Source organism: Antechinus flavipes, chromosome 2, assembly GCF_016432865.1.
Source record: "Antechinus flavipes isolate AdamAnt ecotype Samford, QLD, Australia chromosome 2, AdamAnt_v2, whole genome shotgun sequence".
In the NCBI taxonomy this organism is placed as follows: domain Eukaryota; kingdom Metazoa; phylum Chordata; class Mammalia; order Dasyuromorphia; family Dasyuridae; genus Antechinus; species Antechinus flavipes.
Genome location: NC_067399.1, coordinates 257,512,005 through 257,633,900, shown reverse-complemented (window position 1 = coordinate 257,633,900; position 121,896 = coordinate 257,512,005). Strand labels below are relative to the sequence as shown.

General features: G+C 37.1%; 1 long non-coding RNA gene across 2 annotated transcripts; it reads right to left on the bottom strand.

The window, feature by feature from the left end:
- Window positions 1-13,402: 13,402 nt before the first annotated feature.
- Window positions 13,403-106,319, bottom strand: LOC127549057 (uncharacterized). 2 transcript variants are annotated; one of them, XR_007950512.1, is made up of 4 exons: window positions 106,077-106,319; window positions 46,639-46,739; window positions 15,178-15,232; window positions 13,403-13,587 (listed from the first exon to the last, which is right to left on the bottom strand). It is a non-coding gene; the product is annotated as an uncharacterized LOC127549057 (long non-coding RNA). The 2 variants fall into 2 exon arrangements; XR_007950513.1 differs by lacking the exon at window positions 106,077-106,319 and adding an exon at window positions 105,563-105,656.
- Between the last annotated feature and the right edge of the window lie 15,577 nt (window positions 106,320-121,896).

The following is a 121,896-nucleotide window of genomic DNA, read 5'->3' as shown; positions in this document are numbered from 1 at the left end:
TCAGCCATAAAACAGGCATCAGGAAGGTCCAGAGTTTCCTAAAGCCAGTTTCAAAGAGTAATTACAGATAGAATGTGTATAAATCCAAATCTCAGGAAACTAAGCCAGTTTAGTATGGCACTCTAGGACAAGAAACATATTCTTTAAGGGGAAATTGGAAGTAGCTACTTTGACCATCGTGCAGGTCCCTATCATCTAGCTCATGCTCTGCAAGTCTAGCTTCTTCAAAAGTTAGAGTCATGACATGGCAAAGCATTGTGGTCTTTAAGGGCTAGGTTGTTAGATTGCTTGGATAGTGTCAGTAGTGTATGAGTACTGAGTTGGACCTATAAAATTAGGAAGTAAACATGACCACGAAGTATCAAGGACTCTATTCTTGGAAAACCAGTCATTATTGATGCCCAACTTTTATTGGATGCACACAGTTTTACAAAATGCTATCTTTGCAAATGGGCCCTAAAGCTAGCTGAATAAGAAGCTTTCTCATAGTTGATCCCAGAACTGAGCATCTGGCTTGGAAAATGAAGTGCCCACATGTATCCATTCTCTTCTGTGTATGGCTTTCCAGCAAAAGTCCAGAGATAAAAGATTGTGGTCAGATAATTCTTTGCTCCTAAAAGAATTGTGGCATAATGACTTTGGTTGTTGACTTGGTGTCAAGAAGAATTGGATCCAAATCCCAAATGAGGGACATTTTAGTTGTGTGATTCTGAGCAAGTCATTTAACCTTCCAAGCCTCAGTTTCCTAATATATAAAGAAAAATAATTGTAGTACTTACCTCACAGAATTGTTGGGAGGATGAGATAAAAGAGCATACACAAACTTGGTTTTAAGATGCAATATTAATATTAGTTACTCCTGATTTTGATGCAGGTACTAAAATTTGCCCCCAAATTGCTTCCTTTTGCCATGAGAAAGGGCCAAGGACTGAGCACAGAAATCACCTCCCTGATTTCAACTCTACACAAAATTAAAGTACTAAAGAAGCAGAGGAGATGAACAGAATTCTATAAATCAGTGTAATCCTTATTTGATTCTGAATATAGTTCAGTTATGCTTTAGGGGGAAAATGTAGTTTGATAACATAAGCATAAATTTATTTTATCATATATCTCATTCTCTTTCTGTCTCTGTCTCTCTCTCGTCATTTAAACATAACTTGCATTTATATAAAGCTTTAAGATTTGAAAAGCCCTCAAATCTATTGTAATTTAATTCTCAAAATAGTCCCTTCTTCCATTTCATAAAGATTTAACAACCGAAAAAATCCCTTTCCCCCACATGATTTCTCCTGGTTATATTTTTGCTTTAAAATAGTAACCACAGCTGCCTATGGAGGCTTCCAGAGAGTTCTAAGAACATTCATCAGTTTCACAGCAAGAGTCAAAATGATCTAGTCCAGAATGTAGCATATAGTTTAAGACCATTCCTTTTCACTATAAGTTATATAAGCATCTATATCCTCTAATAAAAGAATAGTTACCTATATTTTCTAATAGAAGAACCAAGTTCTTTTAAAAAGAAAGAATATCTATATTTCTATGTGTATGTGTATATGTGTGTGTCTTTATATCTATATCTATATATCTCCACACTGGATATTTATATAATGCCTATATGTACACATACATACAAACAGAAGCAAAACAAAATGTAATTTGTCCTGATCAGAGCAGGCAAAAGTTTAAATGAAACTTTTTTTGTGAATAACATTATGCCTTCTGCATCTCTCATAGATACACTGATGTACAGAAGGAAAGAGTACCTTCTGATGAGTCCCTAATTATAATTCCTTGCCTCTCTCTTATCTGCCTATCTAACAAGCAGCACTTTTCAGGAATCTGAAAACTTCTTGTAAGAAAGGAGAATTTATAGGAAAATGAGGTATCAGTTATTCTTGCCCCCAATTTCTTTACAACTTTGAGTAAATCACTGTGTTTTAGAAAAAACATGGATATAAAACTTTCAGAGATTAGGGGAAAGTTGCCAAAAATGGTGGAGGCCAAAGATCCAAGTACTCATATAGTTCTACCCCAATTCTTTATTAAGTAAAAAGCCAAGAAAAGATGGGATTGTAAAGGACAACAATAGCAATAATTTTGTTGTCAGTTCTAATAATTTAAAGTTTGCTGGCAACATTTATATTATCATTGAATAACTCTAAATGCCTAGTATATTGGATACTAGGATTGGAGCGGGAAAGGACTTTAGAAATCATCTTGCTCAATATCCTCTTTTTGCAATTGAGGAAACTGAGTCCCTCAAAAAGTGATATCATTTGTTCAAGGTGATATAAGTAGTGTCAGGATTTGAACTCAGATAATTTCACTTCAGATTCAATGCTAATTATATTACATATGGACATTTGTGACAGATTACATTTACTTTTACATGTAACAGTTCTTGTTTTATAAATATTCACTACTTTAGTGCATCTGTGATCTCACAAATATAGGAACTCTCCAACTGTGATCTCTCCAATATAGGAACATCTCCAGATGCAGTTTGCATCTCCTTCATGCCTGCCTATTCTTATCCATGTTTTTTTTGGTTTGTTTTTACCATAAGAGTCCACCAAACATGCTGGAAAACTCTTTGCTTTCTTGGTTTTTTTTTTTTATGTTTTCTTCTACTCTTTTAAAATCTAAGAAAGTACTTTCACTTTTAGAGACTCTCCCATTGGACAGGGTTCCCAGTATCTAAAGTTATTGACTTCCTCTAAATTCTATCATAAAATCTGAATACAGACTCTCCCACTTTCTTGGTACCCCTCTCCAGCAACAACAAATCTTAATAAAGTGTTACTAGATATCAGGCATTGTGTTAAGTACTGGGGATGCAAATAAAAAGGGGTAAAAACAATGTCTACCTTCAAGAAGCTCATGTTCTAATGGAGAGATGACATATGAACAACCATGTACAAACAAGATATATAGAGGATAAATTGGAGGTAATCTCAGAGGGAAAGCACTAGCATGAAAGGAAGACTTCTTGCAGAAAGGTGGGATTTCAGCTAAGACTTAAAGGAAGCCTGAGAGGTCAGGCTGAGATTTGAACTGAAAGCATTTCAGGTGTTGTCAATAGCCAAAGAAAATGCATAATCAGGAAATAAGAGTGTCTTGTTCAAGAAAAAGGATAGAACAGCCAAAAGGAAATAATAAATAAGAAGATTAAAAGAACAGGAAATGACTAAATAGTGAAAGGCTTTAAAGGATAAACAGAGGGTTTTATAGTTGATCCTGGAGGTAATATGATCCATTTTTCTCTTGGTTCCCTCTTTTATCCTCTATACCTTTTTCTTTTTTTGAGGAGGGGGAGAGTATCTTTTTTTAAATATCACTTTTATTTTCAGCTATATATGCCTTCCCCTTTCCTTTCCCAGACAACCAGTAGAGAAAAAGGAAATTCAGCAAAACTAACGGAAACATCAAAGGAATATGATGGTATATTCAATATTTCACATCCAGACCTTCCATCTTTGCAAACAGAGGAGAAACATAACTTCTCCAAAGTCAAGGTTAGCCATTATAATTATAATCACACTGTGCAATGTTGAGTTTTGGTCTTTCTATTTACAATGTTACATTCATTATACAGATGTTTTCCTGGTCCTGCTTTCTTCAATCTATATCAGTTCATTTAAGTTTTTTCCATACTTCTCTTGATTCTCTATAATAATAATATCTAAAGGCACAGTGTATTGTTACACTCATATACCACAATTTCTAAAGCTATTCCCCCAATCAATAATCATTTATTTAATTTCCAGCTCTTTGCTACCACAAAAGTGTTACTATGAATATTTTGATAGATATGGAATCTTTCTGTTTTTGACTTACTTGGAATGTATATCTTAACAGTGGGATCTCTGAATTAGAAAATGCAGACGCTTTAGTGACATTTTTTGCATAATTTCAAATTGATTTACAAAATGTCTGGGTTAATTTCAGCTTCACCAAGAATATTTGCCTTCTTGCAGTCCCTCCAACATTAACTATTTCTGTCATTTATCATTTTTTCCTAATTCTTTAGCTATAATCTAAAACTTCAGAATTGTTTTTATTTGCATTTCTATTGTCATTAGTAATTTAGTGAAGTTCTATGATGATTAATAGTTTGCAGTGTTTTCAAGAATTATTCATTCATATCCTCTTACTCTTGTATCCTTTTCAATTCAATTCTATTCAAATATATATTCAAAGTGTCTATTATGTACAAAGCACATTAAGGGACATAATAAATGGACATATGTGCATATATTCATTATTACTACGTTCATCATCATCTCATTTTTCAAATCTGTTCTAGTGGAGTTTAGATAAAAATGGTCTTTAAACCACTTCTGCTATTACAACTAGGTGGTGCAATGGATGGAGTACTAAGCTGGAACTCAGGAAGAACTGAATTTGAATCTGGCCCCAGGCACTTATTAGCTGTGTGATCCTGGGCAACTAAATTAACCTCTGTCTACCTCAGTTTCATTAATTGTAAAATAGAGATAGTAATATCAACTACCTTCCAGAACTATTGTGAAGATCAAAGGTAATATTTGTAAAGTATTTGGCACATATTCAGTGCTTAATAAATGCTTATTCCCTTTCCTCTCTTTGGACAAGCTGCAACCCTGATATTCTTTTATAGTCACTGTAGCCACAAATAAACTAATTACTTTTAAAACATAATAAAAGTGTTAATACATAAGCTCATCCTTTGTAATCTCTCTAAAAGCATCTTCAGCACAATTGCAGAAATAGGACAACAGGAATAATTTACCCATTGTCCTGTTTTCCACATTATTTTGATTTTCTTTTCTAGAACTACTTCTTGAGAGCTTTTTATTCTATGTAGCTTGAAGATTATGATTACTTGATATGGCAATATCAATTTAAAACATTGTTCCAAAGTTTAATAGATAAATATCATAATCCAGATAATTGTGGATCACAGTTCTGTCAGAGATAATGATTTGAATGTAGTACAGTTTATTGGTTGAATTATCAAAAAGACTTTGAAATTTATATTAGTAATCTGAAGATTTATTATCTATCAGTCTCTAAAAGATAACAAGGTTCGAATAGCCAATTCTAGTACTAAGTATTGTCTTTCTAGGTATTGTCTAGATACTATATACTTTTTCCAGACTGCAGTGCTTTGTTGCAGTTTCTATTCTTTCTTTATATAATTCATATTAATTACTAATTCTAGGCTCCTTAATTTTTGATAGCAACAAACTTTCTCCTGAATTGTTACTATAAATCCTTCCTTTTCAACAGCAAAATTTGAATGACAGCCATTTACTTGATGCTTCTTTAGAAACATATTGTTCATTTAGTTTATATATAGTCCATGTCTTCATTCCATTTCTTAACTTTTTGATAGGCTCCATATGGAACTACTCTTGGGATACACACACACACACACACACACACACACACACAATCCAATTTCAGGTAGCTGTTATCAACTCTAACTGTTGTTCAGTAAAGTGATATGTGCTCATTCCAAAAATATTTTTGTAAATTTTTTCTTACTTCTAATGCATAGCAATAATAGAAAATGTTCTATAAATCCAAGGACACCAACTACTGGCATAAGGACTCCCTTTGACAAAAAAAATTGGGAAGAATCAGAAAGCAATTTGGCAGAAATGAAGTTTATACAAACATCTCATGACATATAGTAAAATAATCTTCAAGTGGATATATGTTCTATATGTAAAAGGCCTTATAAACAAATTTGAGGAGAAAAGACTTTTTTGTGACTGTGGAAAAGGGACAAAATAAAAATAAAAGACAAAATGGACAATTTTGATTCTATAAAATTGAAATTTTTGTACATATAAAATTAGTTTAGTTGTAGTTAGAAGGGAAATAGTTACTTAGGGGAAACATTTTTAGCACATTGCATTGAGTAAATTATAAAATGTAAGATATTAGGGAATGAATACAAATATATAAGGATAAGAATAATTCCCTAATTAACAAATGATAAGATTATATGGATAGGCAGTAAAAATACTAAACATCAACAACTATAAAAAGTGTTCCATGTTATTAAATAATTAAGGACAAAGACAAGATCTGTGATTTTATTGGTATAGAGAACTCACAGATAAGAAAACTTCCCTGACCAATGCAAGTCATCTCCTTCTCTGCAATTTATAATTTTAATTGCTTAGAATATTCTGAAGTAAAGTTATTTGCTTATTATCACAGAGTCAGTATGTATGTATGAGGTGAGAATTGAACTAGGTTTTCTTAGCTTTAAAACTAGCTCTCTTCCAAAAAACTACATTGCCTCCCAAGAAAGGTCCAAGAACTATAACATAGCATTTGCACTCTTTCTGTTGTTGTTTGCTTGCATTTTTGTTTTTCTTCCATTATTTTTACTTTCTTTCTAAATCCGATTTATCTTGTGTAACAAGATAACTATAAATATGTATACATATATTGTAATATGCTTTAACATGTTGAACTGTGGGACTGCCTGCCTTCTAGGGAAGGAGGGAAAAAGTTGGAACAGAAGTTTTTGCAAGGGTCAGTGTTGAAAAATTACCCATAAAATATGTTTTGTCAATAAAAAGCTATAATAAAAAAAAGAAAGGTCCAAGAGAATAAGGAAAGGAAAAAGAGAAATGTAAATTTTTAAAAATAACTCTGAGATTCTACCTCATACCCATAAGATCATCAAATAGGGGGGAAAAAGGAAAATGACAACTGTTGTGGTAGCTCAAAGTATACAGGTGCCCTATTGCTGTTGATAGAGAATTAATTGGTCAAAGTATTCTAGAAAGCAATTTGCAACTAGACCCCAAAGTAACTAACCATGCATTTCTTGTAATTCAATCATAGCACTATTAGGTATCACCAAAAGGTCAAAGATATAGAGAAAGGATCCATATATACAAAAACATTTATTGAAGAATTTTCTTTTGTGATGAAGATACTCAAGATGAGCTGTTCCAACTCATAACTGAACAAGATTCTTTTATACTACATCCCTATGAAGTGGCCAATCAACTTCCTTTCCAAAATATTCCAGTGATGAAAAGAACACATTCAACTTGTGGACAGCCCTAATTTTTACAAAGTTTTTTTTTAATTAAATCAAGCTAAAATTAGTCTCTATGCAATTTCTATTCACTGTTCCTAATTTTGAGATCAAATAGAATAAATTTAATTTCCTTTCAATATGGAATATCTCCAATACTTCTCTTCTTCAAGCTAAATGTTCTTACTTCCTTCAACTGATCCTTGTGTGACATGAATTCCAGTCTTCTCACCATTATGATTACTCATTTCTGGATGCCTTCTAGTTTGTTGATATCCTTTTTACAATACGATACTAGGAAATAAATAGATTTCTCCAGAACAGGCTTGATCAAAGTAGAATTGAAGGGGAAATATGGGATTTGTTTTTTAAGAGTATGAGGATAAATATGTATGTTACTGACTTTAAAGAATAGCATCAATACTTATGCTATATAAAAATAATTGTGTAAGTCAAAAGACAATGGAAAACTAATAACTTGCTTTCTTTGTGCAAAAGAGTGATTAACTTTACCTATGGGGCCATGATTTGATTAATAATTCTGCTTTCTATTACTTATTTAATCTTTGGCAAGTCACTCTTTTGACCTCAGTGTCTTCATCTATCTAATGAAGAGATTGAATTAGATGGTCTTTAAGGCTCTATGTCTTATGATGCTATGATCCAAAAAAAGAGTATATTGAATACTGTGGATAGAACACAGGATTTGAATTCAGGAAGACTTGAGTTCAAATTTCACCTCAGCTATTAATTAGCTGTGCAATCCTTGGCAAGTTACCTCTGTCTTAGTTTCCTCATCCATAAAATGGGGATATTAGAGTTGTAGTGAGGATTAAATGAGTTAATATTTGTAAAGTACTTCACACAGCGTCTGGAATATGGTAAGTTCAATATAAATGTTGATTATTATTATTTTACAAATGTTAGTTTATTATTATTATTATCATTATTATTATTATCCCCTTTATTTTGGACACTGTGTTCATGGGTGTATTCTCACAAAAAATGTTTATTACTGATGTTAAGGATGTCCTAGGCAAAAGAAGAGAGATGCTCTATTAGTGGAGAAATTCTAAAGCTTCTCCAGTTTGGAGATGGTTTCAGATTGACTTCATTGAGCTCTATTGTGCTAGAAACCAGAGGTGTCAAATTAGTGGAGCCTGAAATGGATTAAAATGTAATTGGTAAATTTAAAAAATTAAAATGCATTATGGCATATGTGATGATAATTTGTAGGAGAGTTTAAAAATCAGTATGCAGCCTGCCAGGATCCATTTCTATTTGAGTCTGACACCACTGCCTTCTCACAAGCTCAGAGTTAGCTCAGAAGATCAACCTTTTAATTCACAAGGCAAAATGAAAATAGGAAGGAAGAGTACATAATGTTCAGATTGTGACATGCAGTTGTACAGTTAAGTCATTGAGTTATTTTATATATACTTTGGACCAACACTAAGACTGAACTAGGTTTAAACATGAATAAAAGAGGATCACTCTGTACCATATTTGAGAATGTGCTTACTATTTTTACTGATTCCAAGCTGTTCACTGCTGCAAAAGCTTATCTTTTAATAGTGTTATTCTCCTGTTGATATTACATGGCTGTCTATGATTCATAGAACAGCATGACTCCAGAGAAACCATTGTTAATTATAGGAGATTTAAGGGATGATAGGAAACGCATTGTGGGTATAAACGAGTTTCAACATTTTATCAATGATGACTTTCATACAAAAGCCATCATCAAGAGTATGTAGTAGGGGAAAAATTGATGAGATCAGTTATGTTGCAAAAATAAGGAATAATGGATTGGTAGGTTCCATTAAATATTCTTTCCCCACCAAATACAGAGGAAGCTCTCCAGCACATTAAGTTGCCCTTCTCTGGAAGATTTATAGAAGGCTATGGACAAGAATTATATAGAATGAGATGAATTAGAAGAATGAATGAAGAGATGAATTGGTAAAAGGACTTATACATACCACTGAACTCAGAGATCTATTGAAGTATTAAAGTAAGATTGCATTTTTTTTACCATGATGCCATATTTTTGCCTCATATTTAATTTTTAGTCCGCCATACCTTAACTTTAATCTTTTTCATAAGAATTATTTTCTAACCAAATCTATCTTATTTTGTTCCTGCTGAAATTTGTGTGTGTGTGTGTTTTTAAAACAGGCCTAAGACTCTACATTTATAATTACACATTTTCATAGCACTAGATTTGGCTCATCATTTCAGCCCTTTGAGATCTTTTGGGATCATGACTCTAATATCCAATGTGCTAGCTGTCCCTCTCAGTTCTGTATCATCTACAGTTTTAATAAGCATACTGTCAGTGCTTATCAAGTCATAGATAAAAATATTAAACATTATGGGACCAAGGATAGCTCCCTAGGGGCACTGTACTAGGGACTTTCCATTCCAGTTTTACCTTCATCCATTAATGATGCTAATCATTATATGTAGTCACTCTACCAGTTCTGAATTCACCTATTAATGTTTTTTTTTTTATTAAAAATGCAAATAATTCACATTTATTTCCCAGTGTTCCTTCTTTGGGTGTAGCTGTTTCTGTCCATCATTTATCCATTGAAACTCAGTTAGGTCTCTTTGTCATAGAAATCCACTTCCATCAGAATACATCCTCATACAATATTGTTGTCGAAGTGTATAATGATCTCCTGGTTCTGCTCATCTCACTTAGCATCAGTCCATGTAGGTCTCTCCATTCATCTCTGTATTCATCCTGCTTCACCTATTAATGTTTACCCCACACCTCTTTATATTGTCTAAAAAGACATGATGAGAACCTTTGTCAAATGCTTTACTGAAATCCAATTTTGCTATGTACCCTTGTACATAGAGCCCTAGAGCCTTGTAGTACCCAGGACTTTCATTCAAGTCTTGCTGTATTGCAATAGGAATACCATAGAATTGCTATTCAAAAGTTTTTCTGGGAGAAGGGAATATAAGGGATTCAGGAACAAGGAGAAAGCAACACAGGGAGCTTTAAGTCTTGGCTGTGGTGTTGGAAGGTTAGAAGAAACTTTTATAGTTGAGAAATTGGATTCAAGACTTTTGCTATCTTTTGAGTGTGAATGTCAGTATGTGTGTGGAATTTTTGCATCAGAAGAAATTATCAGCATTGATTTTTTAAAAATAAATAAAACTGACAAAAATGAAAAATTTCTAGTGTTTATATAAAATTAACTACAGTAATTTAAAAGGATTAACTTCCATCTATGGGCAAGTATGATGCACATAGCAACTACATTAATGTGACAGATTAATTTCTGCATGTTTTATTTGAATTAATTAATTTAACATTTATGTTCAGTCCTCTCTTGATTATATATCATGGACATATACATCACAGATCTTTGATTTTGTCATTGGATATCTTCTCCTTGTGGGATTTCTCCCCTGATACAAATTACAATCTATGTTTACCCTAGTCTTTGATGGTCTAGGAGGCTCAGAAAGGTAAGTAGGTTGCTCAATATAAAAAAATAGCTGGTGTAATAAGTTGGATTTAAATTGGTGCCTTCCTGATTCTCAGTCCAATGGTCTACCTATAGAATATTACACTGCCTCTCTTCAAAAAGAAAAGGGAAGTATACACAGTGCTTAATAATTTGACTAATTATTGTTTGAAAGAGATGCTTTCAGTTTCAGTCCTGCTACTGACAATATGTTCCTTTCTGTTCAGTATTTTTTCTCAATCTGACAATTCATTTAGTAAGTTCAATAAACATTTAATAACTGCATATCAGGCATGGTCCTAAGCACTGAGGATACTAACAAAAACAAAACATTCCTTGCTCTTGAGGACTTTAAATTCTATTGCCAAACATCTATAAGAATACAGATAAATCATAACAGTAGGTGAGATGGTGCAGAAAGACTATGCTTAGTTTCTTTGGGGGGAAGGAAAAGAGTAGATATAAATCCAAAATGCAATTATTACTTGTTTGGGATTTTGCCAATTGCTATGAGAAATGCCTAATAAAAGTCATTCAGAGGAAAAGGATAGAATAGGAAAAATGACACAGTTTTATATAGATCTTCCTCTTCCCAGAATGAGATGAGCATTAGCATTCCTAATTTATTCACTAGCACATATCATGATGAGTGCTGGATAACTCAACAACTGAAAATTATAGAGAAATCTGTTATTTGATTGAAAACAACAGAGAAAACTCCTGCCCACAAGATTCCACAGTCTAGGAATTCTAATGGTTTTTGTAAAAAAAAAAAAAGATTTTAGTTATATTTATTTGCAATGATAACTGTTGGAAATGACAGAATATATATTCCTGCCAAGAAGAGATTTTTTTTAATGAGGTGCCACTTTTCCTCCTTCCTTTAGTTTGCTTTCACAGATGCCCCCCCCCTCTCCTAAGACATCAGACTGATAGATCCAAGGGACATCTCCTCTTCATCTCATCCTGAAGTTATGTTTTTATTACTTTGTACCTACTTTGCATTTACTTACTTATGTATATTGGATCATCGAGTTAGAATTGGAAGTGACTTAAGAGGTCATTTCGTCTAACTATATGATATTTGGCCAATAGAATGTAATTTCCTCTCTAGTAAAGACTATTTTCTTTTTTTCTTTCTTCCTTCCTTTCTCCCTACTCCCTCCCTCCCTTTCTCCCTACTCCCTCCCTCCCTTTCTCCCTCTATATTCATTAATTTAACATTTATGTTCAGTTATCTCTTGATCATATAGTATGGACATATACATCACAGATCTTTGATTTTGTCATTGGATATCTTCTCCATGTGGGAACTTTTTCCTCCCTCCCTTCTCCCTCCCTCCTCCTTCCCATTCTCCTTTCCTTCCTTCCTTCCTTCCTTCCTTCCTTCCTTCCTTCCTTCCTTCCTTCCTTCCTTCCTTCTTTCCTTCCTTCCTTCCTTCTTTCCTCTCCTTCCTTCCTTCCTTCCTTCCTTCCTTCCTTCCTTCCTTCCTTCCTTCTTTCCCTCTCCTTCCTTCCTTCTTTCTTCCTTCTTTCCTTCCTTCCTTCCTTCCTTTCTTCTCTCCTTCCTTCCTTCTTTCCTTCCTTCCTTCCTTCCTTCCTTCCTTCCTTTCTTCCTTCCTTCCTTCCTTCCTTCCTTCCTTCCTTCCTTCTTTTGTCTTCCTTCCTTCCTTTCCTCCTTCCCTCCTTCTCTCCTTCCCTTCTTTACTACATAGTGAGTACTCAATCATTTTTGTTTCATTAAATTGAATTAATATTTGACTCCGCTGAAGTCCTGAAAATAAACTTCTAAAAGTTCTGGTACATCTGAGGACCCAAACCTCCATGAATCTAACTCTCACCAACATGATCTTTCCTGAAGCAAGAAAAAAGAGCAAATGTAGTTGAAAAGTGACTTTGGTTCACTCTTATGCCCTCCAGTCTGGTTTACTACATCTAGTCTAGCCCCATATACATAGAACTGTGGGCTTCCCCCACCCCCACCTTATTTCTCATACCAAACACTGGGAAAGGAATGAACTACTATCCTAGGAAAATATAATTCATCTTGCATTTTAAGGCATGATATTTCTGATTTTTAGGATGCTTGAGACTTTACCTGAGGTAGATAAAGATAATTACAGAAGGAATACAACTGTGTTTAGTCAAAACACTTGCTAACCAGTGAACAAGATTATTGTTTTTGCCACTGGAAGCCACTCTTCTTAGAACAGAACCTATTCTCCTCTCAGTGACTCAACTTGGCCTTCAGCTCCTCTGACACAAATTTCCTTGTGTAATTAACATTATTAGGCCATTTTATTCCTTCTCCAATATAAGGATAATTATAACACTGTGTATGTGTATGTACATATGTGTGTGTGTGTGTGTGTGCATGTTTGTGCATTTCAAGGATTGATGCTGAAACTGTCTTTGTAGACAGCCATAGTCCTGGGAGCCATGGGTGGAAGTCATTTTGATTTGTCAGTTTTTGAATTTTTGATTCTTTTGAATCTTTTAATTCAATTTTCTAATCTAAAAATTAGTTGGCTGGAGGTAGGTAGATAAAGAGAAATTTCCCAATTGAAATCATATATAGGAGAGAATTTTATACCACCACTGCCAAGTTATATAGTCCCTTAAGGTTTTCCAAACACGTTCTATATATTATATCATTTGATCTTTCCAACAATCCTCTGAAATAAATATTACAGATGAGAAAACTAAACCTTAGAGATGTTAAATGACTTGCCCAGGATGACATGACTTCTAAGGTAGGATTCAAACTCAGGTCTTCCTGACTTCAAATTAAGTACTCTATTCACTATACAAAAAAAGCCTTAGTATTATTGTACAGACATAATTCCTGGATATAGAGATGAACATTTTGATTAATAGGTCAGTGACTCTGTTTTAGTTAATAACTTTTCCAAATTTCCCCAGAAGAGCAGAAAACAATGCAACCAGAACCATTTGAAATGATGCTTGTTCTTCAGCCTCCTCAGAATATAAGTAGATGGTCAACAAGGAACATCTCTTACCTCACCTCCTGTCCTATGAGTTCCGTGGGCACTGGGAAAAAGAAGGGGGGAAACACAAAAGAAAAACACAAGAGTCAAAAGAATAAATACATATTGCTTCATTAGAGGTTTGAAAAGTAGAGCATTATTCTGGGTTTCTCAGAATGTAAATAACTTTGCAAAATGTACAAAAATGTATTCCAAAGGATGAGAATCACTTAGTATCCATGTATCAAACTACCTTCCCCCCATTTATATTAACAATGAAACAATTTACTTGTCTTGCCTGTGAATGTGTTGATAGCCTCCCTTTAAAATCAGAAAACATATATAGTTAGAACTTAACTATTTTTGTCTGCAAATTCTGTGGCATCTTCCTTTTAATTGTGCAAACTGAGTTTCAAAAGAATAAGCCCTTCTGCTCTTAGCTCACTTACAGAGCTCTGGTGCTCCTGTCCTTGCCTCCATTCTTTAGAATGGAACCAAACCAATAGCAGAACTTGGCTTTGCCAATTCTCTTGTTATTTGAGTTGGTAATGATATTTATGACTCTGATTACAGGTGGTAGCATACATTCTTTACTAACCATAAACCTGACATGCCAAATACAAACTAAATTTGTAAAATTTAGGGCTAAATGACCGCTTGTTAATGATAATTGGATGCTCAAATCCAAGTGAAAGGACAGGCACCAAATTATAGGGTATGTGAAATGACCTTCAAATCAAACAGGCCTTAGCCAACTTGATTAAGATGGAGAACAAATACTGCAGGTGATGATCATATTGTTCTATGTCTATTCTTTAACCTAGAATTTAACATCTGAGGCAGGTTTCCATATCCAGTAATCTTTTATCTCTATTTGTATATGGCTGTGCACATCACAAAACCAATTTTTGATTAGATGTAGTTTTATAATGTGGGGAATATTTACTTTTAGGGGACATTGGCAACCAGAACATTATGGACAGGAGCAGGACTCTGGGTTAGTGAAACATACAATCAAAGGATTTATGTGACAAATATTTTCAGGACACCTGAGAAAACAAGACCACTCTCACTATTATTTCTCCTGTGAACCTCTCCTGGATACCACACTTCCTACCCAACTCCCCAAATGTGGGTCCAGAATCTAAGGCTTGCTTTGGGGATAGAAAAAGTGGCTGATGAATGAAATGTTGTTTGTTGCATATCATTTTCAAGCTGGGAAACAAATGGTTATCAATCTCTGAATGAACGAATCCCTGGTCCCTGGGTCCCTTGTATCAGGCAGCTTTGTTTGCTCCCAGCATGGACCCCTTAGCCAGCTTCTCTCAGATGTCCATCTTCAAAGATCTTGGCAGAGCACATGGATGAAAGCCACTGTAACTGATCTGAAGTTATCAAAATTCCCATGAAACCAAGTATATGAGTTTAAAGAGAATGGGGATAGGGGACAAATGGAATGCAAGGAACATAAATGTTTGTTGATCTTTGTTCTTGGAAGGAGGGAATGCTTGGGAAGGATAGTATTTGAAACTTTAGGGAAGATAACTCTGGGCCTGAGTGAAGTATTGCCAGATGCCCATTACTACATGCTCTCCAGGCCAGATGAGGGTTTGGGCTCACCCAAGGAACCCCCATAGGGACAGCAGATGCTCACCTCGTATTGCCTTAGATCTTGTGCGAGCTCTCTTGTCATCATTTTCTAAGCTCATCTGGAATAAAAGAATAGTAAGAAAATCATTAGCAAGAATGTTTAGCCAGCTTCTTCCCAAAGCACAAGAAAGAGCAAGATCACAAGCCTGATGATCTGATAAGGTTAGACTAACCCCACTTCTTATTTTAATAAGATTCCTGAACTGATAGAGGAGGAAAATAAGGAACATATCGGATGCCTGAATATCAGCAAAGCATTGGATAGTCTTATAAGTTATTTTAGTGGAAAAGATGGAAATATGTAGTCTAATTGACAGTACAATTTTGATGAATTAAGAATTAAATGATTGAACCTAGTCATTAAGGGGTCAGTGTCTTGCAAGGAGGTCTCTAGTGAAATGTTCCAGGAATCTGTCCTTGATTGTGTGTCATTCAATGTGTTTGTCATTGTCTCACATGACAGTATGTATAGTAGCAAGCTTGTGAAATTTATAGATAGTATGAAATTGAGAGGGACAATCAGTGATGCTGGATGACTAAATTATGATCCCTGATAATTACAATAGGCTGGAAGATGAAAGTGGGAGTAAATGTAAAATCCTATACTTGACATAAAATTTTAATTGCCCAATGATAGGTTGAGAAAGATGTGAACAAATAATTTGGGGAAAATTAAGAGTTTTGGTAGATTGCAAGCTCAGTATAAGTCAGTAGAGTGACATGATAGCTGTTCAAGCAAATGCAATCTTTAGGCTATATTAAGTGTCAGAAAAAGAGAGATGATAGTTTTATTCCATTACTGGATCAGATCATATTTGCAGAGTTGTGTTTAGAACTAGATGGAAAATTTATGGGCATTGATCCCACTTAGAAACTTAGAACTTTGGAAGACCCCTCAAAGAGACTAAACAGGATGGTAAAGAGACTGGAGGTCGTGTTGTATAAAAATTAGTTGAAATAAATGGGATCTAAAAAAATAAATGGGATTTTTGGGGGAAATGACTTGTATGTCAACAAAGCATTGGATTTTTTACAAGTTATTCTAGTGGATAAAGTGGAAATATGTGGGCTAATTGATAGTACAAATTGGGTGGATTAGAAATTGTTAAATATATGTATGTGGTGGTTGGGAGTTCAAAGAAGATAATAACTATCTTCAGGTGAGAAAATCATTTTTTAAAAAATCTCTGTTTCTTCACCTCAAAAGTAAAAATAAGTAAAAAAAAAAAGATTTATCTACTTCCTTTCCAGCTTTCTAATTTCCCTCCTACTATTACTGGAAGTATTATAGCTTATGAGACTTTTGGGTATTACCAACCCAGGATCATTAGTTTGTACTTTTAAAAGAAATCTCCCACTATGTTAGAAAGTAGCAGAATCATTTGTGGTTAAAGTGAAAGGGGCTTATATTAGAGTGATTTCCATAGTACTTTTCAAAAGTCTTTCCATCACCTCCTTAAGTATTTTACATTGTAGCCTTGGACCTTTGTGATTTGACTTGTCTTATATAGATATGCAATTTTATATTTATACACATGGAGATGACTGCTGACAGAACAATTGCCACCAGAATAAATCAAAGCCTTGATCTTCAAACCTGATCCTGTGAAGGAGTTACACCTTTTGAAAAGCTTAATTCTCAGGGAATTTAGGAGTTCATTTTGCCCAATTCCCTCTCTCTTATTACAGAGAAGGAAACTGTCAAGGCAGGATATGAATCCACACTTTCCTGACATCAAGTCCACTCTATCCACTGTATCAAACTATCATATAATATTATTGTGTATTATTATTATGTTTGAGACATTACACCTGTAATAAATGCAATCATCAAAGGACTAATAGTCATCCATTAAGCACCTCCTGCACACCAGGTGCTATGCTAAGTGTATAGGGATACAAATATAAAAAAGAAAGAGTTCTTGACTTCAATGAGCTTCCACTTTATTGAGAGAAGGCAACACACAAAAGATAGCTGAAAGGGGTGGATAAGGGGGAAAGGTTCGAGTTCAGGAGATTGATTATAGAAGTTCAAAGGAATGTAGCCCTAGGGAAAAGGAGAAGTGACTAACCTGATCACTCTCCTTAAATGGAGGATTTGGGAGGAACTTTTGGATCTGCCCTCTAGTCAGGAGGGTTCCAGGGCAGAAGGCATGCATTGTCCAGGGGATCAGGAAAGGCTTCCTTTATAAAGTAATTTCTGAACTGGGCCTTAAAGGGGTGTAGGGATTCTAAGAGGCCGAGGTCAGGAGGAAATGCACTATCCACACTGAATTTAGCTAGTGCAAAGGCATGGCAACAAGAGAGAGAATATCAGGTAGAAGGACAAGTAAGAAGGCTACTTTGACTGGACCATGATGTGAACTGATTAGTCCCTTCCAATTCTAAATCTAAGGTCTTATGAAATCAATTAAAGGTTACTTGGATCAGAGGCAGTAAAAGCTGATGGTCATTGACTAGCTATACATAGTTGTCAAATCACAAATGTGTCCCTAAGTCATTGCTTTGACTTTGGAAATTAACATCCATGATCATTAGAAAAAGAAGCTGCATTCCAGATAAACCCAAAGACCCTGGGTTCATATACTGTCTGGGTTTTCACAGTCTCTGATATAGAAGATGTGATTGTTATTTACCAAAAATTATTCAACCCCAAAAGTCATTCCTGAGCTGCTCTTACAGATCAAATTAGGAAGTTCATCAGTGCCTAGGAGCTCACTGAAAATCCCACAAGGAAAAAGGGAAGGGAACAAAAATTTAAGCAGTACCTACTAAGTGCCAGGCCTTATTCTAAGTGCCTTATAAATATTTGATTTGACCCTAACAGCTCTGTCAGGTAGGTGCTATTCTTATCCCCATTTTAAAATTGAGGAAATGGTAACAGACAAAGATGAAGTGACTTGTCTAGGATAATACAGAAATGGATTTGAATTCAAGTCATCTTGACTCCAGGTCCAGTGATGCATTTACTTTATTTACCACTTAGCTCTACTCCCAGTCTCTGATTTAGCTCAAGCATGAAACAAGTTCAACAAAAGAGATCACTTTCCCACAATCTTATCTTCATCAGTAATTAGCTTAACTGTTATTTAAAACCAGGTAAGATATCTCAGACCAAACAATCTATCTCAAGCACCACCTATTATTAACTGTGTCAAGTTCATTTTGAATGGTTCTAACCCTGGTGGAAAGAGAGAGACCAATTATTTAAGGATAATGAATACAAGAGATTCCCTAAATCCAGAATGGATTTATACAATGAAAGATTCCTCTTCCTCTGAAAATTAAACAATAAAAATTCAGGATCTTAAAATGAGAAATTTGGTCTGATTCATCCCATTTCCCCCCCTACTATCTCTCAGGGATCTGGGGAGAGGTGTCTTGCCATGCCTGTTTCTTTTGTTGACAATATTGAACTGTTCTAGTTTTCTTTGAACTGTCCACCAATCGTTGAACTAGAAGTATTTGTGTTATTCACATTTTCTGTTATTTCACGAACAGCACTAGCCATTAAAAAAAAAAAAAAGACAAAGAAAGATGGTGAGCTAATATAATGACGGACTACCTCATTAGAAATGCACCATTCTCTCATGAGTCCTGAGGTCCCAGACAGACTTCAGAATTAAAGGGCTGTCCTTTTACTCAAGGACAAACCGGAGAGAAAGATATTTTATATAAATAAAAACAAACCAAACAATTGTTTCTGTCCCAAGTACCAAATTCACGTATCAGCAGGCATCTATGTGAACATTTTTCACATGGATAAAATACACACATCTCAAAATGTACACAGGTAGAACAAGTGCATTAACAATATCACAATTTCAACACTGCAAAAATATTGTAGGCATATTTTTGCAGAGTTACCAGGGAAAATCTAAATTTACATGCTGGAAGGAGGCAGAAGGATACCTTGGGTTTTAGGTTGGATTTAGCCTCAGGGAAATGGCTTGATTTCCAACATAACAACCAAGAATCTCAATTCTGTCTATCCTAACATGGACTTGAATCGTATGGGATAACTGCAAATGTTCTAAAGAACTATTAAGGTCTCCAGGATCTGTTCCACAAGGTAGGGAAGAGGTTGAAGGAGGATGAACTCCCTTGAGGAGTAATAGTCTGAGCTGAGATAGTGTGAATCTAGGTTTGTCCTTTTTACCAAATCTCTTGTCCACCTACATTCAATGTGTAAACATGGTGCCTGTGACTCTTAGGCTCATGAATCCACATCTGTTCATAGCACTCTTCTTCTGGCCTATTTATTGTGAGGGAAACATTCCCTTAACAAAAAGAACATCCCTAGGGATGACGCATCATTGACAGGGCAAGCTCATTCTGCACTGGCCTTAATGAAATGTCAGGGCAGACAGGGTGATGATTTGTGATGGACAGTGACAATTGCAAAAGCCCAACATTGTGAGTGGTGCTCTGTCAAAGAAACCAGTCAATAATAAAAGGCAGAATAGCGTTGTAAAGAGAAATGAGTTTGGAGTCAAGGATATAGGCTAGAAACTCGTCTCTACCACTGGCTATCTTTGTAATATTGGCAAAGTCACTTGACCTTGGCTGGGGAGAGGGAAGGAAAGGGCTCTTTTTTCTCATCTGTTAATGAGGAGGTTAGACTAGATGGCTACATTCTCTTCTAATTTCAAACCTATGCTCCCAGTAAAAGAAAAAGTAACAGATATAGCTCAGTACTGGCATATCCCAGAGAAAGATGCATGTTCTCATCTGGCCCTCTAGTAGCGGAAGGACTAACAAACAGAAACTTCCAGATGCTTCCTAGAATAAAGACACTGAGAAGAATCATACTCCCTACATGTAAGTGAAGGGCTCCCATATAGATCTCCTGATTAAATCCTTCTGGAAATACTTAGAATATCTCCATGCTAATAATAATTTTCTTTTTGAATTCATAGAAACCAGAATCCTGGAGTTTGTTTTGTGCTCTTTCTTTGAAAGAAAAATAGGGGAAAGAAAGGAGAAAGGAGGAGACAGAAAAGGAGAGGAGGGAAGAGAAGAAAGAGAAGGGAAGAGGGAAAAAAAGGAAAAAGGGAAGGGATAAAGGAAGAGGGAAAGGAAAACAAAGAAAGCATGAAGAGAAGTTAGGGAAAGGTAAGGGAAGAAAAGTGAGAAGGTAGATAAAATTAAAATAAGATGAAGGAGAAGTGAGAGAAGGAAAAGGAGGAAGAGAAGGAAGGAGGGAGGAAAGAAGGAAAGAAAGGTGTGGGGAGAGAGAGAGAGACAGAGAGACAGAGACAGACAGAGACAGAGAGAGAAAGAGAGAGACACAGAGAGAAAAGGAGGAAGGGAGGGAGGGAGGAAGAGAATCAAAGGAGGGAAGAAAATTAAAGAAAGACTTGGCATGACTATTGTTTACAAAGCCCCTTTCACAAATAGGATTCTTAGTTTTTTTAAAGCCAGCAATTGACAGAGCTCTCTAAGGTACCACCTAGGAAGAAAGAAAAAGAAATTTCACAACTCGGTGAGATGAAAATTTCAAAGTGTACCTCTCCCATGTGGCAGCACTAACATACAATGATTTATGTGATTTGTTAAGGAAGAAAAATCAAAACCTGGAGTAATTTATGCATCCTGTCAACTCCAGTCTGTGGTGCCACAGTATTATGAGCTATCCATTTATTGCAACCTTCCCAATAACACAGAAGACAATTACTATAATTTCTATTTTTAAAGCCGTGGTTCCCTATGGACCAATGGCTCACATTGAAAGTGCAGAGAGGAGCAGGTGTCAAAGGGACTTCATTACATTTATGAGCCTTTCAAATGTGCTGTGCTCTGAGCTCCCGAGCTAATGCCTTCCGATGCATGCTGCACAATGGAGCTAATACGTTTGATTGCCAGGCGCCTGTATTCAGCTGAAATGCAATCTACAGCTCTTTTTTTGTCAGTTTTCCCAGGGAAATTGGCAAGCATTCTGCTGGGTTAAAGCGTGCCTTGGCAATTTGGATTTCCTGCAGATAAATTATTCAAAAAGCAGAGAATGGGGAGGGTTGCAGGGATGCGTAATGGGCGCTGCTTGCACACTGCTAGCTTCTATTGATGAAGCTAACAGCTGTGGCATTCATTTTCCAGAGCACCTTTCCATTTGCAATTTATCTGCATCAAATGGTCAACAAGCAAGTGCTTTTTTCTCTTCTGTGCACGGAGCTTTGATTTAAAGAGGGAAAAAACCCTGAGCTACAGAATGAAAATTCGGGCTTTTAAATATTATAGTGAATTTTTGAAGCACTGGAAGGCTTGGGATATCAACAATGAAGCATGAGAACTTTGATTTCAAAGTTGTTTGAAACTAGCAGTGGTGAACCCAAGTTGTGGCATCTGATGACTGCAGGTGGTGCAATAGAGATAACACTAAGACTATTTTGAATTTATGGAGTTCTCTTTTTCAAAAGGAACTTAAAGCTTTTCAAATATAGTTTGTCAGTGTCCTCCCCACAACCTTGAGGCTGATGGTGACAAGAATTATTCTCCTGATTGTCATAGCTTAGAAAACTAGCACACAGAAAAATTCAGTGACAAACCTAGAGCCACATAGTGAATTTCTGCAGAACAGGGAAGAAATCTCAAGTCTTCCTCTCCACCTCCCACCCTTTTTGATTCTTGACTATGAAGTTGCCAACATATAAAGGGTATCTTTTCATCCCAAACAATCCTAAAAATATTTTCTTTTGATTCTTTTACTTGATTCAGTTATAGAGACATGTGTCTCCTCCTCTTAACAGCCAAAAGAGTATTGACAAAGTTGTCCAATACGCTTTACTTTCTATCCTGTAGTGTGGTTTGTGCCTTCAATAGTTTGTAATAATGATGGCTGATGTTTATAGAGCATTGTTAGATTGGCCAAAGACTTATGTGCATTTCCTCTCATGGGCTTTACAATAACTCTTCAAATTAGGAGCCACAAATATTACTATCCATTAAACAGACAAGGAAAGTTAGGTTCAGCGAGCTGAAATAATTCGACTCATACATATTAGGTTTGATTAGGATTTAATCCTGTCTTCTTGCTTCTACGACTTGCAGGATATATTCTTCAATATACTACAACTCAGTAGAACCAAAGGTCATTTATGGAAGCCTAACCACCAAATCCAATGACCTTTGTTATTTTTGAAAGCCCTCTTTACCTCTAACTCCTGCAGCATTTAACTCTGTTAATGAGTTGTACCAATTCTTTCCTCTCTTGGCTTCCTATCTCTTAAATAAAGTTTTTCTTCTCTTACTCAAATGCTATGAAAACAGTTCACTGAAGCTTTTCCCAATCTCCTTTCTTGTTAATGACCTTCTCCCATGGATCTCAAAAAGGATTTTGTATTATAATTCTTTAATGCACTTATATTGCAGGACTGTGTATTATAGCTATTTGAGTATGTCTTATTCCCCTATTACCCTATAAGCTCCATGTGGGCAGGGACCACTGGTGTAGATCCTTACACACAAATTGTTTCACTTTTGTTCCTTGTCCTCAGCACAGTGCTACATGTATAGTATTTGGTTAATATAGACAGAGTAGATGGCAGGAGATTACATCCATGAAGTCACAGATGCTGTTCTGCTTCCACCAAAGTTAAGCCAATTCTAGGAATAAAAATTGCATCCTTTGACTATTTTTTTTTACTACCTCCTTTAAACTGTTTCCACTAATCAGTCACAACCTCAATTTACTTCCTTCACTATACAACCCATTTCTCTGACATGGGTGTAAATTGTCATCCCTAAGGAATTCAAATTCTTATCTTTCGGTTTCCAAAGGCAAAGAGTAGGCCTTTTAACTCAATGCTGCCATCTAAGTAATGTTTTACATCTTTCCTGTTTTCTTGAAACTATTTCTTCACTTTAATTAATATTTTAATAGTTCTACCTTCCACAGAAGACACTGAAATGGATGAACACTGTGATAATTTACTAATACAAATACCTTTTGTATTTACTATTTGAAAATTAAATAACATTTACAAATACAAATAATAAAACATTTTTGCAATGATTTCTTAATCTCTTCTAAGGTAACTTAATGAGTGTTTTTTTTTTTAACTTGAAGTCAGGGTTAATCATGTAGTTCTTTTTAAAGGAAGTGTTTCCTTTATTCTAGCTCTAACCAAGCTATAGTTTGGTTATAAAGACAGACTATTTCTGTTACAGACCATCTGCATACCATTTTTGTTGTTGCTGATTCCCTGATTCTATTTCTTTTGCAAACTCTGGGGCCAGCAGAAGACTTGAAATAAATAGCCCTTGGCCCCTGAAGGACTCTCATCTGCCTGACATATCACAGTAAACAAAAATTTCTGAATCTACAAAAATAGAATCAAATTCTCCCATCTTTAAGAAAGGAAGTTAGCATCTCACTAGATGAATCTTTAGAATATTTCAGGTCTGATAAGGGTTTTCCCATATCTTTTTTCTTCCTGTCTTCTTCTATCCTTCATATTTTTCCTAAGCTTGATGGGGCATGGGAAACCAAAGACTTATATTCTCAGAAAAAGGTCCCACCAGGTCTCAAGAAAAGGAGCACTGATGGTTAATCTCACCACCTTTTTCTCATTTGCTGAGAATTGGCAAATGATCCAACCACAAAGGCCATTATTGATGGTTCTATGAGATCCTGGCTTATAGGCAGTATCCTTGATCTTTTCTTCCCCTCTACTTTTACCCTTTTTGTTTACTCTTACATTTATTCCTTTTTTTCTCCCTTTCCTCCCCTTGTTATAAGTACATATCCCTCCCCAGTTGCTCAACTCTGCTGGGACTGGGAACTGAGTTCAGGTCATTGCTGACTCTCCTTGATATTCCCATTTCCAAGTTGTAATGAATAACTTATTTTTATTCCCCTTAGAGCAATGTTATAGGATCATAGGAACATAAATCTAGAGTTGAAAACTCTATCAGTGGCCATTTATCCTCACCCCAATTGTAAAGATGAAGAAACTGAAGTGATGGTGGTTAGGCCACTTGTCCAAAGTCATATAGGCATTAAATGCTGAGTTTTTATTTCCTTTTTTTGGCTAAGGAGACTAACCTGGACTGTGGACATTGGTAAACAAATGGAATTTAAGAGAAGAAAATATATCAGTATCAAACCCTAAAAGATGATTTAATCATTGGAAAGCCTTAGTAATCTTTGTGTTCTAGGAGCTATAATAACTGTGATTACCAAAGTTCAGGGAGCGCTCATCCCTAGGGAATAGTGGTAATATGATATAGCTTAGATCATTGTGTCTTAACTGGTAGTCTTCCAAGGGCAGCTCCTGGTTCCCAAAGCTGACTCTCTCCTCCATGCCTAAAAACCAAAGTTTTTAGATCTGAATTAATGGTTTCTTCAGCTACTAAGCTTAGCACCATCTGAGAGGTCTTTCCTTGGAAACTTAGTACAATGACTGTAGCTTCATTCTCTTACCGTGTTTCCCCAATAATAAGACCTATCCCGAAAATAAGCCCTCCCCTTACTGTGTAAGATTCCTCTAAAATAAGCCCTCCCCCGAAAATAAGCCCTATTGAGATTGCCACTGTAGTGAAGGTGATCCCCTGCGCTACACACTACATTATGGTACCCTCTGTATGCACCGTTTCCCCCGCTCCCTGCCCCCCCCCCCCCGGGTGAAACGCATGACGCACTCCAAGCTGCATCCAATCAGAGCTGCAGCAGTGAGCGTGTCATCCTGTTCTTCCCCAGTGATTTGCTTGCTGGCGCCATTGAGAGCAGTGCCGCGGAGGAGAGCTGAGGCAGGACAACATAAAAACCCGGTATGTAAGTGGGAGTGAGGGGGCATGATGGAGGATAAAAGAAGAACTCAGGGGGCATGATGGAGGATAAAGGAAGAACTCAGCCAGCACTCACCGTGCTAAAGAAATGAAGAACTTCCTTGCAGAGAGAAGAATAGATCAAGTACTGATTCCTGCAGGAATGACTGCCTATCTCCAGACCCTTGATATTGCAATAAACAAGCCATTCAAGGACCATTTGCGCATGGAAGTCAATGACTACATTGAAAATAGAATGGAAAGAAATCAGTGTGGAAACTTTGTGAAGCCCTGTCTGCAAGAAGTCGTGACTTGGGTGAAGAAGTCATGGGATAAAATTACTGACAGCTGTGTTGCCAAGGCGCTACGAGCAGGTTACCTGGACAAGACAGGTTCATTTAAAGAGAGCTATATTGCAAGACATGACAGATTGGTCCACTTCTTCTGAAGGAAATAGAGGCGCAAGACATCCAGGACGGAATTCAGGGTATGGACACTTATGACGATGTTGTTGAAGAAGATGACATGATCATTATTGAATAAAGGTACTTTTTTTTTGTTCACATTTACCTGTTTATTAAAATTGCTGTCAATGTTCATTAAAATAAGCCCTCCCCTGAAAATAAGCCCTCTGGTGTTTTTCTGTCCAAAAAAATAATAAGACAGTGTCTTATTATCTGGGAAACACGGTAGCAGTAGGATCCAGGGAAAAGATGACTTCCTGCTTGCCCTCTGCCTTTTGAAATTGTTCAGTGGCACTAGCACTTCAAATAAAGCAAGAGAAGAAAAGGATTGAAATATTATTTTTGCATCATCTGTGAATTTCAATGACCTTTGCTTACTTTCTATTACTTGGGGAGAATGAAAAGCTGTCTGTTATCATGAACTGGTTCCTTATGTACCAAAATCTTTGCCCTTAATACTATTATTTGAGATTATCTGAAAGAGAAAATTGCCTTATAGCACATTTTAATTATTAAGCTGCTTTGATCCAAAGTGAACTCATTAGATACAGAATTCTGATTTCTTGAGTAGCAACACCATCACTGAGTCAATTTCTGCAATTTAAGACTTGCACTCACAGTCTGGAGTACCAATCATAGACAGGATTTTAAGCGTAACCCTGAGGGATTGTGCTCCTATTATTGTCACTCACAAGCCCTCCATGGATATGCTTCTGTATGGTTATTAGTCAATAGCTTGTCTTAATTTTAGCAAAGATATTTTCTAGTAAGAATATTTGTTAAAAAAAAATCTTCCTAAAAGACTAGGACATACTTCTCTTACAAATAAGTACTAAGTCCATGGGGAAAGTAGGTGTAAAAATTAAATGTAAATATAATGAGACAAATGTGTAGTAAACACATGTGACAAAGATAATTCACAACTTCTGGTTACTGGAAGTCTTTTTCGTTTTTCATAAAATTTTCATGAAATTACCCTTAGGTGCAATTCTTTTCTGAGGTCCAAGAGTCAGTAACTTTATAAGATTCAGATTTGGTACTTCTTTTCTCCACAAGGGATCATACTACCTGGAATTATTTCCTCTTTTAAATGACTATCTCTCTTCATCTCTATTTGTATTCAGGAAATCCTCAGTGTGTGTCTCTCTGCTTCCATCTGGATACTTTATCTCCTACTGATGGGTGTCTTTAATTGAACAATGAAGAAGCAGGGGAGAAAGAGACAGAGAGAGAAATTCCCTCCTTTCCCTTCTCAGAGGCTTAACTAGAATCTCCCACTGCTGGACTGATCCAAAGCTTGACTCAACTGACCACAGGATTGATGAGTCTTTTTCATATGTTGCCCAGATATGTGAACTGATCTTTTCAACTGATTATGAGACTTTTCCATTGTGGCACCATCTGCCTTTCATCTAATGGTCAAAATTCCAGTGATCTTTTCAAACTGATTAAAGGTTTTTATCTACACTTGAAGTTTATGTGAAACTTCCATTAATACCTATTTTATTTTTTTTTTTGAAAGAGAAAAAGAGAAGGACAAGAACCCACCTTTCACTTCAGTGGTAGAAGGCGCTCCCAGGGCCTTCTACAAATGTTGGTTGGTACCTGCCATGCAACTTAGAGTTGCTTGGGGCACTAAAAGGTTAAATGATTTGTCTAGAATACCATAGTCACTATATGTGAGACATGGAACTTGAACCAAAACTTTTCATCTATACCACATTTCTCTCAAAGGTAGTGATTATGGTATTCTTTATCTATTTTTAGGATAAAGGAATTGAGATTCTGAGAGGTTGTGATTGACCGATGATCACACATCTAAGATGTGTGGGTAATAAAAAAAAGATGTGTGGGAAATGGGGTTTGTTTGACTCAAGGTCATTCTGACTGACAACTAAGTGATGTGGCATAGGAGATAATGTTAGGTTCGGAGTCGTAAGAATCTGAGTTTGAATCCCGCCTTCCACACTTAGAAGCTATATGACCTTTCATGGCACTAAACATGGTTTTCTCAGTTTTGTGTCTCAGTTTCCTCATCTGTAAAATTAATGACTTAGACTCAATAGCCCTTAAGTTCTCTTTTAACTCTACATATGTGATTCTCTCACTTTAGGATCAGTACTTTCTCCATGTGGGGTATGTTATATATCTGTAATATTGAAATCTGTCCTGTCTTACAACTCTATGAAAATCTATTAGAGAAGTCAAGCTTGTATTCTCCAGGGTTGCTGTAAATGCTCTCAGTATATTTATAAGCAATAAGGAACTCATGAGAAAACACTCACTTTGAAAACAATCACTGGACTTGAGAAAAGGAAGAAAATGGTTTGCAAAATGGTACAAATTTTCCAGTGGATGACAGGGGTGAACTTGGGGACAGAAGAAGTGAAAAGGGCATGAGATAAAAGTATAGAATTTACATACAAGTAAATGATAAAGTGATCTACTTCTTTCTCTTAAGAAAAAAACAATCTACTGTGAATGAGTAGTAACCTATTCTAAATGCAGGAAACTTTTATTGCTACAAAATCATCAGTGGTATTTTGCACTAATTTTAGATGCTTTAAAGTTGGAGAAAAGATTACCGAAAGTAGTGACAGGCCACAGATTATCCTGGTTAAGCATGAAAGGAAACTATTATCCATATAACTCTGTCCTGAGGAAATCTCAGTATCACAGCTAAGCCCTGAGCTGGTCTCCTTTCACTAGTTTTATAGGACAAGTCAATTGTTTTATTAGGCTTATCATAGATCACATTCTGCTCAATTCATTTATTCAGTATACTGAACAAATATTGATTGAGGGCCTACTACTTCTTGAACACAGTAGTGTTCTAGGATCTTGGGATGCATGGTTTTTGCCCCCCATGAGCTCAGTCCTCTTAGGGAGATAATACACCATAAGTAAAAAGTTAAGCAATAAGAATTAATTAGAAGTGCAAGACAATTATATGAAGATGCTACATAGCTGCATAGATTGGGAACCAATAGTGTGGTGCAGAAAATGTGTTATGAGCTCAGATAAGGGAGAGATGGTTGTGGAGAACTCAGGGAAATCAGATGAAACCTGGGTTATGTAGAAAAACAGTAATTTTAGACATAGAAAATGAAAAGAGAAAATATTGCTAAGTGGAGAAAATGATGAAAGTAAAGGGGCAAAGGAACTAAATTCATCATGGGTGGGGTAATAAGAAGACAGGAATGATTAGAGTAGAGGATGTCTATAAAAGATCACTGGGGAGAGAAAACTAGAAATGTAGTCTATAGATGATTGTGGAGATCCTTGAATGCTAAGTGGGGAAATTTACACTTCATTTCAAAGGAGCCATTAAACTTGTTTACCTCTACATGTGTGCATTTGTGCATGCACAACAGTTTCATTTTCGTAGATTATTATTCATTCCAATAGAATGTTAGATTTTAGGAATGTACGCTGGATGTTGGCTATTCAATTAGAATAAGTAGATGAGCTCAAAATTGGATTGAAGAAGAGAGTTGCAAAGTATTCATTAATGGTTCAATGTCAAGGGGTAGGATGGAACAGGTGCTAGATTTGGAGTCAGAATACCAAGGTTCAAATCTCATCTCTCTCATTTAACTATAACTTTGGAGAAATTGCTTAACCTCATTAGATTTCAGTTTCCTCACCTGTAAAAGGAATAGCTTGGACTAGATAACTTTTAGGTCTCAAAGAAGGTTAAATCTATGCTTCTATATTCTTAGAAATAGGTTTCTAGTGGACTGCCCCAGAAGTGCCATGTTGTTGAAAGTTCTTAATAATGATTTGTATAAAGGTGTCAGCTTTGCAGATGACATAAGTATCCCTAGATAGACTTTAACATTAAACTTTTGGTTTATCTAGGGATAAAGAACTGGACATCTAATTTCTTTGATATAGGGAACTCCTAGTTTAGGAAACTCCTTCTACCAAAGCAATACCTTCTAAGCAATTTAAAGAATTCCCTAGAGCACTAAGAGTTTACATGACTTATTGGGTCACAGATCCAGTGAGTGTCAGAGGGCAAACTTGAACCCAAATCTTCCTAGTATGAATTTGCTATCTATTCTACCACACTGCTTCTTAAAGAATAGATGTTGAATATTAAATATTTAAATACTTATAAGAAGGACAGTGGGGATTAACCAGAATTAAGATGATGATTTTCATTAACATCATTGTGAAACATTTAGCAGGCTATAAGATCTATGCTAGCATGGGTGGGGGAAATCTAAGCAGCTTGAGTAGGAGCACAGAGCTGTGAAGACCAAATAGGACTTCAGCAGTGAACGACACTAGGATAGAGAGAGTAAAGAGAATCTAATTCAGCCTAGAATGCTGGTTAGATAGTTGATGCAAATAAGCAAAGAGCAAGGGGCAGAGTGATAAAGGAATTCCAGGGGTGGAACCAGGGGAATACCAGCTTTGTTGCCAAGAGATGGGGCTGCCCAGACATCAGTCTTGATTAAAAACCAAAAGGGGTGGTCCTGGCATTCAGACAGGAAAGGCAGCCGACTGGTGTGGTGGAAAGAACACTGGATGTGGAGCCTGAGACCTTGGATTGGAAGTTTTCTTCTGCCACTAAAGACCTGATTAACCTTGAACTAGTGTTTTTACTTCTGGGAGTCTCATTTTCCTCATCTCTATAGTAGTTAGATTAGATGCTCTGGAAGGGTCCTTCTAGATAGAAATTTACAATTCTATATCTTATGACTAGATGGCTTTTAATGTCCTTTCCAAATTCAAAATCCTATAATTTTGTTCTTTCTAGAGACCTACATGGAGCAAACAGTTTGAAGCTAGAAGTAGTAGCAAAGTGACTTAGGAAAAAAACCAGATTAGGGTCTAGAGAAAGAACCTATAAATTTAAAAGAGAGGGCACACCTGAAAGAAATCCTTTAATACTATAAATCCACACTAGGCTGATTGGGTAATGTGACATTATCCTTATACAGGATTTATATGTAGCTTAAAATCTCAAGCTTTCCTGTTGCAGTAAAGCAGACTTGTGCATTTGACCTATGTATATTTGACAGCCAGAGTATGATACTGCTGCACAACCAACCAATACTGTTTCATAATAAGAGAAAGTAGGGAAAGGTGAGACCTAAGGAGTTTAGGCTTTATTGTAGAAATCTTCTCAATTTCCCCCTAAAACAATGGCAGCCCAAAGAATATCTAGGAGCAACAGAGGAAAAGGAGACATTGACAGGACACTTTCAACAAGGCTTTTTGTTTCTTTGCTATAAGATAAGAAAGAAGGAAAAATGTAGGATGGGGTAATCAGAAATCCTTTTTCTTTGATTTGGAGTGAACAGTATCTCATTTCCTCATAAAATGCATAAATCATATTCAAGGAGGGAGAGACTGAACATTGGGAGACTAGTTAGGAATCTATCACAATTAAGATGTAGAGTAATAAGGACTTGAATAAGAATTAATACTGGGAAAATGAAACAGGAAATAATCATGTGGATGATGTGAATTGTAAGAACTTGGGACCTGACCACTAAGGCTTTATTAGTTTGCATGGATGGAAATATATTTTCAGAATAACTAAGGTGATATTCCTGCTATCTTCTGCCTTGGCCAGACATCTGGTATTCTGTGTTCTGGAAGCCAGACTTAAAAGGGAAGCAGACAAGATGGAACACATCCAAAGGAGGATGGCCAATATGGTGATGGGTTTAAAAACATGTCAGAGGAGGAGCTATTGAAGGAAATGATAATGTTTAGATAGGAAAAGAGAAAACTTATGGTGCCATGATAACTGCCTTCAAGTATTTGATGGACCATGCTATGCAAGAATTATGCTGTGCAGCTGCAGAGGGCAGAACCAGGGCCAAGGACTGAAGTTACAAGGAAGCCCAATTTTGGCCCAGTGTAAGAAAGAATTTTCTAAAAATTGGACCCATCCAAAAATGTAACTGACTGCTTTGTGAATTTCCCATCTCTACAAATGTTTGAACAGATGCGGAATGACTACCTGTCAGGGTTATTAATTAGTCTTTTTTGCTCTTTTATTCTTCTACATTTTGGTTTCTTTAGTCAAAGATTTGGGAGGGAATTAAATTTAGGTTGGGATTTTCATATTATTAGTAACTTAATTCCAAAAAGAATGAAGGATGAGGAAAAAGAACTGTCAGGTGATAATAATTAATGTAACAATAACTAGCATTTATATATCACTTTAAGGTTTGCAAAGTGCTATACAAATGTTATTTTATTTGACCCATACAACGACCCCACAAGACAGAAATTATTACTACCTTTATTTTATAAATGAATAAACAGAGAGATTAAGGGATTTACTCAAAGCCACAAAGCTAGTAATCATCTGGGCTTGAACTTGTACTTGAAGTTGTCTTCCTTACTCTGTCTGCAAAGGGACCTCTACTCTATTATCAACAAGTTCTCCAACATTCTCCAATACTTTTCTGCTTCCTCTCTTATCTAAAAGCTCACATCACCACATTTTTGAGGACTTTTTCTTATAGGAGGCCACTTTTCTCCATTTTCCACCTCCAGTTAATTGAATAGGAGCAAAGTTTGGCATATTCTTTGTTCCTCACTGTTGCCTGCTATAACACAATACACTAATCTGTCAATCCATTCTTGTTATCTCAAAATCTAAATAGCATTTCCATTTCTACGATTTGTGCAATCCTTTATTATCACCCAGAGTAAGTTGTAAATAAATGCTTGATTGATTAAATGATACCTTCTACTGGAAAAATGTGTCATCCCCCAACATCCTAGAATTCTCTAGCTCTTGATGTTAGCCCAACAAATGCAAACCTTCTAGACAATTTTTTTTGCTTGCTCAAGTTGCAACTTCTGAACATACTACTCACTTACCGTCATACTCAAGGACTTTAGCATTCAATATTTTTGTGGATAACACCTCTGTAATCTTGGCCATATCGTATCTCAATTTTCTTAGCACCAATAATTTTCTCTATTTTATTTCAGCCACACAATCCATGAATTTGTAGTTATTATGAGTTTACTATCTGCCAGGCATGCTGCTAAGCACTGGAGATACAGAAAAAGGTGAAAGACAGTCCCTGCCCTTAAGGAGCTTACCAGCATGGTCAAATGCCAAAACAAAACAAAGCAAAACAAAAAACAAATCAACAAAACAAAAAATAAGTCCTACAACTCTTTAATTCCATTTAGCTACTGGCTAGTTCTCTCTTCCTCTTCACTAGCAAACTTCTTGAAAAAGTTATCTGTGCCAATATCTTGCCATCTACTTTCTCCTCAACCCTTGGCAATCTGGCTTTCATTTCTATCACTCTAACAAATCTGTTCTCTCAAAGGTCACTGAAGACATAATTATAAAAAGAAATGAAACTTTCTTTTATCTAGAGACAGCATCTATGCCATATTTGATGCTTTTGACCATACCCTCCTCCTGGATTCTCTGTCCTCCTTTGGCTTCAGAGATAAATTATTCCTTCATCTCTTCCTGGATGTAAAAAGAGGATTCTTTCCAATTCTTTCCAAAACAACTTGTTTAGTTGTTTTTTTTTTTCTTTTGTTAAGATCTCTTCTTCAGAAATCTAATTTACTATCTTAGCTTCAAATATAATCTTTATATAGATAACTTTTAAATTTGTATCACCCATACAACTTCTCTTCTGAGCTTTAGGCTTGTCTCAGATGCTTATAGCAATTTGAATTCAACATATCAAAATCCAAGCTTATTATTTTCTCTTCTGGACTAAAGCATTCACAATGCATTTGTTTACAACGAATATATTTTTTATCTGCTTATATATGTCACTGCTATTTCCCCCATAGAATGTAAGCTTCTTGAGGGCAGAGAGTGTTTCCCTTTTATTTTTCTGGTCTTAGTGTCTCATATAGTGCTTGCCATATAGCAGTTGAATAATAAATATTTATTTATTGATTGGTTATCTTAAATTTGTCCCTCCTTCTTAATACTTTCCAGTCTCCCCTTATTTATATTTTTAGATCTTCCCTCTCTCCTATCTCTCATTTCTAGTCAATTAACAAGTTATGTTGCTTCTACCTCTGCAATTTTTTTCCTACATGTTCCCTTATTTCTAATCTCACTACCACCATCTTAATATAGACCCTCATTACCACTCACCTGTATTCTACTATTGCAATAGCTTTCTAACAAGTCTTTTCACCTCTACCCTCTCTAATTCATCTATCTAGAAATAAGGACAACTAAATTGTACATGAAGATTCCTATATTGACTTAATTTTTAAATGCAATGTTATCTATGCTTTATTATATTTTAATTAGTTTTGTTATTTTGTTAAATATCTCCTAGATACATTTTGATCTGGTTCAGACTGCATTTGGGAATGTGATGAGCTACATATGATCTATGGGCCCATATTTGACACTTCTGTTCTTTACCACTGCTAGACTAATCTCCATTATGCTTAAATCTCACTCTCATAATAGGATTCATAATTGGGGGAGGGAGGAAAGGGTGTTTAATTATTGAATTCAATACATTATTTTTTAGATGGGAAAATTGAGGCCCAGATTCCTTTGCTCAAAACTTTTTGGTGTAATTTCTGTTTCCTACTAAACAAAGTTAACCTCTCTTTACCTTCCATTCAAGACACCTGCATTCTGACATCACTCTACTTTTCCAGCCTTTTGTCACATAATAACTCTACAATCCAATTTGGATTGGGCTATTCTTTAGTCCCTAAATATGTCTTGTATTGTCCTACCTTTGAACTTTTGCTCACACTGATCCTTGTATCTGGAATATTTTTCCTTTTACCTTTTCACTTAGTGAATTCCTATCTATTCTTTAAAGTTAAAATAAATGCCATTTGTTCCACAAAGCTTTCCCCAATCTTCCATGGTTAATAATGACTTCTCTTCCCTACTCCCACGTCTTCCCCCCCAAAAAAATGCAACTCTCTAAAGCAAAAATAACCAAAAAAAGCACTGAAATGTTCATTAGTATTATATTTGTCAATGTATAAGCCCTATGGACTTTGACCCATGAAGCAAGTTTCTTTCTTATCTAAACTTTGAAAAACATCTATCCATTGCCTAGCAAAGCACTCTGTATGCAATAGGCATTTAATAATTATTTGTTGAATTGACATGAATAACTACACTTTTCTCAGATTTCTTGTTCATATTTTAGTTTTTTATTGTATATTGCATATTCAAATAGCTATAAAATATATGAAGTTTAATGAATTACATATATTTATTTATGGTTTAAAAATATTCTCCTTACCCCCAAAAAAGGTTCTGGTTTTTTTCTTTGAAACTTCATTTTACTCATGGGTCCTCATTAAAACACTAACTTCACTCCATCAAACTCCCCTCCTCAGCTGAACTACCTCCCACTTCTTCAGGGAAGTGAGGGAGCCTTCTTTCATGTTAGGTTAGAGAGAAGAAAAATCTTCTTCCAAAGTTGTGCAGAGGACAAGAGGAGAGAAGCCCTTCTGTTTAAAGCAAGATCCACATTAACTTTCCAGAGTCCTGTGGAAAGTGGAAATTTGCTATGAGCCCCTCCCTGATTCTATAAAACACTGACCTGGTGAAACCACAGGCTAACATTAAAAAATACAGAATATCTTGTCAGTGGGGAGAACAGAAAAGAGTAATTTGAAGGAGAGAAATAGTTTATATCTAAGATTTTTCAGACAATTGCTGAGGGCAGCTTCTGTTTACATTAAAGTTTGAGCAGAAATTTAATCTGCCTCAAAGGCAGCTGAGCAAGTCAATGTCATATCTGAGGAAAAAAAGCAAGAATGTTCCAGAGGGGAAAAAAGCAGAAAAACTGACTACTAATAAAGCTTTGTTCAGTTTCCTTATCTGTCCAATGATAGCACTAGACTAGCTGATCTCTAAGGTCTCTTTTTAGCTTTAAATCTGATGATTTAAAAAGGTTTCCTCATGTGAAGAAATCCATTGACCACAGTGGAGAAGCACTGTGGAAAATATTTGGAGCTCCAGGAAACAAAACTAGAGAGCAGTGTTTGTATGGGAAGTTATGGAGATGTGAATTTCAAGTTTGAAGCAAGGAAAACCTTCATAACAGTAAAGTCATACAAAACTAGAATGCATTGCCTTGGATGTGGTGGGTTTCCTCTTGCTGAAAACTTCAGGCAATGCATAGATAACAATTTATCAGGGATATTGAGATTTCTTGGTTGGGCTTGATAATCTCTGATAAAACATCCACCTCCAAAAATTCTAGGTTTCTGAGATTAGAATTCATTTTTACAGAGGTGGTAGTTGAATCTATGATAATGCAAAAGGGATAATGTGAAGTGAGAAAAGAAGAAAGCCCTAGATTGAGCCTTTCAAAATGCCACACTATCATGGAGCAAGAGAAATGAGGAAAAGAATTAAGGAGGATTAAGACAGGTAACAAGAAGGGGAAAGCTGAGTAAAGGAAATCTCCATCAGCTTCTAGAAGATAAGGGGGGGAGGATTGTAGAATTTCAAAAGCTTTATTTGAGGATCTGGGGATACTTTGTGTGGAGAAGAAAATGCAGGGAAATGATCTCTGCCTTTGAATAGTTGAAGGGCTGTCATGTGGAAGAAGTTAAGCAGAAGGAAACCTTTCAACTGTTTAGAAACCATGCTTTTAATGATGATTACTAGGATTTTGTCAAGAGTTTAAATCAAGCTCTCTGTCCTTAATTAGAAGGAAACATATTCTTCCATTATTTTGGAAATTTATACATTAACCAGTCTTTAGTATTGTAATATCTCTTCAATTCTTCAAGATTTTTTTAAAGAGCTTATAGCAGCCCAGCAATTTAGTCTAGAAGTTCTTTAACTACCCTAGATTATAAGTCATTTAAACTTATATGCTTCCTTTCTATTTATCTTGATATTTAAGACCCTGCTAATCTTATCTTTCCCAGTATTAAGATCACTCTCCTTGGAAGAAAACAAAATGGAAAAAAAATAAGAGTTGAGTAGTTCTGACTTCTCTCTCTTCATCACAAGTTATTATCATCCCATCTACCCTTAGGCAACAGCCTTATTTCGGTTATGGTTCCTATTTTTCATATAGCTAAACAAAACAAAACAAAACTTGTTGACTCTTAGCATTGATTACAAGTTTCATTTATGATCCCATTCTTTATGTTAAACATGCAATTCTTCTATACATATTTCTACATTTATCATGCTGCATAAGAAAAATAAGATAAAAAATAAAAAAAATGAGAAAAAAAGCAAGCAAACAACAACAACAAAAGATGAAAATAGATGTTGTGATCCACATTCAGTCCCCACAGTCCTCTTTCTGGATGAAGATGACTCTCTTCATCACAGTCTATTGAAAATGGCCCGAATCACCTAATTGTTGAAAAGAGTCATGTCCATCAGAGTTGATATGATACCATTCTTGAAATTATTTTATGGGAATTTTTGGGGAATTTTTATTTTAACTTTTTGTACTTATCTGACCTTGTTCCCTGCATCTGCACAGCTTTCAAAAATCTGATTCAATTAACTCTTTGTACAACTATGTTGGTCTCTTTAGATATATTTCCTTCCCTTTTGCACACATGTATAACTATATCCTGAGAACAGTTCAGAAACTCTCATCTCAAACTAACTTTTATTATAATATCTCAGAACCTGTTCTTTCTCCTTATTCCTAATTTCTCAAAATTCATGGCATAAGCCTAACTGAACCTACTTTTCTCACTCCCGCACCAACCACTCTCTCCTCTCTCCCCCATCTTAACCCTCTGATGAACTAGTTCAACTCTACATTATCTTTTTATCCTTGGCCCTCTTATCATATCACTAGTTGTACTCTGTCAAATCTTATCAACACTACCTTCATTACTATTTAGGTGTTGCTGAATAAAGGTGGAGAAAAACATGCAATTATTCTGATTGAGTTCATTAAAAATCTATGGTACATCATGTCAAGTAGGTCCTCAATGCAACTAGACAATCCTTCTACACTCCTTTATCAACTCATTTTCCCACTTTCCAATGGTGTTCTTTGAAGACTTTTTATTCTTCCTCCATAATGTCTTATTAGCTCTCCTTTATCGAGGTTTCCAAAACACTACTCTCTTCTAGTTTTCCTGCTCATGCAGGTATTCCTTTTATCTCCTTTGCTGAATTTTCACCTAGATCATATTCAGTAATTATCAGTATCCCACTTCAGAAAATTAACATGGACTCTGTTCAGTGTCCTCTTTCTTTGTTTCCCTCTGTATTACTTCACTTGGTGATTTTATCATCTCCCTAGGATTTAATTATGATCTTTGTGATGATGATTCTCAAATCTACCTAAACAACCCTAATGTCTCTGCTGCATTCCAAATTCAGATTTCCAGCTGGCTTTCAGACAATTCAAACTGGATGTCCAATAGACACCTTAAACTCAACATATCTAAACATGAGCTCATCTTCCCTATCAACTCTAGGATGAAATGCAAAATCCTCTATATGGAATTCAAAATCCTTCATAACTTAGCCACCTTTCATCTATTCAGTATTCTTACACTTTATACTCTCCTACCCATCCCACTCTCCGATCTAGTGACTTGTCTCCTTGTTGTCATGCAAACAAGATACTCCATCTCTTAACTCCAGACATTTTCTCTAGCTGCTCTCCATGCATGAAATATTCTCTCCTCATCTCTACTTTCTGGCTTATCTGGCTTCCCAGAGATCCCAGCTAAAATCCTACCTTCTACAGGAAGTCTTTCCCAATTCCTCTTAATTCTAGTACCTGTTAATTAGTTCCTACTTAGCCTGTATATAGCTTGTTTGTATGTATTTATTTGTTGTCTTCCTTTTTGGATTGTGTGTCCTGTAGGGCAAGGACTGCCTTTTGCCTTTCTTCATATCCCCAGTGCTTAGCACAGAACTTGAAACATAGTGAGTGCTTAATAAATACTCAGAATAGCAATTCCCCTTATCACTTGCCTTGAAAAAATAGCATTATTAGAAAAGCAAAGCAAGAATTTATCAACTTTTTGAAATGAGCAGAACCAGGAGATCATTATACACTTCGACAAAGATATTGTATGAGGATGTATTCTGATGGAAGTGGATTTCTTTGACAAAGAGACATAACTGAGTTTCAATTGATAAATGATGGACAGAAGCAGCTATACCCAAAGAAAGAACACTGGGAAACGAATGTGAACTATCTGCATTTTTGTTTTTCTTCCTGTGTTATTTTTACCTTCTGAATCCAATTCTCCCTGTGCAACAAGAGAACTGTTCGGTTCTGCAAACATATATTGTATCTAGGATATACTGCAACATATCTAACATATATAGTACTGCTTGCCATCTAGGGGAGGGGGTGGAGGAAGGGAGGGGAAAAATCGGAACAGAAGCGAGTGCAAGGAATAATGTTGTAAAAAAATTACCCTGGCATGGGTTCTGTCAATATAAAATTATTATTAAATAAAATAAAATAAAATATTTTTAAAAAAGAGAGAATTTAAAAAAAGAGAGAATTTATCAACTTTGTTATGAGAGAAAGAGAGAGAGAGAAAGAGAGAGAGAGAGAAAATAGGTTATAATAGTTAAAGTTTCTTCATCACAATTATATACTGTCTCTGTGGTACATTACAATCTTCAGGAGGAAATTATCATGCATTTCTTCCTTTTGGCCCAGCAGTGTATAGACTCTATAATGACAAATTCATTTAATTCTCTTGGTCTTTTGTTTCTTACTGAAATACCATTCACCATATTCCTCCCTGTTTTATCCCCTATCTTAAGTTAATGGATTTTCATGTGTGGAAATACAAACCCATGTTACCACCTTTTAATCCTGATCTATTCCTCTCAAACAAAAGATAACTTTTCTTCATTATATACCAGTCATATAACACATCTTAGCCTCAGTGGAACTTACAAAATTAAATTAACCTTTTTGCATTAAGTCTCTAGCTTAATTTGTTAGTAAGTTATATTCTGCTAACTGGTATAAAACTATCTTATCCATCAACAATATTATTGCCTTTTCCCAAATATTGTTTTCTCTGTATTAGTGGATGTCCCTAGTGCTATTTTTTCTATGCTAAAATCCAAGAAAGTTCTGATGTAGCACCTCCTCTCTCCTCAGTAGACAAGGTAACAAAGTATTAAAGTCAGAAAAGAAAAGGAGCAAGGTCTATTCTCCTGACATTGGAGGACCTTTTGTCCCAAATACTAAATCATTCTTCGATTGGCTATAATTGACAGTTTCTAGTGGGTAGAAAGGCATCAGGGGACTGAAGAGTAAGTGAGCCTCAGATTCATTAGCAGACAGTGAGGTAAGAAGAAGTTGATGTGCCATTGTCTTTTAATCAAAAATATTAGGATTCTGCTTTCATGACCTTCAGCTTAAACCACTCTATTCCCCAGGGAGAAAAAATGACAAAAAAGGAGACAACAATGGATTTTATGCTTGCCTTTCCTACTGGTTAGTCATATAATTAGTTATACATATAACTAAAGAAGAAGCTATAGCAGTGACCTCACTGCTTGAGGACAATGTCAATGTACAAGGACTTGCATTTTCAAGTTTCAAGAAAATATCTTTCAGCTGGTTTTGAGATTTCTTTGTCATAGATAAGGTGTCTATTTTATTCAGTACATCATTAAGTTATTTGATTTACTTTTAAAACTCAGTGATGTGTGTGTGTGTGTGTGTGTGTGTGTGTGTGTGTGTATGATGATGATGATGATGATGTTTCCTGTCTTGACTGTATTTTCCCAGTGGAAAGAGTATTGAATTAGGGGTTCAGGGACCAAGGATCAAATCTTGGCACTGCCACTGACTATCTGTATGACTTTGGGCAAATTTCTTAGCCTTTCTGATTCTCACTTTCTTCATTTGTAAATCGAGAAGGTGGAATTAGATAAGCTCAAAGACAGAGGTATCAAACTCAAAGAGAAACAAATCCCTCCAGCCACATGATGATTAAGAAAACTACCAATGAGCATTATCTATTCAGTATCATATTTTCATTAATTTTGTTAAACGTTCCCAATTACATTTTAATCTGGTTCCCAGGACTCCGTTTTGAGAATCATTTGGCCACAATGATAATGAGTTTGAGATCTTTGCCTAAGAAGACTCCCAGGTCCAAATTTGTGATCCTGTCAGCTCCACCTCACAGTGACCCCTTTTCTACATTCCAATACAGTGTCTCCAATAATTTCTTTCCATGGTCTTGATAATAGAATTAGGGTTAAAGATCTTGAAGCTATTTATATTTACTATGAATGATTTTTTTTTAGTAACTAATATTTTCTATATACAATACAATGGTTTTTTTGTTCCCTTATCCCTCCAAAGTTGCTTTGGCCCCTGGGCTGAGCATCTTTTCTCCTGAAAAAGCAGATGTAACTGAAAGTCTTTGCTTCCATCCTCTTGCCTTGTCTGCTATTCTACTAGCACATTTTGGCTTTCCTCACTACCTTTAGGGCACTACTTGCTTGCTGATTTAAATCTTCCTGACACTGCACCCACTGTGAGACCAGTTTGCAACTGAATAAACTAGTAGGAGATATTTTGCTTGTTCCTTGAGTTTCAGAAAGGACATCCTTGTGTGGCATTCTCTAATTCATGGATTGGGAGGATACCTCCTAACATCTCCAAGAGTGAGATAACAGCATACACCAATTTAAAAATACAACTGTACAATAAATGCCCTAATGAAGCTGTTCTATTGTCATTTGTTAAAATCAATATTACAAATGCATCATTCAGCTATCCTAGTGTACTATAATAATTGCTGTTGTTGTTATTCAATGATATCCAACTCTCCGTGATCCCCTTTGGAGCTTTCTTGAAAAGATACTGGAGTGATTTACCATTTCCTTTTCTAGTTCATTGTATAGAAGCAGAAACTGAGGCAAATAGAGCTAAGTGACCTGCCCAGAGCCTACTAGGTTACTAACATGGCTAAGTGTCTGAGGCCACATTTGAACTCATAAAGATGAGTGTTCCTAACTTCTGGCCAGGCACTCTATTTACTGCTCCACTTAGCAGTGATAATAGTACTGTAATATTTTAGGTGAATGCCCAGAGAGCAATTTGAGTGAAAAAGATGTGTATGGGGGGTTTAATGGATTGTAAGCTCACTATAAGTTAATCATGTTGAATAAACCATGGTTAACTTGGTTTATTCCCCAAAACTCATGGGCTCTTGGGTTCCACTGACAGAAGTATAGAGTCCAGAGTAAAAGATGTTACAATTCCTTTGTATTGTCTTGGTCAGATCCCTTCTAGAGCATTATGTTAAGTCCTGGGAACTATGTTTTAAGAGAATACTGATAAGGAAGAATGTTGTGAATATGATGAGGAGACTAGAATTGGATTCCATATGGATTATTTGAAGAAACTAGGAATATTTGTTCTGGAGTAAACTTAAAGGGAACATGATAACTATCATCAAATAATTGAAAGAATGTCATATGGAATAGGGATTAAAACTCATTCTCCTTGTCTCCGGGAAGCTAGAAGCCAAAGGGAGAAATTTAAGAGAAGCAGATTTTAACTTGATATAAGAGAAAACTTTCTAACATATTCATTCAATTGAACAGACACTAAATATCTACTATGTGCACAGCACTGTGCCAGATGTTAGGACTCAGACACCAATATAAAAAACAGCCCTTTTCATTAAGGAGCTTGCATTCTGATGATAAATGAAGAATGAATAAAAATCCAAATGTAGAAAGAAGAAAGAGAACACATAAATAAGGTATAAGATAAAGCCCTGTATAGGTGGCTACATTTAAGCCAAGTCCAATATTTAGTTAAGGGTGTTACTCAAGAGCTGAGTGTGAAGAAGGAGGCATTCCAGGCACAGGAGGCATGGCATACAGAAAGAATAAAAGCAGAGTTGGAAGATGGGATGTAGAATTTAAGAATAGCTTGTAGGTCATTTTGGCTGAAATGTGGATTAAATTGGGGTAATATGAAATAAGATTGGAAAGGTAGGTAAAAACCAGGTTGTGAAGGGGTTTAAATGGCAGGCTAAAGAATTTGTGGTTTATTTTAGAGGCCATAGAGAATCACTGAAAATTTTTGAGCAGAGGAGTGACACAGTCAGATTTGTGCTTTAGGAAAATAATTTTGGCAGTTTTATTGAATGTGGATTGTAAACATGGATGTGTTGACAAATATTTAACAACCAGCTCTTGGAAGGGAGGGGGAGCATGTAGCATGACATCCTTTTAAATTTAATATCATTAACATTTTCACGATCATTTTGTTAAGTTTAAACAATCAACAAAACAATAAATCAAACCCTGATTTGCAGTGTTTGCTGTTTTCTGAAGTATAATTGCTCACATTGAAAATCTAATAATTAGGCTCTTGAGAGACTATTTAAGATGACTCCAGCACAGCCCTAAATAATGGAGGAAGGCCAGCAATCAGGTTGGCATTGTATCAGACCACAGGTGATGAGGACCTGTGGCAACAATGTAAGAGGAGAGAAGGAAACGGTTGTAAGGGACAACATGCAGATAGAACCAATAAGTCTTGGCAACTTATTCAATGTAAGGGAAGGAGGAAGGATTTGAGAAAGAGCACAGAATCAAGGTGGTAAATCTGGGTTACTTTATAAAAGTGGAATGAGTTATCTTAAGACTCTCTATCATGGGAGTTATTGAAGGGGAATATTATTTGGATTAGACCAGAACAGGGCTTCTTACACTTTTTCCATTCACAACCCTTTTTGCTAGAGAAATTTTTATGTTATGCTGGGTATATAGGTATATAAAATAGGTGTACAAATCAAATTTTTACTGATAATAAGTCATAATTTTGTGACCTTCATATTTAGTTAGGAGAGCCCACATAGAGTCATGAACCACAATTAAGGAAGCTAAGAACTAGACTACTCTGAGATTCTGTAAAGTACCACATATCAGGAAGTCTGTTCCCCAGTATCATTTCAGCTCCACTTCCATCCCTTGAGCTCCCTTAGCTAGAGCATCTGAACTATCAAATTATCTTTTCTCTAAGAGATCAGAACCCCTGCCTTACCAGAGCCTCCTTTTCTGAGTTTGGAACACTTTTCTCAGTAAGTATTTATAAAATCAGCAAAAAACCTGCAATTCCCCCCTCCAAAAAATTTTTGCAGCCCATGGCTAATCCTCTGATATCCTCTGACCTTGAATAGGTTTCTTCTGCCTGGATGAAGGTGTTTAATACATCTCTGAACCTTTCTAGATTGGAAGCACCTGCCAAAACTTGAACTCCAGTGTATAATCTTTGGTCACCCAGGATCACTTCTATGCCAAGATGAGGCAGTTGAGGGGAATTTCAGTGGTTTCATCTAGTAACTCTGTCAAAGGAAATGAAGTTAATGTAGCAATACTTGTTCTTGATCAACCCTACAGGCAGCTAGAGGGCATAGAGCTTAGATCCTGCAACCTGGAGTTATAAATTCCAGGGTGGAAGTTATAGATGCAGTTCGGCCCATGGATGGGAGCAGAGAGTATAAATTGAGTTTTCTTCTCACATTGTAATTCAGTTATTGAATTTTGGTTTTTAGGAAACGATCTAAATTTCTGTTCAAATATTTTATTCTCAGAGGTTAAAAAAGCCTTAATTATTTTTTGGTTATTCCTACTCCATTTCCCCTTAAATAATTTAAAAAAATACCTCCCTAAGCATTATGTTCAATCGCCTCCATCACCAAAGCCACTTTGCTGTTTTTAAGTGGCAATTAGCTACTATTCCCATTTCTTCTCAAACAGTTCTCTCCCAGAGTGAAAGTCCAAGCTAAAGCAATGGGTTGCTTCATGTAATGCTCCATTAATCAATGAGTATTTATAAAGCATCTACTATTTTCAAAGCATTACCACATTCATCTCTCAGCAATATCTTTGACCTATCTCTTGCAGGAATAAATCCTCCTCAGGGGAATAATTAGCCTTCTGCCTCTCCTTGGCAATGTCTCTTTCCCCCTTTCTTACCATCCTACTCCACTTTACACAAGGAAAAGAGGTCAATCCTACAAAGAAAGGAAGACAAATACTTCATTTTGGCAAGAAGAACCCTATTACAATTTTCAAGCATTTAAGAAAATGGTGATCAGAACCTAGTATGGAAGGAAGGAAACAAGTATTTATTAAGTGCTTACTGTGTGCTAAACACTATGCTGTGTTTTACAAATATCCTCTCATAGTATTCCCATTTTATAGTCAAGGAAATTGAGTCAGACAGAGGTGAAGTGATTTGCTCACACAAGATCACACAGATAGTAAATGTGTGATGAGATTTGATCTCAGGTTTTATGACTCCAGGCATAGGGCTCTAACCATTGTACAACCCAGTTATCTCTAAAATTGATCAAGAACAAGTGTTTCCAGGTTAACTTCATTTCCTTTGATGAAATTACCCTTATGTTTATATCAAAGGTTATACCACTGGAGTTCATATTTTGGCAGGTGCTGACAGTCTAGAAGGGCTCAAATATGTACTGTATGATTTCATCCAGACAGAAGCCTATTCAAGTTCAGAGAAGACATCAAGGTATCCAACATAAATTGATAATCTGAGGAAGGTTTTGGGGGAGAAGGGATTGAGAGGATGGAGGAGGCCTCGGCAAACTAGTAAACTACCTTTTCATATGTGGAGAAACTTATCTGCATCTGGAAAGGAAACATTTGTGCTGATTAAATCATGTTTCCTACCAAAGTGAGGGGGCAACTACGTAGTGCAGTGGGCTTGGGATTAGCAAGACTTATCTTCCTGATTTCAAATTGATCCTCAGACACTAACTTTATGACCCTGGGCAAGTCACTCAACCCCGGTTGCCTCATTTCTTCATATGTAAGATGAGTTGGAGAAGGAAATGATAAATATCTCCAATGTCTTTTCCAAGCAAACCCCAAATAGGATCCCAGAGAGCTGGACATAATTGAAATGACTGAACAACAATAAACCAAAGTGAGGAAAAGCTGCTTATGGACAGTGGCTATAAAGAATTAAAGAATGTTTTACTGACTGTCCTAGGAAAAGCCTTTTTCAGAAATCTCAGCTCACACAAGCTGATAGAAGTAGAAGTCTCACTTGCATGTTGGAAAGCCCAGCTTCCCCCCTGAAACTATGAATTCTATGAATGCTCCTGAACCAGAATTCCACAAGGAAAGCCAGGAAGTTCTTGGGGATGTAATCTTGATACATGATACATGACCAAGTCTAGGGATGCTGTTGTGTATTTTTCCCCACTGAGAATAGACCAAGAGAAATTAGATTCAGCTTGTGGCCTGAGGGTCTCAGATTGGACAAGAAATTCTTTTGTCTCTTGGGTGAAGAAGGCTACAGGAAAGCTCACAGCATGTCATATGGGTCTCTTGTAGCTGATTTATGGAGGATCATGGGATAATGGAATTAGAACCAGAAAGAACCTGAGAGGCCATCTAGTTTAACTCCCTCATTTTAAAGATTAGGAATCATGGCCCAAAGAGATCAAGTGGCTTGTCCAAAGTCATACATATAGTTTAAGGGTCAAAAGCAGGATTTGAAGTCACACTGATTGGGCAGACATGAATGGTTTGCTAAAATCTTTATCTCTGGTGATGGTGGGAGGGGGATAATGATGAAGGTGATGATGAAGAAGATAATGATGTTAGCTAATGTTTATATAGTGCCTTGAGTTTTACAAAATAGTTGAGGTTCAAAGTTGCTGAGAGTCATATAGGCACCCCAGCCAGCAGTTGGGCTCAAGGCCTCCTGATTTCCAATCTGACCTATTTGGTATGCTGTCCCATATCTAGGAGATAAACTTAGAAATAGCAAAATATTAGGAAAAAAGTTTCTAAGAGTGAAATTTGTTTTCAGCTATGTAGATTTATTAAAGGCTTGTTCTATACCTATTGTGGATGTTTTTATTTTTACCAATGGAAGCTATAGAGTCTTTTTCTGTGGGAAGGACCCATATAGGAATGGACTCTTTCAGTCCCTTTTTCATGTATTTTGTGATTGAAAAACAATAAGAATATGTACTGTCAGCTGCTTTGTTCTCAAAGGTCCTCTTTTAACTTAAAAGGTGTTGAACCCATGAATGGTGTGCCTTGTGCTTTGGTCATTGTCCATAATAGTGGGGCTATTTCCTGGCTGAATCAAAAATGATTATAATGGCTCCTCCATAGGAATCTGAAGGACAGCCTTGTCAGGGGACATCTTGCTCTGTGGAGGGGGGCCCCAGCGAGCCTCTCTCATGCTCAGAAGACTCTGTGATGGCTATCCCCTCCATGCTTCTCTCCTCACCTTGCTCAGTTTGCCGGGTATGGTTTTTGTGCTCTCGCAGCTGCTGATCTTTTCTCCGTGGGTCCACCTTTGACTCAGCAGCTCACCCCGGAACTCATTTTCTGAGGGTTTAAGAAAATACAGGGTCAGGACACGAGAACAGGTCACAGGACTGCCAGCCATGCTGATTTAGTGGGGATTTAGCTAGATTTCTCTCTCTATTTTTCAGCATAGGTGAAGCAGGGCAGGCAGCAGGATTGGGCTTCCAGGAACCGAGGAAGTCCATCCATTGGTCAGAGATTCTTTACCATCAGAAATTTACCAACAGAAAACAGGGATGGAGGTAGGGGTCAAGAAGTCTGGCTGGTTTGGGGCCTCACTGCCTCAATTCTGTTTTCAGTCAAGCCTTTCCAATTAGAGCCATAGGATCATAGATTTATATTGATGTAAGATCTTATGGGATGCTTATCCAACCTACACATTTAATAAATATTTAAAGTGAGGCCCATAGAGATTAAAATGGAATCATTATTTGAATCCATATCTTCCTTCAGTCTCCAAATACAGTTTATATCTCCTTGGGACAAAAGTTCTAAGTACTAGACCCCTGAATTTTGGCTCTGGTATCTAACTAGTAGAATTCATCAGAGCAAGATCTTTCAAATTTCCTTGACTGGGAATATTTGTAATGGGCATTGTAGATGAATGGAAACCACACTGGTCTTGAAGTCAGGAAAACAGATTTATCTGTTATATTCCTAATCAACTCATTTTTACCACTTTGTGTATCAGTTTTCTCATCTACAAAATGAAGTGGAAGGAATATATATGGCCTCTAAAGGTCCTTATCACACTAACAATCTATAATCCTAAGATTAAAAAATTAGGTCAAGCAGGGACTATGTGAAAAGCCAGGAAGAATGATGAATATCAACAACAATAAAAAAAAAAGAACAACAAAACAAAACAAAAAACAAGAAAAGAGGGTCATGGTTCTAAGGATCCCAGGAGGTTTGAATGAAAACCAAGCTGGATTCATTTTTAAAACAACCCAATTTATGAAAACCTAAGTCTAAAAATGAAGTCAGGAGGCAATTATTCATATTTCAAATAGATTCTTCACTTCAAAAGGAAAAAAAATCTGAGCAATTCCTTTAAATAGCATTGCACTTTAAAAATATAAGTCTATCTATGAAACTTTGTTAACCTGTAACTTTTCTGGGAACAAATTTATCAATAAAATTGTTTTGTTATAATCCTTTTAATGGTTGGGCAGGCCATTCATTGCCCCCCTGCCTCGAGATTTCTGAATATCTCCACCACCTGTCTTTGAACCTCTTCTCTTTCCTTTAAGTCTATGTTTCTGATTCTCTTTAGGTTAAGGCATCTGGTTAATATTTAATTCTTCACATAAATTCACACATCTGAGCAGAGGACAAGCCCATCGGGCTGGACATGACAAAGAAACACATTGTGTACCTATTCCCTGCACGTCAATCCATGTTTCCATGACAACTGGATTGCTTCAGCTGCTTTGAAAAGGAGGTCATTAAGGAACCAACAATAAAAACAGGAAATGAATATTCCTGCTGCTTTCCTCCTCACTAGCCTTCCTCACCACTACAAAATGGGTTTGGTACCTGGGAAAGTTAACCAAGTTACCTAGTCAGGTGGACTGTCATTCCGCCTGTTATGTCTTCACTGATTTTTAGTTCTATCACAATTAACTTGATCTGCTCACTAGCTCACTAAATCCACGCCCCAGTCTCCAAAGAACTCACAATGGGGCTCACAGAAGCATCATCATTTGGGATGCATGGAAATGTATTTAATTGCATTAAAGATACCTCATTCTTAATTAAAGGAGTACAAAAATGATGAAATGTCAGACTTAGTTGGCCACAAGATTAAAGAGAAATGTTGCAAGATCATTAAATTTAAATGTCAAGAGAAGCAATGGAAGTTAAATCTTGGCTCTATTATAGATGACTAACACACATATATAAAGCACATCCAGGCAGTTAAGTGGCAACAATAGATAAAGTGCCAGACTCTGCTCAGGAAGACCTGAATTCAAATCTGGACTCAGATAATAGCTGTGACCCCAAGCAAATCACTTAACCTGTAGGTGTTAGTTTCCTCATCTGTAAAATGAGCAGGAGAAAAGAAATCATAAACCACTTCAGTATCTTTGCCAAGAAAATCCCACATGGGATCATGAAGAGTCAGACATAACTAAAAATAACTGAAAAACAATAACAAAGTACATATATGCTGATTCTTCTTGTGTTCTTACTCTTCATCCTCACTTCTGCTGTGCACTATACAATATGGAGGCAAGCTTTCAGGCTTCGTATGTTAAGTCAAGAAAGACAAGTGACTTTGTCTGTGGCTCTCAAGCCCCGAAGCTCAAGAGGAAAGAGGCAGTAAGAGTTATTCTACTTGAATTTATCTTACATAGCCCCCAGCAGAGTAAATGAGCATTTTTCATGGCTGTTTTCCGTGAGAATTGACCATCACCAAAAAGAAGGATCTTGCTTCCAATGAGAATGGAGAACAAGTAGAATTTAACAGTGATCTAGAAGATGGATTAAGATTACATTTTGATTAGTAACATAACAGCTACATATGCAAAAAGTATAGGTTATTATCTCTACTCTAGGTGTATGAATGGCTGAAAGCACACTTCTATAATTATACCATCCTCACTAATATTTATATAGGAAGGAAACAAGCATTTGTTAAGTATGTGCCATGTGTCAGTCACTGTGCTAAGCTTTTTACAAATATCTCACAATAACCCTAGAACATGGGTGTTATTATTATCTCCCCCTTATAGATGAGGAAATTGAAACAGAAAGAGATAAAGTGCCATGCCCAGAGTCACCCAACTGCTAAGCATCTGAGGCCAGATTTGAATTCTGACTCTAAGTTGTGACTCCAGGTCCAGTATTTTATCTACTGAGTCACATAATGTTTCAAAGTTTGCAAGGAGATTAATTCTTTTTTGACTTCACAATACCCTGTTACATATATATATGTCTTAGATCTAATTATCTCCTCTTTATAGAAGAGGAAGTTGAATTATACAGAAAAATTAAAAACTCCTTGAAAGATTGGAACAGCAAATTTTTGGGAAAGAATTCATTATTTGACAAAAACTGCTGGGAAAACTGGAAAAGTTTGACATGAACTAGGCCAATACCTCAGATTATACACCAGGATAAGGTCAAAATGTATACCTAATTTAGACAAAAAAGGTAAAACCAAAAGCAAATTAGGGGAACATAGAACAGTTTATCTGTCATATTTATGGATAAGGGAAGAGTTTATGACCAAACAAGGGATAGTGATCATCACAAGATATAAAATGAATAATTTTGATTAAATTATATTAAAAAGTGTTTGTACAAAGAAAACCAATGTAGCGAAGTTTAGAAGGAAAGTAAAAAGTTGGGGTGAGAGGAATATTAGAGCAAGTTTCTTTGATAAAGCCTCCTTTTCAAATATATAGAGAACTAAGTCAAATTTATAAGAATCTAAGTCATTCCCCAATTGATAAATCATCAAAGGACTATGAACAGGCACTTTTCAGATGACGTAATCAAAGCTACCTACGTGGGGGAAAGCATGAGGGAAAAAATTTGGAACACAAGGTTTTACAAGTATGAAAAGCTTGCTATAAGATATTGATGCATATGTTTTGAAAATAAAAATCTAAAAAAAATGTGAACAACAACAGCAAAAAAACCCCAGAACTCTGAGGTACCATTTTACACCTATCAGATTGATTAATATGACAGAACAGGAAATTTACAAATCTTGCAGAAGATGTTGGAAAATCAGGATCCTAATGCATCGTTGGTGGAGTTGAGAACTGACCTAACCATAATGGAGAACAATTTGGAACTATGCTCAAAGAGCTAGAAAACTGTGCATACCTTTTAATCCAGCAATACTAATATTATCTCAAAGATGTCTGTATCAGCAATACTGTGCAAAGATTAACTGTGAATGAAACTATTTTCAGCAAGACAATAATACAAGACAATCCTGAAAGATTAATGATGAAAATGCTACCCATGTCCAAGAAAACAAAGAACTGGTGGAGTCTGAATGTGGATTGAAGAATGTTACTTTTCGCTTTCTTTGTTTTCCTTGGCTTGTTGTTTATAGTCTGTAGTTTTTTTCTCTACATAACTAATATGAAACAATGTTTTACATGACTACACATCTATAATCTATATTAAATTGTTTACCCTCTCAATTATAAGGGAGAAAGATAATTTGGAACTTAAATCTAAAAAATGGATGTTAAAATTGCTTTTACATGTAACTGGGAAAAAATAAAACATGAAAAAGAAAGACTGGATCAAATGCTTCAAAGAGAAAACAAATCAGAGGATTAAATCATAGGGAATCACAGCTCTAGAACTAGAAGAGACTTTAGAAAGTATCCAGTCCAAATCTCTCATATTATAGCTGAAAAAACTGAGGTCCAAAAAAGTTAAATGATTCTTGAGGTAATATGATGGTCGAGGCTAGTTTGGAACCCAGATCCTTTGATGCTAAAAATAATCTTGAAATAGAGTAGAAGCCTAATTTATGTAAGGAGGTTTGTAGTGCGTAAAAGGAAGAAAGACTGAATATAAAAGAAGTTTGAGGCTTAGATCCTTTAGGAAAGAAGCAGACTCATACTCCAAGGGGTGAATTTTATGGATCCATAGTTTCCTTAGGATAGCAAATTTGGTAATGGCCAGAGGAAGAATAAATAGTTGTAGCTGAGGGTGACTGAGATAGCTATTTGTCAATCTCAGCAAATGTAAAAGTCAGTTGTCTTTCTAGGACATGTATCTGAGACATGACAGAAATTCCTTAGATTTTTTTTCAAACCTGATGGCTAATACCCACTTATTTATTCATACTAAAAACAAATGATATGGCCAGAAAGAAAGCATTATGAAAATTGTGAAATTCTAGGAAGAAAATTGAATTCCTTAGGGGAGTGGGGAACATGAAAAAAGTGCTCTAAATTACAATTAATTAGAGAATGCAAATTAAGACAACTCTGAGATACCACTTCACACCCAGTAGATTGACTAATATGACAGAAAAGGAAATTTATAAATTTCAGCAACAATGTTCCTAAAGGGACTTCAGAAAAGACACGTATATCTGAAGAGTGAACTAATAAGAGGGTGCCTGAGAATCACAGATCCTATAAATTATTAATTCCTTGAATTGAGAATTGTTTTCTCTTTGTCCTTGTACTCACAGTGCTTAGCATAGTGCCTGACACATACCATGGGTACTTAATAAATGCTTATGATTTCCTCACCAAGTTCATCCTATAGATAGGATGCCATAATCAAAAATTCTGTAGAGAAAATCAGCTCAAGAGGGATAGGAAGATCTCAAGAATGGAATTCTTACAACACAAACTGTTTTTGTTTTGTACCTTATTTGTGATTTCATCATTAAAGGGAGTCTTAGTCATAATTTTTCTTTAACAATGTAGATTAGCACCTTCAACTGAAGTTAGCATTTTAGAGAAAAGTTGTAGGTATTGAGAGATTAAGTCACTTCTAAGAAGTGGGACTGGTGCTCAGGACTTCCAACTCTAAAGGGAGCTCTCTGCTCACTCTGTTTACTGCCACACAAAATATAAAGATTCCAATGAGGAAGAAAAGGGATGTCTAAAGTTACTGGTGTGGATTCATAAGGAACTCATCAGGCATGAAATTTTTAAAAATCCCTTTCTAAAACAGAACCAAGGCCAGGTGAGGAGGATGCATAAAAAGAATAGAAAAGTCTTTTAAAAATAGTGTCAGACTTTTAATAAAATAAACTACAAGGCAGGTCAAATATAGCATAATACTATGATTCTCTAGCACTGAAAAAAATAAAAGAATAGTGTTAAGAACAGGAAAGGGAAGAATAAGCTTTGGCTGTCAATGAATGCTAAAAAAGAAAAAGAGTAAAAAAGAACTTTAAAAATTCATATTGGGGCAAGAAAAAAATCAAGGCAGGGATAAGACTATTTATCCAATAAAGTGTTGGTAAAAAGGTAAAACTACTAAAAAACCTGTCTTGTTTCTGTTTTTTGGACCAAGAAGAATTATCTAGATATGACTCATTGTTAGTTGAAACCCAATATGTGAGAGAAGGCAATAGAGACCTTAATTGCCCTCAGTGAATAGGAGAGCTAGTGTCATAGAATCACAAAATTTGAGAGCTAGGTAACCATTTGTCAGGAATGTCATAAAGGGGAATCCTGTTCAGATACCGGGGTTCTGAAGCCCCCTTCAGTATAGACATTGCATAATTGTCAATATTAGGTAGCATTTCTGAAGTACCCGTCGAAATGAATTGATAGCTATTTCATAGAAGTATAAAGTGAGGCAGCTAGTTAGGGCAGTGAATAGAGAAATGGACTTAGAATAGAGAAGACCCAAGTTCAAATGCAGCCTCAGACATTAGCTGAATGAGCCTGGGTAAATCTTATACCCTCTGTCTGCCTCAGTTTCTTCAAGCATAAAATGGAACCAATAATAGCATTTGCCTCCCAGATGAGGATCAAAGGATTCAATTCAACAAACCCTTAGAAACAATCTAGAAGAAGACACCATATCATGAGAATAAAATGACAGAGGTGTGACTGATGTGTTACTACATGCTGTGTACAAATATTTGAGGGAGAATAAAGAGTAAATATTTGTACTTTACTGAAAGGCAAAGTTTAGTCCAGATAATTTCAGATGAGAAAACTGAGGCTTAGAAGTCAAGTGACTGGCCCTGAGTCACATAGCTAAGTAACTGTTCAAAGCAAGATTTGAACTCAGGTCTTCCTGATTCCAAGTCACTGTGCTCCATGACAATGCATCTGTAAAATGGGGACAAAAATAACCCCTATCCTAAAGGATTATCATGAGAATCAAATAATATAGAGAGAGCTTTGAAAATTATTAAACACTACATGAATACTGGCTATTATAATTATTGTTTACAAAGCCTTTATGAAGGGGGAAAAGAAGGAAATCAGCTAACACAAGAAGAGCTAATGAAGAATAATAGCTAGGTGGACAAGATAGTCCAGGTTTAAGGGATGGGATGAAAAGACAATACTTGCTTCCATTCTTTGTGGAATTATATGTTATATAACTTAGTCCACAAGGACTCATTGAGATTCAAGAAATAACTTACATGAAGGGCCTTGGAATTCTTCTTGAAAACAAGCAACATTGGTTTAAAAAAAAAAGACCCTTGGAAAGGTCCAGCTTCCATAGGTTGAGATGAAGCCACAGCTGAGACTGGCCGGGAAGTCAGCTTGTGTCTGGCTGAGAAGTTACACCTGGAACTGTCTGGAAAACCACAACTGTATCTGACCAGAAGTCAATAGTATGGATTTTACACACACAGACACACACACACACACACACACACACACACACACACACACACATTTATATCTCAGTAAAGAATAAAATTATCAAAGGTGTACATTTGCTTTTTTTGAAAGGCCAAGTGAAAATATTTTTTCCATAATAAATTATAATTCTTGATGATTATAGTAAAAATGCTGAAAGGAAGAAGATGAGAATTATCCACTAGACTAGGTAACTCCCTCCCAGCCCTTCTCAAGCCCATTTGACAAAACAAGCAGGTTGTGATAGTCAGCCATGTTATCTCATATAACATCTGGAGGAATGTTTTCTTACTTTCTATAGACTCATCATCAGGGAATGTCTCTCTTCTGAGATACCATTTATGCTTCTATCCTTTCTCCCTCCCATCATGGTAACTGACTCTACCTTTCATTTCTGAATGAAACCTTAAGTTTTCCATTGGTGAGAGTAAGCCCACATCTCATGATTCTATCCAGATATAGAAACTGATTATTAACTTATTGTCTCTATAGCAATCCTCCCCTGAATTCAATAACTAAACTCTTACCCCAAACCCCCACAAAACACCATTCCCTACCTCCCTAATTATTTCTACTTTCATTGGCTCTTCTTTACCATTTGGTCAATTCATCCAATTTTAGCTCTGGGAGGTCTGGGTTATTTCTGTTTTGAGATCTTACACACCTACTCAGACAATGCCTTAAAACACTGAAGCCCACCTGTCCCTATCTTTACATTCCAGAAGCTGCATAGCCTGTCATCACCCAAAAATCTCTAAGTAATAATCACAGTATCCAACTGACAGATTCACATTTTTACAAGCTCAACAATCACTGGGAAACAGGGTTCAGAAGACAGTTATTCAAAGAGAAGAACACTGAAAATCTAGATGCAATTCTACAAAAATATCAGCCTTTTAGAGTCGGGAACACCTGAATTCAAATCTTGTCTCGGATATGATAACGGGCAAATCACTTAATCTGTCAGAGTCTCAGGCAACCCTCTACTACTAAGTTAATGAAGAATTGCTGATCTATGATAATGGAATGGATTTCTTCCCTGGGGGTTCCTTATGCACTGAGGAATTCACAGATGCAACTGTTCCTCTAACACAGGCGTATGTAAAGACAGTATGTGTGGTGTGGCAATGCGGAGACTAAATGAAGTCTTGCAAAGGCGCATTTTCTGAACTAGAAACAGATCCAACTGAAAATTTCTTATAAATGCCCTGCACTTGAAATCTGGGAGCTCAGAATACATTATATCTCCCAGAAATGGGACTTTTTTGTGACATTTTGCTGAAAATGAATAGATCATAGAAAATGGGAGAATCTCCAACATCATCTAGTTCTGGGATGCTTACCCTTGTTTATGTCTTGGATCCTTTGACAGTCTGGTGAAGCCTATGGGCATCTTCTCAGCTTAAGGTTTCCAATGCATCAATAAAATACATATGATTCCAAAGGAAACCAAAGATCAGTGAAACTAAAGATGTAATTTTTCCCAACCAAATTAACAGATTCCTCTCAAATCTATTTGCATACACCTTGCAGGTCCATGGATTCTAGGTTAAGGACCTTGGATTAAGTCCAAGGAAAATACATTTTTTCTTCTCTTAAAAAGAGAATTTAGTTCTATAATCTGCTCTCTGATACCCTGCAGAAAAAGCCTGTCTTAAAAGCCAGGAAAAAAATGTATAAAATATTTCATATAAACAATCACAAAAAAAACCTCACTGAAATATTGTGTATGCCTTCTTTGGTCAATGTGTGGAATAGAATGCTGGATCTAGAGTCAAGAAAGCTTGAACTCAAAAACCTGCCTCAGATACTTAATAACTGTCTGATCCTGGGCACTTGACTTCTGTCTGCCTTGGTTTCCTTATTTGTAAAACGGAGACCACAGTGGTATTTATCAGCTCAGGCTATTATGAGGACAAAATGAGATAATAGTTGTAAAGAGCACTGTAAGCTATGAGGCTTTATATAAATGCTCGTTATTGTTATTGTCATTATAATGATGACAACCATATCACTTTTATTCTGAATGCTCCTTGCAGACTTAACTCCTATTTAAGAACCTGAAAATAACAGAGAATCTAGGTCAACTCGTATTTGTGCAAAAAGCCTCTCTACATCTCTGAGAAGTGGTCATCCATCCTCCACTTGAAAAATCTATTTTGAGGGGAACCTGCTTACTCCCAAGGCAACTGGCACAGCATCAGATAACTCTAACCATTAGAGAGTTTTTCCTAACATCATATCTAAGTCTGCTTCTTTACCTCCCTCCCATTGTTCCCTCCTATTGTTCCTAGTTTTGCCCTCTGGGATAAAGTGGAAGAAATATAATCCTTCCTCTACATGGCAGCATTGCAAATATAACTATTTTAGCTTCTCTAAGTCTGCTCTCTACAGGTAAAATTTGCTAGGTTTCTTTAAATGACTTTATTTCATTTAATTCAATGCATCACACATAGTGCTTGCTGTACTCAAAAAACTATGCTAGACACTGGGATTTCAAGGTTTGTTTGTTTTGCTTGTATGATAAGACGGTTCCAGCCCTCAAAGGAACTTAGATCCTATTGGGAATGGGAGGGGAATATGGTATGCATTAACTATAAAATATATGGAGTATGTTGAGAGCAAAGAAAGAGTCAGACAAAATGTTCCAGGGAATTTGAGGATGAAGGTAGAGTACATTTTCAGCTGGAGGATTAGGGAAGTTTTTTATGAAAGAAGTCCTGCTTGAACTGAGGTAAATGAGGTAAGAATTTTGAAAGGCAAAGGTGAGGAGGGAATGAATTCTAGACATGAGAGACAGTCTGAGCAAATACTTGAAGGTGGGAAGTTGGTTGCTTCTGAATAGAATGTGAATTCCTTGAGAGCAGACACTACTTCAATTTTTCTATTTTATCTCCAGAGTTAGCACAGTGCTTGGCATATAATAAATGCTTATTTGATACAATAGAGACAACTAGGTGGCCCCATCATACATGTAGTGCTAGGTTGGATTCAGGAAGTCCTGAGTTCAAATTCAGCTTCAGATGCTAGCTCTGTGACCATGGGTAAGTAATTTAACTTTTGTTTACCTCAGTTTCCTTGTCTGCAAAATGGGAATAATAATGCCGCCTAAGTTATAAGGTTGCTCAAAGGATCAAATGAAATTACATTTGTAAAAAAAATGCTTTTCCAGGGGATCTGGCACATAGTGGATGGTATATAAATGTTTAATTTCTTCCTTCTCTTATAAATGATTATTTATTTATTCATTTGAAAATTCTAAGCACTATATAATAATGTCAGTTGTTGTTATCCTTGAGGGAATCAGCATCAGCATCTACAGAAGTAGTTATTCTTGCCATCGTACATATACAAAAAAGGGGAGCTTAGAGAAAATAGGGAACCCTAGAAAATTTGTCAGTAGGGTAAGAAATAGACTTGTGCTTCAGCAAGATTATTTTGGGTGAAAGATGTGGTGCCATATGGGTCATTCAAAGGGCAAGAGGGAGACCATGTATAGTGGGTAAAATTTACAACCGATAACTCCCAAAGTCAACTTTGGAAACAAAAGTGGAAGAAATGGCATTATCATCATCATCAAAATAACTCATTTCCATAGAATTTTAAGATGTGCAAAGTAATTTTCACACATGATCTCATTTGATTCTCAAATTAACCCAAATTGCTTTTATTATCCCCATTTTACAGAATAGGAAACTGAGGCACAAAGCACAAAACATTTAATTTGGTTACTCATGCTGGTTAATAACTTGTGTCATTCTTGACTCTTCCCTTACACTTATTCCACATATCCCATTGATATTTCTGACATCACTCATATTCTTTATCTTTTTCCCACTCACACAGTCATGATTCTGGTAGGCTCTCATCACTTCACATCTGGACTATTATTACAATAGTCTGCTTGTTGTCCTCCCTTCTTGAATTCTTTTTCTTTTCCAATCCACTCACCACTCATCTACCAATTTGCTTTTTTTTTTTTTTTTAATTTTAGTGTAGATCTGACTCCCTTCCTCAGGAACCTCCAATGGCTCCCTATTACCTCTAAGATCAAATATAAACTATTATATTTGACATTTAAAACCCTTCCCAACCAAGCCCATTCTTATATTTGATTCCCTTCAATGGTTTCTATGTCACGCAGGTGTGGCTTGTTGGTCACATTTCTTCCCACCTGACACTCCATCTCTCAGTTTTTCCCTGGCTATTTCTCCTATCTGGAACTTCCATCCTTCTAACATCTTGGTTTCTTAGAATCCTCAGGTCAAATACCACATCTGTAGGAGCCTTTCCCAGTTCTTTCCACCCTGTCCCTCATGAAACTTCCCTCTGAAACTGCCTTTTATTTGAACTATTCATCTTCTGAAGCAGCTAGGTGGCGCCATAGTGCATAGAGTGCTGAACCTGTAACTCATCATCCTGAATTCAAATATGACTTCAAATATTAACTGTGTAATCCTGGGGTAAATCATTCATACCTGTTTATCTCAGTTCCCTTATCTGTAAAATGAGCTGGAGAAGAAATTGGCAAATTGCTCTAGTTTCTCTACCAAATGGGGTCATGAAGAATTGGACATGACTAAAAATGACTAAACAACAATAACAACAAAATATATCTTCTATGTATTTAATTTCTCATTTTTAGTATATATCATACTAAGTGTGAGGAAGAATTTGAATCCAAGTCTTCTTGCTCCCAAGACTATCACTCTGTCGACTACATCATGTTATCTCATACTGGGTAAAATATATATCATTGAAGGAATCTACAACTGGAAGAGATGATGGATTGGTCACATAATAAAAACAAGGAATAACAAATAGACAGTTTATAAAGGAAGGTGCTATACACCTTCAGAGAAAGAGGAGATATTTATAAGTGGAAATATTTATAGTATAACTATACATATATAAGTATGAGTATATGTGTTTATATGTATATGTTTATAGATATTTATGGATCTATATGGTTACAATTAAACATGGATATAGATATTTATATTAGTGGTTTAATCGTTGCCTTCTTTGAGGCAGGAGTGAGGAGGAGGGAGAAAAGAATAAAGTAAAAAAAGCACCACAAAGAACAAAAGAAAACCTGGTAGGAAGCAAAGAAGAGTTGAGTAAATTTTGAAGACAATGTATAATATTTATTATGTAAGTTTTCTTGAAATGGAAGTTTATTGTTTCATATTAAATCCTCTCATATTCTGCTGTGTACATGGAAATGGTCTTTTTTCTCCTCTCATTTTGTATTTAAGTTTAACATGAATAAAAAAATTTCATCAAAACAACAAGAAATGGACAGGTAATTGCTGCATTATTCTCCTTGTTGCAATGAGTGCCCTGTCTAAATCCAGGTGATAAGGAGTATGGTGGTATCACAACCAGGAACAAGGAAAAGGAGAGAAATGGCAGGTTTAAGAGGGAAGTTGAAGAGTTACTCTTCATGATCTTTTTCCTGTTTTCTTTACTAGTTGCCCTTTTCTGAATGCTCCAACTTACACTGTTCTTCACAAGTTGTGATTCTCAGAACTGAAAAGAATACCTCACATGTGGTCTGACCAGAGCAGAGGACAATGCCAGTCTAACCTTTTCTGTATCTTGAACACTGTGCTAATAATGTAATTTAAAATCACACTATTTTTGGCTGCTCATTTCATATTGAGCTTGTAATCAACTAAAGACCCTAAATCTTTTTTCATTTGAATTATTATGTAGCCATGTCAGTCCATTCTGCATTTGGGCAATAGATTCTTTGAAACAAATTTCAAATTTAATCCAGCAGTTAAACCTCTTGGTTTTAGTACCCCCTTTATATTCTTAAAAATCATTGAGGACTCCAAAGAGCTTTTGTCTCTACTATCTCTATTGAATATGTCTGCTGTATATTCATAAGAAAATGAAAGTTTAAAAAGCAAATATATAATATTATTATGAAAATGGCTTTTTAATGCATGGCCCCCCCAAAAAGTCTCATAGATCACCATACATCCCTAGAGCATACTCTAAAACTACACTTAATTGATAGGTTAAAGCTGAATGCATCCTCACTACATTTCATCTCATTACACTTAGGCCATCTTCTGGTCTATTGAGATATTTTGGGATTCCAATTCTGCCTTGCAACATGTTAGGCATTCTTCCCAAATTTGGGTCACCTGTACCTTTGCTGTGCATGTCATCTGTGCCTCATCCAAATCACTGACAAAAATGTTAAGCAGCAGAGGACAAATCTTTTGGCACTCCATTCAAGATGCCCCTCTAGGTACATATGCTTCCATTAGTCATCACTCTTTGGGTTCAGCCAGTTAGCCAGTTCTAAATATACCTAAATGTATTATTATCCAGTCTACATCTCTCCATCTTATCCTCCTGGATATTGTGAAAAAGTTATATCAAATGTCTGCTTGGAGTTCTGGCACACTGTCTACAAAATTCCCATGCTCTACTCTGAATAAGAAAGAAGAAAGAAGGAAAGAAAGAAGGAAGGAAATAAGACTTTATTAAGCACTTATTAGGTGTCCAGTTTTATGCCAAGCATCTTACAAATATTTCATTTGAATCTCACAACAACCCTACAAAATACGGGCTATTATTAACTATTTTACAATTGAGGAAATTGAGGCAAAAGTTTAATAACTTGCTTAGGGCCATACAGCTAGTAATTATCTGAGATCAGGTCTTTCTGACTTCAGACCTAGTGCTTTAGTCACTGTACAATCTAACTACAGAAGAGGGAGTATCTTAATCTGACTATGTACCTTAGTTCATTTGGGAAGGGAGAGAGATTCTGTGAAAACAAGATAATGCAGTAATGTGTTTTTTTTTAACCAATAGTCCTGACTTTTTTTTATTTGTTTATTTTGTATTCTTGGATTATTTAATTTTTTCTTCCAAGAGGGGGAACAACATATTGATTCATTAACATTTATGCCCACCTAGCTAAGAAAACAACAAGAAAATAGCAAAGGATAAACTCCAGGAGAGAGAAAAGTCTATTCCTATAGAGTACATTTTAGAATGCTTAACATTTCACTCATGCTGAGTTTGCCATCAGGGCAAAGAAGCTTCATGCTCCTCTTGGAGAGATCTCAAATCTTTGTGCTTCTAGAGCCAAAAAGGAATTTAGACATCATCCAGTTCAACCCTTGGGCTTTACAGATGGAGAAACTGAGGCTCACAGATGTGTCTTTTTGGTGATTGTATAACTATGAAGTGGGAGATTCTAAGGTCTTCTGACAACAATGCCAAAATCTTTTCACTCCACCAAACAGATTCTATCACTGTTGCAGTCTTTGTCCTCATTATTGCCCCAAATTACCTTTTCAGACATGTTGGGAGTAGACTAGGATTCTGGTTCCGGATCAAATTTGAGGAAATATTTTAGTACAGGTAGCCTAAGGCTCTATCCAGATGGAACCTTTAGTTACTGCTGCATAATAATTGGCTAAGTCTGGGCCAGACACTGTACCAAGAGGTTCAGTTAAGGCTGATTCCTCCGACAACTGAAAACAGGCATATGAGAATAATCTTCTATTAGGCAAGAGAGCCAGTAGTAGGGTATCAGAGGAAGCACACAATTAGATATCCTTCCTTCTCTTGCTTTTCTATCCTTCATCAGTTTGCAGATCTGCTCATAACCTCGCAAAATAACCACCACCAAAAGAGTCATTGAAATGTTTAAATTTTCCAATTTCACCTGGGCAGTTTCCACCTGATTGTCACTTTTCTCAATAAGTGTGCACATCAATTCAACAATAACATTACTTTTGGAAAGAGCTTGTTAATTGACTGCCTTATGGCTCCCTGTGATTTTCTAGACCAAAATCCCCTTCCTTAACTATCTTCCCCAATAATATTACTTCTGGAAAGAGCTTATTAATTGACTGCCTTATGGCTCCCTGTGATTTCCTAAACCAAAACCCCCTTCCTTAATAATCTTCCCCTAAATGTGTTGCCTTCCCCATTAACATACGACATACAGATTGTTTCTATTGTATCTGTATCCCAAATGTGTAGCACAGTGCCAGGCACAAAGAAAGAATTTAATCAATGCTTTTTTATTCATTCAGTCGGTCAATTGGTTTTTATCTACCCTCAGTTCTAATTGATGGTTTTATTTCCTACTTATTTCCTACTTCCTTCTCACATACCCTTATTTTTAGTTCTATGAAGACTAAACTCCTCCTTTCTCACTAAAGTCAGAAGAGCCCTAAAACTGAGCCCTTCACTTATACTTTTGAGTCTGTCCATCTTTTTGGACTTCCATCTCATTCATACCATCCCCCCTAGTATCTTCAGTGCTTTCTCTCCCTGTAGACTCACAGACAGTTATACCTGGAAAGGACATTAGGGATATAGCCCCAACCACCTCCATTCACAGATGAAGCAACTGAGGCATGGAGAGAAATGACTTGATCAAAGTCCCATAAGAGTACATGCCAGAATCTAGCCTTAAACTCAGGCTTTTAAATTCTATGTCCAGTACTCTTTCCACTATAGCATACGGTTTTCCTATTCTTCATCATCTCTTCCTCAAACACATACAAGGTCCCCCTCCCATCAAAATAAGTTTCCCTCTCTCCAGCCCCTGCATACATTCTCCACTTTCAATATGTAGCTAGCATCTGTCTGATCAAGAGACAAGCTTCATATTGCACTGTACTGATCCATTCTGTGTAACAAGTACAAGATCTCTAATTTTGAACCCTGGCATTCCTGCAGGTTCCCAATGAAATTGGGACTGAGGGCACAAATAATGTCTGCAGCTCCTTAGCAAAATTCCAAGAGAAAAAATCTGAAAATAAAAGCCAGGGGGGTAGTCTAATAAGTAAAATATTCATAAAAATTCAAAATATGCCTGCCTCCTGCCAAGGAGTCCATGCCCTGGATTTCTCAAGGCCATCGGCTAAGTTGTCATCTGCCATGACCATGTCTAGCTAGAAGGACGGAGATTTCTAATCCTGCCAAGATGGCTTGATTGTCTCCTCTTTCATATTTTCAAAAATTTGCCATTTAGGGGCTGCAAAAAAGAAGAAAGTAAGTCTCTCTAGAGAAATACCAGATTCTTTTTTTTCCTTTCATCTCTTTTGTATATTTTTGTTGGAACAATCTCCTCTATCATTCCTTAAGAAGGAGCAGTAATAGTAGTAGTTCTGGAGTATGGATATGGGCTTCAAATTCTGCCTCTGATGTTTACTACCCGCGTGATCATCTATAAATTATTTAACTTCCTTAGGCCTCAGTTTCCTAATTTGTAAAATGGGTGTGGGCTAATTGGTCTCTGAGGTAACTTCCAGCTCTAACCTCCTTAATTCTCTGGGATTCCCTCCTCCATGACCCACAGATACTCCCCTTAGGATACCATTTTTTCTACATTTTCTGAAAGCATGGTCCTAAAGACTTGGTCTTCTATCCTCCCCCCAGACAATCTCCCTGGACCCTCTTTCTAATATTCTGCAGAAATTATTTTTGGGATGCCACCTTCTGTCTCCCCTGAGAGCCAGATCCACATCCCTTAGACATGGTCTCCAAGATATTCCTCCCTCACTACTTTCTAGGATCCTCCTAGATATGACTTACTAGATATACCCTGGATATGTCATTTACAATCTCGAAGGTTCAATTTTCTTAATTTTTCTTGGAAAGCAAGGATAATTTCTTCATTATCACAAAGTTCCCTCTAACTGATAAGATCTCCCTGAAGTTAGAAATTCTATTTTCTTCTTGCTGTGTCTACACCCCCTCCATAGTTTTCAGATTTGAACACACTCCTAATATCTCAAAACTAACACTGATGAATTGAGTCAAAGCAAGTGCACTAATTTATTAAGCCTCTAACTCTTTCCAGTCACATTAACCAATGTTATACAGATCTTTAGCAATACAAAAGTAAAAAATCAAATGAGGAAGAGTTTAAAATCTTTAAATACATTGAGAAGTCCTTGGAAATGAGGGATGAAATAAAAGTGGAGTTCTTCATAAGATTACAAGGGCTTCATGAGAATTGAAGCAAGGAAGCACATTCTGGTTATTATCCTAAGGGTACTTTTGCTTTCTATCTTGTACTGTGGTTATCTGTGCACTTGTCCTCCTCTAATATTTCATATTTTTATAGTGTTTTAAGGTTTGCAAAATACTTTCTTGCAACAACCTATGAAGTTGGTAGTAAAATATTATACTGTTTTATTAATTATACTATTTTACTAATGAGTATACTAATCAGAAAGGTTAAATCACTTGCCCAAGCTCATATTGTTGTTGTTGCTTTTTCTTCATTCTCCAAAAGACCAGTATATAAGGGAATTAATACTACAACATGCTAGGATTTAAGTGAGGGAGAACTGAGCAAAGTTACCAGCCTCATTCTCTCCTCTGGAGTCCATTGGCAAGACATAGATTAGGACAACTGGAAATGGCCCTGGATGCAGCAAAAGACCTGGCCTTCTTAAGCTAGTTCAAAAGTAAAAGAGCTTAGATTCATGTCCTCTTTCCATTGTAGCGTAGTGTCTCTCCTTATCCCCTAATTAGATTATGAACTTATTGAGGGCAAAGTCTAGGTCTTTCTTTTTCATTTTTTGGGGGTGGGGTTTACTGAAGTTTGCCTGGGCAAGTCCAAGTCAATGCCTAAGTGAAATTGTTCAGCAGTACTTAACTTCTCTGCATGGGATAGCCTATCACAGACTAGAGCCTTGCACATAGTAGGTACTCAATAAACACATCAAATCACTGCATATTTTGTAATCCCTTTTGTTTTCCTTTCCCCATCCCACTGGAGATTTTATATGGGAAATGAAGAGAAAAAACTACAGATAAAATCAGATGTCAACATGGGTACAGAAATAACCTATTCATTCAGCAAAGGAGGGGAGCATAAACTTAAGATGACCAGGGAGGCTTTGTTTAAAAAAAAAAAAAGCAAAATGCAAGCATTGCCATCTGAAGGACTGCCAACCTCCATATCAGAATGTGTCAACAACAGTAGCTACCCCACTTAGTCCAGAGAGCTTCAAGAATGGGTGGTGGTTTGCAGCCAATTTTTTCTTATAATTAATAAAGGCTAGAGCCTTTCTATCCTGTTTGTATGTATGGGTTCTGCAACTACTCTGGAATATAATACATATAAGCAATCAGTTAACTGTGCCAATATTTTGCTTGCTCAGAATATGCATTATGTATTTGAGGCATTCTGCTCTTAGTCCTTCCTTAGCTGCCTTAATTTCTTGCATATTATAGACTTTGACAATCATTTCTTCATCTGCATTTCATTGTCTCCTTTCAGCACTATAAAAGTACACCTACACCCAAAGGGCAGGCCTGGTGATCACAATATAGACAATTTAATTCAAATCAATAAACATTTAAGTGCCTATAAAATGCAAGATATAGTACTTGTATTTTCTGATATAAAGGAGGGAAATCTGTCCTACTTTTTATCATCATCCCTGCTAGGGACTAAACTGGACTCCAATGAAGCAGTAGAAAGGATTACAATGAAAACAGAGGGAAGTGTGGTGGGTCATCAGATAGAAGGAGTCCTGGAGTTTGGCCCTTAACACCTGATTCTTCACTCTGAGCCGTTACTCAAAACACAACCACTTTAGGAAAGTGCTGATACTGGAGGCCCCAGTGGGGTAGCGGCGTTTGCTTCAGTAAGCATTATGCTAAAAATTGTCATTTTTGTTTGTTTGAGCTCTTTTAAGGATAGAAAAATTTTGGAGCAAATGAAAAACTTTATAGAGGGAAAAGCATTGGAAAAAAGGCCTCACTCCAACAAAAACTTGAGCATAATCTAGCTATAGGTTTCTTGGCTACCTCAGTTTCCCTTTGGGAGAAGATAAAATCTGACAATCAGCACAAAGATAAAGGGTCTACAATCATTGAAATGACTGTTTAATTAATGCCTTGCTTGGTTCCAAGATCCTAAGATAATAAGATCATATTGGTAAAGTGATTTGTCACCATAAATCATTATACAAATGTCAGCTATTATCCTGGTTATCACCAACCTTTTCTTAGAGTGAAAGATGCTACTTGAGGGTGAAGTATTAACTTAATATAATGCAATGGCACAACCATTAATTAATCACCCACTATGTGCTGGACATTGGAGATATGAAGATAAAAAAGACAATTCTTGAATTAAAAGAGCTTACAGTCTATAGGGGACAGCTGACACCTTCAATCCAACAATTCCATTAACAGCTATTAATCATGATTATGTGCAAGAGACTGTACTAGGTGCTGAGGACACAGAGAAACACCAAAACAGTCCCTGCCTATGAGAAGCTCAAATTACATTGGAGGAGGTTACAAAATTTACTGGATTAAATAAATACAAAACACATAAACAATAATACAACCTAATTTATAGAGTAAAAGAATGCTGGGGGAACAGAAAATGCCTCATGTGTCGGAGATGGCATTAGAACGGTAATTTAAAGGAATCTAAGGAGAGATGGACTAGATTATAAGGCAGCTAAGTGACTCCATAGTGCACAGAACACTAGGCCTGGAATCACCAAGTCTCATCTTCCTGAGTTCAAATCTGGCCTCAGACACTAGTTGTGTGACTCTGGGGAAGTCACTTAATCTGTTTGTCTCAATTTCCTCATCTTTAAAATGAGCTGGAGAAGGACATGGCAAACCACTCTAGTATCTTTGCCAAGAAAACCTCAAATGGAGTGACAGAAAGTTGGACACAACTGAACAGCAATAAAGGCATGGAGGTGGGGAATAGAATGTGACATAATACAGGCAAGAGGTGGTGAGAGTCTGAGCTAGGGGACAGATTATATATGAAGTGATAAAGAGATGGGAGAGAGATAGTGGGATCAACAAAAAGGGGGCCAAGGGAGAGAAAAGAGTTTATGTTGTGAACCTGGATGACAAGAAGAATGATGGTGCCATCAACAAAATAAATATGATACAACCAAGAATGTGATGGGCAAAGGGAAGATCATGGCAGTGAAAAGAACACTAAATGTGGACTTGTGGGACCGGAGTCTGAATCCCAACTGTCCTACTTACAACCTGTGGGACTTTGGGCAATTCTAGGCCTTAGTTCCCCTTCTGTTAAATAACAACAGTTTTTGTATTAGATGCCCTGAAATTTTTCTTCCAGTTATAGATCTATGATACCACCATTAGATTTAAACAAATAAAATGATCCCAATAGACTTCCCTTGAAGATGAGGACCATTTCATTTTTTGTTTCTATATCTTCCATGCATGGGACTTGGCACATAGTAGGTGCTTTTTAAAAAGTGTTAAACTGAATTCAATGTTGTCTTAAAAGCAAGAGCAAGGAAAGATCACTTTCAGTTGGGGAATATTAGAAAAGGTTTCACTAGAGAAGTTCACCACTTCAGCTAAGCCCTGAAGGAAAAGAGGAATTTCAAAATGCTGCAATGTGAAGATATCACAGGATCATAAATTTAGAGTTGGAGTGCATTCCAGGCCTGGAGAAGTGGGAATGGAGATGGGGTGGGATGGACTGCATTCTTTCATAAGAAAAGTTTTAAGCTCTCTGCCAAAGGTTGTAAGGCTTTGTTAGCAGAGTTAATTAAAAGTGCTAATTTCATGCCTTAGATCTCCTGACTCAGGATAATGTCACTTTTGGTCCTGGAGGAGCAGGACTACTGTCTCTTTCTGATGGAGGGACTGCCACATCTCTCCCTGAGATGATCTTCCACCTGCTCTCTATATATCTTGTATCTACACAGTTGTTTTTATGTTCTTTCGTCATTAGAATATGAGTCCCTTGAAAATAGATAGTTTCTGTTTTTCTTTGTATCCTCAATTTTAGCACATTGCCAGGCACATAGCAAGCATTTAATAAATGTTTATTGCTTCACTGAATATGTCCAAAATAGGAATGGGGCCAAGATGGAAGTAGTCACTACATTTCCTTGCAATCTGGCTTTTGACCTCCTTATGTAAATGAAATCTCTCAAAGGTTATCAGCAAGATCTCAAAAATTCTAAACCAATGACACTTTCTCAGTCCTTATTCTCCTAGACTCTATATAACTTTTGACAGTACTAAATAACCCCTCTTGTTCCCCACAAACCCAGACACTTTCTTTCCTTGGCTTCCATTAAACTACTCTGATTCTACTACCTTTCTGACAGCTCCTTATTGGTCTCCTTAGAAAAATTCTCCTCCTCCTCCTGCCCACCACATTCTATTCAGGACCAACCTTCTGCTCTCCCTCAGTAATCTCATCATCTGCCATGAGTTAAGTTATCAATTATCATCTCTGTGCAATGTTTTATGTAGACCTTGCTCTGGTTGGCAAAGGATCTACCCTGACTTCTCTGGGACAACACTGACTAGAACATGCTGGTTCACAAAAAATAATGAGATTTTAACAAAATGGGAAGCTATTGGCTTGAGTTTGAAGGATGGTTTGGGCAGCAAGTATTATGCAGCCTTCGAGACCAAAGTGAATCATTTGCCACTGGCAACAAGCCTGCCTCTACAGCAATTACCTGGTGAATGGGGCAATAAATGTTTGTTGAATCAAATTGAATTAAATCTAAAACAAACACATGCAACCTCAGGCCTGAATTACTTGGATCAGTAGTTTACTGATCCTAAATTGCTGATTACTCTGTTACCCTTCACTGTCCACCAAGTGGTTAGTGCTTAAGGCTAATGAGGCCACAGCCTCAGCCATCTTTCTCTCAGATATGTTCCATTGGCCCCAAAGGGATGAGAGTAGAGTACGGATAGCTCAGTTCTCTCTATCCTGATTACTTGGGGACACAGTTCAGCACTGTGGACAGTGGCCCTGAAGAGTCATAAGTGAAAGGGAACATGTTTTCACTGTACAGTTGTCAGAGAAAGCCTAAAAATGGGGAGGGGGTGGGAAGGAAGAGGTGACAGGAAAGAAGGTCAGAAAGTCATAAACAGCTACTAATAAAAGCAGGGGGTAGTCTTTTAATTAGGTAGAAATCGTCCTTAATTAAACTCCAGCAGCAGTAGTAGGATCCTTCCTAGATCCTTTCCTTTCTTTCTCCTTTTTCTTTCTCCACCTTCTTTCCAGCCTCAGGCCACATTAACTATCACCCTCTTCAAACAATATGAGTTCTCAAGGATGGACACTTCCTCTCATTCTGTATGTGATAGCAGAGTATTTAAAAATAGTATTTATCATGTTTCACTTCTGCTAAAATAAAGGAATGGGACTTTTTCTAATCCTAAAGGACACAGCTTCCCCTTTCATAAGGAAAAAAAAGGCAGAATCCTAGTTCTAGAAGAACTCAGAAACTATATTTTCTGACCCTCTTATTTTACAGATGAAGTTCTGAAGTTCACAGAAATAAGGTAATTTACTCAAGATCATTCAGATAGGGGAGATCAGAGGTAGCATTTGAACCCAGGGCATCTGATCTCAGAGCCATTATGCCACTCTGCTTCTTCAGGAATACAGGAATATCTCCAAATATCACATTTGTTCATTCATTACTCAGCTGGTACTTAAGCTGACATTATTTCACATGTTCACTAGGGTAGCTGTTTTCTACTCTTAAAGAGCCCAATTTTTGTGTTCTGCCTGAGGGTATGAAAATACTTGAGGCTATGGCCATATGGAAAAGGAAGGCAAAAACCATTCTCCTGTCCTTTCTTCATTACTGCCAGTGAATATAAGATTTCAGAAAGATCTGGAGATACATACATGAACTGATGCTAAGTGGATTGAGTAGAACCAACAGAACATTGTACACAGCAATAACAAGATTATGTGATGATCAACTGTGATGGACTTGACTCTTCAACAATGAGATAATTCAGGGCAAATCCAATGGACTTGTGGTGGAGAGAGCTATCTGCATGTAGAGAGATGTGGAAACTGAATGTGGATCACAACATAGTATTTTCACCTTTTTTGTTGTTGTTTGCTTGCCTTTTTCCCTTTCTCATTTTTCCCTTTTTGATCTGATTTTTCTGGTGCAATGTGAGAAATGTGGAAATATGTTTAGAAGAATTGCATATAATTAATCTATATTGGATTACTTGCTGTCTAGGGAAAATGGAAGGTGGGGTGGTAAGTAACACAAGATTTTTCAAGGGTGAATGCTGAAAACTATCTTTGCATGTATTTTGAAAAATAAAAAGCTATTACTATAAAAAAGAAAAAGAGAAAAAAATTAAAAACAAATAGTTTAAACATAAAAAAGGATACCTCTAAGTGTGAATGTTCAATAGTAATAGTTTTTATATAGCATCTTAAGGTTTGTAAAGCACTTTACATGTTAACACATTTAATCCTCACAATTATCTTTCGAGGCAAGTGCTATTATTATATCTCTCTCTATTTTTCTTCAAATGAGCAAACTGTGGTTGAGAAAGACAGCTCATAAATGTGTGAGGCAGGATTGAAACTCTGATTTTTCCCCTGTAAGTCATGTCTCTATCCACTGTACCATGTAACTGCTTCCATATTTTGGTGAGTGTTTCTGCCCAAGTACATATCTATTTCTTTTTTGGAGGATGGGGAAGGAGGAAACATTCAGGGTTAAGTGACTTGTCCAGGGTAACATAGCTAGAAAATTTCAGAGGCCATATTTGAACTCAGATTCTCCTGACTCCAGGGCCAGTGCTACATCCATTGTGCCACCTAGCTACACTACATGTCTAAGCATATTTCCTTGCCATTCATGAGGATTCTAATTTCTAAGTTTTACTCTGAAGGGAGAAATTCTATTTTCCAGAAATATCAGATATTTTTCTTTGACTATTCTAAGACAGACTTGTCAAATTTTAGTTCATGTGCCCCTACAAATAAAGAAATTGGCGACCTGCAATATCCCTAGAGGAAGCCCATTGTTCAGATTATGCTTGTTGCTCTGTTTCAATAAAATTTCTATTACAAATGAATTTCTATGTTTTTGGCCTTTCTTATAGAGTGCTTCTGATGGGGAAAAGGGACACATATTCTTCAAAACCATTAGCTAAGCACCTAGGCAAAGTGGCTTCTATGTATGATTTGATAAGGCTGAGATAACCTCTCCTCCATAAGAATAACTTTTGGAAGCTTGTATGATTCAGAAAAATTCTATAGAAAGTATAACCTAATTTCAGTAAGGCACATAAAAAGCTTTCCTTGTGGACAAGATGGAAAGATGTGGACTAAGTGATTAGTTTTATGGATACAGGAGTGGTTGGATTGCTAAACTCAAATCAATATTAACTTGGAATTGGGAGTGATTTCTCTAGTGGAGATCTATCTATAAGTTACTTAACATTTTTCAATGATTTGGATGAAGGCTAATAATATGCCTTACTTATCACATTTGCAAATGACATCAAGCAAGAAAGCATAGTAAATAAACTGGAAGATCATTAGGATTCCTTTCCCTTCTCCCAAAAGAAAAAACTTCATTGGACTAGAATAATAGGCTGAATCCAAAAAAGGGGAATTTTAGTAGTGCTAAATGTAAATTATTCCACTTAGGGTCTCAAAAATCAACTTCACATTTTTAAAAATAGCCAATAATTTATGAGGGGAAGTTTGAGAGTTTTTAGTGATATGAATACAGATTATGATATGATCACATAACAAACAATCTAGGGCTGCAATAAGGCAGGGTGTTGTCAACAGAACAAGGTTGGAGATAGTTCTATTATATTTTGCTCTGATGAGAACATACTTGGAATATTATGCTCAGTTTGGACATCACATTTTAGGAAGAATACGGATAAGTAGGAGCACAGAGTTATTGAAGGTAGTGAGGGGACTGGATTGTCAAGTCAGTCAAAAATCTGTTGAAAGAACTGGGTATATCTAACCTGAAAAAGAGAGGACTTAGCAGAAACATGGTCCTCTTCAACCCTTTAGAAGACTGTCTTTGACTTTTGCAGGGTCATTGGACATGTCTGTCTGTGCACATGGTAGAACTAGCTGGATTTAGGGTTGCTACCAAGGAGCATGTCTGAACAATCAGGACTGCCCAAAGCAGAATGGACTGCCACTGGAGTTAGTGAGTCTTTCATTGAAGGCTAAGTGCGTACTTCTCAAGGATTCCATAGAGGGGACTCCTATTCACATAGAGCATTTTCATCTGAAGGGCTAAAAAGTTAACAGTTCGTGATATTAGAAACTTGTTCTGTGGAAACCAGTTTAGGCACAAGCTTTTCTGTGATAAGAAATGTATATGAAGCAATATTAGGAAAAATAATAGCCATAAAATCAGACAAAGAAGAACTGACAATTGTTGCTGTTGTTTTTTTTGTTAATCCTTCATTTTTTAAGAGATGACATCATCAGGTGATGTAGCAGGAAATAGGATTCAGGAGCTATTTTAGTTGGCTGTTTAAATTGATATGCATTAAAGGACCTGTGGCTTCTGAGCTGTTCATATGAGCAAGCATACTCCCATCGTGCCACAAGTCCAGTATCTGGGATTGAAATGGAACCAGGCTATTATTCACCATTTTGGAATGACTTCCTGGGACTACTAAGGGTGTGGGCTACTCCAGATGATTGACATTGGAAGCACATTCTAGATCAGGAGTGTGGAAGTTCTCCCACTTATAGTCATCTAGATCATAGCCTAATCTATAGGATTCTAGGGAACAAGGTACTGCCATTACTGGGGATCCAGCATCCCCTAGACTTAATCTACTGACTAATCATTGTCAGGGGAGATTATAGGTCATAGGAATGGAGATCACCATCCTTGACAGCTTTCTAGAGTGGAAACTAAATGATGCCCCTATGGTTCTTCTTTATCTGATAGGTTAATACTGCAAAATTATTGTCTTTTGCCTTTCTTTCTATTGTCAACACTTAGCATAGTGCTTAAAATATAGTAAGTGATTAATAGATGTTTATTGACTGACTGGATTATGGACCAGTGAATGGAAGTTGTAGGGAGATAAATTTTAATATCATATAATGAAAAACTTCCTTATAATTAAAACTGACCAGAGTAGAATGGGTTAATTCAGGAGATGGTAAAGTTCTAATCCCTGTAGGTCAAGATGAGGCTGAATGACCACTTGTCAGGGATGATATTGAAAGGATTGCTGCTTAGAGTATATGCTGGAACAAAAGGAAGAATGAAGATGACAAGCTCTCTTCTAAGGAGATTTTCAAGTTCACTTAACTAGCTACCAATACTTCCATGTAGCAGTAGCTCACCACAATGATGTGCTGAGCTCTGAGGGATGGGGAGAAGTAGTGGTGGAAGCCAGAGTTTGAAAATGAAAGAAATACATGTTTTGAGCATGACAAAAGGCATCAGTGGCATTATTGAAATTGAGTTGAACATTAGTCATAGGAGGGGCTGGGGTGGGGAAGGAGAAGGGAATATGACAACAATTAATGAATAGTTGGAGATCTTCTGATGTCTGAGGAAGAGAAGAGGTGCAAATTATATAAATTATGTTTCAAGGTCACAAATAAGCTGAAGAGGGAGGCTGTATAGCTAGAATTTCTCCCAGAGAAACTTTTGTTTTTGTCTTTGAGAGAGACTGGAACAGGGGGAAGATTAGACCATTTTAATCACACCTTGACAGTGTCCTGACCAAGAAAAGAAATTCTATAATATTCAGTGCTGTAGAAGACCCTAAGTCAAGGGATCAAAAGATCATGGATTCAGGGTTGTATTTTAGAGATCATTCAGTCCATACTCTCATTTTACAGGTGAAGAAAATGAAGCTAAGTGGCTTGTTCAGGGTCACACAGCTAAGTGCTTGAGGTAGGATGTGAATCCATTTTCTTGACTTGGAATCCAGTATCCTATTCACTGGGCCATGCTTCCTCCCTTCAGCCTATCCAATGAGATTTCTGTGCATAGGATAGATTGCACATAAGCAGATATAAATGACACATTTTGCTGGATCTGGTGCCAGCAAAAACCAAAACCAAAACAAACAAAAAAACTTGAATGATGGGAAAGAGAGTACATTTTTCTTGTATTGTATTGTATCTTGTATTGTATCACAACATTCTTCCCACTACCCACTACCACCTTACCTTCTCTCTGGGAAGCAAAGAAATAAAGGGAAGTATAAATGTGAATTCATCAGAGCTCCTTTCTTTCTCTATAGGACTTTGCTCCCAGCTTTCAGATACCTTCTCCTTCAGCCCTTTTCTCTTATTGGTTAGTTCTTCCCGGAACTCCTATTTTCAGCAAGAGTCAAGGCTAGTCATTTTTTTCCTTTGGACTTGCCACCATATCCCCTACGATCTCCCCTTCCTCCCTTCTTTTCGACTTTCATGATTATGTTGGCTTCCCCCATTAAAATACTTGAGATGGGGGACTTTATTTTTCCTTGCATTTAGATTCACATTTCTTAGTACAGTACTTGACATATAATACGAGCTTGTTGACTTGTTGACTGTGAGCTAAGTCACAGATGCTGCTCTCTTCTTCAGATTCATCCCACTATCTCTGACTGCAACAGAGTGGCTACTATGTCCTCAGGTTTGAGGATGGTTGCTGTGTATATGGTGGAGAGGATCAGGTCCTATCACAAGGTGTTGTTTTGAGGTTCTGGCGACTCTAAATCAGATGTCAAATTTGTTCATAATAATAAGTATCACTGGATTTGTCATTTATTGAGTTTCTGAGACAATTGCAAGTATTCAATATTCAGATGAGCAATTATAGCTGATATTTCATATACCTTGAACCTTATAAACTTTAAAGTTTGCAAGGTTCTTTATGTGTTTCATCTCATTTGATCTGCCCAACCACTCTGTAAGGGCAGTCCTATTATTGCCCCCATTTCATATATTAAGAAACTGAGGTTCAGAAAGGCTAAGTTACTTACCCAGGATCATATAGTTCATAAATCTCTCAGGTAAGATTTGAATCCCTGACTCCATGTCTAGCACTATATAGTAACTACAATCCCACTATGTCTCTAGACTGCCACTAGATTTATGGTTCCTTTGAGCTGAGGATGCACTCTAAAAGGAAGCCTCCTTGATTGTTTAACAATTCTTCACTATCTTGCAAGTGGATAGTTCCTCTCTGTTCTAATAAATAGTTCCATTATCAGATACGCTGTCTGTCCTTCCACTTCCACTCTATCCCTCAGAGGGACAACTGGCCTAGATATGGCCTACTTATCCACAGTATAAGCATTGTCCTTAATCCAGCCTCCTCACCTATTCCCATAAAGCCAGCTGAAACTGGACTCCACCTAGTTAACGTGGACTCCTCTGAGTCTTTCCTGAGTGAGTCCTGCCAAGATGGGGTATGATGGAACCACTGGACTTGATCCTCTAGGGATGGGTCCAAAATCTCAAAAAAGGTGCTCCTTTTGCCAATAAAGAGGCAAAGATGAAGCCAGCTCCCCACTCCTAAGTTTGTCTTTAATTGTGTCCAAAAGCCCTTCAAGAAATTGGTCCATTAGAGTGGATTTAATACAGGCTTAGTGCTGACTCATTGTTCAGGGAGGGCTGAAGTAGACAGTGCCTGAGCTAGAGGACCTCTCCAATGGCCTCAGGCTGTGAAGTGACCTGTGGGAGGTCTCAGCCTGTGTCCGCTGCTGCCTGAAATAGTGGCTGTGTCTCATCAGGCTGAGGCAGGGGAGGAAAAGACACAAGCCTCTGGGCTTCTAGCTAGTGTCTGACTAATGCACAGAGCTTATCTCGAGGCTATTGACCTTTTTATTACTTTGCACCTGACCAATTCAATGTAAGCCCCTCAAAGAGGGAAGTTGGTGGTTGCTCCAGCTGAGAGCCAGCTACTCCAAGGGGAAAAATTCTCCAGTCTTACCCCTCTGGACTTTGGCTGATTGGCTCCTGGCTATCTGTGCGCATGAGTCCTCTGCTTCTGTTAACAAACTTTCACCTATTGTCTTCCAGCCTTTGTAATCAATCCAACCCAGAGGGCAATTAGTTCCCTACTGGTCAAGCCCCACTGCTGGAAGCATACAGGACCTCCTGAAAGGGGGCCTCTTAAGAGTTCTGAACCCAACACAAACTTCTTAAAGGCATCCAGCAGGGGGACTTCCTTTATCATCAATGGCATCAACCAGGCTAAGAAGTTTAAACAGTGGGGGATTTGGGAGTGGGCCTGAAGGGGTGCAAATCTGAAAATCCAATTAGACTTGGGTCAAGTCTTCGGCTTTAGCCAGAAATAGGTGGCTTCTAACCCCCTCTAGAATCAGGGGGTCTAAGGGCCATAGATTTAGAGTTGGAAGGAATCTTCTGATTTTCTAGTCCAATCCCCTCATTTTACAGATGAGTAAACTGAGTCCCAGCTCACAGAAGTAGTTCAGGAGGAGATGCAAACCCAGATCCTCTTACTTCAAAGATTGTAATCTTTCCTTTGAGCCAGAAATGCTTGGAAATGAATTCAAAATGTTGCAAGAGCTATTCTTCATTTTGCCTACATAGTGGCACTCCTGCTGAGCCCTGAAGTGGATGGATTTCATTAGATATTGAGGTAGCAGATAATCATAATTCTATACTTTTTTGCCTTAAATGCAGGAAATGTTGGGGAGCTCTTGGATCCTAACCTGGAGACTGAATCTGGGGAAGAAGGACAGTATGGAAACTGTAGTATTAGGGATCCACAAAGCATTGTAAACCTGGAGTGGTACAGCCATCATTGGTAGTAATTCAGAGAGCATTCTATCAGTAGTCTGATTACACAGACTAGATTATACTAGAAAGATCTTTATGATTTTCTGATGAATGAGATCCAGAAAGTGAAATCATGAAGTCTGACATAAGTAGTAGGAACATGAGTAGGAAGTGGAACATGGAAGGAGATTCAACATCTGAACTTGAATTTACAAATTTTCTATGGTCTGCAGACTGGAATTAAATTCAAGTGTTTTCACAGTTTACCCCCCCACCCTGCCCTGTACTAGTGTTTTGGGATGGAGGAGTAAGTGGGGATTAGGGGACAGGGAATAGGAGAATGTGCAATTTCCCACAGAAGGGTCATTATTTGAGCAAGAAGAAAGATGAAACTAATCTCTTTACAGATTTTCTAAATTGCTTTAGAGCACCATACAGGAAAAACACAGCTCCCAACAAGTTTATATTTTAGCCTTTATCACTTACAAATTTGAGCTTATGGGGAAGTGGAGCATGGAAGAGAATTCACTGGAATTCACATGTAACAATTATAGAAATAGACAAAAAATAGAGAAACACCAAATACTTGTGACATCAACAATCTCTACATACTCATGGCCATCCATGTCAATCTAAGTTTCCATCTTTTGTAGTCTTTAGGACAGACATTGCCACATAGCGGTCAAGGTTACCGACAGTTAGGATCCATGGATACGTGAAAGATCTCCATTCTTAATTTCCTATAACTTTTATTATTTACTATACCCTGGGGTAGAGAGCTAGCTCCTTTGACCATGCTCTTTACAGTGCCCAGTAGGCATCCTCCCTCCCCTACAAGGCCCTGCTTTTAGATATTATATCACCTGAAATGAGGCATCCCAATAGGTGAGGTGCTTGGAAAGTAGTCACCCCAGAATGTATCTTTAACCTTTGATATTCAATCCCAGGCATAGACTGAATCCCAGTGCTAGAGGCACAGACTGTATTGTGACTAATTGTGGCTTCCTGTAGTTTAATCTCTTCATTAATGCCCCAGATTACCTGGGGCAATAGCCATACTGTGTATCTGTTTAGGCTTTGGGTGCATATATGTGACCTTGCTCTTCCAGGGAAGCTGGAATTCAAATTATTTTCCTCAAGTTCTAAAAGTTTGAAACCCTGGGGAGGTGAGAAATCCTCAGTCATCTGAATCTTCCTCTGCCAGCTCATGCTGGGGAGAATAAAGTAATAGGACTTCAGAGTTAAAAGAGATGTCAGTGATCATTTAGGTCTCAAGTGTACCTCAGTCAGAATCCCCTATTTAACATGGCCGGCAAGTGGTCATTCAGTTGAATCTTTAAGACACTAAGCAATGGGAATTCACCACTACCTAAGAAGGTATTTCTATCAGTCACTTCCTGCAAATCTTTATGAAAGTTTTCCTTATGAGGCTAAAATTTGTCTCCCAACAATTTCTATTCACTAGTGCTAATCCTCTTCCATGTTCTTGCCCTTGCAACAGGTAAAGAAAACTACTATCCTCAGTTCTTTCCACCCTGCCCTTGGCCCCAAGTCTTCTCTTAGGGATAGGAAATGAAATAGGGGGTAGAGCTGGGATTTCAATGGTATCAAACTCCAATAAAAATCTGTACCCAGGGACCATATATTTACTTAGAAAACCACAAGTTGAGATTATCTGTGTTGTATTATATTTTTATTTATTTTGCTAAATACTTTCCAATTACATTTTAATCTAATTCAGAGCACACACACTCAGTTTGGGCTGCAAGTTTGACACCTCTACTAGGGAATTCCCAAGTGAGGAAACACCCTTGAACAAAGCAGATCAGTACTTTATCTGCCATTTATAGTCTTCAAGAGTTGTCTAGGAGACCTAGAAGTGAAGAGACTTTTATCTAGATTAAAAATCATTAGTCTTTCTAACCAATCATTGGATCAAATAGACTTGAAAGTGACTTCAGAGCCCACCCAATCCAAATCTTTCATTTCACAGATTAAGAAAAAAATCCAGGGAAGAGAAGCCATATGGAGGTTATACATAGTCAGCAGCAGAGGAATCCATGTTCTCTAACACTCCAGCGTTTGTATTCTTTGTATTGTATTAACGTTTGTGGCAACTTCTTCACCTTCTTGGTCATTTTTATCTGGAGTTGATCCAGCTTGTCAATTTTCTTTCTAAAATGTAATTCCCAGAGCTGAATACAGATGTGGTTACCTAACACTTCCCCCAACATGGACATGATGCTTCCCTTAATGTAGCTTCTAATTGAATTAATGATTTTTAGCTGCCACACCACACCACATCATACTACCAACTCACATTGAATCTACAGTCTACCAGAATACCCTGGCCTATTGTGTAGTTACCACCCTCCCATCCAATGCAGCTAATTTTTTTTAAAGGAAATATTTTGCCTCTTAAATTCCAGTCTGTTGAGATCTTTTTGGATCCCTGTACTGTTTTGCAAGTGCAATTACAATTCTTCCCAGCTTTGTGCTGCCTGCAATTTTCAGTAAACATGACATCTGTGCCTTCATCCAAGTCACTGATAATGATATTGAACAGAATAGGGCCAAGAATAGAGCCCTGGGGCCAAGAATACAACCCATTAGAGACCTTTTTCCAGGTTGACATTGATACAAAAATCACATCACTTTTGAGGTCTAATCATTCAATCAGTTCTGTATACAATTTATTTTACTACTATCATCCAAATCATATCTTTACATCTGGTCCACAAAGATATTGTGAGAAATTCTGTGAAATACCTTGCTGAAATCCAGGTATACTTTGTCCATAGAAATCCTCCAATCTATCAATCTAGTAAACTTGTCCCCAAAAAAAGGAATGAAAAGAGACTGACGTGGTTTCTTCTTGATAAATCCATATTGCTTTCTTTTCTACTTGCTCACAAATGAAGTTTTTAAATACTGTATTCTAGAATTTTTCTGGGGGCCAAGATCAAATCCAACAGTCTATGTTTTTTTGATAAATTGGGTCTACATCTGTCTTTCCTTTTCAGTAATGAAGCACCTCAGCTGTCCTCAAGCATTTGAAAAAGATTGCTGATGGTGGATTAAAAGGCATATTGGTGATTCTTCTTTGTACTCTAAGAGGTGATTTGTTTAGATTATATAACTTGGATTTACTAGAGGTAGCTTATTTTCTCCACAAGTATCTTGGGGTCTGATTCCCTATTAAAATTTTTGGCACAGTAGTGGGAAATGACACCAGAAATGCAACAGGCAAAGTCCGCAGAAGTGATGAGTAGTGCCCATTCATACAGGGGGTCCCAAAGGTCCTAGGACAGTTTTAAGCTTCTAAAGCTTAAGGGGCCAAAAACTTAAAATTGCAGTAAGATTTTGGGGTCTCTCTGCTTATATATTTTGCTTCCTTTGTCTTTGAGGCACAGATTTCTCAATAGTCATATTAGGAACAAGGAAATCTAGGGCTACCGTGATCAGTCTGAAGTCTCCTGCTTTTCATTCAGCTGACTTTGGAAATGGGGGCTATGAAGCAGCAATTCAGCAAAATCAACCAACACATCAACTGTTTCTGATAATATTTACAAAATTCCAGTTCTCTGCCTCTGCAATAAAGAGAGGAAAGTGCATTTTCTTTAATCTCCAGGTCTAAGCTTGGTCATTATAATTACATGGTCAACTTGTATTTTTAATAGCTCAATGCATTTGAGGAGCCACTCAAGAGATTGCAAGTTGAGAATTAACTGGTGGCCAGTGGATTCACTGCAGCTGTTTGAAAGGCTACACTACACATATCTTTCCAAAGAAAATGAAGTGGCTGCAAGTTAGTGGCTCAGGGAGAAGGCCACCTATAGGATAACACATTACTGTGTTCTCTCAATTAATAATGACATTACCCACTGCCTTTCTGTAGGCTTGAGAAAGAGAGTATGGAAATCAGTTTAGATTGTTTATACTCATTGCCACTACTACAGTACCCTAAGTGTCATACACAGTACACAGGAGTCACATTAGCATTCATCACAAGGAGATAATCTCCATACACATCTGTGAAATAGTTTGCATTTTCCCTCAATTAACTATCCTTGTTTCCATCTTCAATATGTCTTTAATACATGTGAACTGGTCCATGACCATGCACATCCTTTTCTACAGATCCACAGCATTTTTTAAAAGCTCCTTCCTTTCTTCTTCATTAGAATAATTTGAGTTTGCATCTTTAGACTTTTTCTTGAGAACATGCTGTCCCTCTTGAACATGAAAACCTTCTATCCTTTCTCTGAAATCTACTTTCCCCAAATCTAAGAAATGGATAGATAGATCCTGATAGCTATATATACCCACATATACATGTGTGTGTACACACACACACACACACACACACACACATATATACACAAAAATGTGTGTATGTGTCAAGCTAAATGTTTTGTGGTTCCCTCCTTATTTACTACAAACTCAAACATGTCAAAAACAAGGCCTCCCAAGATGCCTATCTTTTTTACTTTAGCACTTAGTTCTTTGGTTCAGGATCAGGTCCAAAAGAGTAATTTTCTTCCTTGCTGCTTGTACCTTCTAAAGGATGAATGCTCAGTCTGCACAGACACACACACACACACACACACACACACACACAATCAACATTCCCTACCAGCCACACACTCTGCTCTTAGGAAGGACAAATAAAGAAATGATTTTAAGATTTTACTTGAGTGAGAAGTGAGGTCAGGAATATAGCACAATAAACTTGCAATAAAATCAATGGGATTCCAATTTCCAGGGCTTTTGACCAACTCACTGAGGAACCAGTCAGAGAATTTCTCTGGGTTTCAATGTCACTTTCAACAAAATGGGAGTGTGAACTCTAGATGCTGCCACCTTAATCAAATCCTGTATCTTTCTTCTGGGAATCTTCTCACCCACATGTCAAGAGTCACCTGAGTGCAGAGTGTTGCTCAGCAGACAAGATCTATCTCTGCTTCCTTCTGCGGTGCTTACCTACTTACCCCACAAGAATAATGATTCATGTTGGGTGAGGCACAAGGCACAGTGACACCATTCATTTCCCTGTGGCATCTCTCCAAGGAAGGAGGATGCTAGGAAACAATTTCTTTGTGGGTTGGAAAAGCCTGGGAGCAGCTTAATTTGCCAGGCTGATCTAATCTAGGTCTTGGAGTGCTTCATTCTAAAGCTCCTCAAGGGGATGAGCTCTATGTGTGGGGAGGTGGTAAGGATACCACCAGCTTGATGGGAGGTCTGTACATCAAATTATTGAGAGTGAGAAAGTGCCTGTAAGGGCAGGTGTATGGAAACACACAAAAACACCCCCTCCATTGTGACTTACAATATGAAATTTGGGATTGCATTTCCCACCCTGCAGTGAAGGTAGCTTTAGCAGGGTCCTGATTGAATGTGCAAAGATAATAATTAGTCTTGTAAACATATTTATGGAGGTGCAACAATGGGAAAAGACAAGCACAACCATTACTGTTGTCAGTAAATATGCATTTTAAAACGAACAGGCCCTTATTTGCATATACAATCACTGGCTTTTAATTCTAAATGAAAGATATAATTAGAAGACTAAACTTCCAGGTGTGATTACCTTCTCTAGTTCTGTTTTTCCCCAAAATCACACACACACACACACACACACACACACACACAAATCCCACACAACTACAAAACAAAAGTTGCCTTTGTTCCCTTCAAACCTTGGAAACTCTGCTCAAACCCATTCCATTTTTTGAGAAAGAATGAAGAAGAAAGATGTTTAGTTGAAGCCCCTGGGGTGGGATATGAGAGACTTCTATCATATTAAGTAATTTAATTTTTAAATTATTCCTCCTCCAGCCAACATCATAGAATAACCCTTCTATAATGTAGGTCCTTTGATTAATGTGGCTGTTTACTAGCCTAGCCCAGATGTCTCCTAATTATATATAATAATGGATCTAGAGTTGACAGAGACCTTCAAGGTCATCTAGTATAATGTTCTTATTTTTACAGAGGAGGAAACCGAGGCCCCGTGAGGTAAAATCACTTATCTACGGTCACATAAGTACTAAGTGGCAGAGATGGTTTTTAGTTTCCAAATCTAGAATTTTTCATGGTATGGCCTTGTTGGCCTTAGAGGTAATTCTTTTAACCAGCAGTGAATAGACAAAGCAAAAGTGTGAGTCTAGGCTTCCCTTGTAAGAGGGAGCTAGAAAAAGTCAGCTTTATTCCCTGATCTTCTACAAAGGCATACCTACATACCTACAAAGGCATTAGCCATATATTTATGACTTATTTTAAAATTATAAAATCTAAGATACACCTGTGTGTTTTGAGGGACTTTTGAAGAGAGTATGTTAATCCAAAAACAATTATACCATGTAAGGATCCCAGAAATATATTAATCTTAAGCTTTCCAAAAAATGTGTTGTATTTCCCAATAATACACATCACCCCTAACTCAAGCAATCTTTGTAAAATGATAATAGCATGAAAAAATATCCATGAAAGAACAAAATCTGAATTATTTTCATGTTCTGTCTTTGACTCAGACCAATCGAAAGAAACAAGCTTTGCCTCGTAGTACTGGATGGGATCAGAAGTCCTACAATCATGGTGTTATAGAATTTATAAGGGGGATTAAAAGTAGAAAGGACTTCAGAGATGATCTAAACCAATATCTTCACTTTATAGACAAGAACAATAAGACTCAGAAAGGTTGCAATTAGCCAAGGTACAACACATAGTTATTATAAGAGATGGTATTCTAATCCCAGTCTTTTAACTCCACAAAGCCAAATGATAAAAATTAGGCTAAAGAGGTAAAGTTATGTGCTAAAATTTCATAGGCAATAAGTGTCAGAGCTCATTCTTTCCACTGTGAATTATATTTTTCTTTTGAGTGGAAGCCCTTAGTGACCTTAAACAAACCACTTCTTTTTTATTTTTTAAAGCTTTTTATTTTCAAGACACATGCAAAGTTTTCAACACTCACCCTTACAAAACCTTGTGTTTCAATTTTTTTCTCCCTCTCTTTTCCTACCTCTTCCCTTAGATGGCAAGGAATCCAATATATGTTAAACACATGCAATTCTTTTAAACATATTTCCACAATTATTATGCTGCACAATAAAAATCAGATCAAAAAGAAAAAAAATAAGGAAGAAAACAAAAAGCAAGCAAACAACAAAAAAGAAAAAAATACTAGTTTTGATGCACACACAGTCCCCATAGTTCTCTCTCTGGGTGCAGATGGCTCTCTCCATCACAAGACCATTGGAACTAGCCTGAATCACTTTGCTTTTGAAAAGAGACACGTCCATCAGAATTGATCATCTTATAATCTAAGCAAATTGCTTTTCTTGACCTCACCTATAAAATGAGGGAGGTGGAGTAAAGGTCGTCTAAAGCAGCTTTCACCATTCCATCTACAATTCTTTGAACTTAGAACTAGAAACTAAGCTATGAATCTAGAAAAGCCAGCCTGAGATAGTTTTCAGACAAACCTTACAAGGTTTTTGTAGAACTGACGAAAAGTGAAGAGAACAGAACCAAGAGAACAAACTCTACAATACCAATACTGTAAAGACAAAAACTTTGAAAAACTCACCACATCAACGTGATGACTAACCATAATTCCAGAAGACCGTTAATGATACATGATTTCCACTTCCTCACAGAGTGCTGATGAACTCAGGATATAGAATGAGATTTTTTTAAAAACATAGCCAAAGAAAGAACTCGTTTTGCCTGACTGCATATTTCTTACTAGAGTCTTCTTTTTCTTTTTTCTTTTTAATAAGGGGATAGAAGGAAAATAGATTTTTATTAATAGAAAAAATATAAAATTTAATCGAAAAAAAAATAGCCAAATGCTGTTTTAAGCCTCCAGTCACCTCAGAAAATAGTTGTCTAATAACCACTATGTTTGTTAACATAAGAATTTTGCTCCTTTTGATGCGATAAATATTGCTAGAAACTCTGGGAATGTGTGTTTTCAATGATAGGCAAAGAACAAACTAGCCCTCATCCAAACAAAGCAATAGGGCAAGTACACAAAGCTCATGTCTGTGATAGGAAGGGAAATGAAAGGCGTTGCACCATGAGACTGAGGCTGATCTGAGCTCATTAGAGTCATCTGCTTCATTCTTAGTGGCTACATCCTTCTTACCCAGCTTACTCACAAGAGTCATTTTCTCTCTAGTAGGACCAAAATATCAGTGGTTGTAAAAGGTTAAAAATGGCCTCTCTCTTCTAATGCCTGATATTCATTCATATCACTCACATGTTCCTCAAGAGCAAAACACATGCCATCCACATATGGTGGCACTATTTATATGTGTCATTTTCTCAAATATGGTGATTTTTCTTCTTTAAAAGCTCTTACACCCCATAGAGAATGCATTTAGCATCAGGGGATTTCTATTCCTTAGTCTGGTGAATCTAAGGTTGGAGGAATGGGCTTTCCTTCCCAAGACTAGAATGACTCCTGGAAAGAAAGGCAAATAAAGCCAGAGAAAAAGGAAGATAAATGGCCCTTTTTCTTTCTGGTGGATTTTTTTTCAACTGAAACTCAAAGAAAGCAAAATGAAGACTTGCTGAGTGAAGCAATGAGAAATCTGTTTTGGCTGAGTTTAGGTGAAAATGAAAGAAATGTAGAGATACAAAAAAATAGAGATAAAGACATAGGGAGGAGAAAAGGGGAAGGGAGAGAGAGAAAGAGATAGGGGGAGAGAAAGAAAGAGGCAAAGGGAGGATAGAAAAAGAAAGGAGAAAGGAAGAGAGATAGAGACACAGAAAGCAGGAAAGAGGGGAAAGAAAGAAAGAGATGGGGAGAGAGGGAAAAAAAAGCAGAGAAGAGAGAGAGAAAGGGAGGTGAAAAAAGGAAGGAGGTTGGGAGGAGAAAGAAAAAGAGAGAGAGAAAGAGAGAGAGAGAAAGAGAGAGAGAGAGAGAGAGAGAGAGAGAGAGAGAGAGAGAGAGAGAGTAATTTTAAAGCTCTGCACATTTTGCCCATTATTTTGCTTCTAATTCAGCATCACTGGTACTTTCTCTATTCAATAAAAGCCAAATGCAAGGCATGTCCCTTAATCTCTCAAACAGCAGCTGAGAAAATAATATAGATGTAACTTCCAGCATCAGACACTTTCTTTTCCATTTATATGCAAATACTGACCTTTCACCCAGGCTGTCTCAAAGAAGTATTTCCTTAAAAATGCAAATAGCATGTTTCAAGCAGTTACTCTGACTGTGTCTTTTTTTTTATATTATTATTATTATTTCTTTTAACCAGCACTGCAGAAACAACTGCTAAACCACACCACAGTGATAATTACTTTCTGTACCAAATCACAAGGCTCTTCAGAATCAGTATGTGCCATCAGTAGTAGCAGGAGAATTCACCCTGCTGGGGAAGGATGGATTTCACAGAAGATGCTGTGTGCCAGACCTAAGACCACCGCAGGGGTTACTGGGGTAAATCACCCTGGGAGAATAGAAAGGCCTTGGACTTAGTATTTCAGTGTCACATTGGGGAAAATTATGACTCCATAATTTCTGCAGAACTCCATCACCTGTGTCTGTAATACATGCCTTAGTATATTAAAGTTTTAACATATCACACCACAGGCGAGACTTGAGAAATATAAACTGTGTTGACCAAATATGTAAAGATATATTTCATTCAGCGCACGGAGTCTAGCATTAAAATTGCGTTTTATCAAGTTTCAAAAGAGAGATAGCATATCTATAGCATAGTGACATGGCTTTTTTGTCCTGAAAAGGACTGCAATCATTTATCCCCAGCTCTGCTAGTCAATTGAGTCTTAGACAAATACTCTCTGCTATCTATCCTACCTAGATCTCCAGACCAAATAGGACAGGCAGAACTGAGAGATTTAGGACTCCAGAGAGAGGCAGTTGAAGCATGCTTGAAAATAGTATAATGGGGGCAGCTAGGTGGCCCATGGATAGAGCACCAACCCTGAAGTCAGGAGGACCTGAGTTCAAATCTGACCTCAGACATTTAACACTTCCTGGCTGTGTGACCCTGGGCAAGTCACTTAACCCTAATTACCTCAGCAAAAAAATATATAGTATAATGGAATTTCAGCAAGGTCTTTGATAAAGTTTCTCATGACAATCATGTAGACAGGACAGGGAAATGTGAGTTGGATAATTTTTTAAAAATTAGAATCAGAGGATTGGCCAGAGAATCTTTAAAGTCTCTTCAAGTTCCAAAATTCTATGATCCTTTTGAGCATCCATTGTCAACCGGGAAAGAGGTCTAGTGAGGACCAAGATACCTTATTCTTTTCCTTCTATTACCTATTCTATTTAATAATATCATTGACTTACCTGAAGATATAAATGGTATGCTTTTCTAATTAGGTTAGTTATATGAAACTGAAAGGAAAGATAACATACTGAATAATATAATTAGAATCCAGATATTTCATAACAGAATAGTTGTTTAAAAACTAGTGAAATTTAATTGGAATGAATGTAAAATCCTACATCTGGGTTTAAAGAATCAGCTGCACATGGATAAGAAAAGGGAGATGTGAATATAAAGTAGTTCATATGAAAAATGCCTGAGGTTTTTAATGGCCTGAAAATTCAACACAGGACAATAGTATGATAAATTAGCTTAAACATTTATTAAACATTAAGCTGAATTAATAGAAACATCATGTCATAGCAAGGAAGGTGGTAGATCTGACATATCCTGTCCTGGTCATAACCCATGTGCAATATGTACGGCCTTCAGTTCAAAGTATCATATTTTTGGAAGGACATGTCCAGAGGTAGATAGCTAGGATGGTGAAAATATGGAAACAATGCCATGAAATTATTAGTTTATTTTTAGCCTTTTTTTTAGAAGAGAAGATTTTTTTGGGAAAAATGAGTCCACAATGATTTTAGTGGGGCTATGAGGAAATACAATCCATTTACCAAAGAACATGATTGGAGAATAGGATCAAAGAACATGGCAACTGTCTTCAAATATTTGAATTATTGTCATGTGGGAAAAGGGCTGAGATCTTTTCTGCTTCTCCCCAAGAGACAGAAGTAGGATCTAGATGGAAATTGCAGAGAACATTTTTTTCATAATTTAAGGAAAACTATAATAGAGTAACAGAACTTCAGAATTTAAAGCCTCTTAGACTTCATCTGGTCCAAACTTGTATTTAAAGAGAAATATTCTTACAATATATTAACACTTAAGCTGTGAGTTTCCCATTAGCAGAGGTCAAGTGGAGATTGTTCGAGAAATTGTCAATGGCATTTGTTTTTGGGGGGAGAAAGGTGGGAATTGCACCAGAAACTTGACTACAACTAAGGCTAAGGTCTTGGAACAATTTCTGTGCTTCCTTGTGGAGGATATTGAAGAAAGGATTCATGTTTTTGGTAAGCAAAGAATTGCATAATTTCAGAGATTCCTCTCAACTCTTCATTTCCAAGAAAAGAGAAGGCATAGTTAAGGAAAGAAGACTTGGGTAGGGGATGGGGAGAGAGACATTGGTGATGACCAGCACAGATTAAGGTAAGGAAACATGGCAAAGATAAATAAGATAAAGACAATAGAAGATGTGCAAATGAACATGTGAACGTGTGAGAGGTAATCTCAGAATGGATACAAGATAGTCTTAGAGAAGAGATAATACCTTCCAAATGGATTACCAACCACAAGAAAACAGATTCAAGCTGTAAGAATGGATAGAATTAAAAAGAAAAAAAACTGATTTGTCCCATTTGCTATTAGGTAAATGTAGGAGAAAAAGAAAACAGAGAGAAGGAATGAAGCACATTTTCCTTGGATGCCAAAATATGTGAAATGGAGAAAAATTTTTTCAATGAACTTTCCCCAAAGTAGATAGGCATATATGTAATAAAGAATTCAGTTCCCAGAGATTCAAAGGGAATTCAATGCTTTTCCTAGACTGTTCATCTTGGTGAAAGTATGTGGGTCCTAGATACTTTCTATGCCCCAAACAAAACAAAACAAAATCCAACTTATGTGACTGTTTTGAACCACAATTTATTTCAACTGCAAAAGTATACATGATAGAAGAAAATCAATATGAATTTGTAGAAATACTTGCAACGAAGTACAAACTTCTTCAAACCATTTTTTGCTTAGATGCTAAAATGATGTTCTTAATATAAAGGCTCGACCACATCACTCTCCTATTCAACAGTCTTCAGCGTTCCCTAATGCCTTTAGAGTAAAATATAAAATTTTCAGTCTGACATTTAAAATTCTCTCTAATCTAGCTTCCCTTTACCTTTTTAAAGACATATTATTTCCTATCACAAAGTCTATAGTTCAATCAAACTGTTCTACAAACAGTTCCCTGAATTCAGTATACTCAAAAATCACTTCTTTGCATTTATTTTGCATATGCTTACAATTTGTCTTTTCCAATAGAATATAAGTTCCTTGAGAGTATGGATTAATTGTTTCATTTGGATGGGGGGAGAGAGGGATAGTCTTTGTATCTTTAATGCCTAACAGAAAGTCTGGCACAGAGCAGGAGTTTAATAAATGTGTTTTGATTATATGATTGATTGCCATCTACCTGGAGAAGAATCACAGAAGTTTTCATGGAGAAGGTATTGCCTGAGTTCAATCTTCAAGAAAAGAAAAGGTTTTAATAGGTAGAGATGGAGATAGAGGAAAAACTGCATTTGACATGATCAAATCATAAAGTGTGAAGAGTATAATGAAATAAGATTGGAAACATAAGTTAGAATCAGAAAGTGGGTGGTCTTGAAGGCAAAGATTATATATTCTTTCCTGTTGGGAGTAAATCAATGTTTTTAAGCCAAGGAGTACCATGGTCAGACTTGCATTAGGAAAATTGCTCTGAGCATTAGAAAGGATGGATAGAATGGGGGAAAACTGCGGTCAGAGACATCAATTAGTCAGCAATAAAAATCATGGCAGCAGTGTGAGCAGAAAGTCTGGATATATTTGAAAAACGTTGTGGGTACAGCATCTACAGAACTTGGCAACTGATGAAAAGAGAAAGAGACAGAGAGACAGACAGAGAGAGACAAGGAGAGAGACAGAGACAGAGAGAGACACACATACACAGAGACAGAGAGACACAGAGAGAGACAGACAGAGACAGAGAGACAGAGGAAAGAGAATAGGAAAGAGGGAGAGGAAGAGAGGGGGAAAGAGAGGGAATTTTAAACTGCAGAGAATTCAATATGAGGAATAAAAAAGGTAATTGGATTTAATAGTCAAAAAGGTTACTGGAGATTTAAGAGAGAGATCACTTTTTATTGAAGTGATAGAACAGAAGTCACAATGTAAGGAGTTGAGGGATTTTCTGAAGTTTAATATGAAGAGACAAAAAGAATGGAAGCTTAAGTGAATAGCAAGTTAAGAGGAAGGCTTATTAGAGAAGAAGAGAGCTAGACATGGTTATAGGGAGAGGGAAAGGAACCAGAAGAATAGTAAAGGGAAAGATGTAAGAAAGAAAAGAGAATGATTATGAGAGGGAATGGGATTCAGATCCAGATTAGTCCTAGCCAGAAAAGGAAAAAAAAAGAAATTTCAAAGCAACTTCAGATGTTATTTGTGTGGGACATTACCTGTGTCTCAAATAGCATCCAAATGGGTCCTCTCAGGATTGGCTGCTTTCTCTTCCTTACAATTCCAAACCTTTATTGATGGGCTATGTGATCCTATAATCCTGAGAAAATACTCTTTCAGAGGATAGGTCCCCTCAACTTCTTAGATCTCTTAGTGCAGCTTTAACCTCATTTCCTCTCCCCATAGAACCGGGATTCTTAATCCCAGAATCCATGAACTTAAAAAAAATCTTAATAACTGTATTTCAATATAATTCATTTTCTTTGTAATTCTATGCATTTTAAAATGCTGTTCTAAGAAGGGGTTCATAAGTTCACCAAGCTGCCAGAGGTCCCTAACTCACGTTAAGAACCCCTGCATGGAGGATGAAAAGTAACCACTTCCTTTTTCTGCCCTTTAGACACCTGATAATAGTTCTAACAGCTATCCAGCTCTGCCCTTCTCTTGCTCTCTACTCCAGCCTTCTGTTCCCCAAATGGAAGAAAAGAAAATTACTAAAATGAATTCCCAGGAGGTCCTGCTAGGGCAGCCCTCCTCCCAGGCCCTCCAGGAACAGAGAGATGCCTCTTTTGGTCGATAAAAGTCATTCTCATTTTAAGAGGAAAAGAAGAGCACCATTCCATTCTGCATTTCAGCAGCCTGAAGAGGTCATGCCCACCAGACTAGTAGAGTGAACGTACTGGTTCAGTTTGACAACAGGACATTTGTTGCAAGCTCTAGGTCTTAGCAGGATGCTCCAAGTTAATAAGCTTGTGTTCATGACATACCATGCAACCTCAACTTTCCCCCTGTTTTGAAAAGAGAAGGGGATGATAACAAGGGGATGGACCTCAGAGCCAAACAGATCTCAGCCCTGAGATTTTAGGAGGTGAGACTGCTCCCTCTTCCAGGGCTGCTTCAACTCAGTCCCATTTGACCCTAATCCTTTAAAGGAATAGATAATGTCTATTATTTCCCTACACCCATCCCCAGTTCCTTTTACTGTAGATTCTTTGTGACGCTAACAACAAGCACATTACCCCCTTCTCCCCCCACTCTTCCCCCCAAATAAATCATTTTAATTGTCCCCAGGTATTGTTACACTACAACCATGGAGATGAATATTCACATCTCCTTCAGTATGCCGAATGACCAATCAGCATGCTCCTGGGCTGTAAGCTGATTTTAGGGGCTCCTTTAAGCCTCTAGAAATACTTAAAGAGATGTGAGATGATGCATAAAGAGTATTCATTAAAAATAGACTTGACTGCTATAGCCTGATTTTCAAATTATAGTCATACTCAGCAGACCTGCTAAGAACATTGCTGCTGGGCTCAGTTTACAGCTTTGAGAAATAAAAAAGAGGAAGTGAGAAAGTAAAATAAACTGGAGAAACTTTGCTAGTTTTCTTCTTTTGGGGAATGTTCTGTTTAGCAGTCTACCCACTGGCTTTAAAGAAAAAGAACAGGCAGAGAAAAGCACACTACTTAAAATACCTAATGTGATACCCAGGTAGTGTAGCATGGAGAATTTCTACTACTAAATGGAGGGTATGCTTGAAGGACATAGGCTTCCAGAGGCTTGGCTGTCTCTCAGAAATATAAATTGTACTTTTTAGTAGTCTAGTAGACAAGTGATAGCAACTAGTTTGGAAACACTAAATTGCTAAACTTGGTATATATATATATATATATATATATATATATATATATATATATATATATATATATATATATATATATATATATATTCTGATGACCATATTTCAATATAATTTGTATCCTACATAAATCTTATGCATTCTTATGCATTTATTCTAAGAAGAGATCCTTGGACTTCATCAGACTGTCAAAAGTGTCTATAACACAAAAAAGCTTAAAAACCCCGGGACAATAAAAAGAGGGTCTCCTACAAGTCAGCATGATGAGCTCCCTCTAGGTACAAGACTCACAGACTGTGAATCGTAAGAAATTATATCACCCAGGCAGCTTAGCAGTACTACAAAGGAAAGAATCATAGGATTTCCATTTGAACGAGCTCTTTGAGGCACCTAGTTTATCCGTTTTGTTTGACAGGTGAGGAAACTGAGGCCCGAAGCAGTTTAGCAACTTCCATAAGGTCAACACAACTTGTGTAAATAACTGAAGCAGAATTAGAACTTGGGTTGTTTGATGCTAAACCATTATGTTTTTTAAATGTAATTTAAATGCAAAACACCTTTTTCCTTTTCCTTTGATGTTATTATTTCATTTAGAATTCTGACTTCCTAAAGTGACAAAGCCTTTCCCAATCTTCTAATGAATAATCTTCTAACATGCTCAGGATTCCATTTTTAATGTAGCCACTTTATATAAACAGAGAATGGAACTGCTGAAAGAGAGGAGGGAACAGCAGAGAAGCCTTGCCTTGACAAGGAGGAAAGCTAGCTACTTAGCCTGTCATTTTAAAATGCAGCTCAGTTTGTTTTCAGAGCTCCCTGTAGCTGACCTCTGTTCGACAGTGGAATGAAATTACAGAGGCAAACGTGGCTCTTGCCCATTGTCTCTCCTACCTCCCCCCCCCCCAAGTATGAATTTGAAGCTTCATCTACTCAAGCAACCAGAAATTGTGTGGACACAATGATCAGAAAATTCAGGTTAAGAAAAATAAAACTTCTCTCCTTTTTAAAAGGAAGAGAAGAAAATAATAACCCCAGAAAACAGATAATGAAACATTCTTCCCTTGTTATGGCAGAGGGATAGGGAATCACTAGAATAGAATATTGAATACATTATCAGAACTCAAAGTGTTTTTGCTTACTCATTTTTTTTTTGGCTACAATGGTTAATCTAGAAGTAGAAATAACTGATAGAAAACCAAAGGGCATTGATACAATTTATTTTTTAAAAATGAAAAGGGACAAATAAAATCTTCAGGCTGGTTTTTAAAGTTGCTTGCAACCTGGTTACTTCCTACCTTTCCTTTTTTCTTATAATTTGCTCCATCTTACCACCCACTCCCTATGATCACCACAGATAGAAGTGAGGTCACTGGTCTCTTTACTCTTCCTTGCCTCATAACTGATGCTCTTCCCTTACTCTTCTCCATCTCCTAACCTCCTTGGTTTCCTTGAAGTTCCAGCTAAAATTCCAACTTCTGTTTTTTAAAAAAAACATTTCCAGTCCTTCTTAATACTAGTGCTTTCCTTATGAGATTATTCACAGTTTATCCTGTATACATTTTATTTGTGTATTGTTATTTGCATGTTGTCTCTCCATTAGACTGTAAGCTCCTTGAGGCAGGGACTGTTTTTGTCTTTCTTTCCCAGGTGGTTAGCACAATTCCGGGCACATAGCAGATATTTAATAAATGTTTGTGGATTTGATTTAACATTTGCTGGCTTGTACCCAGATTGACACTGATCAAATGCTTAGGCTAACTGTTCAACTGATTTCTTTTTCTTGAATGAAAACAGACTAAATTATTTTATTAGGAAGCATCTAAAAACAGGCTCATAAGAATCTACTATTTCTGAATGATCTCTCTTTCCTTGAGGTTTCCTAAAAATTTCTTCCTCCCATAACCTACTTGTGTATCATTTCCCTCTAAGAGAGTATAAGCTTTTTGAAGGCAAGAACTCTATTGTTCTTTATCTTCAAATTGAGTAAAACTAAACCTTTCTTAATCCAGTCATGTAGACAATTTCTCTAGTTTATGATTTCAGAGCTCATTTTAGATTCAAAATCCTCAATCATTACAACCAATCCAACATTTTACATGACAAAAAGACCAGACCTTCACAGTTAAAAAGAAACACACTTCTTCCCAGAAAAGCACCAAGATTATAGGTTTCTTTGGTAGGCTTGCACATATTTACACTTATTATTGGGTCTATTCATCACTTGTGACTTTGGCCCTTTTCACTAGAACGAGTCTTTGTTTGTTACAGATAATACTATTCTACTCTCCAAACCTCTCATGTGGGAAAACCAGATGGGTGCTTTTATTCCCATTTTCCAGATGAGGAGACTCAAGCCCAAAGAAAGAATGAGTGTAATTGCAATAGGTCCCTCACTAATTTATAGTCCCCATTTTGACCCAAAGGCTATTTTGGTAAATGAAGAATGTGTGAGCAATTGCAAAATTCCATGTGCAAATTGGATGATTAACCAACTAACCACTCAATTAGCAGGTGCAACTTAGTAATTGAGCAGGCAATTTTGTCTTGCATACGCAGTTAATTATAGGAGCCAAAGTTGTACCACTCAGAAAATCTGGAGGCCCAGTGAGACCCCTGCACAATCCTGCCTTCAGAGACCTTGCCAGAAGAACAAGTCACCCCTGAAGGCTGCATGCAGATTGTGTCCTGACTTTCAATTCTCTGCTGCAATTTTTTTACCACATTTCTTTTCAAGGACACAGATGAATTAAGAGTAGTTTTTGAAAACTTCCTTCAAAATCTGCACTTGCATGTTCAATGTGTCCACAAGGGTGACTAGAATGATTTAATTTTGTGATGTCTAGACAGGGGATTTGATGACAAGTAGAGTTAAAGGACACTGCAGATGTATTGGAAAGGTAGTTGTGATTTGTGTTTGGGAATCCAAAATATTAAATTTGATTTTTGTTACAAAATTATGCTGAAAGTAATTATTAGTCCATAGATAGAGAGTTGGAAGTATCTCAGAGGGTATCGGTTCAATTCTCTCATTTTATACTTGGTAGTTTTTTTAGGCACAGGGACTAAGTGCCTTACTCAATGAGTGTTACATGATAAGTCACAGGTGAGATTTAAACTCAGTCTTCCCACTACAGATCCAAAGCTCTTTCCAATGGATCGGTAGAGGAGATCTACAAAGGACAAAGTAGGGAATTTACATTCATTTCTTTATCTGGTTTGGAAGTTTGGAAAAATAGTTGAAAAAGTGAAGTTGTCACTATCAAAGAGACCACATGACCTGTCTGAATCATAAAAAAAGATTCAAGCCTCTGAAGTTCTTAAGCAGGAGTCCTCAAACTTTTTAAATAGGGGGCCAGTTCACGGTCCCTCAGACTGTTGGAGGGCCGGACTATAGTAAAAACAAAAACTTTGTTTTGTGGGCCTTTAAATAAAGAAACTTCATAGCCCTGGGTGAGGGGGATAATTGTCCTCAGCAGCCACATCTGGCCAGTGGGCTTTAGTTTGAGGACTCCTGAGAGGGTCTATGAATTTGCTTTTTAAAATATTTTAATAACTATATATCAATATAATTGGTTTCCTTTGCAATGTTGTGTATTTTATTTTATGAATTTAAAAACATTGTTCTGAAAAGGAGTCCATAAGATCCACCAGTTTGCCAGAGAGGTCCATGACACACAAAAAATTTAAGAACACTTGGCCTACGACCTTAGAAAAAATTAATAAATATTTTTTCTGTTTTTATCTAAGCAGGCTCAGACTGGGAATTTTCTTAGTTTTTATTTCCATATCTGGGTTACTAAAGACTTGTAAAAGCTCCTGCAGGATCAAGATTCCCAGTCTATTGGACAACCTTTATTTATTTAACAGGCAGAGGCCCTAGGTCAGGTGAGGTATCACTTGTGCTGAAAATAGGCAGCACCATCTGTTTTAGGCCACTGAAGGCAGGTGGAGAGAGTGAGGCTGCTCGAACTCAATTTTCTTTCCAGGACTTAAATAGACCTTGTAGGTGTTAAAACATAAGTGTTTTGACAAGACAACTCAGCAAACTTCACATGGTAATCACAGAGGTGGCAAGCCTGTATGGGAGTCCTTTAAAGTCAAAATGTTAATTGGAGAGCCTACCATGGGCAATGATAATTGAACCAGTAGGGCCTTCGTCCTAGAGTCCTATTTGAAAACCCAGCGTAGATGCCCTATAAACCCCAGGAAAGATGACTACTCTTTACTAAAGGAATCTGAAATTCATTTCAACTACATATGCTCCACTTCTAAGCCAGAAGAAGGCACTTAAGAAAATTAGATAGATACTGACAGAAAGAGAGAAAAAGAGAGACTCTCTCTCTCTCTCTCTCTCTCTCTCTCTCTCTCTCTCTCTCTCTCTCTCTCTCTCTCAAAAGAAAACAAGCTTTTCCCCAGGGCCAACTTTGCTAAGAACCAGTCTCAGAGATTCCATTTAGTGAGACCAACTTAATTTCCTGATGGGTGACTATGATTAGGGAAAAAAAAAAAGCAGAGACAGGAAGATGGTCCATCTGTCCTACCCCATAGCTCAATTTAATTGGAATCCCAAAGAAGCTGAAGCAGCAGTACTGTTTCTCTGGCTGAACCTTACACCTGAACATTAATTCCCATTCATTTCTAAGGTAACAAAATAAGGGAGGAGCAGAGGTCACAGATTGCTTATGCTGGGAGCCCTTCCACTAATGTTTAAGACAATCCAAGTTGGGCAGCCATGCATGAAGTAGGGGCATGCTAGTTTTGCAGAACTGGCTAAGAAAGATTCTGAAGCCAGGATTCATCAGCCTGCTAGCACCATATGGTCTGCCCCTCCCTGCTGACTCTTCTCCCACTAGGACTCAAAAGTGGACAAGTTCTCTTTAACATTTTACCCAGCCAGTATAAAGAGAATGATGAGGTCCCTGCAACAGCAGCTAACTAGTCCTTAGTGCCATGGAGAAATCAGAGAATAATAGAGAGTTGGAAGGGACTTCTGAAGCCATCTAGTCTAAGCTCTTCATTTACAAATAAGGAAACATAAGCTAATGGAGGGAGACTAAGGGACTTATCCAAGGTCATCCACAAAGGGAACATCTGAAGAGGGATTTGAACTCAGGTCCTCTAAGCCCATAACCAGTATTTTTTCCATTACATCACACTAGTTCCCTTTTTTCCAACTTCATGGAATTTGAATTTTTAAATCTATTTTTTAAAAATTTTATCTAATACTCCAGCATTTAACACAGTGTCTGACACAAAAGTAGACACTTTAAAAATGCTTTTTGTTGTTATAACCACTTTCACTATCAAATGGCTTATTCTTTGAGATTTAAGCAATATTTGGGGTTTAAAAATAGTCTTAATTCTGATATCATTCCTAACAAAATATGGGCTTTGCAAACTTATTCTTTTGTTGTTGTTTGATTGTTTCAGATGTGTTCTATTCTTTGTTATCTCATTTGGTGTTTTCTTGGCAAGGATTTTGGAATGGTTTGCCATTTCCTTCTCTAGCTCATTTAAAGAGGAAACAAAGGTAAAAAAGATTAAGTGATTTATTTAGAGTCATACAGATAGAAAGTGTCTGAAGCTGGCGCTTTATGCATTGCAGCACCTAGCTGTCTCAACCTATTCTTTACTACACACACACACACACACACACACACACACACACACACACACACACACTTTTTTTGTTGTTGTTCAGAAATGGTTCACTTGACACTTTTGGGTAGAACGAATAAAAATGTGTGACACTTGCACAACTTTGAAAGACTTAGAAACTCTGATCAAAACAATTGAATCAACTGCAATTCCAGAGGATTTATGCTAAAGCACACTGCTCATCTCCAGAGAAAGATAATGTACTCAGTGAATTTTCTTTTCTTTTCCCTTCTTTCTTGACATGACCAATGAGAAAATTTGTTTTGACTGACTACACACATTTCTAACATGTTGAGTATTTCTTTGGGGAGGGGAAAGTGGGAGATAAAATTTGGAATTTAAAATAAAATTAAATTGAATTTTTAATATTTTTATAAAGAATGTTATATAGGGACAAAAAAGAATGTAAGAGTTACACATCAATTCCTGTTTAATGGCTTGAGTTGTCATAATGGAACCTCTGATGGACACCATCCTAAAGCGTGATATCTGTGCCACGTCACAAATGGCTAGTACTTTATTTTAGAAGGTCTTCAACATCTTTTAAAGAGTTGTACTAATCCCAGCGGTGACAGATTGTAGGCAGCCTTGCTTGGGATGGATTAAAATTCTCTCTCTGATTTGCTCTTTCAATCCAACTGATTAAAATAACATTGCATGTTCTTCTTGTGCTAACTTAGATGCACATGCATTAGCCAGCGAAGGTCCTATATTTACCTCTCTTTCCCAAAAAAATAAAATAGAAAAGGGGAGACAACAGTGTGAGGTAGGTACTAGAGGTTGTCTCTAAAGCTGCTGAAGATAAAAATAAAGACCTTTTCAAACTGGATTTTCCACTTGAAAGTGTTTATTAATCTATTCTCTATGAAGCAAGGAGTTCAATGGAAACCTAAGATCAAAGGCATTTTAATTTAGGCCAAAATGCTTTTCCCAACATTTTTATTTTGAAATTTTTAAAAAGTGATGTTTAGGAAATTCAACTTTTTATTTAAAAAAAAAAGGGTCATGACCTAATGTGAAAAAGGTTAAGACCTCTCTTAACAATACTTTCCCAAAGCTACCCTTTTAATTGCCAAGATCAGCTCCAAACCTGTAAAAATTTCTTTGTCAAATAAAATACTTCCAACTTCTGCCCTGAGCAGTAAGGCAGTGCATTGCTCTGGGTCTGGAGTCAGAAATGCTTGAATTAAAATCTAGCCTCAGAGACTTCCTAGGTGTGTGACCTTGGTCAAGTCATTTAACCTCTATTTGCATCAGTTTCCTCAACTATAAAATGAGGATAATAACAGCACCCAATTTTCAGTGTTGTTGTGAGGACCTAGTTAGATAATATTTATAAAGGGCTTAGCACAGTGCCTAGCATATAGTTGGTGCTTAATAAGTCCTTGTTCACTTTCTCCATTCCTTTATTCCTCTGCAGCAAGACTATCCTCTCACCTAATCTGGCTAGATCATATATTTAGAACTGGAAGGGAACCACAGAGATCATCCAATTCAGGAAACTGAGACACTAAGTGATTTGCTAAAGCTCTCACAAGTAAATAGCTAAGTAGTAAAGCCAGGAAATGAACTCAGTTTTTTGAAGCAGATCTATCATTCTTTCCACCTAGAGGAAAAGGGACTATTTCATTCTGGTATTTGCATCCTTAGGGGTGAACATAGTACTTTCCATATAATTAGTGCTCAATGAATGTTGTTTTCAATACAATACTCATGTAATCCTGAAAAGATTAAGCTCTTTGGTTGTGGCAGATTCAAATTCTTAATCTGGAACTAGTCGTTGAGGACCCGTATGTACTAAATCCTGTGAAGAATCCCAAAATGTATAACATCATCTAACTCAGTCCTTAAACTAAGAGGAATGATAAGTGAAATACCTAAAAACTTCTAAAGTCAACAAAAAACCAAAAGTGCCAGAAAAGAGGCATAATTAAGGAGCAGTAGAATCCAGAAAGATTTAATGGAGAAAATGTTATCTGATCTGAACCTTGAAGGACAGGAAGAATTTTTGACCTGCAATGATGGGGACTAGAAAAGTGGAAAGAGAAAAGCATTCCAATAATTGAAAACAATTCACCATACATTTCTTATGTATCTACTATATTAGTATATTATATTTAGCACTGAGGAAATAAGGAGAAATGAAAAATGGTTCCTATCCTCAGGCAACTTACATTCTCCCAGAAATAGGAAATTCTGCCAAGAAATAGGAAATTCCAGGGTGTGTTGGGGAACAAATCAGTCAACAAATATTTAAGTCCCAGACAGTAAATTAAAGCTGGGGATAGAATGAAAACCAAATATCAGCAATTGCTTTCAAAGATCTCAAAGTGTATAAAATTAATATGTAAGCAGTGGGAGATAAGATTGAAAATGTAAGTGGGGTCTAAAGCATGAAAAGCCTGGAATGACAGTACTTGGTGTTTTTTTCAAACAAAATACCCAATCCTTTGGAGGGTGAGTTGTCAGACAGCCAAATTTCAGTCATTTTGCTTTCAAGGCAAACAGCCATTCTAGAGGTTCTAGAAAAAAAGATTTAGACATGGATTAAACAAAGTCCATAGCCAGAATCTTGAGTAAGGATGCTTAAGCCAGCTTCCCACATTGAGTATACTAGTTCCTGGTTCTTCAGAGTCAGAGACCCTTCCAGTTGCTTTATTGTCTACACAAACTGACTTCACTATGCCTGTGAGAAATGGGTGAAGAGAAATGCAAGAGGAATGGAGTCAAGTCACCCAGCAATGACTGATTTCAGTCTTTTCTGGGAAACAAGACATTATTAGGACTGAGTTAACTCCTGATGATGCCATTTCCCACTCATCATCTTCCTGTAAATGTACATTACATAATTTCCCTTAAATTTACATTTTGAGAAACTAAATTTCTGTTCGTTTATGAGAGATATATGTACTCTCTCAGGTAATAACCCCTGCAAGAACTCGCAGCAAGGAGGCGCTGATCACCGGAGAGAGGGAAAGGGAAAGGAAAAGCCGGAGGAAAGGGAGGGACTCAGAAAAAGGAGAGAAAGGAGCTTCGAGGGCAGGAAGTTACATTATATTCTCTCAAACCAAAAACTTTATAATGATATATTCGTAATTAATTAATAATTCACATCTCTATTCTGCTTAAAGTCTCACAAACCATTTTTTTCCCCTCACAACGATTCTGTGACATAGACCCTTCCATTTTACAATCAAGGAAACTAAGACTAAGCATCTTTCTCAGGGTCACATCGCTGGTCAATTGGCAAAAGCGAGATCCGAGCCTAGTGTCTTTAACTCCCGATATAACTCTTTGAACTATACTGGGAGGTCTTCTTTTATCAAGATTATCCAACACGGCCCCTTTTCCCTTGCCCGCCTCACCTCCACCCTAAGACTCATCCTAAGGAAGGGACAAGGAAAAAAAAAAAAAAAAAACGGGATGAGAAAGGCCCAGGACAATCCTTAGAAACAGATCAGGGGACAGCAACCCGGCAGAGAGAGGGTTAGTATATCTAGAAGCAGGATAAAATGGCCGTCCCGCAGAGTCTCAGCAGATCCCGATCCAGTGGTTGGCAGGAATAACTCCGGGAGTACCTAGACTTTTTCTTGGGCCAGAATCCAGTCCACTAAGAGCCTCTCGATTGAGCAGGTGGAGCCATGCTCCCGCTGAGGGTGGGAGACGCGGAAATGGGGGCAACAAATACCGGCCCCTAACCCCATACAATGAACCTCCGCGGATCCTTGGGTCGCGCCCACAGACCCCAGTCTCAGGGATCAGCGTGCCAGTTCCCCCCTTTCTCCTTTCTCCCTCCGCGTCACGCCGCTCTAATCTCAGCGCCGCCAATTAGGGAGCTATCCTTGTTGAGCCGAAGGTAAGTAGCCCGAGAGCAGTTTGTTCCTTGTCTGGATTCATCGGCCCTTCTCAAATGCTTCTCTTTCCCAGGCTTGTGGCCCTAGGTCTAATTATCTGACCCCCTCACCCAAAGTACTGTGATTGGCTCAGAAACTTCTGTCCTCTAACTGCTCATTTACGGACTGTATGCTATAGGCGTTTGGTGGAGCGTTTTCCAAAGAAGACTCCAGTCCACGCCTCAGAGATGAGCTGTGGAGTTACTCCTCAGCCCCCTTCCCACCCCCACCTCCTTTCCTAAGAGCCGGGTCCTAAGTAACCAGCTGTTTGACTCGCTGGGATAATGACTTCCCTTGGCTCCGAGCTAGAAGTCACCTGGTCCTGCCTGTCCCCCATTCCACCCCTCCAGCTCCAGCCTCGGTGATTAGCCATGTAAATCAGCATTTCACAAACTCATTAAGGAAAGCTATAAAGCCCAGCCATGAATACATAAAATAAGATGGGGGAGTGAGGGAAGAAGGGAAAAGAAGAGAAGCGGAGGGAGACCTTAACCACGGGAGGCTGATCGAAAAGCTCCTGCCGTCCGAACTTTAGAAACCCCGGGCTAAAGTCAGTTTGATTAGAATTTGTGACTATCCTGCAAACACACAGTAACACCAAGGTGAATCGGAGCTCCTGACTTCAGCAACAGGAGCATTTTTTTAAAATTTAAATCTCAGCATTGAAAGGAACGTTTAGAATCCTCTTTGCAGCATAACATCTAGGCAGGTAGCTAATTTGCTAATGTCCCAGAGCCAGGGAACTCTGCCACTGAAGGCAACCCGTCCACTTTAAGTTGGTTCTAATTATTAAGAAGGTTTCCCCCCCCCAATGCAGTTGAAGCTCTCTTTCAGCAACTTCCACTCCATTACTCCTAGTTACATCCTCTAAGGCTAACTAGACTGAATCTTGCTACTCTTACACATGACTACTCTTTAAATATTTGAAGATAACTATCATAACTCCTTCCAGATTTTTTTTTAATCAATCAATTCTTTTATAGCATGTTCCTTCCTGGTCACTCTTATTGGACTAGCTAATGCCTAACTAGGTTTGCATTTATCTCAGATCCAACAAAGTAGAACACATCCTGAGGAAGGACAGAGAGGAATAAGAAGGGTACTGAGGAGAAGAGGCTAAGCAGGGGCAGAGATCAGTGTTGGCATAAAACAACTTGATTTCCCACAGTTGGGCCACTTGTCTAGCTGTAAAAAAAATGGCTATTTGGGATACTTGCACCTAAGTCTATAATAGAACCTAAGAACCAGATCTAAGGGAAGAAGGTTACCAGGTGTTGCCCAGATAGGAGTGGAAAGTCTCCTTGGAATAGCTGGTGAAAATGCTTCTATGCTCCCATTATTACAAGTACATTTTTGATGATTGGACAAATCCTTTAGCCCAATCCTTTCCCTGAAGGTATTTCCTGCAGGTCATTCAGAGGTGGTCAGATGGTTGCTAAAAACAGCTGCTTTAGTCTGAGGTTCTGGTGCCTAGTTGGTCAGAAATTTTGCACATGTAGTGATTCTGATGATTCTGAAACCTTGGCCCTCACATCCTAGCAGGTTCACCAGGAAAGCAGGTTTCCCACGTTGTGGGAAATCTTACATAATACCAGTAACAGAGTCCCCCAAATTTGAAAAAAAAAAAAAAAGCTAAAGTCTCAGAAGGAACCAACAGTGATATTGGAACCAAAAAAAAGGTCTTCTGATTCAAGACAGGAGCTCTCTTGAATCTGACCACAGCAAGAGAATGAAGAAGCACTTGAGGTTTCCAGCCTGGAGACACCTCTTTGTGAGCCTACTAAAACTTTGATGGTTCCCACTTGGCCCTTTCCTTCCAGAAAGGTGACTGCTGTGGAAATTGTCATTAGCAGGGTTCTAAATGGGTCAAAATCTGAATGTTCTTTGCTCCTTAGAATGCAAGGTAGTTCCAAGGAAAGCTACACAAGTCATAAAAGAAATAGGGGCACTAGCAGTCAGATGAGAACTGAAGTGACCATACAAAAATTATGGCCTTAGGACTAGCTATAAGATTTCTGAAACAAGAACAGGGCAGCTCCGTGGTTTCATAGTTAGAGCGCTGAACCTGGAGTCAGAAAGACTTGAGTTCAAATTTGGCCCCAGAAACTTACTACCTGTGTGACTTTGGACAAGTTACTTAATTTCTCCAGTTTTCTCATCTATAAAATGGGCATGATAATAATAGTTGTTGAGATTGTTGAACGGATCAAATGAGATAATAATTGTAAAGCACTTAGCACAAATCTGAGCATATAGTAGACACCAGGCTAATGAGAAGCTTACTTCATTCTATTCTTCTTACCAATTGCACATAAACTATTTCCTTCTCTTCCTCCTTTTTGTCCTGCACTGTTCCATTTTACACATCTTTATTCATGCTCCCAGCCATGCTGGAAATAGAATCTCTCCAACCCACGTTTTCATAGGTCCAATTCAGGAGCCACCTCTTCCAGGAAGCCTTCCTAGATATCTAGCCAGCCAGCTCAGAGATGAAATTGATCTTTCCTTAACCCTTTTGACATTTCTAATAGCACAATATCTCTCCATTGTGTTTATCACACTCCACTTTATATTGAACTTATTCATATATATGCCAGTAGATTGTAAACTCATTGAGGTCAAGAACTGTATCATTTTTCATGTGTGTATGCCCTTCATTATGCACAGGGCCTTATACTTAATAAATGTTTGTTGAATTGTTGTGGTTGAAAGAAATGTCTGTTTGATGCCATCTTTTCTTTCTTTCCAAACAAAGTATTCTTAGTCACAATCCCTGCTGCCCAGGGAACAATAAACGCAACATAACTGGACAAAGGAGAGTTCGTCCTGCCTGCCTTCCTTTCCATAACAGCAGAATAGACAAATCGTCTGAAGCTGAGATCCCTGTATTCCTGCTCTTTTGTTTGCCATTAATTAAAGTGGCCATATGGAAGAAGCTGATAATGGCAGCTGAGGAGCCAATGAGGGAGGGAATGGGGACTGTGAGGAGCCCGTGGCTGAAGTGGCTTCTGCCGGCAGCTCAGAGTAAAGAGGATCCTGGCAGAGTTCAGCCAACAATAGATGGGAGAGTGAGAGTAGCCCCAGCCTATGTGTTTGTGTCCTTCGGTACTGTGGGCTGCCACAAGTTCTATCTGAGCACTTCAGAAATGGCCGGCTGTCCTATACAAGACAGAAGCAAGGGGAAAGTAAGAGGCAGCCAGAACACTTTTGCCCACAGACCCCAAAGAAGGTTGCAGTCACAACAGCAAAAAAAAAAGGATTTGTTTCAGTCTACAAAAAGAAAAAGTCAAAAGGCCACTTCCTGGTGACTCTCCTAGCTAGGCGCTTTACTCAGCTTGACTAAGCACAGACAGCCCAAGCATTTCCCTAGGTTTGTTTTCAGTACATTGCGATTGGCTCCTTTGTTTACTCAGACCACTCACAACGACAAGAGAGTAACTGAGGTTTCTCTCTCTCTCTCTCTCTCTCTCTCTCTCTCTCTCTCTCTCAAAATTATTCACACATTTCTTCCAAAAGGAAAATGATGATGATGATGATGATGATACAAATGATCATTATGATAATACTGTGGTCAAGCAGACCATTCCCTGAACCCACAGTCAGCAAACATTTCAACTTAACTCACTAAGCATTTTTTTGGTCTTCAGAAATTAAATTCCCAACTTTACTTTTTCTTGGTCAAGCCCAGGTAATTAGTAATAATGCTATGTTAAGTGAAATCCTAAATGTGATAAAGAAAAAGCTAGAATAAATCCCCTGCCATCAAGATGGACAGATTTGCAATGACAAACAGTTCCTACTGGGGGTTGAGGGGAGATGCATTTTCTTGTCCTTTTCCTTGTTCATAAAAAAGAAAAGCAAATTTAACCCAAGGAGGCAGCACCTCTAAGTCTCTCATCCCAGAGAACAGCAAACTAGGGGAACTCATGTAGATCAAAACTCAACTTTGAGAAAAAAACCTAGTTTTTAGTTTTTAAAAGAGAAAAACTACTTGTCCTTTCCCATCTGTTCACAACAATCCCTATAAATAACCCCATTTCTGATTGACTGAAAGGAAAACCTGAGCAGTGTTCCATTAGGTGTTCTGTGCACCCCCAGCACCCCCACCATAAATTTCTTAAAGCCCTCTGTTAGGTTAGAAATAGGCAACCAAGAGATCAAAAGCTTACTGCGATCACCACTGTTCAGTACCTTGGACTGGAAGTTACCATATGAAATATTCCAGGGAGACAAACTGTGAATCTTGTTTTTCCCTTGCTTCAGAGAGATCTTCTGTTCAAAGGAGTAGGGTTTCCTCCAGATAGAGAGCCACCAAATCCTATGGCCACAGACATAATATCTGCTGTTCTTCCAGAAATATTCAGAAAGTTTCTTGGCTGGATACAAAGCTTTTCCCCCCCTGTTAAATGTATTTTCCGTCAGATGCATAACATATCCACTAGAATTTCAGAGAGGGAGGGGGGAGGAAGAGGAAGAGAGAAAGAGGAGGAAAAAAATCCACACAGACCCAGGAAGAAGAAGCAAATCCCTCAGTTCTCCAATGCAATTAAAAGATTCAACCCCTAGACCTGCTCTTCCTGCAAAGAAAGCCTTCATCTGACAAATTAACTGTGTTCTCGGAAGCCCTTTTCCTGATCAGTCTAAGGTGAAAGCTCTAGCCTTAGATATCTGCCTTTGTCAGCGAAAGAACATAATATTGACTTACCTTTCCCCACAGCTATTGTCTTTCCCCTTTCAAAATGACATCACGGAAAGCAATCATGAAATTTACATGGGGGGCTGGGTGGATGGAGGTGGGGGGAGGAGTTGGAGGGCAGCCACTTCGCTTACACCAGTCACATGCGAGCAAGATTGTTTGTTGGTTTCAATTAAATATCTGCTCCCCCTCAGTGTGTGAACTCCTAAGCCTGCTAAAGGGGATGTCTCATTTACTTAATGACCGCTCTCATTAAAGGGAACGGCACAGGGCTGGCGGAGGCGGCCTTTGTAAATACACTACCCATGAACCCTTGGGGTTGCAATATATCTGTTTACTCTCCGAGGTGAAATAAATTTACAGTATAGCATCAAAAAGATGGATCTGCTGACTTGGGGATCGAGGGGAGTATCGAGGCCTCATAAGAGTATCAGCCCTTCTCTTCTGAGAACAAGTCAACAGAAGGCGGCTGCATTTGCCCATGCAGATTCATAATTAATATGCAGAATCATCAGAGGTTCTTTTATGCAAAATACACAAAAGGGCAGAGTGTGTTACAACTGCCATCCTCATCCCCCTCTGTCTTCCCTCCCAGTGGTACAGTCCAATAATTCCTAATAGCAGCAACCCGGGAATGACAGATGCCCTAGGTTAGCGTAGCTGCAGCGAAAGTACTTTACAATATTTATTGGTGGTTAGGAATATGACCTATCATCATAAAGAACAGACTGCAAAATTTATTGCACAGATGAAGCTGGTAGCATTGCATATTAGCTCATCTACATAGTCAAGTGCCAGTGACTTAAAAGGTCTATGTTGTGGATTTTTTTTTTTGAGAGCAAAAAAAGTACCAAAAAAGATCCTTAAAGTAAAAGGCTAGGAAAGAGACTTTCTTCTCATTACATCTTTACTTTGATAAATCTTTTCGTTGTTAAAGTGCCTATAAACTTTATCTAAGAAGCAAAAGGCTTTCTACTAGAAAGAAAATATTCTGTCCCTAAATAAACTGTTTTCAACTAGAGTGAGAACTCTCTAGTTTTTTTTTTGTTTGTTTGTTTGTTTGCTTGCTTTTTTTGGTATATGACTTGCTCCTGGTCTTGTTTAATTCCCTTGGAATAGCTTAATCAATAAAAAGCAAAGAAAAAATCCATGAAAATGAACAATAAAAGTTCTTACCCATTCTATAATCAAATCCTAACATCAGGTTTTTTATGTGTAAGTTTGTGATTTCTTCACATTCATAGGATTTTGAGGTTAAAAGACCCTCAAGAGTCAGTTACTCCAATTTTCAAACCTCAATCAAGGTTTAGAAGAGTGTTGGTCAAACTTTTCACCCCAAGTTGCCTATATAAGAGAGTTGGCAGTGAATTGTGATTGTGATTACAATCCAAGCTATCTCATTGAAAAGTGGGAGTCTCTATCTTTAGGAGAAGAAATAAAATTTCTCTATTGTCATAATCAGGATTTTAAGAAATATGTCTGGAATGACAAGGGGCAAAATTTCAAATGCCTGCATAAATGTTATTAATTACAGAACAGTCTCATAACTAAATAGAACCAAATGAAAAAATGAGAGTGAAGACTGAAAATCATGTTTAAATTGTCTTTCTTGGTGAAATTATGTGGAAATAAAATGCCTCTGACTCAATTAGCACTGAAGAACTCAAGATATTATAAACATGAAAGAAAACAGATTGCAGTATTGATGTTCTTCTAAGGTTATATATTTGAAATGAACACCTTTCATTCATTACACATAGTATGTCCCTTGTTATCTCAACTTGCTTCAATCTAAACATTAGTCAAAGAATCAATTTTGCTTCCAATTTGTAAACCCACATTTTCACATCAATCCAAATACTCGTAGATGTGGCTTCTTTGCAAAATAATAAGTGAAATGTAGGTAGGACCTGATATCAGACTGGGTAGGGAAGACATAAATGCAGAGCTGCAATGGCTGGGCTTACAATAAAATATTAATTAGCCACATAAGAATATTTTGAAACTCCTGCAATGTCTATTTTAATGACTGTCTACCATTTTTTGGCTCTTTCGTGAGCTCATATCCATTAGCATAAAAGGACATATTCAGCTGAGAGCACTCCTGAAAAGCCATTTTCTATCTCCTCTGGACATGCTGTGAGTGCAGGGATATTTTACATCCTAAACCTTTGGCATTCAGAAATTCTATTAAACTCTTATCGCCAGTCAGCAGGCCCAGCACTACCCAGCATTTCCATTGTTCTGCATTGAAGATAGAATCAAAGGGAGGGTCCGTGCTGAATCAGCCTTATTCTCTTAACAATGCCCCCATGTTACATGAATGCTATTTAATTCATATATGTAATAGTCAAAGTTAAGAACAACAACAAACCAGATGGAGTGGAAAACTGGATGCATGTGTTTATGTTGGGGAGGAGGAATTTATATATAATATAGCTTTTGGTACAATTATTTTTTCTGGTGCCAGAAATAATATTTATATAATTTTAAATATTTCAAGAATGTTTTTTCCCTTGTTCATAACAATTGACAATTAAGGCGTTTGCATTTGCTAGAGATAGAACTATGTTGTTTTACTTTGTCTACTTTATTTTAAAATGTTTCTTAAAAACAGTTCAAAATTTATTCAAAATCTCCAAATAAATTCAAATAAACATGGAATTTGAGGAAGATACCTGAAGTTTTTGCTAATTGTTATAAATGCCACTTAAACAATTGCCCAATACCTTTGAAAGTCTGAACTCAATCTCTTTGACTGATACCATTTGTCAAGAGAAGAAAACAAAGCTATACAAGTGAACTCCTAAAAAGGCAGCACAAAGGTGAACTTGGTCAATGCATTCAGAAAGTTGGAAACCATTCCTACATGAATTGACCACCTAGGAGAAAAACCAACTGATGCAGCCTGAAAGCTGAACCGCAGTCTGGCTAGTCAGCACTGCGGACAGCTCCCTCCAGAGCTGGCCGTCTACGGCCCTTTGTTCTTTCTACAGAAGTTTAGAAGTTCGGATAAACACCGTGAGACCAGAGCTGTTAACCAGTCTTTCAGCCTTGAAATACAAGCGACCTTTATAATGTGATATGGGCCCATTCAAAATCCAATGCATTAAAAAAAAACACCCTGAATGTAACATTTCCAAATAACAAAGCATCCTAATACAAAAATGACTAAAGGAATGTGATGTCATGAAAAAACGAACTACTGTTCGTTAGTTTTTAAATTGTAAGCCATGTCTCATGTCATAAGATAATTCTATGAAACTAGTGGAAATTTGTCATTTATTTAAAGATTTTAATGGAATAAAGAGACTCTAGAAAGAATTGTATGACTTTTTCATTTTATGATTTAAATAAATCTAAAAGCCATCACTTTACAAAGTAGTGTTGTGGCTAACACTATAGTGAAAGAAGAAAGATTTGCAACAACCCAAACTTGAAGCTATAATCGTGCTTTTTAAATAAGTGCTTTGTGTGATGAGGGGTTGGGGGCGGGGGTTGTCCCACCACACACTCCAGGATGCAAACTTGTGGAAAGAAAACCTGCATAATGACCACTGGGCTGGGAAGATAATTTTAAATAAAGTTTAATTACTTGTGCAAATCTACACACAGGGATTCCAAGTATCAGTTCATTTGCTTTATAAAAACTCTTTCAAGTAATTTCAGTCTAAACTTTATGCATCTGTAATTGGCACCAACTTCTCCGGTGACCAGCTGGGGGTGAAGATTTTTCTTGTTCCTTTTTGAAAGCTTCCCTGCAGATGGGCTGCCTGCCTTAAAGCTGCAGACTACAATTAGGGCCGTTGTGTGCCCAACAGAAATGGTCAGCATTAATATTGTATATGGAACAGCTGAGGGGCTGGGGAGGAGCTGCCTCAAGCAGGCCCCTGGCAGATGGAGCAAACAAAACAAAACAAAAAAAAAACCACTTTTACTAACCCTTTGGGCTAACATTGTATGAATGTCTCTCACTGAATCTCTTACAAGGAGTCACACCATACACACTTGCCCTTTGGGCTAACATTTGGGCTAATCACATCTTATTGCAAACTCTACCACATACACCTACACATATACAGACAGAGATATGCTCTAATCTTTCAAGGTAATATAGTAAGAACATTTCTCAATGTGAATCATTTCACAGATACTTGCCCCCACCCCCCAAAACATACTATACCGTTTGGGCTAAAATTGTGTGAATGTCTCTCACTTTCAGCCACAATACACACATACACACACACAGAAATGCCTCATTACCCACATACATATGTATACAAAGATAGAGGCACATATACAAAGATATACATTTGGAATTAAGGTGTTAATGTTTCTAAGCACAGACAATTGGTGATACATTGTGAGGCTTTCTTTCACTGAGTCACACCAAAACATACCCAATATTTATCCCATGAGTTGCTCTTTAATGTACCACTAAAGTAAAATTGGACACCACAATCACACTTGTACTCTGCCAAACCATGGACTATTTTGAGGAGAAACAGGTATATTAATACCAATCTGATCTTTTCAGCAGCTTCACTGCACCAAATCAGAGATTGGTGACAACAGTCCTGCTGTCTCCACTCTGCTGGAATAAACTGACTGAATCACCTATAGCTACTGCAGTCATTGCCTTCAGCTTAATACTTGTCAGTATCTTGGCAATGGTTTCAAGCTGGTATAAGTGAATTAATAAGCTCTGGAAGGCCAAAAGTAAAAATTGGAGTTGTTCCCTAAGTTTGTGGCCACATGGATGGATGATCCTAGCAGAAAATAATAGAATCTAAATCCTGAACCCACAGGTTGGTTGCTTCTATAAAACACCAGGTCTCAGTTTACAATATATCAGGAGAGAGGGAGATGTGGAAAAGATATGTGACTCAACATTATTTATAAACATATACAAATTAGTTCAGAAAATGAAAGTTTTAAACCATTAATCAAAGTCTGATTTCAAAACGTATATTTTCCAATTGGTATTTCTCATACAAATTTCAGTCATGGAGGAAATAATACGAGAGTATCCACTTCCACCATCCCCAGGTTAGCTGGCACCTGGACCTATATTCTCTATTCCAGAAAAACACATTACAGAAATTAGAAGGCAGCATGACTTGAGTTCAGCTAATTAATTTCATTTGGTCTATTTGCTGAGACGAGCTGAAATATGGACCCCGGATAGACGGGAGTTCCAAAGAAGAAACAGCTGTAGGGGAGGGAGAGAGTTGAGAGAACTTAGAGAAACTTTTACGAACCCAGGAAAGCTCCACACAGCTTCATTCTTGTTCTGTTCTCTTGCTTGCTCAGGCGCCACCTCTGCTCAAACCACAGCCCAGACACCACTTACTTTATTCCTGGAAAAGTTGCTGCCAAGAGCAAAACTTATGTGCCTAAGAGGTCTGGAGAGTCCCAGCCCATCCAATGAGAGCCTAGGGAGCTGATAATTACAGATCAAAGCAGCAGGCCCCTGGCCAATGAGGGCCTACAGCTCAGGAGCCCACACAATAAAGACTGAGAGAGACAATGAAAATCCACCCCAACCCCTCCTCCAACACACACATGCACACACAAAAACAGCTGGCCTGGGATGAGAGGCAGGAGGTAGGGGGTAGGGGCAGGGGGCATGGAGCTGGAGGCAAGAGAAAGGGGGGAAGGGGTAAAGGATAGGAGAAAGCAGTATATGAGTAAGGGGCAGGAAGAAAGGAGCAAAGTGCAGGAGGTTAGAAAGAGAAGCAGGAAGCAAACGACAGGAGGCTGGGCAGGGGGTGGGGGGTGGGAGCAGGGGCCAGGAGTCAAGGAGAAGAAAGAAAATGACTGGAGTCTGGAGGCAAATCGGAGGAAAGGAGACGACCGACATGAGGCTGAAAGTAGGAGGTGGGAGGCAGGGAGAGTAAAGAAGCAGAGAGAATATGAGAAGGGACTGAAACATAGGAGGGTAAATGAAGACTTTATATTACTGATATAGGTTCCACTAAATCACACTCATATTATCAGGATGGCATAGGGAGACTGGGAAGGAAAACATTATTAATAGGGAGAGAAAAGAACAGGGAGGGAAATAGTAGAGAAGGCATGAGTGAAGTATTATAATATAGCGCAAGATCAGGATAGAGATACTGGAAGAATATAGTAGGGAAAAAGTTAGGATAGAGGAATGTTTTAGGCAAATCTAAATACTTATCCTTAAATACTACACATCTGCTCTTTAAAGAGCAGGTACCTCTGAGAGTCTCTGTAATGAGGTAGGGAGGAATTATACTGGGGTGTTTCCTCCCTCAGTGAGTGGAGTCACAGGAGTCTTTAAAGGATTTAAGGTCTGACCCTTCCCCCTGGGTCTAAGCTCCCTGGGGCTCAGAGCTCCTGTCTCCAAGGAAGGAGAGTCTTAGAACTAGCCATAAAGCAACTTTAGACAAGTCAGTCTTTCTCAAGGAAGTTTGGAACAAGACAGACTCCAAAACCTAAACCTCTATGAAACCTTTCACATGGCTGGGGACAGCAGGGAGAGCTCAAATGTCAGAGGTCATGTGGGTGGCTCTGACAGATGGTAGGACCCACTGTTGGGAAGGCCTCATAGAGCCAGGACTAACCTCCCAGATGGGAGAGAAATAACTTGAGCTACCAATAATATTCTCCCCTCCCCCAAAGTGGGAAGTTGAAGGGGATATAGAAGACCCCTTCCTTGATAGCATTCCACAAAGCCTTGATGTGAATTCTCATTACTCTTACTGTGTTATTATTCAATTATTTCAGTCATGTCTGTGTCTTTGTGATCCCATTTAGGGTTTTATTGGCAAAAACACTAGACTGATTTATTATTTCCTTTTCCAACTCTTTTTACAGGTGAGGAAACTGAGGCAAACAGGGTTAAGTGATGTCCCCAGGCTCACATAGTAAATGTTTTGAATTCGGAAAAGTTGTGTCTTCCTGACTCCAGGCCTAGCTGTTCCCTTGCCTCTAACCATTTCATTTGGAGGGATCAGTTTCCTATATCTTCATTTTTAATTTCAAGTCTTTGTATTTTTCTGTCTAAAGCACAGGAAAAGGGATAAAGATAGGGAAAAAAGAAAAAGAAATAGGGAGGAGGAAATTGTTGGAAGGAGATATTCTGAGACCCTTGTTAATCCTAAGGGACAAATTTCACTAGATTCCCTTGATAAACCAATCTGTGCCTATGTTTCTATGTACTGATGGAGGGAATTAGGGTCCTCTGAAAGAACACCCAGGAGAGAACTTACTAAAGAAAAACTTAACTTTCTTTAGGCAACTTGTCCATCTCCTATGTAGTCCAGATTTCGGTTTACTTGACATTTAAGTGAGCACAACACTCCAGCTATCTATCAATGAGGGTACCTCTTGGCTGACAGAATCAGTGCACCTCACCTGGCAAAGTGAGTGCCTCCTATGTGTCACTGTGCACACCTTGTCATCAGTATGCACATAATGTGAACAATCTGCTTTTTTCAGTATGGGTAATTGGTGTCCACTAATTTAAGCACCCAAGCAAAATAGCCAAAGCTCCAGACATAAAAGAGGTACATTTTCTTCATCAGTATGAGCACACACTGCTCCTGGGAAAACAGTAATTGTTTGACTCAGTTTTCTCATCTGGAAAATGAGTCAAAAGGAAACAGAGAAGGAAAACCAATTCAGTATCTTGACTGGAAATTCCCAAATGGGGTTAAGAATAGTCAGGGATTTCATTAGAGTTGTGAATTTTTTTTAAAAAGGAAATTGCAGATTTATTTATTTGTTTGTTTACTTATTTATTTTGGCCACATGCAACTTAATTTTTCCCCAATTACATGTCAAAACAACTTTTAGCCTTCATTTTTACAGGATTTTGAGTTTTTCTGCTTTCCTTCCCTCCCCTTTCTGAAAATGGTAGATAATTTGATGTAGTTTATACATGTGCTATCCTATAAAGCATATGTCCACATTAGTCACAGATGCAAATGAAGAAAGAGACCAAAAGGAAAAAAAACTGTTGGAAAGAATAAAGTAAGTGAAAAACTACTTCCATCTTCATTCAGAGTTGTTTAAATAGGTGGGAATAGCATTTTCCTTCATGAGTCCATTGTGCTTGTCTTGGATCATGATGTTTCTGAGAAAACCTGAGTCATTCATAGTTCATCATCACACAATATTTCTGACACTATATACAATGGTTTCCTGGTTTTGCTTATTTCACTTTTCATCAGTTCATGCAAGTCTTTCAGGTTTTTCTGAAATCTGTCTTATAACCTCATTTCTTATATAACAACAGTATTCCATTACATTTATATGCCACAACTTGTTTAATAATTCCCCAATTGATGAGTATCTCCTCAGTTTCAAATATTTTGCCACCACAAAGAGGATTACTATAAATATTTTTGTACATGTATGTGCTTTTTCCTTTTTATGATTTCTTTGGGATACAAATCTAGTAGTGGTATTACTGGATCAAAGGATATGCACAGTTTGGTTGTCCTTTAGGCATAGTTCCAAATTGCCCTCCAGAATGGTCAGATTAGTTCACAAATCCACCATTAGTGTCCCAATTTTTCCACACCTTTCATCAATATTCATCATTTTCATTTTTTGTCGTATTAGCCAATCTGATAGGCATGAGGTAGTACCTCAGAGTTGTTTTAATTTTCATTTCTCTAATCAAAAGTGACTTAGAGCACTTACTCATATGCCTATAGATGACTTTTATTTCATCAGAAAACTTCTGGGTAATATCCTTTAGCCACTTTCATTTGGGGAATGCCATGTATTTTTATAAAATTTGCCTCAGTTCTCTATGTATTTGAGAAATGAGGTCTTTCTTACAGACATTTGCTATAAAGATTGTTTCTCAATTTTCTGTTTTCCTTCTAATCTTGATTGCATTGGTTTTGTCTGTACAGAAGCTTGTAAATTTAATATAATCAAATTTATTTATCTTACATTTCATAATGCTTTCTATCTTGTATATGGTAATGAATTCTTTTTCTCCTCATAGACCTGATAGGTAGACTATTCTTTCCTCTTCTAATTTGTTTATGGTGTCACCCTTTATGTCTAGATCATGTACCCATTTTGACCTTGGTATATGTTATAAGGTATTAATCTATACCTAGTTTGTACCTTATTACTTTCCAGTTTTCCCAGAAGTTATTGTCAAATAATGAGTTCTTATCCCAAAAGCTGGGTTCTCTGGGTTAATCAAACACTAAGTTGCTATAGTCCTTTAACTACTGTGTCTTGTGTACCTAATCGATTCCACTGATCCACCATTATGTTTTTTAGTTAGTAACAGATAATTTTGATGATTACTACTTTATTACATAGTTTGAGATTTGGTATTGCTAGTAAGGTGATTTTGCTCTTTCCCCATTTATTCCTTTGATATTTTTGATCTTTTGTTCTTTCAGATGAATTTTATCATCATTTTCTATTGGTATGCAACTGAATAAGTAAATTAGTTTAGACAGAATTGTTATTTTTATTATATTGACTTGGCCTACCCATGAGCAATTAGTATTTTTCTAAGTGTTTATACTTTATTATTTGTGTGAAAAGTTTTTGTAATTGTGTTCATATAGTTCTTAGATTTGTCTTAGCAGGTATATTTGCAAGAATTTTATATTGTTTACAATTATTTTAAATAAATTTTCTCTTTCTATCTCTTGCTTCTGGGCTTTGTAGGTTTTATAAAGAAATGCTGATGATTTATGTGGATATATTTTATAACCGGCAACTTTGCTAAAGTTCTGAAGTATTTCAAGTAGTTTTTTAGTTGATTCTCTAAGTATACCATCATATAATTTGCAAAGAATGATAGTTTTGATTCCTCATTGTCTATTCTAATTCCTTCCATTTTTTTCTTCTCATTGCTAAAGCTACCATTTCTAGTACTATATTAAATAAAAGTGGTGATAATGGGCATCCTTACTTCACCCCTGATTTTCCTGGAAAGACTTCCAGCTATCCCCATTACAGACAATCCTTTCAGATGATTTTAGATAAATATTGATTATCATTTTAAGAAATGCTCCTTTTATTCCTATGCTCTCTAGTGTTTTTAAATAGGAATAGATGCTATATTTTGTCAAAAGGTTTTTTAGCATTTGTTGAGATAAGCATATGATTTCTGTTGGTTATGATATTAGCAATTATACTGATAATTTCCCTAATATTGAACCAACCCTACATTTCTGGTAAAAGTCCCACATGGTCATAGTGTATAATCTTTGCAATATATTGCTATAATCATCTTGCTAGTATATTCATTAAGGAAATTGGGCTATAATTTTCTTTCTCTATTTTAGCTTTTCCTGATTTAATTATCAGCACCACATTTCTGTCATAAAAGGACACAAATAAATAGAGTCTATTTGTCCAAATAACTTATACAGTATTGGAATTGGCCTTTAAAAGTTTGGTAGAATTCACTCATGGATCCATCTGGCTCTGGAAATTTTTTTCCTAGGGAATTCATTAATAACTTGTTCAATTACTTATTTGAAGATAGGATTATTTAGGTATTCTATTTTCTGATTTGTTAATTGAGGCAATTTTATTTTTATAAATATATATTGATGTTGCTCAGATTGTCAGATTTTATGACATACCATTGGGCAAAATATTTCTTAGTGATTGATTTAATTTGTTCTTCATTGGTGGTGATAACCCATTTTTCATTTTTCATTTTTCATTTCATCAATACTAGATATTTGGTTTTCTTCTTTTTTAAAATCAAATTAACCAATAGCTTAATTATTTTATTTGTTTTCTTTCATAAAACATTTCCATTTTTATTTATTTATTTATTAGCTCAACAATTTTTTTAACTTTTAATCTTATTAAGCACACTTTGGTTTTCAAGATTTTCAATTTGGTGCTCAATTAGGGATTTTCAATTTATTCTTTAGAAAAAGAAACTCAAAAACTAGAAAACTTGTTTTGTTACATGTCCCTGTTTTTTTCCCATTTTGTTGATGTAAAAATTTAGAGAAATAAGTTTTCCCCTACGAAGTGAACCCCATGTTGTCTCATTGTTGTCATTTTCTTTAATGAAATTATTGTTTGTGTGATTTGTTCTTTGACCCACTTAGTCTTTAGGATTGGGTTATTTAGTTTCCAATTAATTTTCAATCATTTTCTAATGTAATTTTTATTGCATTGTGATCTGAAAAGAATACAGCTAATATTTCTGCTTTTCTACATTTAATTTGGAGGTTAATACAAAGTCATTTTGTTTTAGGTGTCATGAGTTGCTGTTACCATCCCATTTTTCCAAAGCTCTGTCATATCTAACTGTTCTAATATTGTGTTTACCTTCTTAGTTTCTTTCTTGCTGTATTTTTCATTGGATTTATTGGGTTCAGAGGGGACAGTTGAGATCCCCAACTAGTAAAGTTTTTCTGTCTATTTCTTCCTATAATTTACTTCATTTCTTCTTTAAGGATTTGAATGCTAAAAGACGGGAAAGGATCCATATGTGCAAAAAACATTTGTAGCAGCTCTTTTTGTAGTGGCAAGGAGTTGGAAATTGAGTGGATGCCCATCGGTGGAGAATGGCTGAATGAATTATAGTGTTTGAATGTAACAGAATATTATTTTTCTATAAGAAATGATGAACAAGCTGATTTCAGAAAAACATGGAAAGACTTATATGAACTATAATTGAATGAAGTGACCAGAACCAAAAGAATATTGTACATAGTAACAAGAAGATTATGTGAAAATCAACTATGATGGACTTGGCTCTTTTCAACAATGAAATGACTCAAGGTAATTCCAACAGATTTGAGATAGAAAAGCCATCCACATGTAGAGAGAGTACTATGGAGATTGAATGCGGATCAAAGCATAGTATTTTTAAGTTTTTGTTATTGTTGTTTGTTTCTTTGTTTTTTCTTTCTCAAGTTTTTTTTTTTTCCCTTTTGATTTGAATTTTGTTGCACAACATAACAACAAATATGGAAATATATTTAGAAGAATTGCACATATTTAACCTATATTGGATTGTTTGCTATCTTGGGAAGGGGGAAAAAAGAGAAGGAAGGAAAAAAAATGGAAGACAAGGTATTGCAAAAGTAAATGTTGAAAATTATCTTTGCATGTATTTTTTTTTAAAAGTACTATTAAAGTGCAAATAAAATAAAATGAGAAAGACAAAAAAATTTTGAATGCTATATCACCTGTTTAGTATTGATATTGCTTCTTTATCTGTGGTACCTTTTAGCAAGATGTAGTTTCCTTCCTTATCTCTTTTAATTAGATCCAACTTTTAATCCACTCTGCTATCTGCTTCATTTTTATGGGAGAGTTCATCCCATTCATATTCACAATTCAGATCACTTAATTGTATTTCCTACCATCCTATTTTTTCCAGGTTATAATTTTCTCTCTCCTTTGACCTTTCCCTCCTCTCCAATGTTTTGCTTCTGACCACCCTCAATCTACGCTCCCTTTTTGCAGTTCTCCCCTTCCCCCATCTTTATTATTCATTTCCCCTTATACTTCTCCTTTTTTTTCTATTAGCTTCCTCCTTTCCATTCCTCTTTCTCTTTCTCCTTCTCTGTAGGATGAGACAAATTTCTATGCTAAACTAAGTATGTATATTATTCCCTCTTTGAGTCAAATTCTATGAGATTAAAGGTCAAACAATGTTCATCCCCTTTCCTTCTTTCCTTCTATAATAATAGATCTTTTTGCTTCTTCATGTGATATGATTTACCCCTTTTTATCTCCCTTTTATCTCTTTTAAATAGGTCTATTTTTGTCTGAGATTAGGACAGCTATACCTGCTCTTTTTATTTCATCTGAAGCATAATAGATTCTACTCCTTTCTTCTGTGTGTGTTCACACACAGTGTGTTATTTATAAACAACATATTCTAGGATTCTGTTTTTTGATCCACTCTGCTTTCTGCTTCCAGTTTATGGAAGAGTTCATCCCATTCATATTCAGTTATGATTACTAATTGTTTATTTCCTTCCATCCTAGTTCTCATCTTGTTAGTCCTCTCTCTCCTTTCCCTTTTCACTAGTGTTTTGCTTCTGTCTACCACCTTCCCTCATCAGGCTTCTCTTTTGTCAGTCCTCACCCCCAACCCTTTACTTAATCTCTTACCCTCCTACTTCCCTGCCAGGTAAAATAGATTTCTATATTCAATTGATTATTGTCTATATTATTCCTTCTGAGTCAATACTAATGAGAGTAAGGTTTAAGTGATGCCCATCATCAACTCTCTTACCTCCTTCACCTCTGTAATAGATGTTTTGTGCCTCTTCATGTGAAATAATTTACCCTATTCTACCTTTCCTTTTCTTCTCTACCCAGTGAACTCCTCTTTTTCATCCCTTAATTTCTTTCTATGTCTTTCCCTCAAATTCACCTGATACCTGTAACCTCTGCCTATGTATATTCCTTTTAGCTGTATTATTACACAGTTTTTAAGAACTAGCAGAAAAATGTTTTCATGTAGGGAAATAAACAGTTTAGTTCCACTGAATCCCTTTTGTTTTGAAAAAAGACCTATTTATGATTCTCTTAAATCTTAATATTGAAGATAAAAAATTTTCATTTTATTTTGGTCTTCTCTTTATGAAAACTTGAACTCCTTCTATTTCATTAATTGATTATTTTGATCCATGATGCATAATTTTGTTGAGCAAGTGATTCTTTGTTGTAGTACCAGCTCTTTTGCCTTCTGGAATATCATATTCCATGACCTCTAATCTTTTACTGTTACAACTCCCAAGTCCTTTGTAATCCTGATTGTGGCTTCTTGATATTTGAATTTTTTCTTTCTGGACACTTGTAGGATATTTTTCCTAATTTGATAGTTCTGTAATTAGTCTATTTTCTTCGGTGATCTCTGGATGCTTTCATTGCCTGTTTTGTCCACTGGCTTCAGGGTATCTGGCCAGTTTTCCCTGATAATATTCTGAAAGATGCTTTCCAGGTCCTCCTTTTCATTAAGACTTTCAGATTCTTCAGTTATTCTGATATTGTCTCTCGTGATCAGTTGTTTTTCCAATGAAGTATTTTCTTCTATTTTTTCTTCTTTTGAATTTGTTTAATTGATTCTTCTTGTCTCAAAGAGTTATTAACTTCCACCTGCCCAATTCAAACTTTTAACATATTGTTTTCTTCAGTTAGCTTTTGTACTTTCTTTTCTATTTGGGCAATTGCACTTTTTAAGGAGTTGTCTTCTTCAGTGGACTTTTGTATCTCCTTTTACAGTTGGCAAGTTTTTTTTTTTTTTTTTTTACTTTTTAAGCAGCTATTTTCTTTATCCAAGCTGTTGACTCTTTTTTTTTCATAGTTCTCTTGCATTACTCTCATTTCCCCTCTATTTCCCATATGGTTTTTAAGCTAATTTTTAAATTCTTCCATGAGTTCTTTGTGGGATTAAGACCACTTTCCATTTATCTTTGGAGTTTTGCCCATGGTTGCTTTGACATTATTGTCCTTTTCTAAATTTGTAACTTGATCTTCCCTTTCACCATAATAACTTTCTATGGTCAGATATTTTTTGTTGTTGTTCATCTTTTTCAGACCTTTTCCTTTTTTTCAAATGTGAGCTCTGCTTCCAGGGTGGAAGGGACATTGCCTGTGGTTTCTTGTGCCAGAGGTTGCAGGCCCTTTCTGTGTACCTAATGCTACCTAATATCACTTACTTGAGTCCCTTCTGTCTCATGTTCCTCTGAGGGAGTGAAGCAGGGTCAGGATATCTGGCACTGTTGGAGACCCTAAGGATCTAGCAGCTTACCAATTGCTGAGTGGGGTCTTAATGGTTGTGTCTGGCATGTGCTGAGATCAGTAGGGTGTTTCTATGTTTCATCAGGGCTACACTGAAGCACTTGGGGATCTGGCTGTTGGCAGATGCCTGATTACCTAGAGTTATGTTGAAGCACCATGGCAAGGGCTAGTGCTGGTTGCTGCCTATTTGCTTAGACTTCCTTAGAGTTAGCATTTACATATTTGCCTGGGTGCTACACTGAGACATGTGAAGTCTGGCCACTGGAGATTGCCACTTTGCCTGTGGCATGTGGCTGTCCTGAGCTGGAGTCTGCCTGTTCCCCTGGCTATGTTAAGGCATGTGGAGGATTCTGGTTTTGGGACTGTTGGGATCTGACTGCTTCTCTGCAGTGGGACTCAGGATCTACTCTGTTTTGCTGAAATGGGGCTTCCTGCTAGCTTGCTGGGATGCATTCTTACCTACATGGTGTTCCTCTTTTACCCAAGCAAGAGAGACCTTTTTTGCCAATCTCCCAAGGTACTTGAATTCAAAGATTATTTCACTCCATCTTTTTTCAGGTTCTTCTGTTCCAACATTTCTTTGGGGTACTATTTTATGGTTATTTTGAAGAGTTATGGCAATTTATTGCCTGCTCTGCCATCTTGGCTCCTGGAGCATATGCAACTTTAGTCAAACAAAGAGAAAAAAGGGGAGAAGGAAGAAAATTCTTGGATGTACATCATCTGAGCATTAGCATGTTTTAATCATTAATGTGGATTTACTTTGACCCCCATCTTTGGTACCTCCGGAATTTAGTATAAGTACCTCCCAACTATCAGAATGGGTAATCATAATATGCAAATGTACTCCAGCCATCAGCATGAATATACTTTGGTCATCAGTACAGGCAAAACCAATTATCAGTAGGAATACATCCTGGCTATCAGTGTAATCCCATCCTTTCTTGTAGTTTGATTGCCCTGTCAGTGCAATTTACCAGTACCTATCAGTACAAACTATCAATAGAAACATTCCTGGCTATCAGTGTAGACACACTCCATCCTAACGTATGAATGTTCCAGCCAACAGTGTCGATGGTTTTTT